General features: G+C 45.3%; 4 protein-coding genes and 1 long non-coding RNA gene across 11 annotated transcripts; 4 read left to right on the forward strand and 1 right to left on the reverse strand.

Annotated features, from left to right (window-relative positions):
• The first annotated feature begins 8,628 nt into the window (after window positions 1–8,628).
• On the forward strand, window positions 8,629–61,135 carry RHBDL2 (rhomboid like 2). Of its 4 annotated transcripts, none has more exons than XM_087858332.1 (8): window positions 8,629–8,757; window positions 34,081–34,347; window positions 36,924–37,072; window positions 40,753–40,865; window positions 52,864–52,964; window positions 56,063–56,123; window positions 59,816–59,877; window positions 60,673–61,135. In XM_087858332.1, exons 2-8 carry the CDS (start codon window positions 34,102–34,104, stop codon window positions 60,850–60,852), a joined length of 912 nt encoding a protein of 303 aa, XP_087714458.1. In that variant the 5' UTR covers window positions 8,629–8,757; window positions 34,081–34,101; the 3' UTR covers window positions 60,853–61,135. The 4 variants fall into 4 exon arrangements, with proteins under 4 accessions (XP_087714458.1, XP_045638613.2, XP_045638612.2 ...); XM_045782657.2 differs by lacking the exon at window positions 8,629–8,757 and adding an exon at window positions 22,408–22,493; XM_045782656.2 differs by lacking the exon at window positions 8,629–8,757 and adding an exon at window positions 22,413–22,540.
• LOC148107203 (uncharacterized) lies at window positions 21,951–69,464 on the reverse strand. 3 transcript variants are annotated; one of them, XR_015722698.1, is made up of 3 exons: window positions 69,018–69,464; window positions 45,993–49,014; window positions 21,951–22,726 (listed from the first exon to the last, which is right to left on the reverse strand). It is a non-coding gene; the product is annotated as an uncharacterized LOC148107203 (long non-coding RNA). The 3 variants fall into 3 exon arrangements; XR_015722696.1 differs by having other exon boundaries at window positions 45,993–49,017; XR_015722697.1 differs by lacking the exon at window positions 21,951–22,726 and adding an exon at window positions 29,978–31,738 and having other exon boundaries at window positions 45,993–49,017.
• On the forward strand, window positions 66,485–68,239 carry GJA9 (gap junction protein alpha 9). The gene has a single exon (XM_045782654.2). It carries the CDS (start codon window positions 66,697–66,699, stop codon window positions 68,227–68,229), a length of 1,533 nt encoding a protein of 510 aa, XP_045638610.2. The 5' UTR covers window positions 66,485–66,696; the 3' UTR covers window positions 68,230–68,239.
• MYCBP (MYC binding protein) lies at window positions 69,400–76,235 on the forward strand. Its single transcript, XM_045782659.2, has 5 exons — window positions 69,400–69,547; window positions 69,743–69,815; window positions 73,194–73,242; window positions 73,484–73,613; window positions 75,003–76,235. The coding sequence occupies exons 1-5, from the start codon at window positions 69,464–69,466 to the stop codon at window positions 75,045–75,047; spliced, it is 381 nt and encodes a 126-aa protein (XP_045638615.1). The 5' UTR covers window positions 69,400–69,463; the 3' UTR covers window positions 75,048–76,235.
• Window positions 76,236–79,393: 3,158 nt separating this feature from the next.
• RRAGC (Ras related GTP binding C) lies at window positions 79,394–95,133 on the forward strand. Of its 2 annotated transcripts, XM_087858331.1 has the most exons (8): window positions 79,394–79,718; window positions 81,460–81,663; window positions 82,635–82,834; window positions 85,620–85,734; window positions 86,740–86,882; window positions 89,456–89,604; window positions 93,101–93,218; window positions 93,609–93,746. In XM_087858331.1, the coding sequence occupies exons 1-7, from the start codon at window positions 79,482–79,484 to the stop codon at window positions 93,181–93,183; spliced, it is 1,131 nt and encodes a 376-aa protein (XP_087714457.1). In that variant the 5' UTR covers window positions 79,394–79,481; the 3' UTR covers window positions 93,184–93,218; window positions 93,609–93,746. The 2 variants fall into 2 exon arrangements, with proteins under 2 accessions (XP_087714457.1, XP_045638611.1); XM_045782655.2 differs by lacking the exon at window positions 93,101–93,218 and having other exon boundaries at window positions 79,396–79,718; window positions 93,609–95,133.
• Window positions 95,134–141,824: the final 46,691 nt, after the last annotated feature.

Genomic DNA, 141,824 nt, shown 5'->3' on the forward strand with positions numbered 1-141,824 from the left:
AAGCAAACCAAAGTTTTCCGTGTCTTGCTGTAGGTAACATAATCAATGATTTTTTTTCTTACATTTCTCTACTTCATGAAATTGTTCTAATCAAGTCTTCAGTGTCTCACCTTCAGGGGGCATATCATCAGGAAGTCTAATAATCATGGTTAATTAACCGTCACAAACAGCAGACCACTAGAATTCTGATAGATATTAATCAGGGTTGTCAGTTGCAATAATAGAAGCCGGAAGTGGCTAACTTAGGAAGAAAATGAATTTATCAGAAGGATATTACATAGCTTATAGAAAAGAAGGGAAAACAGGAGAAGCAGGCTTGGAAAAGGAACAGAAAGCCATTAGTCTAGCTAAAAAAAAGGCTAGATTGCATTGATCATTTCTCTCACCACGGGACATTTCTTGCTTACAGACTCTTTTTTTTTTTAATTTAAATTCAATTAATTAACATGTAATGTATTATTAGTTTGCTTCTGGACTCTTGATACCATTGCAGCCCTTGATAATCTCAAATTGAGTCTTACAAGACTCCAGTGTCCCAGGCATGAGCTTCTGATTGACCAAACTTTGGTTATTGGCCCATGGCCTGGACGACAGGGTATAGGGAAGGCAAATACTAGTCTTCCTTCAAACTTCTGTAATACAAGTTGGGCTTCTCCCTCCCATTGAGACCCATAAATGGGACCATTCCCCAAAATAAGAAGGGTGTTCTGACATGAGATGGCTAAAAAAACAATAAGGTACATTACAGAAACAAATAATAATAAAAACAACAGCCAACATTCATTGAGAGCTATGTATGTACAAGTTTTATGTGCGCTAACTCAGTTAACGCTTAAAATAGCCCAACAAAGGATGTCGCATTACTAACCTATGTGGTAGGCTAAATAATGCCCCCCAAAGATAACTACTTCTTAACCCCCAGAACCTCTGAGTATGGCAAAAGAGTGAATATTACCTGTTATATAATAATAAAGAACTTGACTGGGGGTGCCTGGCTGGCTCACACAGTAGAACATATGACTCAGGGTTGTGAGTTTGAGCCCATGTTGGGTGTAGAACTTACATTAAAAAAAATTGACTGAAAAAATATTGATTGGCCTTTGCCTCTATTATGTCAATTGTATCTCAGCAAGCTGGGAATTTAGAAAAATTATTAATTTAGTAATAAAAATTTATTAATAGAAAAATTTATAAATTTTAGAAAAATGTATTAATACATGATAAAATTGTGGGGTAGTCTGGGTGGCTCAGTTGGTTAAGCGTCTGCCTTTGGCAGGTCATGATCTCAGGGTCCTGGGATCAAGTCCCCTGTCAGGCTCCCTGCTCAGTGGGGAGTCTGCCTCTCTCTCCCCCTCTGCCCCTCCCCCCTGTTAAAAAAATACATGATAAAATTGCTATGGATGATAAATCCAACTTCACCATGAAGGTTGTAGATCTGTGGCTGCCGGCAATTCCAGACTCACATAGTCACACTTGTTTTTCCTCCAGAAAGGAAAAGACCATCTTCCTCCCAACTTTGCTTTGAAGAATCTCAGGGAAAATGCTGATTAACCTGTCTTGGGTTAGACTCCCATCCCGTTTCCCAGGAAGATCACAGGTCTGTGATCAGGAGAGAGGAGTCCAAGGGGAGTCTGAAAACAAGACTCTTCTGCATTAGGGAATATGTGCGAAGCGAATTGTGGAAATTGCTTAGAGAATTTTGGCAGAATCCAAGAGGGAATCGAGGAGCTTGGATTTCAAGAGTCTACCACCAAGAAGCAGTAAGTACACGGTGAGATCAGGCTTCTTTGTTTACTTTGAGGAGTTTCAGTAGAGACACAAGATTTAAGGGACTAATTAAGGTAGTAGCTGTAGCCTTAATAGCTAACAGAACAGTGAGGCGAATTCGGACCCAACACTCTGGCCAGTGAAGAACGTGGAAAAAAGTAGAGGAAGGAAGCCAGAGCTATAGAAACTATACTCATATATACACACAGGGATAAATAGATAGATGGATGGAGAGATGGAGATGGGTACGGAGATATGCAAGCTATTACATTAGCTACTTTTTGGAAATGGACTTTAGGGAGACTTTCATTTTGTACTGTTTTTATTTTTGTGGCATTTAAATATTTTGCAATATTTTGTAAGAAATAAACAAATGAAAGATTTTTAAAATTATGTATGTATTTATTTATTTTAGAGAGAGAGAGCGTGCGAGCAGGGGGAGGGGCAGAGGGAGAGGGAGCAGAGCCCGATGTGGGGCTCCATCCCAAGACCCTGAGATCATGACATGAACCGAAACCACGAGTTGGATGCTTAACCAACTGAGCCACCCAGGTGTCCCAAAAGAAAGATTTTTTAAAAACAAAGTCTGTGTGAAAAAGAAATGGGGTTCTCATTGTCATCAGACTGTTCTTATTCAGTGTTGGGTTCTCCAGGACTCCTCTCTCATCCAGTTATTAAAAGTAGATTGGGGGAAAAATGTATTGGAAAAAGAAAAAGAAAGTCTCGTGTACTGTGGGTGGGAATGCAAACTGGTGTGGCCACTGCAGAGGACAGTCTGGAGGTCTGGGGCACCTGCGTGGTTCAGTCGGTTAAGCATCTGCTTTCGGCTCAGGTCATAATCCCAGGGTCTTGGGATTGAGTCCTGCATGGGCTCCCTGCTCGGTGGGGAGGTGGGGAGTCTGCTTCTCCCTCTGCCCCTCCCCCCTGCTTGTGCGCTCACGCTCTCTCTCTCTCTCTCTCATGTGTTCTCTCTCTGAAATAAATAAATGAGATTAAAAAAAAAAGAAGACAGTATGGAGGTTCCTCAAAAAATTAAAAATAGAAACACCATACACTCCAGCAATTCCACTCCTGGGTATTTACCAAGAAAACAAAAACTAATTCGAAAAGATATATGCATCCCTATGTTCACGAAACCATTATTTACAATCGTCAAGGTATGGAGACAACTCAAGTGCCCATTCACAGATGAATGGATAAAGAAGATGGGGTATATAGAGATACAATGGAATATTACTCAGCTATAAAATGGTGATAAAATCTTGCCATTTTCCACAACACGGATGGAGCTGGAGGGTATTATTCAGACAAAGACAAATACCCTATGATTTCACCTGTCTGTGGGATCTACAAAAACAAAGCAAATGAACAAAACAAAACAGAAACAGACTCATGAATACAAAGACTGGGGGTTGCCAGAGCAGGGGAGGGTGGGAAGTTGGGGGAAAGAGATAATGGGGGTTAAGAGGTACAAACTTCCAGTTATGAAATAAACAAGTCACAGGGATATGAAGTATGACATAGGGAATATAGTCAATAATATTGCAATATTTTTGTATGGCACGAGGGGGTAACTCCACTTACCGTGGTAAACATCCCATAATGCATAGACTATTGAATCACTATGTTATGCACCCGAAACCTGAAATATAATATAATATTATATGTCAAGTATACTTGAATTAAAAAAATGAAATAAGCAAAAAAAAGCAGACTGGAGAAAACCGGTGTGCATTTTATGCTCCATGCATGCAGAACAAAACGGGAAGGTTATATACACACATTCACACAGATTGTCGTTGGAACGATAAACAGGAAGCTGGTAAAAAAATCAATGATTCTTGGGAGGGAAAGGGGGGATTGAAGGATAAAAGCAGGTAAGAGATTTGCTTTTCATTGTCTACTGGTGATGATGTTTGAACTTTTTTTTACCATGTGAATGCATTACCTATTAAAATAATTATTTTAAAGTAGCATTCAGAGACTGAATAAAAGGGAATGGGCAGTATCTGAGACAAGTGGGGTAGGTAGCATGCTCAGCGTCCGCACCGAGCCCCGCTCTCCAGCCTGCCTACCTTGCAGAGGCTGGGGAGTTAAAACCGCACCGCCAAGACCTTCCTGGAGCTTGCTCACCGGATGGGTTTCAAGTTCCCCGGTCAGATACATGCTAGGGGGCCTGAGTCTGGAACTGAGCTCCTCGGGGATGAGGCACTGTCTGAGGATTTAGGATGTCAATGTTCTGGAACCAACAGCTCTGACACTGGCTTTTCTCCCAGATCTTGGCTAAAGGGGTGTGTTCTTGGAGCCAATAGTTGGGACAGTGGCTTCCTAATTTCCTAATTTTCTGTTGTGGAAGAAGTAACAATTTTTTCAAAAAAAGATTTTATTTATTTATTTGAGAGAGAGAGTGTGAGAGAGCGAGAGATCACGAGCATGGGTGAGGGGTAGAAGGAGAAGCAGACTCCTCACGGAGCAGGGATCCTGATTCGGGACTCGATCCCGTGACTCTGGAATCATGACCTGAGCCGAAGGCAGACGCTTAAGGGACTGAGCCACCCAGGTGCCAGAAGTGACAATTTTCTTGGTGATAGTATGTCCCTGACTTACATCAACCCTCACGGAATAACCGGCTGTAAGTACAGATGATGACAACTCTTTATCTCTGATAACTTTGTTAACTTCAGTTCTATTTTGTGTGATGTTAATATAACTATACCAACTTTCTTTTGATTAATTTGACCATGTTTTTACATGCTTTAAAAAAATCTTTTTTTCTGGCTCAGTCGGTGGAGCATGCGACTCTTGATCTTGGGGTTATGAGTTCAATCCCCGTGTTGGGTGTAGAGATTACGTAAAAATAAAACCTTTAAATTAAAAAAAAACTTTTCTATACTTTAAACTTATATAATGTTATATGTCAATTATATTTCAATAATAAAAACTCTCAACGTTCCCTACTTTCTTAATTTTGGGGTGTGTCTTCTTTAAATAGATTTGTTCATTTAGCCTTAGTTTATTCCTGTTTTCTCCCAGGAATCCCTTAGGTATCAGCCTAGGTTAGTCATGCATTGAAAAGTTTTTTTTTTTCTTCTCTTTTTTTACATTTTATCTAGTGTTTTTGGTTCTGCTCTACTGGGTTTTCTGTGGATGGTTAATATGTCTTTTTCCATAAACAGAATACCTTTTAAAAGTTCGTATTTCATATATTTTAGACATATAATGCTAAATCGCAGAAGGAAAGCTACCTTATTGGGGTATTCACATTTGCAGTTTAGCACATTTAGGAGAGAATTCAGCATTTGGGAAACAAACTCCAGGGAATCTGGAAGAATATAATGAGTAACTTTATGCAGCCTAGATTTATATTGCTTCCTGTCGAGTGGCCTGACACCCTGGGGCCCTGAGCTATCCCATAGACTGCACACCTCTAGGGGCTCATCTGTAGTTCGACCACCCACTACCGATCATAATCCAGACAAGAAGCTTGGTGGCCAGAAGCTACAGAGATATGTCTTGACACCTGCTGGAGGCTGAGGGAGACTTCAGCTACTAAAGCTGGGAACTGGTGATGCTTCTGAGTTCAAAAGTTCAACAAACAATTATTGTTTCACACTTTAGTGTCAGACTTTGGGATCATTGCACGGATACAAAGATGAAACAGAGTGGGTTACTGCTCTTGAAGAATTCATAATCTCAGGGCATGCCCTTTAGCAGAGAAAGAGAAACACACACACACAGATAATTTAAATACTTTGTTGTAGGTGTTATGATGCATGCGAGATAATAAAAAAATATATGCTGGTCTCTCCCAATTTCCTGGCACAGAGCTCCCAAAACCCTTGTAAATTCCTCAGTGATAAGAGCTCTAGGAGCACCTTTTGTTCTACTGCGGTGGCTCCTGGATGGCTCCTGGATGGCTCCTGGATGGGCTGGTCACCAGAAAGACCAAGCCTTGATTTGAAGCTTGGAATTTTCAGCCCTGCTCCCCATTCCCCAGAGAGGGGAGGGGGCTGGAAATGGAGTTAGTAATTGATCATGCCTATGTGAGGAAGCCTCCATAAAATCCCAATAGTATGGGGTTCAGAGAGCATCCAGGTCCATGAGCCCTCCATGAATTGTCCCCTTCTGTTTACATGGGGAAAGAGCTCCTGTGCTCCGGACCCTCCCAGACTTCACCCAATGTATCTTTTCCTCTGGCTATTCATTTGTGTCTTTATCATACCCTTTAATAAACTGGTAGTGGTAAGTATTTCCCTGAGTGAGTCACTCTAGTATATTAATCAAACCAGAGGAGAGGGGTGTGGGAACCTCTGATTTGTAGCCATGTTGGACAGATGTTGTGGGTAACCCAGGTACTTACTACGGGCGATGGGCATCTGAAGTGGGGGACAGTCTTGTGGGACAGAGCCCTTATCTGTGGGATCGATGTTATCTCCAGGTAGGCAGTAGCAGAATTGAGTTAAACTGTAGGACATCCAGATGATATCTCAGAGTGTTGCTTGGTGGGGGGAAACCGCCACACACTTGGTGACCAGAAGTGTCCAAAGGGAAGTGTTGTATGTGAGTAGTAAAGGAGACACACAGGGGGACTGTATTTACTCCCCCGTAGCTTGTGGTCAGCGCAGAGTGCAGGGAGGTTAATTTACTCTGTGTCTCCGCAGGAGAAACTCTCTGTAGCTCCCAGATTTACTGCTTTTCATTTCAGCTACAGGCGGATAGAGCATAGAGTCTTTCTGTGCCCCGCCCCCTGCCATGCAAATTTTTAGGAAAAGGAAATTAACTTGCCCTTCTTCCCCCCACCCCCAGTGAAATGTCCTTCTCTGGTCCAATCATCGTGACCAGTGTTGGCACAGAATATATGTGGCAGCCAAAGTCCCAAGGGATGGTGTGGGTAGGAGCAGTGCTCAGAGAAATGGTGCTGCGCTGAGCTGGCAGGATGCTTGGCTCTTGTCTTTCTGTGGCACTCAAATCTGAATCTATCCTGCTACCTTCTTTGCCTGAGCAGCTAAGAGGGGCTGGAGAAAAAAAAGCCACACAAACATTTGTAGAAATTTCAAATGGACCACCCAAACAGGAAAAGGCCCCCTAGGCTTCATGATGGTGGTTGGGTGGGAAGGGATAGTGCTAGGTGGGGTAACATTGCAAAGACTGATTTGATGCGGGGCGGGGCGTGCCTGGGTGGCTCAGTTGGTTAAGCATCTGATTTCAGCTCAGGTCATGATCTCAGGGTTCTGGGGTGGAGCCCATGTTGGGCTCCCTGCTCAGCAGGAGGTCTGCTTGTCCCTCTCCCCACACTCATTCTCTCTCTCTCTCTCTCTCTCAAATAAATAAATAAAATCTTTTTTTTTTTTTTTTTTTTTTTTTTTTAGAGAGAGGGAGAGCAGAGAAGGAGAAGGAGAGGGAGAAGCAGACTATCCGCTGAGCAGATAACATGATGTGGGACTCGATCCCACGACCCTGAGATCATGACCTGAGCCGAAGGCAAATGCTTAACTGATTGAGCCACCCAGGAGCCCTGAAATAAATATAAAATCTTTTTTTTTTAAGATCTTATTTATTTATTTGGCAGAGAGAGAGGCAGTGAGAGAGGGAACACAAGCAGGGGGAGTGGGAGAGGGAGAAGCAGGCTTCCCGCTGAGCAGGGAACCCAATGTGGGGCTCGATCCCAGAACCCTGGGATCATGACCTGAGCTGAAGGCAAATTCCTAACTGACTGAGCCACCCAGGTGCCCTCAAATAAATAAATAAAATCTTAAAAAAAAAAAAAAAAGACTGATTTGATGGTCCCACAGGGACATGATCTTGGTGAATTCACCAAGTTCAGGGGCAGGCTCTGAATTTTGCAAGCTAGAAACATGAGCTTAATATCTCAGAACCAAGGGGCACCTGGCTGGCTCAGTCAGTAGAACATATGACCCTTGATGTCAAGGTTGTGCGTTTGAACCCCATATCAGGTGCAGAGATTACTTTAAAATAAAATCTTAAAAAAAAAAAAAGAAATCTCATGGGAGCCTGGGTGGCTCAGTTGGTTAAGCATCTGCCTTTGCTCAGGTCATGATTCTGGGGTCCTGGGATAGAGTCCCGAGTTGGGCTCTCTGCTCAGCAGGGAATCTGCTTCTCCCTCTGCCCCTACCCCTTCCCCCTGCTCAGACTCACGAGCTCTCTCTCTCTCTCAAATAAATAAATAAAATCTAAAAAAAAAAAAAATCTCAGAACTGAGATTTTGTAGGTACTGATTCACATTAACGAGGTTCACAAGCAGCTGATGTACACATCCTAAATGAGAATTTATTAATTTACAAAAAATACTTAAGGGCATCTCAGCACTCCCCAGGGCCTAGTGCAATGGGAATTAGTCTCAAAATGCATTGAATGAATAATCAGAAACTGGCAAACCTATTTCACCAGGGGCCAAGGTAGAACCAGTCTGGTGGACAGAATCCAGGGGGCTTGTGACTATATCTCTGCTGAGGGTCACCAAGTCACCCCCCTCTGGTGTCCAGCGCCAGATCCGGCTTCCCACCACAGCACCACCAAAGGCAGAGTGACAGAGACCACCCTGCCGAGGTCTTTCCCCAGGGGGCTGAGCGGGGAAGGAAGAAGACTCAGACCTAGGCAGGAAGGTAAGACTTGGAGGAGGAATGGAGTTCGGTGCCAGGGCCACGGAGAAAGATCAGAGACTGTTACCGGCTCCCTGGCTCAGACCCAGGCTGTCGGAGGGGAGGACTCATTCATTCAGGGCCAGCCCAGGAGTGAGACTGCAGAGCTGCGTGGCCCGGCCCAGGCCGGGTGTCAAGGCGGGGAGGGGATTTCATCAGGCTCCCTCCCCCTGGGCCGGGCAGCTGGGAACCTGTTGGGACGATTTTAGTTTGGGGAGGGACCGAGGAGCTGCTGGCAGGGCGGGAACTTCAGGGCAGCAGAGGCAGCCCCTCGGCCCGGGCAGCCTGGAACGCGGTGGGCAGCCTGTCCTGGCTGGGACCACGTCCCGAGGTAAGCGGCGGGAGCGCGGACCCGCGGAGGGAGGCCCTCCTGGGGGAGAAGGGGGCGGGGCAGGAAGCGCCCCGGGGTAGAACAGCCCGAGTCCCCGGGCGGGAGCGGCAAGGAGTCGGCCTTGGGACACTCTTGGCAACCTCCCTTCCGGACTAGCCTTCAGGATGGCCGCTTGGGATCCTGCAACTTTCATTTTAAAAGTAGCATGTTGAGGGGCGTCTGGCTGGCTCAGTCCAAGGAGCATGGGACTCCTGAGTTCGAGCCCCAGGGTGGGTGTAGAGATTAAATAAACAAACAAACAAACAAACAAACAAATAAATAAAGAAATAAAAATGTAAAAAAAAAAAAGTAGCATGTTGAGTCAGGAGTGGAGGGGGGGAAGCTGTCTCTGGCTTCTCCCCCAGGACATGGTGGGGGGACCAGGTAATGCCATTCTCCTTCCCAGCCCTGGTCAGTCTTCTCTCCCTTCATCCCATTTTCCACAATAACCAAAGCCCCTCCCCACCTTTGTCCCCCAACTCTCCCCCCCCCCCCAGCTGAGCCAGTTCCTAGCCCTCCTGGGTCGGCTGACCTCTCCCCTGCCCCGCACTGGAGACCACCGCCAGGGAAGACGTTCTCTCCGCTTCTGCCTGCTAGGCGCCTCCCCCAGGGTTGTTTCCTCCTTCCTGGTGCCGGTATCTGAGGGATTTCACTCATTCATTTGTTATTATTCACTTGTTTATTCATCACTGTTTGAGCATAAACCTGTATTCTGGGGGAGGGGACGCACCATCTCTGCTCTTCCGGGGAAGAGGAAAACTGACCTTTATTTCACACACATTTTTTTTTTTAAAGATTTTTATTTTTATTTATTTGACAGAGATAGAGACAGCCAGCGAGAGAGGGAACACAAGCAGGGGGAGTGGGAGAGGAAGAAGCAGGCTCCCAGCAGAGGAGCCTGATGTGGGACTCGATCCCAGAACGCCGGGATCACGCCCTGAGCTGAAGGCAGGCGCTTAACTGCTGTGCCACCCAGGCGCCCCTATTTCACACACATTTAATAATTGTAAGCTGGTGGGCCGTGTGGCATAGCGTAAGATTATTTTGGAGTTGTCCAGACACTTAGATTCCTGTCCCATCTCTCCTGTTCACTTCCTGAGCCCGGTTTCCTGGTCTGTAAAGTGGTATTGTTATGAAGATGACATGGGACAATGCGCGTCAGGCACCAAGCCCCCCCCCACCCCCCGCAGTGGCACACAGTGGGGCTTCAGTAAACACCAGTGCTCTTCCCTTCTAATTTGGCGTCTCCCCCTGCCTTCCTGCCACACCCCTCCTACCGCCACCTTCCCCTCTCTACAGGCTTGTAAAGATCTAAAAGAAAACCCCTGGTCTTGAAAGCACTGAGACAAACGTGCAAACCCAGAATGGGTAGTGAAGGGAGAGGTGGAGAAGGGAGAGGGAGACTCAGAAGGGCTGGGGGTGGATTGGATGGGGAAGGGGCCTCCCGTGGGTCTGAGGTAAGAACACAGGACCCGGGCCAGGACCCCAGTGGAGGGAGATGAAGTTACCAGCGGGTTCTCTTGCGGTGTTTCTGAATTTGCACTGACACTGAGCAAGTGATGGGAAGTACCAATTCCTAAAACCAGCTCTGCCCGGCCTCAGGCTAAGGGCTTGTAAATGCGTTATCTCACTGAATCATAACCCTGTTATGATATTATTATCCCCATTTTACAGATGAGGAAATGGAGATACAAACAGGCTAAGGCTAAGGGATTGCCTACAGTCACATGGCTAGTAAGCAGTGGATCCATGGTTCAAGTCTAGGTCAGACTCTAGACTCCATGCTCTTTGTTCAACTCCTGGCTATCTTTCCAGTTCCTGTGTATCAGAAAGAACAAAGGACATCATCATTCTCCCAAATTTCTCCCAACTTCCTAGACACCAGCTTCTCACTTCCTGTCCATCTCCTGCTCTGGGTGGCTTCATCCGCATGGGAGAAGCACACTCCTTTCTGATGCATTAATTCCTTCACTCATTCATCATTCATTCAGTCAAGTGCCCTGTTGGTCCCAGGAGGGCAGGGACCATGTCTGTGTGTTCACAGCACCTTGTATGTCCCTAATGCAGGACTGTTCAATGAATCCTGTGGGAGTAAATGGGTCCGACAAACATTTTTTGATGTATTCTGTGGGCTCCCTCATAGGGGTTCATAGAGGAATGAAACAGAAGTGCTATCCTCAAGACCCGCACGGCCTCGTGGAGGAGATGGTGATAATACAAAGAAGACATGGTACCCTAGACAGGAGCAGAGGCTGCAGAGGGGACTGTGAGGGGCATTTAATTTCACCATGTCTGCCTTGTTCTCTACTGTATCCAGGGCCTAGCCAATGGCAGGCTCATGGTAGTGCTTATAAGGCTTTGCAGAGCAGGTGTTTAGGACAGAGTCTTGAAGGGGGTGTTAGAAGTTCACCAGGAGAGGGGCAACTGGGTGGCTCGGTCAGGTTAAGTGTCCAACTCTCGGTTTCTGCTCAGGTCATAATCTGAGGGTTGTGGAATTGAGCCCTGTGTTGGGCTCCATGCTCAGCATGGAGTCTGCTGGAGATTCTCTCTCTTTCCCTTTCCCCCTCCCCCGCCCCATGTCTCTCTCTCTCTCTCTCTTTCAAATAAAAAAATAAAATCTTAAAAAAAAAAATTTCACCGGGAGAACATATTGGGGAAGGAAGATATTCTAGCAGAGAGAGATGCCCATGAAAAGGCCTAGTGGAGGGTGGGAGCTGGAATTGCTAGGGGCTCAGTATGGCTGGCATGTAGAGTGTCTACGGAAGAAGGAAGGATAAATGGGCAGGGTTCAGGCCATGAGCCTGTTAAGGAAACTAGATTTTACACCAAGGGTATTGGGTAACCACTGAAGGGATTTAGCGAAAGGAGGACACCATCTGACTTGTATTTCAGAAGTATGGCTGATGCATGGGGGTCAGGGAAATGGCACCAAGATCTCTAGGCCTGACAGGGTTCCTTTCTGAGGAAATGAGCCTTCCTCCTTAGGACCCGGGTTAGGACTTCCTTTTTAGGACTTCATAATGGTTCGTGAAGTGCCTCCGAACTTGCCTTGTGTCCTGATCTACTGTGCTTGGTCCTCAGCTGTGTGCTGGTTACCGCTAATTTATTCTTTCTAATAGAAGCACCTGAGGGGCGCCTGGGTGGCGCAGTCGTTAAGCGTCTGCCTTCGGCTCAGGGTGTGATCCCAGAGTCCTCGGATCGAGCCCCACATTGGGCTCCTCCGCTGGGAGCCTGCTTCTTCCTCTCCCACTCCCCCTGCTTGTGTTCCCTCTCTCACTGCCTCTCTCTCTGCCAAATAAATAAATAAAAGCTAAAAAAAAAAAAAAAAAAAAGAAGCACCTGAAATTTACAAATGATTTACATTTGTATAACCTGGAGCAAATTCTGGGGTGTGCTGCTCACTGATTCGGGCTTTGTTATGTGAAGGAGAGAGATGGAGTTGCAGGGGGGGGCACCAGGAATTATGTTGGGCTCCGAATGTGCCCTGGGAGTTTGTGTTGAGTATGGAACTGGGGGTTTATGGATGTGGATAGCTTTCAGAGAATCCGTTTCCAGACCCTCAGATTCCACAGGTGTTCTTTCCTGAAAGCAATCTGCTTGACTGGATTTTTTTTCTTTTTTCTTTTTTTCTTTTAGATTTTGTTTTATTATTATTATTTTTGTTTTATTACTATTATTTTTGTTTTATTATTACTATTTTTAAGTAGGCTCCACAGCCAGCATGGAACCCAATGTGGGACTTGAACGCGTGACTCTGAGATCAAGACCTGAGCTGAAATCAAGAGTCCCACACTTAACCAGTTGAGCCACCCAGGCGCCCCTGACTGGATTCTTTTAAGTTCTCCTTATGAACTCTTCCCGGTCTCTTTCTTCCTTTCTTCCTTTTCTTTCTTTCTTTCTTTCTTTCTTTCTTTCTTTCTTTCTTTCTTTCTTTCTTTCTTTCTCTCCTTCCTTCCTTCCTTTCCTTCCATCCTTCCCTTCCTTCCTTCCCTTCCTCCTTCCTTCCTCCCTTCCTTCCTTCCTTCCTTCCTCCTTTCCTTCCTTCCTCCCTTCCTCCCTCCCTTCCTCCCTTCCTTTCTTCCTCCCTCCCATCCTCCCTTCCTTCCATTCCTTCCTTCCTTCCTTCCTTCCTTCCTTCCTTCCTTCCTTCCTTCCATTCCTTCCTCCCTTTCTTCCTTCCTTCCTTCCTCCCTTCCTTCCTTCCTCCCTCCCGTCCTCCCTTCCTTCCTTCCTCCCTCCCTTCCTTCCTTCCTTCCTTCCTTCCTTCCTTCCTTCCTTCCTTCCTTCCATTCCTTCCTTCCTTCCTTCCTTCCTTCCTTCCTTCCTTCCTTCCTTCCTCCCTCCCGTCCTCCCTTCCTTCCATTCCTTCCTTCCTCCCTTCCTTCCATTCCTTCCTCCCTCCCTCCCTTTCTCCCTTCCTTCCTTCCTCCCTCCCTTCCTTTCTCCCTCCGGTCCTCCCTTCCTTCCATTCCTCCCTTCCTTCCTTCCTTCCTTCCTTCCTTCCTTCCTTCCTTCCTTCCATTCCTTCCTTCCTTCCTTCCTTCCTTCCTTCCTTCCTTCCTCCCTCCCGTCCTTCCTTCCTTCCATTCCTTCCTCCCTCCCTCCCTTTCTCCCTTCCTTCCTTCCTCCCTCCCTTCCTTCCTCCCTCCGGTCCTCCCTTCCTTCCTTCCTTCCTTCCTTCCTTCCATTCCTTCCTCCCTTTCTTCCTTCCTTCCTTCCTCCCTTCCTTCCTTCCTTCCTTCCTTCCTTCCTTCCTTCCTTCCTTCCATTCCTTCCTTCCTTCCTTCCTTCCTTCCTTCCTCCCTCCCGTCCTTCCTTCCTTCCATTCCTTCCTCCCTCCCTCCCTTTCTCCCTTCCTTCCTCCCTCCCTCCCTTTCTCCCTTCCTTCCTTCCTCCCTCCCTTCCTTCCTCCCTCCGGTCCTCCCTTCCTTCCTTCCTTCCTTCCTTCCTTCCTTCCATTCCTTCCTCCCTTCCTTCCTTCCTTCCTTCCTTCCTTCCTTCCTTCCTTCCTCCCTCCCGTCCTCCCTTCCTTCCATTCCTTCCTTCCTCCCTTCCTTCCTTCCTTCCTTCCTTCCTTCCTTCCATTCCTTCCTCCCTTCCTTCCTTCCTTCCTTCCTTCCTTCCTTCCTTCCTTCCTCCCTCCCGTCCTCCCTTCCTTCCATTCCTTCCTTCCTCCCTTCCTTCCATTCCTTCCTCCCTCCCTCCCTTTCTCCCTTCCTTCCTTCCTCCCTCCCTTCCTTCCTCCCTCCGGTCCTCCCTTCCTTCCATTCCTCCCTTCCTTCCTTCCTTCCTTCCTTCCTTCCTTCCTTCCATTCCTTCCTCCCTTCCTTCCTTCCTTCCTTCCTTCCTTCCTTCCTTCCTTCCTTCCTCCCTCCCGTCCTTCCTTCCTTCCATTCCTTCCTCCCTCCCTCCCTCCCTTCCTCCCTTCCTTCCTTCCTTCCTTCCTTCCTCCCTCCCGTCCTTCCTTCCTTCCATTCCTTCCTCCCTCCCTCCCTCCCTTCCTCCCTTCCTTCCTTCCTTCCTTCCTTCCTTCCTCCCTCCCGTCCTTCCTTCCTTCCATTCCTTCCTCCCTCCCTCCCTCCCTTCCTCCCTTCCTTCCTTCCTTCCTCCCTTCCTTCCTTCCTTCCTTCCTTGCTTCCTTCCTTCCTTCCATTCCTTCCTCCCTTCCTCCCTCCCTTTCTCCCTTCCTTCCTTCCTCCCTTCCTTCCTTCCTCCCTCCCGTCCTCCCTTCCTTCCATTCCTTCCTCCCTCCCTCCCTCCCTTCCTCCCTTCCTTCCTTCCTTCCTTCCTTCCTCCCTCCCGTCCTCCCTTCCTTCCATTCCTTCCTCCCTCCCTCCCTCCCTTCCTCCCTTCCTTCCTTCCTTCCTTCCTTCCTTCCTTCCTCCCTCCCGTCCTTCCTTCCTTCCATTCCTTCCTCCCTCCCTCCCTCCCTTCCTCCCTTCCTTCCTTCCTTCCTTCCTTCCTTCCTTCCTTCCTTCCTCCCTCCCGTCCTTCCTTCCTTCCATTCCTTCCTCCCTCCCTCCCTCCCTTCCTCCCTTCCTTCCTTCCTTCCTCCCTTCCTTCCTTCCTTCCTTCCTTGCTTCCTTCCTTCCTTCCATTCCTTCCTCCCTTCCTCCCTCCCTTTCTCCCTTCCTTCCTTCCTCCCTTCCTTCCTTCCTCCCTCCCGTCCTCCCTTCCTTCCATTCCTTCCTCCCTCCCTCCCTTTCTCCCTTCCTTCCTTCCTCCCTCCCGTCCTCCCTTCCTTCCATTCCTTCCTTCCTTCCTTCCTTCCTTCCTTCCTTCCTTCCTTCCTTCCTCCCTCCCTCCCTTCCTTCCTTCCTTCCTTCCTTCCATTCCTTCCTTCCTTCCATTCCTTCCTCCCTTCCTTCCTTCCTTCCTTCCTTCCTTCCTTCCTTCCTTCCTTCCTCCCTCCCTCCCGTCCTTCCTTCCTTCCATTCCTCCCCCCCTCCCTCCCTTCCTTCCTTCCTTCCTCCCTTCCTCCCTTCCATTCCTTCCTCCCTTCCTTCCTTCCTTCCTTCCTTCCTTCCTTCCTTCCTTCCATTCCTTCCTCCCTTCCTTCCTTCCTTCCTTCCTTCCTTCCTTCCTTCCTTCCTTCCATTCCTTCCTCCCTTCCTTCCTTCCTTCCTTCCTTCCTTCCTTCCTTCCTTCCATTCCTTCCTTCCTTCCATTCCTTCCTCCCTTCCTTCCTTCCTTCCTTCCTTCCTTCCTTCCTTCCTTCCTTCCTCCCTCCCTCCCTCCCGTCCTTCCTTCCTTCCATTCCTCCCCCCCTCCCTCCCTTCCTTCCTTCCTTCCTCCCTCCCGTCCTTCCTTCCTTCCATTCCTCCCCCCCCTCCCTTCCTTCCTTCCTTCCTCCCTTCCTCCCTTCCATTCCTTCCTCCCTTCCTTCCTTCCTTCCTTCCTTCCTTCCTTCCTTCCTTCCTCCCTCCCTCCCGTCCTTCCTTCCTTCCATTCCTCCCCCCCTCCCTCCCTTCCTTCCTTCCTCCCTCCCTCCCGTCCTTCCTTCCTTCCATTCCTCCCCCCCCCTCCCTTCCTTCCTTCCTTCCTCCCTTCCTTCCTTCCTCCCTCCCGTCCTTCCTTCCTTCCATTCCTTCCTCCCTCCCTCCCTCCCTCCCTTCCTCCCTCCCTCCCTCCCTCCCTCCCTCCCTCCCTTCCTTCCTTCCTTCCTTCCTTCCTTCCTTCCTTCCTTCCTTCCTTCCTTCCTTCCCCTCATTCCTTCAGGCCCAACTTGCAGCTTGAATTTAAGAGCTGAGGTGGAGAGTTGCATGCTCCCCTGCTGAGCCAGCCAGGAGCCCCTAACTCTGCGTTCAGTATTTCCCTTCTCTAGCTTTCCTAGATTTGTCCTGAATCTTTCTGTGGTGCCTTGCTCAGGGCTAGAAAAACCAGAAGGACAACTGGAGAATGCTTGGTTCCTGCGAGATTAGATCAGATAAACGGAAGGGGTGGTACCTCACTGCAGACTCGTAGAATTTACTTTTCATTTTATTTTATTATTATTTTTTAAGTGAGCTCCACACCCAATGGGCTTCAACTCATGAGCCTGAGATCGAGGGCCACACGCTCTACCGACTGAGCCAGCCAGGTGTCCCAGCAGCCAGAGGTTTAAGAGGTTGCCCAAGGTCACAGAGCTATCGAGTGGCAGAATCCGGACTTGAACTCCAGAACCTCCCCTCTAGAATTTGTGCTCTTAACCATTACGCTACTCTACTTTTTAAATTGAAGTGCCTTAGCTCTTCATCTGTGTATTATAGGATTAATTGGGACCTGAATTGGTTGTCATGGGGATACAGATAAACTCATTTATAGACATTTTTAAAAACGAAAGTGGGTTTTCTTACAGACAAAACTTTTCTGGTATGGCTAATCGGTTTGACAGTGAGCACTGGCTTTGACAATTGGATTACATGGCAGACATTTTCCAGAAACTGAACAAACTAAATCTGTAACTCCCAGGTTTAGATGAAAACATATCGAAAGCATGTTTCTAATATGACTATACCAGAAAATTGTGTCTCGGAACCTATTTTAACTTGTGAAAAATAATTTTAGTTATTATCGTAAAATGTGTGCGAGGGTCATAGCTTTTTCAAAATCGAATGGGGATTCGTGAGCAAAGCAGTGTGGGGACTTCTGGCACACGGCTCCCGTACACATCCTGGCCGTGCGTGTCGTGCTGGGGACGAGGCTCCTGGTCAGGAGAGCCGAAGGGGTCCGCAGGTAAGCAGAGGCAGAAGTGAAGCAGGATCAGGCATTTCTGCCGCTGCGATTTCTATTACTCCGTACTTCCTGCGTTCTTCATTTCCTGACGGTCTATTCAGCAAACATTTACTGGGCACCTACGAATGGAGTAAAAAACCACACACGTTCTACTTTTTCTGGAATTTATGTTCTAGTAGAAAAGATAGAGAATAAACACATCGGATATTTTTAGATAGTAACAAGTGCTGGGAGCAAATAAGCAGGGGAATCTGCTAGAATATATGGGGTGGGCAGAGGGGTGGGTTAGGGAAGACTTCCTAGGGAGGTGCTCTTTGTCATGAGGGAGGTAGCCTTGTGTATATATGTTAGCGTGTGTGGCAGGGATGGAGGAGAGAGGTTTAGGTCAACCGAACAGCAAGTGCAAAGACCCTGAGGCAGGAGAGAGCTTGGGGTGTTCTTGGGATGGGAAGAAGAACTTGTGGAAAACAGTATGGAGGTTCCTTAAAAAATTAAAAATGGAAATAGCATACGATCCAGTAATTCTAATTCTGGGTATTTTCTTGAAGAAAAAAAAAAACACTAATTCAAACAGATGTATGCACCCATATGTTAATTGTAGCATTATTTACAATAGCCATGATACGGAAGCAACCTGAGTGGGTAAAGAAGATGTGGCATATATATAATGGGATTCTACTCCGCCATAAAAATGAACGCAACCTTGCCATTTGTAACAACGTGGATGGACCTAGAGTGTATTAGGCTAAGTGAAGTAAGTCAGACAGAAAGGCAATGACCATATGATTTCTCTTATATGTGGAATCTAAAAAGCAAAGCAAATGGATAACAAGCAAACAGAAACAGACTCGTAAATACAGAGAAGAAACTGATGGTTGCCAGAGGAGAGGGGGGTGAGGGAATAGGCGAAAAAAGTGAAGGGGATTAAGGAGCCAGACTTCCACTTATAAAATAAGTAAGTCACGGGATGAGAAGTCCAGCAGAGGGAATATAGTCAGTACGACTGTGATAACGTATGGTGATAGTCGGTAACGACACCTGTTGTGGTGGGCCTTTTGTAACGTATGTAATTGTCAAATCATTCTATTATACACCTGAGACTAATATCATATTGTACGTCAACTCTACTTCAATAAAAAGCTACGTATATTTGTATAGAAAAGACAGAACAGAGATGTTGGGGGGAGAGTGGTAAAATTCCACAAAGAAGGCAGGAGCTAGGTCATGCAGGACCTCACCAGCCCTGGTAAGGATCCTGTGTTTATCTCGACGACAGTGAGAAACCGTTGAGAGGCTTTAAGCAGAGAGTTGCTCTCCTCTGATTTATGGTTGTGTGTGTTGGTTTTGGAGGGGGGCAGGAATAGAGACAGAGATGGAGAATTTTTCAGGTAGGCACCAGCGGTCTACTCCGCGGAGGGCTACCAAGATGAGCAATGGCAATGGGAAGGCAGAATGGTATGGGATGCCATTCTGCCTTCTACTTCTGATGAGATATGTTGGTAGCTAGTGCTGTATTAACAAATCACTCTAAAGTGTGGCAGCTTCAAACAGCAATCATTTTATCTTGCCATGCTTCTGTGGGTCTGGAATTTGGGCAGAGTCCTGCTGAGTAGTTCTTCTGCTCTGTGTGGTGTCGGCTGGGGTCACCAAGTTGGCTGTCTTCAGTTGGTGGACGAGCTGGGCTCTGAGGTCTAGGAAGGCTTGACTCAGGGGCGCCCGGGTGGCTCGGTTGGTTGAGCATCAGACCTTTGGTTTCGGCTCAGGTCATGATCTCAGTCAGGGTTGTGAGAGCGAGCCCCCCCGTGGGCTCTGCTCGGCGGGGAGTCTGCTTGGAAATTCTCTCCCTCTCCCCTTGCCCTTCCCCCTACTCGCACTTGGATGCATTCTCTCTCTCTCTCTCAAATAAATAAACCTTAAAAAAAAATTTTTTTTATTATGTTATATTATTCACCATATAGTTTATCATTAGTTTTTGATGTAGTGTTCCATGATTCATTGTTTGCGTGTAACACCCAGTGCTCCACGCAATACGTGCCCTCCTTACTACCCATCACCGGCCTAACCCAATCCCCCACCCCCCTCCCCTCTGAAACGCTCAGTTTGTTTCCCAGAGTCCATAGTCTCTCATGGTTCATTCCCCTTCTGTTTACCCCTCCTTCATTCTTCCCTTCCTTCTCCTACTGATCTCCCTGCTATTCCTTATGTTCTACAAATGAGTGAAACCATATGATAATTGTCTTTCTCTGCTTGACCAATTTCACTTAGCATAATCTCCTCCAGACCTGTCCACGTTGCTGCAAATGTTGGGTAATCGTTCTTTCTGATAGCTGAGTAATATTCCATTGTATATATGGACCACATCTTCTTAATCCAGTCATCTATTGAAGGGCATCTCGGCTCCTTCCAGAGTTTAGCTATTGTGGACAATGCTGCTATGAATATTGGGGTGCATATGGCCCTTCTCTTCACTACGTCTGTATCTTTGGGGTAAATACCCAGTAGTGCAATGGCTGGGTCATAGGGTAGCTCTATTTTTAACTTTTTGAGGGTCCTCCACACTGTTTTCCATAGTGGCTGTACCAACTTGAATTCCTACCAACAGTGTAAAGGGTTTCCCTTTCTCCACATCCTCTCCAACATTTGTTGTTTCTTGCCTTATCATCAAATAAATAAATCTAAAAAAAAAAAAGGCTTCACTTACGCTTGGGTCTGGCACCCCGGGGCTCTTCTGCATGGCCTCTCTCTCCATACGAATAGATCGGGCTTCATCAGAGCATGCAGGGTAATCAACGTTCTTTTTTAATTAATTAATTAATTAATTTATTTATTTATTTCCATGATTTTTCTTTTCACTTTTTTTTATTTTCACAAGAACTTTATTCTTTAATTTAAATTCAATTAATTTATATATAATGCATTATAAGTTTCAGAGGTGGAGGTCAGTGATTCATCAGTCTTATATAACATAATACCCAGTACTCATTACATCATGTGCCATCCAACCTTCTTTTTAAATTATTATTTATTTATATTTTTTCAAAGTAAGCTCTATGCCCAATGTGGGGCTTGAACTCACCACCCCGAGATCCAGAGTTGCATGCTCTACTGACTAAGCCAGCCAGGCGCCCCAGGAGTCAACCTTCTTTATGGTCTTAGGCTTCCAAGAAGAACGACAGTGGGGCTGCCGATCTCTTAAGGCCTGGCCTTGGATTGTACGACTTCTGCCACCTATTACTGGTCAAAGCCAGTCACAGGGCTAGCCCAGATTCAAGGGCAGGAGAAACGAACCCCACCTCTTAGTGGGAGGAATGGCAAATAATATACTCCATCTTTAATCTATCACACTAGGCTTCTGGGAACTGATTAACCATAATCACCCTGATGGGGCTGAGTCACGTATAAAGCTAAACCACAGTATACTGCGTTGGGACAATTTATAGCTCTTTATTCCTCCCTGGATAGGGAGGACCTGGGAATAGAAAGTAGTTTTTTTGTTTGTTTTTTCCTTATGATTCCAGAGCCCAACATACAGAAGACATTCAGGGAATGCCTGTCCGGTGAATGCACACATCACATAAGAATCATTGCTTATCAAACCACAGTATACATAAGAATTCCCTGCGGAGCTGTCAAAAAGGCATATGCAGATTCCTGGGTAAGACCCCAGCCCAGACCCTCTGAATCCAAATCTCTAGGGTAGGGGTTTTTAGTCTGGGCTGTACATTAAAATACACCAGTCTTCAGGCCCTCGCTCCAGGGGCTCTGATCCCATTGGTGCATGAGCCCAGAGTTAGTATTTTTTTTACAATCTTCTCAGGGAATTCGGATGTGTAGCCAAGGTTAGGAACCACTAACCACTGCCATAGTAATCCTATGCAAACCAGGCATCTTCCCCTGGCCTCCCCAGATGATTCTAATGTAGGTGGTCTAGGAGAGGTGACTCCCCTCGGTTTGCCCAGGACTGTCCTGATTTTAAAACCCCAAGTCCCACATCCCAGGAAATCCCTAGTCCTCTGCAAACTCACACAGTTGGTCACTATTGACGGACCACTATTCAAGAAACATTGTAGATGAGGCAGCGAAAGCCCTTTGGAAGAATAACTACAAATATCTAATGAAAGCAGTGTTTCTGCCTCCTTACTCAGGGGACTGACGGTAGTATCGTAATGCTGCCCAGCTGAGTCAACTCCTCGAATGAAGGCGGCGATGGCGCAGGGTCAGTATTTCCCTTCAGCCCTGTACGCTGGTAGACTTGTTAACCTACTTAAACAGGGTGTCCAGCTCTGGGACTTCTTCCAGACTGTGTTCCTTAGTGTACACGAGGCAGCTTTGAAAGCCTGACCACAATCAGCAAGGATGCTGTGTGGAGGATGGTATGAGATACAGGATGAAGTTCTTGTGTCTCTACACCGGTGAGTATTGTTATTACTATTACACATGTTGTAATCAGGTACGAAGTTCTATGTCGGGGGGAATCAGTGTGGATCGTGGAGAGCCCATCTAGCTTCAGAAAAATGGGTTTGTGTCTCAGCTTTGGTGTGACTAGCCAGGTATATGATCACGGGTGCCTCTTGTTTAATTGTTCATCCGTAAAATGCAAGTAGGGGTGACGTCATCCTTACAGGGCAGCCGGGAGGAGGCATTGAAATAGTATAAGTGAAAGTGGCTGGAGACTGGGAAGGGGGGTGTTGTGATTGTTGTTGAGTGGGAGAGACAGAAATTATTCTGCTGAAAGGCTTTGCTCAGGAGCAAGGCCCTGGCTTCCCCACCCCGAACCACAGCCCCAGTTGTGCGGGATCCAAAGGCAGCAGCTTTGAACGTGGCGTGGGCACGCACGGACCTCGGGAGGACATGTCTCTACCTTAGCTGCCTTCGCGGGGAGTGCAAGTTTGCTTTGTGTTAGAAGTAAGAAAAACTTTTGGAGAAGGGGGTTTGTGGAGACATTTATTTTTTCATCGTTCGCTTATTTGTTCCAAGTGTATCCACAGAGATGCAGCAAAAAGAAAACAACCACAGCCACAAACCCGTAATATTGAAAAGCTGGTTCTTAATTTCTGTAGCTAAAAAAGCACTCTTTCAGGCTATAACCACAGAGATTGCTGCAGGCCTCTGGAACAGGGGATAATGATGGCTTGCAGTGTGATGAAGGAGGCTGTTAATCTCTGTGGCCCAGAAGCCCAATCCATGGCCTCTCCAATTACCCAGGTTGCCTAGCAACACCACCAAAAACCTCCCCACCAGGCCCGGCTGGGCAAAAATCGGGTACACCCAGCACAGCCTGCCGCCCAGCCTCCTGGGCTCCCAGGCCACATCAAGGCTGGACTCAGCCTTGGCAGGGGCCCGCCTGGTACCAATGAATGGGTGGGGCCAGCTGTTTAAAGAAACAATTCAGATATTTACAACCTACTCATGTGAATGCAACTAGGAAAGCAGCACAAACTGATGATCAAAAGTCTCTTCTGCCAAAGAGGAGTTGGCCTGAGGTGGGTGGCCTCGCCTGTGCTCTCCTGGGTGAGGTGAAGAAGGGAAGGTGAGCCTGACGTAGACATTTGGGTTCTCAGAGAGGCAAATGCTTTTCCTTTCCTGGGTGCCCATGTCCATCTCGACTCCCTGCGGCTTCAGTGGGAATGCTGGGGATTCCCGACCCCAGACTCTGGGCCGATGACCTGCCACTTCCACGGCCCCCATTTGGAAACTCCCGGGCTCTAGTCTGGGTCTGTTTGGGGAGCAGGAGGAAGAAGAGGGGGATTAGGGTAGAGGGAAGAATGGGATGAAAATAATCAAAATACAGATATATACCTCTTTAACCCCTGGTGCATAGAAATCTCAGGGCAGAGGAACACGCAAGGTCTGTGGACTCAGACACCTTGGGCTCCTCTCCCAGCTCTTCCCTCACCAGCTGTGCTACCCGGATCAAGTTCCTTCGGAAGCCTGAGTTTCCTTACCTATACAGTGGGGATATTACTATCTTATTTTATTTTTTTATTTTCATTTTTTGTTATTATCCTGTTTTATAAGGTTGTTGTGAAAATTAATGAAGAGAATGCTCGTCAAGTGCTTAGCATAGAATCTGGCATGTAATTAGTGCTCACTGTTTTTGTTTTTTAAAGATTTATTTATTTATTTGAGAGAGAGAGCACGAGAGAAAGAGAGAAGGAGCAGGAGGAGGGGCAGAGGGAGAAGCAGACTCCCCCTGAGCAGGGAGCCTGACCTGGGGCTCCATCCCAGGACCCTGGGATTATGACCTGAGCCAAAAGCAGCCGCTTAACTGACTGAGCCACCCAGGCGCCCCTAGTAAGTGCTCACTATTACGGCCACTCTTATTCTTTCATTTGCTTCTTACAATAATTCTGTATGATACGGAGGGGAGGAAGGGGGTCTATTTTATAGCCAAGGAAACTGAGGCACAGTAAAATTAAGGGGTGTGCTGGGAGCAGAACTTGAGTCTTCACAGTGTCTAGCACAAAGACAGGTGACAAACCTTTTTGTAGCCATGACAGAATAGTGGCTTTGCCGGTCTCCTCTGATGGCGCAGTGATGGCAGAATGATAATGGGGTGGGGGGGATTGGGGTGGTGGAAGGCACTTTTCAACACAAAGTGATATAAGACTCTTGGTTAATGTTGTCTGGATAGAATTCCCTTTTCCTTCCAGTATTCTTTTAAATAAACTTTTTATATTTTGGAGTAATTTTAGATTTACAGAAAAGTTGCAGAGTTTGTTTACCCTTTACACAGATGCTAGTATTTTCCGAACACCTCCTGTGTGCCAGGAACTTTCTGGGCACAAGAAATACAGCAATAAAACTGTCTCTGCTTTCCTCTGGAAGATCACAGAGTTTGTGAGAGGAGTGGACCCTGGAGGCCTTAGTTTGTGGTTCTCAAAGGTGTTCCTGCCTCCGTGTCGCTTGTCAGAGATCTGCTGAATCGATTAAATTAGTTTTTTCAGGAGTGGGGCCCAGGAGGCTGTATAAAAACAAATGTTGAAAAAGAAACTCTTGAGGGGATTCTAAGGCAGAACTAGTTTGGGGAACGACTGGTCTGGTGCAGACTCTTCATTTCACTGTGCAGGTGAGAGAGTCATGGCTCAGCGCATGGAAGGGACTGGCTTCAGCTCACACAGCCAGGAAGTGGCAGAGGTCTAGACCAGAAAGCAGGTCTCCTGGTTCTGCGCTCTCCTTACACTGTGTCTCCCTACTGCAGAGCAAGAATTGAGTTTAACTTGCAAAAAGAAGACCCCAGGTAGAGTTGAGAAGAGTTTCTTGGGTACTGAGGTGTTATTACTTAGGTTTTTGGCTACAAGGCACAGAAACTGATTCTGGCTAATTACTCCAGTAAATGAATTTGATTGAACACACATTGGGTAAGGAAAGAAAAACTATTTCTCAACTCCTGCTCACACTTCTGACACCAAATATGTGGGTTTTTCACACCAAGCAATTCTGACACTAACTACCCCACTGGTTAAGGGCTCAGTACCCTGTGACTGCTCCCCACCCCAGATGCCAGTTGCGAGTCCGGGCTTCTGATCAACTGGCTATAAGTTGGGGTTTCTGTGACCCCCTTCTTGGGCTTAGTAATTTGCTAGAACAGCTCTCAGAACTTAGGAGAGGGCTGTACTTATTATTACTGGTTTTTTATATAAAGTATACAACTCAAGAACAGCCAAATGGGAGTGATGCATGGGGCAGCGTGGATGGGAAAGGATACAGAGCTTCCACGCCCTCTCTGAGTGTTTCATTCTCCCAGCGCCTCTCTGTGTTTACCAAGCTGGAAGCTCTCTGAATCTTCTGTGTAGAGTTTTCATGGAAGTTCCATAACATAGGCGGGATTGGTGATTGACCATTGCTGATACACCTCAATCTCTAGCCCTTCTTCCCTTCCCAGAGGTGGGGCTGAAAGTTCCAACCCTCTAATCCCATCGTTATTTCCTTGGGCAACCAGCCCCCATCCTCCAAGTCACTTCCTGAGCTGAAGCTCAGGTCTGGTTAAAAAGGGCTTATTATAAATAACAGAAGATGCCCCTCCCACCCCTGTCACTCTGGAAATTCCAAGGGTTTTAGGAGCTCTGTGCCAGGAACTGGGGAGGAAGAGCAAAAATATCTTAGTATATCACAGTATCCCAGGGAGGTTACAAAATCACTGGAAGGCTGCAGAAACAAGGTTTGGAAAATACGCTGAGACAAAAGGAAACCAGGCGTCTAGAACTACGCCGAAATCACATCGCAGGGCCAGGTCGGTGAAGATGGCCCCGTTGCTGGGGCTGCACTGTGTGCTCATTGCGGCAGCCTGCATGGAAGATTCGGTGGGCCTTGGGTGCCGGATGCCACTCTGACCCGAGCGGCATGGACACTGGACGTGCTGCTTGCAGTGCACCGCTGTGAAGAACGTGGCCAGTCTTCAAGCTCCAGCCTCAAAAATCCTAAGCAAGTGTGGCTGATCGGTGACGCCCAAGTCACGACCGGAACCTTAGCTGCCTAGGGACCTGGAACCGAGAGGACTGGGGATTTTTACCTTCCGTACCGGGAAGTGGTCCTTGCTGCCTGCCAGGATTCATGAGATGAAGAATTCCCCCAGAACCCTGACAAATGGCCATTATATAAGTGTTAATCAAGAGAAGACTCTGGGAGCCCTTGACATTGGCAGCTTCAACGCTTACAGTTTTGCATGTCATTAGCTGCTCCCAGAGGCCCGTTGTAGATGGATGTGAACCGAAGGACTTCGCTGGAGCCGTCATTGACCAGGGAGTGAGCAGGCCTGCCCTGCCACTTTGACGTCTCCCGTGATTTCTCTTCTCCACGAGTTCTGGCCTCTAGGTAATCTGCATGCAGTGACTAAAATCTTTGTTTCTTGTTTGAGGAGTAGAAAAGACTCGTAAAAATAAATCACTTGATAGTGCCAGAAATAGAAATGAGAAGAAAGTGAAGAAGCTTGAGAAAGTGACTTTAAAAAAAATTTTTGTGTGTGTGTGTGTGACCACAAACAGAAGTTTTGGATAAACTTGGCATGGAACGTCAAGTTCAGCGGTGCCTAGGATCTTTGACACCAAGCGATCTATCTGTGTGTCACACAGATACAAGGAAAAGTGCTTTGGGAAGTTGTTTTCATGAGTGCTTCAGCTCATTAAAGTGCAGAAACTGGTCTTCGAGAGAGAGGTTAAGCTTTACTTAAAGAGGAAGGGGCACAATTAACTCACTGAGGTTCTGTTTTCTTTTCTTCTTTGGGACCTTGGGTGCAAAATGTTAAACATGGTTAATTAATACTCCTCACATGACAGACTTTATAAATAACCTTACACCTGCACTTATGGAATCATTTAGGGTCTGAAATGCAATCTCTTAAAATTTTCTGGCTGTAATTTGTAACATAATTTTGGGAGACACTATGTGGTATATTAAGGCTCCTAAAAGGTCTTTGGAAAAATCCCTTGCCATTGTCAAGGATCTCCGGTGTAACTCTCCTAATGGAAATCTCTTTTTCTTCATTTCTTTTTTCTTTTCTTTTTTTTTTTTTTTAAGCAGAAGAATGTTTTGGGTAAATGAGCATGGCCCTGCCCTTTCTACTCCTGGGCCGAAACAATGGCTTCATGATTCATACTATGAGCAGTGCTTATCCCAGATAAAGTCAGGATGTAGGGAAGTTCTTTCCACTTTTCCTCTTAAGAATACTTACTGGGGCGCCTGGCCGGCTCAGTTGGTAGAGCATGTGACTCTTGATCTCAGGGTTGTGCATTTGAGCCCCATGCTGGGTGTGGAGCCTACTTAAAAAAAAAAAGGGAAGGTCTTTGGCTTTTGGTGCACAGGGGAACATCTTCATTTTTTTTTTTTTCATTTTTAACTCGAAGGCCCTGAGTCTTTTCTACTCCTCCAAAATTCTGTTGATCAGTCTACCCTCATTGTTCCCTATAAGTAGGATGAGAATTTATTACAGCAGTGCCACCCAGTTTTGGTCTGTGTGTGTGTGTGTGTGTTTCTGTGTGTGTGTGTGTGTGTGTGTGTGTGTGTGTGAGAGAGAGAGAGAGAGAGAGACAGAGACAGAGACAGAGAGACAGAGAGATTGTTTTCAACAAAGAGTTGACAGACACCTGCTAAAGATAGAAGGTAGGAGGTAAGGCATAACATCAAGCCAACATTAAAGAAAGCTCTAGAAACTTGGATGATCTTTGCTTAGTGAGTAAGAAGGCACAGTCAGTGAGTGCAGTAAATAATTCCACTCCATACATAACACCGTGATGAGAGTGACCAAGTGAATAATTTGACAGCTGCGATGCTTTTATATCTCTGTTCGGCTATGATGTGTTGTAATCATTGCTGAGATGTTTTGAGACTCTTGCTTTATTTAATTGGGCCTTCAAAAGTTCTGGTCATCTAAAGTATGCTTCCAGAGACTCTGTCCCACCTCTGACCTGTAGAGCCTATGGAGTACCTAGACCACACCCATGCAAGGGCAAAATAATGGTATAACCTGAGATTAGCCCAAGGAGGAAAACCTTGGACCCAGGAGCAGATTTCAGCACAGCATAAGGAAGAAGCACCTAAGAATGAAAACTGTCAGAAAACGCAACCACCCTATTGAAGTACGTTCCTGTTCTTTGTCATCTGTCACTACTATAAGCAGTTCTGCACCGAACATCTTTGAAATAGAGCTTTGTGCACTTGCTCAAATACATTTGCAGGATAGATTTCTAGGAGTCGGGTGATTCTGTTGAAAGGTATATGCTTTTCGCATTTTCTGGGTACTGCCCGATTGCCTTCCAAAACTGTACCATTTCCCACAGCCTCATGAGTATGGATAATCCTTTTCTTTCTTTCTCTTTTTTTTGGATAATCTTTTTCATTGTTTGATCCGGAATGTTTCCAAGGTGGTGAACTGGGCTCAGGAATTCAGGTGTGGGAGCAGAAGAGAAACGGGAGTGGGAGGGACAGGGAATGCCAGAGTCGGGGAGCACACCCGTGAGCATCGAGCAGCAGATGTTGGAGCATTGCTTAATCAAGGAGGGGCCCCCGTCTCCAAGGAACAGGGCCCACAGACAGGGCTCGAAGTCAGAGTGTGACCGTCATTGAGAAGAGAGGTAAAACCCACACGGTACGGTTGCTACCAACATGTTCATCTGTTGCCAGAGCCTGAAATAGCTAGAACTACACGTCAGATCTCTTTGCTGTGCGCGCCGTGGAAGAAAGCAGACCCCCAGTGAGTGTTGGAGAAGCCGAATGGGTCAGATACCTTTGCAGCGTGGGAAATACGTTTCTCTAAACTACCCAAAATGCTGGGCTTGACTTTGTAAAATTTCTAGAAAACTTGAAATCTAGAGAAAAGAGAAAAATTTGAGGAAATGCAATCCTTCGTATATTTTTTAGCTCCTTTTTAGCTATAAAATTGTATTAACAATGTAGAATTTTATTTCCTCGTAAAGTAATTGTATATGGTATTTGAATTCACAGTAGAGCTTATTAATACAATGTTGATCATCCCTAACTGAACTTATTTTTATTTATTTACTTAAAGATTTTAGTTTATTTTTTTAAAAAGTAATCTCTACACCCAACACGGGGCTCAAACTTACAGTTGCATGCTCTGCTGACTGAGCTAACCAGGTGCCCTTGAACTTACTATTTTTTAAAGATTTTATTTATTTATTTATTTATTTTAGAGAGAGGAAAAGTACGGGGGTGGGGGGCAGGGAAAAGGACAAGAAGTTTCCGCACTGAGTGCAGAGCTTGACATGGGGCTCGATCCCACAACGCTGAGATCATGACCTGAGCCAAAACCAAGAGTTGCGTGCTCAACCTACTGAGCCACCAGGGGCCCCTGAACTTATTTTTATTTATTTATTTATTTATTTATTTATTTATTTATTTATTTATTTATTTATAAAATATTTTATTTATCTGACAGAGAGAGAGCACAAGCAGGGGGAGCGGGAGAGGCAGAAGCAGACTCCCCACTGAGCAGGGAGCCCGATGTGGGGCTCCCTCGCAGGACCCTGGGATCATGACCTGTGCCGAAGGCAGATGCCTAACTGACTGAGTCCCCCAGGCACCTCCTGAACTTATTTTTAAAATGCTTTAATATTTGCTGTTAAAAGCTACAGATCTTAAAGCCATATTGTGTTTTGCCAATTATGACAAGTGAATCTAGAAATAATCGACAACATTCAGGGAATATTAGTGAAATAGTTAGGTCTAAGGACCTAGTGTCTGACCCTGGGAGGTTGGTTGAGTGGGAGGATGGAAAATCTAGAGTAGGGAGCTTTCTTCTCAGAAAAGTTGCTGGGGAAAAGTGACAGAAAAGGGGAATTCTTTTCTTCCCTAAATTTACTGGATATAATCTATTGTAACGTGGAAATTGCCTAATGAAATATTTTTAAGAATAAATTCAATAGGAGTGATTCCCAGTAGCTTGCAGTGTGAAAATAGGCCCTATACTCAGCCTCATCCATCCATCCATCCATCCATCCATCCATCCATCCATCCATCCATCCACCCAACCACATGCCCACTCATCCATCCATAGCTAATAATAACAATTACGGAGTGTTTACTATGTGCCAGATACTATTCTAAGTGCTTTACATGCATTACCTCCAACAATCTTTCCGACAATGCTACAAGGTAAGTTCTGTCATTGTCCCCACCTTATTTTTATTTTCATTTTTTTAAATTATCCCCACTTTAAAATGGAATCTGAGAGTTTCCCAATAAGTTAAATATAGAATTACTCTATAGCTCAGCAATTCCACTCCTAAGTATATACCCCAAATAACTGAAGACAGATATTCAAACAATACACAGGGATGTTCACAGCAGCACTTTTCACAGTAGCCAAAGACGGAAACAATGTAAATGTCCTTCAGCAGATGAATGTATAAACAATGTGTTTATATATCTATACAATGGGGTATTATTCAGCCATAAAAAGGAATGAAATACTGGGGTGCCTGGCTGGCTCAGTCTGTGGAGCATGTGACTCTTTTTTTTTTTTTTCAAGATTTTATTAAATTCCAGTTAGTTAACATACAGCATAATACTAGTTTCTGGTGTAGAACTCAGTGATTCGTCACTTACGTACAATACCCAGTGGTCATCCCAACAGGTGCACTCCTTAATCCCCATCACCTCTTTCACCCATTGCCCCCACCCCTTCCTGCGACTGTTGATCTCAGAGTCGTGAGTTCAAGCCCCACATTTGGGTGCGGCACCTACTTAAAAAAAACAAAACAAAAACGGAAAGAAGTACTGAAACAGGCCACAACCCAGATGAACCTGGAAGACTTACTACTACTGAGAGAAGCCAGACTCAAAAGGCCCCATACTGTATGATTCCAATTTCATGAACTATGCAGAGTAAGTAAATCCCTAGAGACAGAAAGCAGATTAGTGGCTGCCCTGGGCTGGAGGGAGGTGGCCACAGAGAGATTGCTTAATGGGTATGGGGTTTTTGTCTGGGGCGATGAAAAAGTTCCTGAACGAGACAGTGGTGATGGTTACATCATGTTGTAAGTGTACTTAATGCTCCTGAATTGTACACTTTAAAATGGTTAAAGCGATAAATTTTATGTTATGGGTATTTTAGCACAATTTAAAAAACTGTAATTTGTGGCTCAGAGAATTTAAGCGACTTACCTACGTTTACAGTTGACATGTGGTAGAGCTGTATTCTAATGCCAGTGATCTGGCTCCATGGATCGCATTTTTTTAAAAAAATTACAGTGAAAAACTTTATTTGGGGTCATTTAGGACATTTAGATACATTAACCTAAGTTGAAAATATCAGTATTATGTCATTGGTGAAGCACGTTTTGGTGACACAAACACTAGATCTGATCGCCACAATGACTTTGAAAGTTTCTCATTATTTTGTGTGTGCGTGAAATAGACATACTTAAAATTTACCATTTTAACCATTTTTAAGTGCACATACAGTTCCGTGGCATTAACTACGTTACATTGTCGTGACACTCTCGCTGCATCCATCTCCTGAACTTTTTTGTCTTCCCAAACTGAATCTCTGCACTCATTAAACATGTAACTCCCCATTTCCCCCCCTTCCTCCACCCCCTGGCAACCACTATTCTACTGTTTGCGGTACCAGGCCCAGGCCCATTGCCTGGGGCTGCAAAGGAAAAGAAGACGAGGCCATTTCCCCCAGTCTGTCCAGTGTCAAAGCCTGGGTTCCTGTCCTCTAGCGACCTTGCTACTCGCTCCTCTTCACCGAGTTAGAGGAGTCCGGTGGCAGGACAAGGGTGTGGTTGAGGCGTGCAGAGGGGATGCCTGTGGCTGGGGAGCAGGAGAAGGAAGTCAGTGGAGATGAAAGATGGAGGAAGAGATTCCAACAGGAAAGTCTGTTAGGAAGGTGGAAGATGAGGAGAATTGGGAACCTAGCATTGCCTTCTTTTTACTTCAGATAATTCTGAGGAGTACGTGCGATTTTGTAGTGGGGTCATGCTTTGAAATGCCAAGCGTGCTCTGCCGACGTGGTTGGGACTCGCATGGCTCTGGAAGCGGATTGGTTTGAAGGGCCGAACGCAGGAGATCAGTTTCAATGGGGCACACCCAGCTGGTTAGGGTATAGATGCCTGCCAGGGCGCCGGGGTGGCGCAGGGAAGCAGCTGCCGTCCGCTCCGGTCATGATCCTGGGGCCCTGGCATCGAGCCCGCGTTGGGCTGCTTGCGCAGCGGGGAGCCCGCTTCTCCCTCTCGCGCTCCCCCTGCTGTGGTCCCTCTCTCGCCGTCTATCAAATAAATAAATAAAATCTTAAAAAAAAAAAAAAAAGACACTGGGCCACAAAGGGGAGGGGAGAAATAGTACAGTAGTTGAGATTTTAAAGATTTTTTTTTATTATTTGACAGAGATGGACAGCCAGCGAGAGAGGGAACACAGCAGGGGGAGTGGGAGAGGAAGCAGCAGGCTCCCAGCCGAGGAGCCTGATGTGGGGCTCGATCCCACAATGCTGGGATCACGCCCTGAGCTGAAGGCAGACGCTTAACGACTGAGCCACCCAGGCGCCCCAGTAGTTGAGATTTTAGGATCAGGTACAGATTTCATAGATGTGGCTTTATTAGTTTTTTTTAAATTAAAATACATACTTTAAAACAATCAAATAGGGGTGCCTGGCTGGCTCAGTTGGTAGAGTGTGTCACTCTTGATCTCCGGGTTGTAAGTTCCAGATCCACATCAGATGTAGAGATTACTGAAAAATGAAATAAAAAGGAAGACAACACATACGAACAGAGGTGGATTTTCTCTGAAGCTAGTAAAGCTTTAACTTCAGGTCTCTCGCTTGCATGGGCTCCTTCAAAGGCTGTGTATCCACTTTTGCAATTTTTATATTTTGTAATTTTAATTTTATATTATTTTTTCCAAAGAAAACCCCCCAAATTGTTTACACTTCAGGCTCCACAAAATCTGGATCCATCCCTGCATGCAGGGCAAAGATCCAGTGAAATTCCACCACGCAGATATGATCATGGTTCCTTCTCCAGATTTCTTCCGGTACGTGTGTCAGTACATTACTTTTTACAAAAACTGGGTTGGACTGTATGTACTATGGTGCAACATTATTTTTATTATGTTTTTCCCTTCATTTTTGAGCCCCCCCCCACCTTTGACCACAGAAACATTCGAATGATTTAAGTAGTTTAACCAGGAGTAAAAAAAATAACAGAACCTTGGGGCGCCTGGGTGGCTCAGTTGGTTAAGCGACTGCTTTCGGCTTAGGTCATGATCCTGGAGTCGTGGGATCGAGTCCCAGATAAGGCTCCCTGCTCAGCGGGGAGTCTGATTCTCCCTCGACCCTCTCTTATGCTGTCTCTCACACTTTCTCTCTCTCTCTCTCTCTCTCTCTCAAAAAAAAAAAAAAATCTTAAAAAAAAAAAAAAAACAGAACCAGACCAACAGGAAAAGGATAGAACATGGCACAGGGCATGGCACGGGGAAAGGAAATAGTATATGGATCTGTCCTCACTGTTACAGCCTTGGTGTCTTATGCACCTGCTTGGTGTCCTCTATCATAGTGTAATGACAATTATGTGTATGATTTTTATTGACCTCTGTCTCTTCCATTACACTTTCTAAACACTCTGGGGTAGATGGTGGCCTGATACGTAGTAGGTGTTCCATAGATATTTACTGAATAAATGCTTCGATAAGTGAATGTTGAGGATTGAGTTCAAGGGAATACTGGATATGGAAATTCGTAGGAACTCAGCCAAGAGCTTCAGATGTCAGAGAGTTGTTGGGAAGATGTGTTTCAGCAAGGTATTGACTTTGTGCTTGGAGAACCAGTAAGGAAGTTTCTGGTTCCTTACCCTAACCCTAACCCTAACACCCCAAGTATGCTACAGAATGGGCAGTGCGGTATTTTAGAAAGGACCCTGGTAATTTAGAGAACGTGTAGGTTTGAATCTTCCTGGGGAAGGGGGGCAGAGCGGGCAGCTCAGTTTTTTATCTATAATTGGGACTACAAATCCCTTCCTTCTGGGGTTATTGTGGAAGTCCAATGAGTCAATAGATGTGGAAGCCCCCAGTGTGGTTCCTGATACACAATAGATGTTCAGTAAATTGTTTTTGATTCTGAATCAGAAATCAGAGACCTATGTTTGGCCCTTGAGTCGAAGCAAGATAAAACTAAGAAGGGAAAGGAGACCGTTTACTTTAGCTGGACCAGGCTGGGTGCAGTTATGCAGAGTGCATGGTTTAAGCTCTGAGACCCATCACCTTACAACAGAGCTCTCTCTTCACTGATGGTTGACTTGACAGTCAGTGGCAGAGGGGAGGGGAGGGGTATACCAGGCAGAGTTTCTTCTTCCAAGGCTCTAGTCCGTCCTTTAGGCGGTGGACATAGATGAAGCCAGAAGTGACCCCTGAAAGTCCTCTCCCTCATTTGGGGAGACCCTAGTGCTTTGTCACAATTGAACACAGATGATAGGGTGTGGATATTATGAGTCTTTGGACACCAGATCTTCAATTGCCTTCTATTAATATACAGGAAAGGCCTTGGAAACCAGTGGTTATACCAGAGAACCCAGGACTCTAGGGTTATCCATGTTTCCTTGACATTCATGGCCCTTTCAGGTGGCGGGAGGATTCAGGACAATGGCTGCTGGTCACGATTTGGAGATGGAGGATATGAATCTGAATATGGATAGAGACATGAAAGGAGAGCTGGAAGAAGAGAAGGAAATGAGAGAGGACAGGGGAGGTAAAGATACCTTCAAGAATAAAAAGGTCCACAGGGTTGTCTCAAAATGGATGCTTCCTGAAAAGGTCCGAAGAACATACTTGGAGAGAGCTAACTGCCTCCCACCCCCCGTGTTCATCATCTCCATCAGCCTTGCCGAGGTGAGTATGTTGGGTGCTGGGCACTAGACCGAGTACCACGGGGGAGTTGCAAAAAGACTGGGGAGCGTGGTGGGGGGCTTTGATCACATCCAGAGAAGAGACTGGAGAACACATAGGAAGACGGCTTGGCGGTGGCAAGTCCAGCACACACGGAACTCAACCTCACCCTCTCCGGAGCCCCCTTCGGTCTTTCCTATGATCGCAGTCACTATCAGCCAAGGGTTGAGTTTTATTTTTCAAGCAAGTCCCCTGCCCAGCAGTGACCACAATGGCTTTCAGTGGCTTTGTTTCATTTTAGTTGCTGGGGCTTTAGAAACCAAATGATCTTGGGGTCACAAATTGGTTTGATCTCATGAACGAACTTAGATTGATTGGTAAGGTCTTTTTGTGGAGCCAACATGGAAGACTAACCAGAACAGCTATGGGCTGCCTCCGGGTTTTCAGTAGGGGAAAAATGGGATCCCCTGCTGATGTCTATTGCGGGCAGCCTGTGGTGTGTTTTCAGAATCTGATCTCATCAGCCCTTTTATTTTCCAGAAAAAGAGTAGAAGGCCCAGGGAGGTGGAATGACTTGCCCAAGGTTACATTTAGTGACTGGGCCAGGACTGGGCTTCTCCTAAGCCTCATCGCACCTGCCATGATGTCTCATAAAAGAATTGGCAGGGGCTGGATATGTATGGGGTGTGACTTCAGGGACATTAGGAAGTCTCTCATGTAATCCTCTTAATTCCCAGATGTGTCAATTTCCTTATCAAAGACCGTATTAGGGTTCTTTAGAAAAACAGAACCAGTAGGGTGTGTACATGCACAAATACACACATTCTCTCTTGTATCTATCTATCTATCTATCTATCTATCTATCTATCTATCTATCATCTATCTATCTATCCATCCATCCATCATCTATCTATATTTATCTATCCATCCATCCATCCATCCACCTATCTACACATGTATATTGAGAGAGAGATTGATTCATTTTAAGGAATTGGCTCATGCTATTATGGAAGCTTGGCAAGTTCAAAATCTAGGGTGGGCCAGCAGACTGGAGACCTAGGGGTAAGAATTGCAGTTGGAGTTCAGAGGCAGTCTTCTGGCAGAATTCCCTTTCCCTCAGAGGAGGTCAGTCTGTTCTTTTAAGGCTTTCAACTGTTATGATGTGACCCCATGTTATGGAGGGTAATCTGCTTTACTCAAAGTCGGTTGATTTAAATGTTGATCTCATCTAAAAAATATCTTCACAGAAACATCCAGAATGATGTTTGATCAAATATCTGGGTATCATGGTCTAGCCAAGTTGACACAGAACATTAACCAGCATAGGGACCTAGCCTCTCGTGGCTCCGATAAAGAAAAGGCTAACGTATCAACATTTCTGGCACACTCTATCATGTTATCCTTCCAGCCCGTAGGTTGGCGGGCCTACCCACGGTCCACTCGGGTGCGTGAGGGCTTGGTGAGTGTGGGAATCGGGGAATAATAGGATAAGGTCACATGATACTAAACATGACTGCTGTAGTGCGTGCTGTGGGGAGGGCAGTTTTCTATACAAGCGTTGTGGAGTCGGTGTTGAGATATCTGTCTCTCAAAGAAAGATCAGTTTTTCAAATAAAATTTTTGACATAAGCTTTTTATTTTGGATTAATTTGAGCTTTATAGAAAAGTTGCCAAGATAGTACAGAGAGTTTCTGTATACATCTCACTTAATTTCTCCCATTATTAATACCTTACGTTTCCATAGTACACTTGTCAAAATGAAGAAACTGACATGGGTATAGTATTATTAACTAAACTCCAGGCTTCATTTGGAGCTTTTAATATGTGTCTTTACCAGCTTTTCCATTAATGTCTTCTCTCTCTCTGTCCCTTCTGTACCCTCCAGCCCCGAGGATCACATTGCATTTTGCTCCGTGCCCCCCCCCAGCATCCTCTAATCTGTAACCGTTTCTTAGTCTGTCTTTGTCATGACTTTGATGGCCTTGAGGGGTATGGGCCAGGTTTCTGTAGACGATCCCCCAATCTGGGCTTGTCTGATGTTTTCCTCATGGTTAGATTGGAGTTACGGGGGAGGAACACACAGAGGCGAAGTGCCTTTCTCAACACGTCACATCGGGGAGTACGGGTCATCCACATGACATCCCGGGCGACATGAGCCTTCATCACTTGGTTAAGGTCGTGTTCACTGGGCTTCTGTGCTGTAGAGTTATCGTTCCCTCTCCCTCTTCTCTTCCTTGGAAGCCAGCAGCGACTTAATTCCATATTAACTTGTAAGTGAAAGACGAAATGGTGGGAGTGGGAAGATGAGGGTGTTTAAGGGGGTCGGTGGGTCCCGAAAGAGTCTTCGTTATGTTTGGTCTAGGGCTGCTCCTCATCACTGGAGGAAGTGGGATATGACCACAGGTACGTGGTCAGATACATGGCAAGGACGTTTAAGTCCCGTCATCTTCCGAGCACATGCTACAGCGGGGCCCGCTTAGGAGCTGATCCTTTGAAAGCAAGGCAGTAGTGCCGGTGGGCTTCAGAAGGGCCCCCCTCTGCAGACGGTGGCTAACATTCCTGTGTGCCCTCCCTGGCAGCTGGCAGTGTTTATATACTATGCTGTGTGGAAGCCTCAGAAACAGTGGATCACCCTGGACACAGGCATCCTGGAGAGCCCCTTTATCTACAGTCCCGAGAAGAGGGAGCAAGCCTGGAGGTTTGTCTCCTATATGCTGGTCCATGCTGGGTAAGGAATGATATTAAGTTGCTGATGTCGGAGGTGACCGCGAGCACTCGTAACCCCCAACATTTGGTCGGTGCTTTCTTATTGATAAGGCACGTCCATGTCCCGAATCTTGTTTGATCCTCAGCAACCCTAGGAGGCAGGTATCACTCCTGCCGTTCTGTGTTTGAGGCTTTGGGGATGTGGTTACTCTCGCTCCACGTCACGTGGCTAAGTTGAAGAGCTGGAACCTCAGCCCCTTCGTGCTAACTCCAAGTCCGGCGTCCTTTATATTGTGTTATGACTGCCTGATACTGGTATTTATATAGGGATTTCAATGAGAAGAGACCCAATCATTACTAAACCACACTTCTGTTCCCCTAGTTGTTTGGTGTTCCTTTCACGATATGAATCATCAGTCCCTCCCTCCCTACCCCCGCCACACGCTTAAAAAGAATTAATTCGTGAGCACTTTGTTGAGTGTATAATACTGTTGTCCATCCGGAATAATACGAGCAATGGGCAATGCAGTGCCCGCCTTTGAGTTATAGCTCCTTATATGCTAATAGTCTTCTACGAATTTGCTCAGAACCCAGGATTCGCTATGCCCACTGCAGGCAGTGAGCAGCTTGCTGCTGGTCCCCCTCTCCAGTGGACTCCTGGGGGTTCAGATGAGGCCAGCTTCGTCTGTGTGACCTACCCAGCCCTGGACCTTGAAGGATGACTCTGGCCACTGGCTAAATAGGCATCTGCGGCAGGGCACAGGGCTCAGAGGCTTGACAAATAAGGACAAAATTGCTCGTTGCCCAGTTTCTATGGATACTTTCAGTTCGGTTTTTCATTTAACATGTTCTGAACAAATGTGGTTCCTGCACTCAAGGACTTTAGAATTACAAGGGCGAACAGCCAGTTAAATAGTAATGCGAGGCCATGCAGTAGTGACTTAACTTCTTTGTGCCTCAGTTTCCACATCTGTAAAAGGAGGTACTAGTACCTACCTCATAAGGTTGCTGTGATTAAATGAGACAGTGGTTATAATGTAATTTTTGCAGTGCCTGACACATAGTAAGGCCCTCAGAAGGAATTCTCAAGGCTGTGTGGGACAGCTCACACGTGCGGTTGTAGAAGTTCTGAAGGCTTTTGCCCGAAAGTAACCAAAAAACCTAACGGGGGCCTAAACAAGTGGAGGTTAATTCTTTATCATATAAGCAGCCCCGACGTATGTGGTTAGCTCATCAGTTTCATGAAGCCGAGACTCTTGGTTCTGTGCTGGTATCTCGGCTTTTCCCTTGACCTTTCTCTCATGGTTGCAAGTTGGCAGCTGTAGCTGGGTATTAAAAGCAGGAAGGGGAAGGGTAGGACCAGGTACTGGGGACATCCATCCCTTTTGTCAGGAAAGAAGCTCTCTTACTAGTTTCCCATTGGTGCTGCTCTGACCTGCATTTCATTGGCCAGAACCACGGCCATGGCTACCCCTAGCTAGGAGAGGCTGGCGGAGTCAACCGTGAGCTCTTGGGGCCTCACTAGAGGAGGCAGGCAGGTGGTAAGGAGATGAATGTGGGATTAGTTACTGCAATACAGACAGAAAGACAGAAAGATCAGAATGGTGATGGTTTTCCAGATGACATGGATTCAAGCTAGACCTAGAAGGGCAGATACAATTTGGATGAAAAAAGTTAGTACTTCTATTCCGGTATATGACAGGATCTCGTCCTTATGCCATTTCTACTCTTGAGTTAGCAGAAAGAATGCCGAGGGTGATTCTTTGGGGTTTTTGGTGCTACTGGTCACTTCATTCTCAAGCTGTTCCCAAAGGACAGAATGGGATGGCTTCCACTGACTTGGCTCAAATTCACAAAGTGCACATATTTCCAAATACTCTTTATGTCCGACGTCTCTGTAAGACTAGCGTAACTGCCCTTGCTGGACTATTTTGTGAATTACATGTTACTTCTTGTGTGTCTTTGAAGATGACTTGGGCAGTGATAGTGGTGGCTGCGTGTGCATGTGGCCATGAAGGTAAGTAATCTGTTTTGTAGGCTCTGCCCAGAGAACCTCTGCTGGGTATTTGTTGAGTAAATTATAATGCAAAGCACAATCCTTAAGGCTAGTATGAAAGCTGCTACACATTGTGAAATATCCGACACCTATTTCATTTTTTAACTTTTTGGTTTAACCTGAAATCTCTTAAAAAAAAAAAAAAAGCCTTGGGGCACCTGGGTGGCTCAGTTGTTAAGCGTCTGCCTTCGGCCCAGGGCGTGGTCCCAGAGTCCTGGGATTGAGCCCCGCATCGGGCTCCCTGCCCTGCTGGGAGCCTGCTTCTTCCTCTCCCACTCCCCCGGCTTGTGTTCCCTCTCTCGCTGGCTGTCTCTCTCTGTCAAATAAATAGATAAAATCTTATTAAAAAAAAAAGACTTGGGGCGCCTGGGTGGCACAGCGGTTAAGCGTCTGCCTTCGGCTCAGGGCGTGGTCCCGGCATTCTGGGATCGAGCCCCACATCGGGCTCCTCTGCTGGGAGCCTGCTTCTTCCTCTCCCGCTCCCCCTGCTTGTGTTCCCTCTCTCGCTGGCTGTCTCTATCTCTGTCAGATGGATAAATAAAATCTTTAAAAAAAAAAAAAGCCTTGTGCTATATAGCAAGTAAATTAAGGATGACTGTACTGTGGGAATGTGCCAAAATACATTCAGAGAATCTGCAGAGACACCTGTGGGGTTTGACAGGTAAAAGAGCATGAGCTTTATTTAAAAATATTTTTACCTCTTTAAAAACTGGAATAAAAAATCACCTACATGCAAATAACTTCTATACCAAACGGTAGTACATGGGAGATACTAACTTTAGCTAGTGTTACTGGGTGAATTTTCTTTTTCATTTTGGCAAACTGCTTTTTCAACTTTTTTTTTTAAAGATTTTAATTATTTATTTGACAAAGATAGATAGCGCGCAAGAGAGAGCACAAGCAAGGGGAGCAGCAGAGGGAGAGAAGCAGGCTCCCTGCTTAGCCGGGAGCCCGATGCAGGGCTCGATCCCAGGACCCTAGGATCACAACCCCAGCCGAAGGCTGACGCTTCACCAACTGAGCCACCCAGGCACCCCTCAACTTTTTAATGTAGAACCAAGGATGGGGCTTCTCTTGCCATCTCTGTTTTATTAAAGGATATCCTAAGATCACAAGAGCACTTGTTTAAAACCCTATTGAAATTTGGGGTGCCCGGCTGGCTTAGATGGTAGCACGGGCGACTCTGGATCTCGGGGTCGAGAGTTCCAGCCCCATGTTGGGTGTGGAGCCTACTTTAAAAAAACAAAACAAAACTACTGAAACTTAAACTCGATATGCGTGAATTAGGATTTTCTCAATACTGTGCAACCGAAACAAAATCAGATGCAGGGGCTGCCATAAAATGGCAGTTGTCATCTATGCCTAATTTCAGGTTTCTGTTCCTTAAGCCCTCCTCATCCCTCTGTTTGATGTTGTCAGTCACTGTTATAAAAGAGAACTTATAAAATAAGTGTATACGCCCAAAATGTCCTTTTATCTGTTTTACATATTGAGGCTCCCTGTTGAGATTTTATTAAAAAAAAATCACCTAAAAAATTAGAAAATAGAACTTGAACTGGTAACAATACACCAATGCTTGTTCATGTGCCAGAGAAGGAACTGTGTGGGTTCGTCATGATGTTTGACTACTGTGTTTGTCTCCGCAGAGTGCAGCACATCGTGGGGAATCTCATTATGCAGCTCGCTTTGGGTATTCCCCTGGAAATGGTCCACAAAGGGCTCCGAGTAGGGCTGGTGTACTTGGCGGGAGTGATTGCAGGTTAGTGTCCTAGGGTAACACACAATCAGTGCCTCCACACTCTTAGGCAATGCACAAAGCAAGAGTAATAAACATTTATTTTTATTTTTTTAAAGATTTTATTTATTCATTTGAGAGACAGAGAGACAGCCAGTGAGAGAGGGAACACAAGCAGGGGGAGTGGGAGAGGAAGAAGCAGGCTCGATCCCAGAACGCTGGGATCACGCCCTGAGCTGAAGGCAGACGCTTAACGACTGAGCCACCCAGGCGCCCCAAGAGTAATAAACATTTAAATCAAGGTTTAGTGCGCTCCTAATATGTGCTAGGGAACCTGATAAGCATTAGAAATAAGTTAATGAGGGGCAGCTGGCTGGCTCCATCAGACAAGCATGCGACTCTTGATCTCGGGGTCATGAGTTCAAGCCCCACGTAGGGTGTAGAGATTACTTAAATAAATAAAGCTTTAAAAAAGAAAGAAAGAAAGAAGTTAGAGGGGTGCCTGGCTGGCTCAGTCAGAACAACATGCTACTCTTGATATTAGGATGGTGAGTTTGAGCCCCACATTGGCTGTAGAGATTACTGAAAAAAACCAGAACAAACAAAAAACATTAAAAAAATAGAGTTAAAATATTTGAGATAAGATCAGCAGATAGAGATAGGTCATTGTGCCTGTCCTCAGGTATCTCGAGTCAGACTGGGTTTTGCCCAACTGGAAGCTGTGTGTACTTGGTATCCGGGTGGAGACTTAACAGCCAGATCATGAAGGCCCAGTGTGTCAGACTAGTGTTCTTAGGAAGTCATATGAGCAAATCTGCATTTAAGAGAGACAGCTTGAAGAGAATGTAGAGAAGAGCTAGAGGGGCCCAAAGGCTCAGTAGGGACTACACAGTGATTTCCGAAATTGGGTGTGCCTTAAGACGATCCACTTTGGTCTGAGCAGAAAATACTAGAATACCCATCCATCCATTTATTTATTTACTGGAAATTAAACTTTTTTATATTGCAGTTGTAAGAAATCAATGCCTGGGGGTCCCACGTATCCTTTAACCAGTTACCCTCCATGGTAACAGCTTGCAAAATTCGAGTACAGTAGCCCCACCAGGATATCCACCTTGATACTATTAAGGTGCAAAACAAGGATACCTCACGTTGTATTTTTACAGCTATACGCTCTTCTTTCGCACCCCTACACCCTCCTTCGCCCCGACAACCACTAATCTGTTCTCTGTTTCTGTAATTCTCCCTTCAAGCATGTTGTATAAATGGAATGACAGGATATTGCCTCTGGGATTGGCTGTCTTCACGCAGCGTGACTCTCTGGAGACCCGCCTAGGTTGTTGCATGCATCAAGACTTCATTCCTTTTTATCGGAGTTCTGTCCCGTGGTATGGGTGGACCACCGTTTGTTTAACCCTTCACTCACTGGAGACTGTCTGGGTTGTTTCCAGTTTGGGGCTATTACAAATAAAGCTGTTATAAACCTTTGTGTACAGGTTTTTGTGAACAGAAGTACAGAGTTTTATGAACAGAAGTTTTCATTTCTCTGGGATAAATGCCCCAGAACACACTTCTTAGGTTGTATGGTAGTGCCTACTGAATTTTTTAAGAACCAGCCAACATGTTTTCCAGAATGGCTGTTCCATTTTACATTCCCCCCAATAGTGTAGAAGTAATTCTGTGTCCCACATCCTCACCAGCATTCGTGTTGTCGCCGTTTCTCATTTCAGTTGTGCTCAGAAGCGTGCGGTGATCTCTCGCCGAGGCCTGAATTTGCTTTACTCAAATGCCTAATGATGCTGAACTCCTTTTACTGTGTATAACCTCGTTCGTGAGACGCCTGCTCATGTCTCTTGCCCGCTTCCTCATTAGATTTCTTTCCTTTTTTTTTTCTAACTAGATTTTTTTTTAAACCATTGCGTTCTGAAAGTTCTTACATATCCTAGATCCCAGTCCTTTATTGACCATGTCGTTGACAGATACAGTTTTCTCGATGTGCGGTTGTCTTTGCACTGTTTTAAGGAGTCTTTCATGGAGCAAAAGTTTTTAATTTTGATGAAGTCTGATTTACCAATTTTTCCTTTATGCATTGTGCTCTTGGTGATGTCTAAGAACTCTTGACTGAGCCCGAGGTCCTGAAGATTGTCTCTTACGTTATCTGTCAAAGTTACAGTTTTATGCTTTACAGGGAATGTGTGATCTGTTTTGAGTCGGCTCATTTTTGTGTAAGGTGTGAGCTTTAGACTGAGGTTCTTTTGGGTTTTTTTTTTCGATAGCCAGTGACTTTGCAACAATCTATTAAAAATTCTGTTTCCTTCATTGAAATTTTTTGCACCTTTGAAAAAGTCAGTTGGCTGTGTTTGGAGAGCGCTCTTCCCGGGTTCTGTTTGTCCCACGGACCGCGGTGTTACCCTGCGCCAGTACCATGTCACCAGTACCACTGCAGCTATGCAGTTACGTCTTGAAATCAGTTAGAGAGATTCCTCTCATCTTTTGCTCATTTTAAAGTCTGTGCATTTTTCTTTTACAAGAAGATGAGTGTCTGATTTGCTGACTTTTCTCCCCCTGTGGTAACAAAAGGCTTTCCGTAGGATGCTACCGAACAGACGTTGTTGAAAAAGCAAATGCAAAGTATGTTCCTTTGACGACATAATAGCATTTTTCATACAAGCAGAAAGAACGTAACTGCTTTTCCAAAAATACTTACGCTCTGAAAGGGCATTTTAAAAGCTAATAATTGGAAATCGTTCTCTCATTGTGTGATTTTGCTGCTGGGAACGATGCAACAAGTCTTAGAAATTCACACAACGCGGGGAAACAATTTCCTCATTGGTTTTATAATTTCTCAGTTAAGAGTTTTAGTGGGTTTTAAACATATCTTATAACACTTTCTGATTAGTTTGCAAGAACAAATGACTGATGCTAAGAAAGGTGGGGATTAATAGTTAAATTTCAACACACTTTTTTTTTTTCATAATTGGAGTAAGCAGAGTCAATGATGTAATTCTCCCATTGGAAACTACATGTCATTTTTAAACTTTACATTTTGGCTATGACAGTGAGTAAGAGAACATTTCTATAGAAAATACCTGAATTTAGAGGTATATATTTGTACTTTAGGGTTATGATATTTAATGAGGATTTTCAAACAAATAATGAAGCTTATTTTATAAATCTGCTCATTGAAAGATTTTTTTAAATTAAAGACTATTTTTTTAGAGCAGTTTTAGCTTCACAGAAAAATGGAGAGGAAGGCACAGAGAGTCCCCATAACCCCCTGCCCCCACAACATGCACAGCCCCCCCCCCCCCTTTATCGACATCCCCCAACAGATGGGCATTTGTTACAATGGATGGATGAATCCTCCACTGGCACATCATAATCCCCCAAAGTCCATAAAGAAGTTCACGCTCGGCACAGTACATTCGATGGTTTGGGACAAATGTGTAATGACATGTATCCATCATTACAGCATCATACGGAGTATTTCCACTGTCCTAAAAATCCTCTGTGTTCTACCTGTTCATCCCCACACCCACTCCCTGGCAACCACTGATCCTTTCACTGCCTCCGTAGTTTTGCCTTTTCCAGAATGTCATATGGTGGGAATCATACAGCATACCGCCTTTTCAGATTGGCTTCTTTCACTTAGTAACATGCATTTAAATTTCTCCCTTGTCTTTTCTTTTCTTTTGTAAAATTTTATTTATTTATTTGACAGAGATAGCCAGAGGGCACAAGTGGAGGGAATGGCAGAGGGAGAGAAAGAAGCAGGCTCCCCCCTGAGCAAGGAACTTGACTAGGGCTCGATCTCAGGTCCCCGGGATCATGACCTGAGCCGAAGGCAGATGCCCAACCATCTGAGCCATCGAGGTGCCCCTCTTCCTTGTCTTTTCATGGTTGATAACATCTTTTTGTACCAGGGGCGCCTGAGTGGCTCAGTCAGTTAAGCCTCTGACTCTTGATTTCCGCTCAAGTTATGATCTCAGGGTTGTGAGATCGAGTCCCATATTAGGCTCCATGCTCAGCGGGGACTCTGCTTGAGGCTTCTCCGTCTTCCTCTGCCCTTCTCCCCGCTCGCACACACTCTCTCTAAAATAAATCTTAAAAAACCCCCACATTTTTTGGTACCATTAATAAAGTAAAAATGTTTTAAAAATATTGTATAATCAATGTTTCATCCTTTAAAAATTCTATTTCTAGGGACGCCTGGGTGGCTCAGTTGGTTAAGCGTCTGCCTTCGGCTCAGGTCATGATCCCAGGGTCCTGGGATCTGGCTCCACATTGGGCTATCTGCCCAACAAGAGAGCCTGCTTCTCCCTCTCCCTCTGCTGCTCCCCCTGCTGTGCTCTCTCTGTCAAATAAATAAATAAAATCTTAAAAAAATCTATTTTTATATTAAAAAACATACTAGTATATGAAAGAAAACCAAGAAAATGTACCTGCCATCAAAAAAACCACATTAGTACAGAACTTATATATGTAACCTACAAATAAGTTAATACACCTATGTTGCAGTGTGGCTGGTTGTATCCGTTTCCTAGGGCTCCTATAACGAACCACAGACTGCGTCGTTTAAACAAGAGAACTGTACCATCTCACAGTTAGGGTGGAAGTCTGAAATCAAGGTGTCAGTGGGGCCATGCTCCCTCCTCTGATCCTGTGTGGGAGAATCCTTCCTCGCTTCTCCCTAGCTGCTGCTGGTGGTGGCTGTCAGTCCTTGGCGTTCCCTGGCTGGCAGCTGCAGCCCTTCGAGCTCTGCCTCCATCGTCACATAGAGTTCTCCCTTCACATTCCCTGTTTCCTCTAAGGAGGACACAGTCATATAGGTTGAGGGGCCCACTATACTCCAGTATGACCTCATCTTAATCATATCTGCAACAATCCCCTTCCCACATAATATCACATTCTAGGTGCTGGGGTTAGAACGTCAACACATCTTTTTTGGGGGACACAATCCGACCTTTTGCAGGGCTCAACATTTTTTAACTGATGAAACTGTTATTAGCCTCCTAGAGCAGTGGGGCTGGAGAGCAGGAAGCCTTTAGGAGATAGACTTGGCAATGCTCAGTGACATAACTCCCCAGTCTGCTTCCCTCCTACTTTTGTGGAACCTGTTTTTCCACCTTCTACTTCGGGTCCTGCACGCACCTGTTTTTCCTGCCCTTGGAAGCCTCCGCACTGGTGAGGTCCTTCCTGGCTCTGGCATCTGCACGGTTTCCCTGCAGCTTGATTTCGACCTGTGGAATCAGCCCTGCCCCAGTTTCGGAGAGAGCGTGATGAATCTGTCCCACCCTCTGCCTATTTTTGCAGGAGCTTCCTGGCAGGTGTGTGTCTTTGCTATTCTGGTCTTCACACTGCTGCCCGGGTCACCTTCCTCAAGCACAGATTAGATCCTTCGTAAAACACAGAGCCCAGAAGAAAGCCAAAACATTCAAGATTGCTCATTACCCTCCACTACGTGGCCCCATTGCCTTTCTTTTCTTTCCTTATCTTGGAAGCATAATCCTTACTAATGTTCAAAAAAGAAGTTAGACAAAAACAGGTTAAGGGGAACTCGATGTAAAATGTTTTATTAACTTTTCTGACATATGACTGACATACCCAAATCTGTACATATTTAATGTGCATGACTTGAGGAGTTTGGAGATACGTACACACCTATGAGATCCTCACTGCAGTCTATTTCATAAACATACCCACCACCTCTAAAGTCTCCTCTTGCCCGCTGTCTTTCTTGCTTTGCTTTTTTTCTAGATTCCTCGATATGTCAGATAACTTTAGTTTCCCCATCCTTGCTCCTGGCAAAGCGTGGTCCGTGGATTAGCCTCATTGGTATCACCCGGGAGCTCGCTAGAAATGCAGAGTATTGGGCCCCACACCAGACCCACTAACCAGATCTGCTGTGAACAAATCCAGAGTGATCTGTATGCATGTTAAAGACAGAAGTGCTGGTCTGTCTGCAATCCCACCCAGCGTTCCCCAGTCGGACTGATGACCACGGTCGCCTGGAGGGCTTGTCACAGCTACAGCCTCCAGATCCCACCCTGACGTACTGAGTCAGATCCTGGAGGATGCGGCCCTGGCATCTGTTATTGTTTTGTTTGGTGAGGGATAACTGACATATGATAAGCTGCACATATTCAAAGTGTATGTGATAATTTTGATGCGCGTATACAATCATGAAACTGTCACCACAATCAAGATAATTAATGTATCCATCGCTCCCCAAAAAGTTTCTTTGTGACCCCTGAGAATTGTTCTCTACTGCCCCTCCCTGTCCTTTCCCTGGCAACTACTGATCATTGTAGATTAATTTGTTTTTTCTAGAATTTTATGTAAGTGCAATCATAGAGCATGTACTCTATTTTTGTCTGGCTTCTGTCAGCATAATTATTTTGAGATTTATCCCTGTTATTATGTGTATCAACAGTTGATTCCTTTTTATTGCCAAGTGGTATTTCATTGTGGGGATATACCACAAATTGTCCCTTCTACTTACTGATGGACATTAGGGTTGCTTCCAGTTTGGGGCTATTGCAAAGAAACTTCTGTGAACATTTGTGTGTAAGTATTTGTGTAGTCAAATGTTTTCAGCTTTCCTGGGTAAATACCTAGGAATGGAATGGCCGGATCTTATCAGAGGGTATGTTTAAATTTTAAGAAACCGCCAACATTTTAAAATAGCTTTACTGAGATATAAGTCATATATCATACAATTCACTCATTTAAGTATTTAATTCAATTTTTTAAGCTTAATTCACAGGATTATATACCTATCATCACAATTGAGTTTTACATTTTTGTACCCCAAAGAAACCCTGTACCCCTCCCCACTCTTCACCCCATTCTCCCTTCCCCAGCCTTAGGCAACCACTAATCTTTCTGTCTCTTCAGATTTGCCCATTCTGGACATTTCATACAAGCGGAATTGTGCAAAATATGGTCTCTTCTGATTGGCGTTTTTCACTTGGTGTACTGGTTCCATTGCTCGTTGACGCTGTAGCATACGTCAGTACGTCATTCCCTTTTAGTCTTAGACAATATTCCATGGTGTGGCTACACGTTCTCTCTACACATTCGCCACCTGATGGGCATTTGGGCTGTCTTCACTTTTTGGCTATTATGAATAACACTGCTATGAATATTTGTGTAGAAGTTTCTGTGTTGATCTCTTGGACATATATCTATAAGTGGGATTGTTAGGTTATATGGTACAAAGTACAGTTCACCTTTGAACAACGTGGGGGTTAGGGGCACTGATTCCCCTCACACAGTTGAAAATCCGCATGTAATGTTTGACTCTCCCAAAACTTAACTACTAACAGCCTACTGTCGACCCAAAGCCTTACCGATAACCTAGTTGATTAACGCATATTTTGTATACGTTATTAGGTACTGTGTTCTTACAATAAAGTAAGCTAGAAAAAAAATTGTTAAGAAAACCATAAAGAGGGGCGCCTGGGTGGCGCAGTCGTTAAGCGTCTGCCTTCCGCTCAGGGCGTGACCCCGGGCGTTCTGGGATCGAGCCCCACATCAGGCTCCTCCGCTGGGAGCCTGCTTCTTCCTCTCCCACTCCCCCTGCTTGTGTTTCCTCTCTCGCTGGCTGTCTCTGTCAAATAAATAAATAAAATCTTAAAAAAACAAAAACAACAACAACAAAAAAACCATAAAGGGGGCATCTGGCTGGTTCAGTCAGAAGAGCATGTGACTCTTGATCTTGGGGTCATGAGCCCCATGTTGGGTATGAATACTAAAAAAAAAAAAGAAAGAAAGAAAATCATAGGGAAGATAAAAGACGTTTACAGTACTGTACTGTATTTATTGGGAAAAAATCTGCGTAAGGGTGGACCTGAGCAATGCAAACCCGTGTTGTTCAAGGGTCAACTGTTTTACACCTTCACCAGGAGTTCCAGGTCCTCTACATTCTCAACAACACTTGCTATCATCAGTCTTTTTAATTTCAGCCAGTCTGTTGGGTGTATGATGGTATCTCACTGGGATGGATGGATGGATAGATGGATGGATGGATGGATTTATATTAAAAAACTTTATTTTGGGGGCACCTGGGTGGCTCAGTTGGTTAAGCAGCTGACTCTTGATCTCAGCTCAGGTCTTCATCTCAGGGTTGTGAGTTCAAGTCCCGGGTTGGGCTCCATGCTGGGTGTAGAGCCTACTTAAAAAATTAAAAAATAAAAAATAAATATTTTATTTTTGAGTAATCTCTATATCCAACACAGCACTCAGACTCACAACCTTGAGATCCAAAGTTGCATGCTCTACTGACTGAGTCAGCCAGGTGCCCCTCCCGCTGGCTTTTAATTTGCATTTCCTAACAATGATGGCGATTATCTTCTCATGTGCTTGTTTGCTATCCACATATCTTCTTTGGTAAAGTATGTTTAAATCTTTGCCCATTTAAAAATTGGATTATATTCTTTACCATATATAATAATGTATATTCTGATTATAAGTCCTTTATCAGATATATGACTTGCAAATATTTTCTCCTAGTCTGTTGCTTGTCTTTTCATGTTCTCAATAGTATCTTTTGAAGAATAGGAGTTTTAAAGTTTTGATGGAGTATGATTTATCACTTTGTAAATTTTAGGAACTGTGCTTTCAGCGTCAGCTCTTGCACATTTGTGGGGAGGGATCAGATTTATCTCCGTATTTCATGTTTTTGATGTGCTGTAAATGGTACTATTTAAAAATTTTCTATTTCCAATTCTTCACTGCTATGACGTGGAAATAAACTTGATTTTTTTGTACATTTATCTTCTATCCTCCAACTTAATTCACTTATTATTTCTAGTTGTTAAACAGTTATCTTCTATAAGAATTTAAGCAATAAGGCAAAATCTTATGGGTTTGCCCACATTCTCACCACTTCCAGTGCCCTCCATTCCTCTGTGTAACTCCATATTTTCATCTGATATTTTTTCCTTCTGCCTAAGGATTTCCTTTAACATTTTTTTTATTAAAGATTTATTTATTTATTTGAGAGAGAGAGAGCATGCGTAAGCGACCGGAGGGGCACAGGGAGAGAGAGAATCTTGAAGCAGACTCCCCATGGAGCATGGAGCCTGACGTGGGGCTCAATCCCAGGACCCTGGGATCATGACCTGAGCTAAAGGCAGACGCTTAACCGACTGAGCCACCTGGGTGCCCCCCACTGTATTTATTTTTTAAAATATTCTTCTCTATGTGTTTCATGTTGGATACTTTTACTGCCATGTCTTCATGTTGACTAATCTTTTCTTCTGCACTAATGTGCCATTAAACTTAACCAGTGTATTTTTTCATCTTAGACATTATAGTTTTCATCTTTAGAAATTTGATTTGAGTGTTTTATATCTTGTGTGTCTCTACTTAATTTTTGAACATATAGCATACAGTTGTAATCATTATTTATTGCCATAATCTGCTAAAACTTACACTTGTGTCAGTTTGGAAGGTTTTTTTTATTTTGTTTTTTTTTTAAAGATTTTATTTATTTATTTGACAGAGATAGAGACAGCCAGCGAGAGAGGGAACACAAGCAGGGGGAGTGGGAGAGGAAGAAGCAGACTCATAGCAGAGGAGCCTGATGTGGGGCCCGATCCCACAACGCCGGGATCACACCCTGAGCCGTAGGCAGACGCTTAACCGCTGTGCCACCCAGGCGCCCCTGGTTTGGAAGGTTTTAATTGATCGATTTTTCTTTTTATTATGGATCATATTTTCCTGTTTCTTTGCCTGTCTGACCATTTTTGTTTGGATGTTAGACATTTAACCTTTGGATGGTGGATATTATTGTATTCCTATAAATATTCCTTAAATTTGTTCTGGAACACAGTTACTTGGAAAGAGTTTGAAACTTTCTGGCAAGATTTGCTAGGCGAGGGGTGCCTGGGTGGCTCAGTTGGTTAAGGATCTGCCTTTGGCTCAGGTCATGATCTCAGGGTCCTGGGATCGAGCCCCATGTGGGGCTCCCTGCTCAGTGGGGAGCCTGCTTCTCCCTCTCCCTCTGCTGCTCCCCCTGCTCATGCTCTCTTTCTCTCTCTTGCTTTACCTGTCAAATAAATAAAATCTTTAAAAAATAAAAAATATTTGCTAGGGGCGCCTGGGTGGCTCAGTCGTTAAGCATCTGCCTTCGGCTCAGGGCGTGATCCCGGCATTCTGGGATCGAGCCCCGCATCAGGCTCCTCTGCTGGGAGCCTGCTTCTTCCTCTCCCACTCCCCCTGCCTGTGTTCCCTCTCTCGCTGGCTGTCTCTCTCTCTCTCAAATGAATAAATAAAATTAAAAAAAAGAAAGATTTGCTAGGTGAAACTGTGTTTTTGAGTCATGTTTAGTGCTAATTATTACCCACTACTGGTGTAGGACCCTTCTGTGTACTTTACCCAATGCCCCATGAATTCTGAAGTTTTCTTGTTTGGAAATTTACTTAGCCTCTCTGGTGCTGTGTAAGCAAAGCTACTTGCTCTTCCCTCTACTCCTTTCTGGTGGTTCTTCCCTTGGCTCAGGTAATTTCCTCACATGCTCTTCTCCGGAGTTCTCTCTGTGCTGCTCCTTCCTCTCTGGTGCACTGTCTTGCAAACTCCAGCTTCCTAGGACTATCGGGACTTTAAACTCTATCTGATCAACTTAAAGTTTACTGAGATCTACCTGGGTTCCCCCTTCTGTGTATGCGTTGTAGCCTGTAATCTCTCTCAAGGCAGTAAACTGGGCAGACAACTCACTTCATTTATCTTTTGTCTCTCAGGGTTCACTCTCCTTTGTTATCTGATGTCCAGTATCTTGGGGATCACTGCTTCATATATTTTGTCCAGTGCTTTTAGCTATTTCAAGTGGGAGAAAAAATCCATCATAGCCAGAAGTGGACATTTGTATCTGTGCTTTAAAAATAAATTACTCATATCATTAAGATGCAACCACTCCAGCCTTAGTCTGAAGGTTGACACTTGAGGACCATTGCCCTAAACCTATTGGACTACTCACTGATTTTTAGTCATCCATATATCTTCATTTCTGTGTCTTTGCTTTTCCAGTTCCCTGAGTCCTGAATGCTTTCCCCTTCTTTGTTTTCCTGCCAAATCTTAAAGATATTTTAGAGTTTAATCAAAATGCTATCTCCTCCTTCTCAGAGTAGCAAGGCCTCCACCTCTCTGCTGAAAAAAAAAATCCTTCCTTCCTACGTGCCTCCATAGCGAATTCACTACATTTAAGAAGCCGCAGTAGTTGTTCTATTCTGCATCTTACTGTTTACTCATCTGTTTGTAAGATTCCTAAGGCCACTTTGTCTTTCTTGCAGGAAGCAGGTATTACATTGTATCCTAAGGAATGAAGGAGAGCCTTAAAAGCAAAAAACTAAGTAGTAGAAAAAGGAGTAGAGAACATCTGAGAGTTTGCATAAGGTGGTTTTAAAGTCCTATTTTGGTTCAGGCAATCTAAGATTGGTTGGCAAATAGGTGTCCTGTTGTTTGGTTACTCTGATCGAATACTATGTCGAGAAGGGTTCTGACTCCAGGAGAAACCAAGCCATTAGCTAATAAGATGTTGGAATGCCTCAGGTATTTTGATAGTTTTGGCTAAACCTGTGCAGTATTTTGAAACAATAGTTAACAAGCACATAACGCATGTCAGGCAGTGTTCTAAGCACGATGCAAGTATCAACTCATTTATTTCCCCTGACGATGCATTGAGGTAAGTTCTATTAATATCCTCTTTATGTAGGGAAACTAGGGCACGGAGAGGTTAAGAGACTTGCTCAAGTCACCCAGCTGGTAATTTTGGCTCTAGAGCTTGTGCTCTTTGTCCCTGTTATACGGTCCTCATATTGAACATTTAATATTTCAGGAAAATTGAGGTGGTTAGTTCCCATAGCTATGCTTTTACAGTATGGAAGGGACAAACAAAATAAACTTGTTGCTTGTTAATATCATAACGGTCCAAACTACCCAACTGCGGTCTTAGATTAGAAAGATGCGTCTTTCATGATTCTTTCAGTTACGTGTGATCCTTTGTGTTTTCTTTCTTTAGGGTCCCTCGCCAGCTCCATTTTTGACCCGCTCAGGTATCTTGTGGGTGCTTCCGGAGGAGTCTATGCTCTCATGGGAGGCTATTTTATGAATGTTCTGGTGGTAAGAACTTTTGGCAATGGAATCTACGGATTTTTTTTTTCTTTTAAAGAATAACTGGTATTTGGATTAGGGAATCTTCATCATATTTACTGAGCACTCATCTTCTGGGCACTAGAATTTTCCTTTCATATTTTATCTTTATTTTATTTTATTTTTTAAAAGATTTTATTTATTTGACAGAGAGAGACACAGCGAGAGAGGGAACACAAGCAGGGGGAGTGGGAGAGGGAGAAGCAGGCTTCCCGCTGAGCAGGGAGCCCGATGGGGCTCGATCCCAGGACCCCGGGATCATGACCTGAGCTGAAGACAGACGCTTAATGACTGAGCCACCGAGGTGCCCCTATTTTTTTTTCCTGATCTCAAAAGTGATGAATACTAAAAAAATATTTTAAGTTGAGAAATAGTCAAAATCTCAAATATAGCATGTGTTAACAGTTTGATACACACCCTTTCAGACCTTTTTCTATTTGTACTCAAAATCCTGCCAAAATTAAGGCTACAAAAATGGACCCACTCTCAAAGATACTGTTCTACATCTTAACATAGAGTTAGCTTGACCCCAACTACTCATATCACTGCACAGAAATCCACTTCAACCTCTTCAAGTGCTCCACAGCACACCATAGAACCATAGCCTGATTTAATCCTTCAAAGAAAAAAAAATTGGGGTAACTCCACCTATTCACTCTTGTAGACAATGCTGTAAGGATGTTCTCTCGCATTTATCTTTTTGCATTTGTGTGTGTGTGTGTGTGTGTGTGTGTGTGTGTGTGTGTGTGTATTTTGGTAGGATAAATTCCTAGAAATGGGGGCGCCTGGGTGGCGCAGTCGTTAAGCGTCTGCCTTTGGCTCAGGGCGTGATCCCGGCGTAATGGGATCGAGCCCCACATCAGGCTCCTCTGCTATGAGCCTGCTTCTTCCTCTCCCACTCCCCCTGCTGGTGTTCCCTCTCTCACTGGCTGTCTCTCTCTTTGTCAAATAAATAAATAAAATCTTTAAAAAAAAAAATTCCTAGAAGTGGATTTACTGGATGAAGGCTTTAAAACTGCATAAATGCCAAATTGCCCTCCAAAGCTGGCATACCATTTTATATGCCCATGTATGGCATGTAAGAATGTCAACCACTTTTAAAATAGCCTATAATGTTAAATCCTGACTAGTTCTTAACCCTTTAACCATGTAGATATACTTTAAAAATACTCTAGGAGGAAAATATGAAGCAATTATAAAACTATTCCAAAAATAGAAGTGATTTAGAAAAATGTTTTTCAGAGATGCCTGGGTGGCTCAATTCTTAAGCATCCGCCTTTGGCTCAGGTCATGATCCCACGTCCCTGCTCAGCGGGAAGCCTGCTTCTCCCTCTCTCACTCCCCCTGCTTGTGTTCCTTCTCTCACTGTGTCTCTCTAAGTCAAATAAATAAGTAAAATCTTAAAAAAAAGAAAAAAGAAAAATGTTTTTCGAGCTTTGGATTGCAATCCATGAATAACAGTTTAAGGAATTGTGACCAAAAATTAAACAAAAAGAGGGGCACGTGGCAGGCTCAGTACACAGAGCATGCAACTCTTTATCTTGGGGTCTTGAGGTCCAGCCCCATATTGGGCATGGAGCCTGCTTAAACTAATAAAAAATTTTTTTTTAAATTAAAAAGAAAAAAATTAGAAAATTTTCAGTATGTATCCCATGTAATACTGTTTATGTACTAGATTTTTATGTAAATTGTTTCTTACTGTAGGTTGTGACCACAACAGCTTAAAAATAATTGATTTAGAATAAACATGGGTATTTCAGTGTCTTTACTCTTTGGGAAGAGAGTTAATAAACTGAAAGGGAAGGGAGAAGTAACTCAATAAATTAAAGTGGAGATGTCTTTCTTAGTTCTTTTTTTTCTTTTTTAAGATTTAATTTATTTATTTGAGAGAGAGAGAGCATGAGGGGCGGGAAGGGACAGAAGGAGAGGGGCAGCAAACTTCCCACTGAGCAGGGAGCCCAACGGAGGGCTTGAGCCCAGGACCCCAAGATCATGACCTGAGCTGAAGGCAGACACTTAACTGACTGAGCGACCCCAGTGCCCCTGACTCAATAGTTTTTTTTTTTTTAAAGATTTTATTTATTTATTTAACACAGATAGAGACAGCCAGCGAGAGAGGGAACACAAGCAGGGGGAGTGGGAGAGGAAGAAGCAGGCTCATAGCGGAGGAGCCTGATGTGGGGCTCGATCCCAGAACGCCGGGATCACGCCCAGAGCCGAAGGCAGATGCTTAACCACTGTGCCACCCAGGCACCCCCCTGACTCAATAGTTCTTTAGTAACACAGAGGGTACTGTAAGCTGGACTGAGATTTTCTTTTTAAAAGATTTATTTATTTATTTTGGAGAGAGAGAGAGAGAGAAAGAACAGGTGGAGGGACAGAGGGAGAGAGAATCTCAAGCAGACTCCCCTGCTGAGCATAGAGCACCACACAGCTTGATCTCATGACCCGGAGATCATTCATGGCCTGAGCTGAAATCAAGAGTCGGACACCCAACTGACTGAGCCATCCAGGTGCCCCTGGACTGAGATTTTTTTCAAAGCTAAAATGAAACTTTATTTTTTTAACCAATATTTTAAATTTTTTTGAAATTATCTAAAAGAATTAAGGTAATACTCAAATTTTAACTAACTCCTATTTGGAAAGAGGATAAAGTGTTAAATGAATGTTAACCAAAAAAACCTTAGACATATTTCATCAGACTTAGTTTGACAGAATCTATCTATCTATCTATCTATCTATCTATCTATCTATCTATCTATCATCTATCATCGTCATATCTCTATGACATGTTAAGTATTGATTTCATATTATTTATGTTTAGATTTTTTTTCCTGCTAATACAGTTATGTCTAGTTCATATCATGGAATTAAATATTCATTTTGTCTTCAAGTGCACCAGCATTGTACTTCCCAAATACATTTGAAAGCTGGGCTGTAACAGCATTGCTTTATTTTGTAAATATTTGATACTCAAACTTTAAATGAAAAAGCAGGTGAAGAGAGTACAGGTGAGGTTTCATTTGCCAAAAGACTACTTACATTATTTTTATTTATCTCTTTGCAAGAATTTTCGAGAAATGATTCCTGTCTTTGGAATTGTCAGACTACTGATCATCATCCTTATAAGTAAGTTTGTTTTGTGAACGCTTCGCGCCTATCATGTTATCGGTTTGACCCCCAGAGGGCCTCACTTTTCCTAACACTAGCACGGAGTGACAAAGAATTGTGGCTCCACAGCCCTAAGCAGAAAGGTACAAGGAGGAGTTTTCACAAACCCCCGTGGGTGGTTTTCAGAGGTGCCTCAGTAATGAGTTTTTGCCTTTTGTTTCTTTCTGGAGTGGGGGAAGTCAAGAGAGTAGAGCTCTATGGTCCACTTTAACTACAATAGCTTCATTTACGTTTTTCTCATTCATACATTGGATTCTGGATTGTTCTCATTCATATATTGGACTCTGTATATGATTTTGTCTGAAATGGGAAAGCTTGAAAACCACTGACATGGTCTAGTTTCTTCCTTAATTTATACATTTTTGGATTTAAAAAGAACTGATCGAGGATCTAAGCATGGAGTGGTGGCTGAGGCAGGAGCAGGGGAGGGTGAAGGAACAGGGAGGTCAAGGAACTAGCAGGATGGCGAAGGTGGCTTTTGAAATCTCCAAGCATTATAGCAGAGAATCACATGCTGATGGAATTTAGGAAGAGTGCTCAATCTGGAGAGGAGGCGGAATTTTAGCTGAGTCTGAATGTCATGGTAGATTTTGGGTGGTGGCAGGCCACAATGGGTAGAAGAAAAAGGAGCCAAGGCAGGGCTAGTAACTCGTATTTCTGGGCCTGCTCCGGCTGAAGCCGTAGCTGTGTAGAGGAGGCGGGGAGAAGGCAGACCCTGCGGGCAGACGGCAGGTCGCACTTGTAGGCCAAGATGGAGGCATTACTTGATAAAACCTGAGATTTTGGCTGTCCACATGGTAAGAAGAAATGGTTCTGCTAATTGGTATCAAGAGTTCAATTATCCACATCGCTGGGAATAGGGCCAACTACCTCTGAGGAAAGAGACTAAATCCAGTTTATGGACAGTTTAGCTGTAAAAACAGTATTTCATCCTGAGAGAAGATAAGTGACTTGTTTTTAGGTTACACATACTCGATATAATATTTTTGTCCACAAGAAATTGAAAATGTGAGGGAAAGTTGTGAGCACAGAAAGGAGAGCAAGTGTCTGGGGCTAGTGAGGAGAGTCACCGGGGAGCAGAGCTGCCACCTGGGCTGTTAAGTGTCACAACCGGGACCAAGGGACAAGTCCTATGACCAAAACATGTTGCAACACACAAGTTACCTGGTTTTCAATGTTTCTTTTAGGTAATTATGAATGACTTTGTAAAATGAGCCTCAAACCCTTGATGGGAAAAGGGTTTTAATACCCTTCAATGTTGGAGTAAAAACCCTTTCCTTATGCACAGGGAGTCGCCAAAAATAGTTTATGTAACATTAGGTCATTCCTGAGGTAAGTAATAAAGTCATTTTATTTTACAGAGTAGTTAAGGCCCGTTAACGTTAACCTTCCCCACTCCCTGGCACGGGCCATTTCTAAAAGTTCTTTAACCTGGTTTACTTACTATTGAAGATGAGGAAAGTTAAAACACACGCCAGATTAACAAAATATTGGGAAAATGTAGTTTTTTTTTAAACTGGTGAAAAAAAAAAAGGTAAATTATTATTCTGAATTGTGAAGGACAGTTGGCCTGAAGGACCTTCCTTCATGAAGCATTATTGTTGGATGTGTCTTCTAACAAAGCAACTGAGCTTTCCTTTTGAAAGAGGAACTCTCACATTTTCACCCATCAAAAAAAAAAAAAAAAAATCCATGGAGAGGCAACTCTCTTAAAATCAGTGTCAAATTTTTAGCAAGGACAATAACTGGGCTTCTTGCAATAGAGGCTTTTCAGGTGGGAAGCCACATCTCAATGGAGATACTGCCGGGGACGTAGCAGCAAACCTAGGAGGCAGGAGGAGCCAGGCGGGGATTCAGAGAAAGGGCACGATCAGAGAGAAAGAGGTTGGAGGAACGGACGTGCTAAGGGTTACAAGAACTTCCCCAGTTCCGTCTCTGTGTTATTTATTTACACTGGATTAGGAAATACAAATGATGACTGAAAACACAACACAGCCAAACTTATCCAGCTATGTTGTGTAACAGTCATTCACAGTTAAATTAACATTGAGCACTTCCTCGACCTCAATTCCTGTCTAGTCACTTGAACATCAATCAATACGGTATTGAAAGAGAAACTAGCCACCACACATGGTCCTGATGCTATTTTCCCAAAGGCAAGGACTAGGTCTTTCCATCTCCGAGGGCACGGTGGCTTACTGAGTGCAGTGCAGGCAGTTGGGGGATGGGTGTGGACTGTGACAGCTGCACGAGAGGTTTCCAAGTGTAGGGCACATGGAGGGCAGAGCTCTTCTAGGCCAAGAAACCGCAGAAGCTCCTTTTGCATCATGGATCTGACTTACTGGAAGAAGGTCTGAATTCTGGCTCTCACTGTTCCACTGGAGAATGTGGACTCATCTCCTTTCTTGGCCCATCACCAGTACTCCTGGCGGTACTTAGAGGCGGTTAGTGCGGTGTGTGAGAGGGGAGCCTCCATAGCCACACTTCCTAAGGTTCAAATCCTGTCCCTGCCTCTGAGCTGTGTGGCCTGGGGCAAGTACTCACCCTCTGTGTTCTGGATTCCTGATGGGTAAGATGCCACCGTCATGCCTCCCTTGGATGGGGGCTGTATCAGTGATCGAGCTGCTCTCCTCCTGTCCCTGCTCCCCTACATTCCTTCCTGTATCGCAGCCAGAATGATCTTCTAAAAACGTAAATTGAATCATATCACTCCTGTGCTCAAAAGCCTTCCAAGGTTTCCTACCACTTGGGATCAAAGTCCTTACAGTGGCCCATAAAGCCTCTGCGTGATTTGTCCCCTGTTCCTCGCCTATCATTTTATCCCTAACTGTACTCCAGAATCACCTGCGGGTCTTGTTAAAACACAGACTTTTGACCTCATCTTCAGAGTTTCTGGTTCAAGAAGTCTGGCGTGGGCCTGAGAAGTTTAATTTCCAGTAAGTTCCCAGGTGAATGTTACTGCCGCTCTTGGAGGGGCAGGGAGTCACACGTTGAAAACCACCCATCCAGCCAGTGCAGCTGCTCTGGGTCTGCCTCCAGCACGTCGGGTACGTTCCTGCCACAGGGATTTTGCACTTGCCCTTCCGTCTGCCTGGAAGACTCTTACTTCGGATGTCAGCATCGCTTGCTCTTTTCTTCGTCGAATGTCATATTCTCAGTGAGACTGTCCCTGACTCGAATAAAAATCACACCTCATTCCCAGCATTCCGAATCCTCCTTCCTCTCTGCATCTTGTCCTCTTTGCATTTTGTCCATTTGACAGAGCACTTAGCGCCATTTGCTGTGCTGTCATGCTTTGTTTTACTGATTTGTTTGCGTGCCTCCCCCAGCCAGACTGTCAGCTCCGTGGGGCAGGGCCGTTTCATCCGCTCACTGCAGTATCTCCACCTAGCACCGTGCCTGGCACGCAGAAGATAACCACTACATACATGGGGGGCGAATACACCTGTCACATGGGATCATGATATACTCATTTCATAGGGTCCTTGGGGGGATTAGTGAATCGATACTCATCAAGCTCCTACAGCAGCACCTGGTGCAGAGTGAGTCTCCGTCAGTGTTAGCTGCTGCCGTTACTGGGAGAGACCCCAAAACACCTGGTGCGTTGCTGTGGCGACGCTGGGGCTTCATCAGTTTGTGTTTCTTTCTAGTTATGTCGGATATGGGATTTGCTCTCTACAGAAGGTTCTTCGTCCCTGCAAACGGGTCGCCGGTGAGTTCAGCTTATTTTTTCAACAAGAACTTGCTTACCTATCATATCAATAGCTAAAAGGGTCATCCAATAGGGGCGAGAATTCTGTGCCTGAGGGCAGCCAAATTTCCATTTCGAAGGTAAGCAAATTCCTGAGGAAATCAGACTTTTGGATTGTCCTTTTCACTTGACTCTCCCAGAGCCCTGACTGCCGCCTCTCGTTCTCTGCACCTGCTCTCCTGGTGGCTACTGGCAGCAAAGCAGGAGAGAAGGGATTTCACCATCCACAGAGAATAAGAAGCAGATCGGAAAACAGCAATGAAAATTTGGGTCCAGATGGATTTGCAGGATTAAAAAAATAAAACAAAACTGACAGAGATTTCCAGTTTTGTGGTTATTAGTCTTTGAATTGGGTAGTTCCTGTTGCATATTTGTGTGTATATGTCCTCTGTGTTTTCATTCTGACATTCCGTTTATGCGGGGTCAGACGCAGCTCCTACAGAGGTCCCTTGTCATAATGCAACATGTTATATAGAACCATCCTGAATGTGATGGGGACAGAGCATGAGAAACAATGGCTCGGTCATGGGCACTCGGAGAGTTGATGAAATGACATTTTTTAGCTCTGCATGTTTTCAGAACATCTCTCTGTGCACATGGGAGTTTTGTGTCTCGTGCCTCACCTGCTTGTTCTTCAGGCTTTGAAGACTCTTGTTTGACTCTGATGGTATTTGTGGTTTAGGAAGAGGGATGCAGCTGAAATATGCAATTAGCATTTTCTTCACTTATTTTCGTTTCTCCCCATTTCCTCCCAAGGTGTCTTTTGCAGCCCACATCGCAGGTGGATTCGCTGGAATGTCCATAGGTTACACTGTGTTTAGCTGCTTTGATAAGGCACTGCTGAAGGATCCGAGATTTTGGATAGCAATTGCAGCTTACTTCGCTTGTGTCTTATTTGCCGTGTTTTTCAATGTTTTCCTATCCCCCGCAAACTGAGTGCCTCACAATACAAACCAAGTACTGCAAAGAACCATCTGGGAAAAAACTGAAGTCTATGAAGAGACAAAGAAGTTCTGGCAAATGCTGACAGTTTCATAAAGAGGTCAGAACATGACGGAAGTCCTCAGTTGCAAAGACTGCTTACAAAAGGAGTTAGGGTTTAGGGAAGGGGCTTCTGATCGCAGAGGGAGGGAAAAGGAAGAGAGAAAAGGGGAGGAATGGAAAAAGCAGGGACTGGCTTTTCCACACATGTGGTATGGATCGTATGTACGTTCTAAAAGAGACTTGCTCTCCTTGAAGGATATGTTGTAGAGACTGCTTATGGAATCCACGGATATTGTACTGTGCTGATAATAAAAACTTTTCATACCTGTGCCAGACTATTGATAATCACTTTCTATCACTGTTGGGGTGGATGGACCACTGTCTGAGGTTCTTTATATACATTCTTGCTAATCTTTTCAACAACCCAGAAAGGTGGCTATTACTCTGTATCTAGAGAGGAGGACATGGAAACTCATTTAAAAAATCAAGTAACTTGGGGCACCTGGGTGGCACAGCGGTTAAGCGTCTGCCTTTGGCTCAGGGCGTGATCCTGGCGTTGTGGGATCGAGCCCCACATCAGGCTCTTCCGCTATGAGCCTGCTTCTTCCTCTCCCACTCCCCCTGCTTGTGTTTCCTCTCTCACTGGCTGTCTCTCTCTCTGTCAAATAAATAAATAAAATCTTAAAAAAAAAAATCAAGTAACTTGTATAAGAGGGCACAGGATTTAAAGGTTGATAATGACTCGAAAGCTCACACTCTTCTCCCCTATTGGTCTCATGAGGCTGTGTTCCCCAAATACTGAAAACTGAGAGTATCGTGGGAGTATAGGAACAAACATTTCTGTGAGTACGGCATAAATGGTAGAACTATCTTATAAAAGAAGACTGAAAATTTAAGTTTTAAGATCCGAGGAGTGTGTCTGGGATCCCAAGGAACCTAGAAACAGCTTTCTGGTGCATACTGGGTACCTGGACTCTGGATTTTCATCCTTTTTATGGCTAGTGGCTCTCCTGGGAGTGGGTAGGGTTTATTTACAAAAGGTAAAATGTCAAATCTGAAAGCTGAGAAGCCTGTCTCCTTTCCTATTATAGAACCCAGATTGTTGGCCTTTTTTTTTTTTTTTTTTAAAGTAGGCTCCATGTCTGGGCACCTGTGTGGCTCACTCTTAATTCTGGCTCAGGTCATGATACCAGGGTCATGGGATCAAGGCACCCCCAGCCCCCACATTGGGCTCCGAGCTCAGCATGGAGCCTGCTTGGGATTCTCTCTCTCCCTTGTCCCTCTGCCCCTCCCCACCCCTCATACTCTCTCTTCTCTCCCTTTCAAAAAAGATAAAAAAAAGTAGGCTCCATGCCTAGCATGGAGCCCAACACGGGGCTTGAACCCACAACCCTGAGATCAAGACCCGAGCTGAGATCAAGAGTCAGACGCTTAACCAACTGAGCCACCCAGGTGCCTTGGTCACCCTTTTTCCCTTTTGACCAATCTGAACACAGGAAATACCATTTTTTTCTTTCATCATTGATATCTTTTATTTATAAACACCTATCTAAACATGTTGCTGTATTCTGAAAGGAGCATACATACTTAGATATACTGAGAAAAGTAGTATTTCAGCATTTTGAGAAAAACTGATTTGAGATGTTAAAAGTTTTTTGAGTATGAGAATATGCATATGTTTTTGGTTAAACAAAGATCTGAATAAGAACTCAAACGACTAGAGTCCCTTTTACCTTCCCATCCCAAACCTGCTCTTCTCCCTGGTGATGACTGCCGTCGACGGCTGGGGGTCTGCTCTCGCAGACCTTCTTCTATCCAGGATATGCAGAAAGGAAAATGGATTTGAGCTGATGCCCGGCTCTCCCACTGTACTGAATGGCACTGAATCGCCTCCGCACCCCCAAAGGGACAAGTTCAGAGAACGAGTTGAAGGTGACCGTGGTATAACTTCTAAGAACGATTTACCTCAACTAAGAAAGATCTGCGTTAATCTCTGTTCTAGCTAATTAAATATACATATGAAATGTAGGTTTTAAAAAACAGGATACATGAGATTATACTCCACGTGTTGCTCTGTGACTTGCTTTACAATGTGACGTTCGAAACCTTCATTCTCTCAGTTGCTGAATGATAAAGATGTTCTCTGGTTATTTAACCACGCCTCTGCTGGACACTGTTGCTGATTATGTACTATTATCAACAGTGCTGTGCAAACTTGCTAGCCCCTGTAGGGTGCCTTTGAGTATGTTTGCTGAATAGAATATTTTAAGCAACCAGAAGCAGAAATGCTGTTAATTTTGATAGATTTAAACTGCCTTTTAAGTAGCTGCATCCATTTATATTCTTACTGATAGTAGATAGTAAGTTTCCTTATACTTTTGCCAAAAGCAGGTATTGTAAATCTTTGAAAAATCTGCACTTTGATAGTTAAAAAAATATTTCGTTTAAATTTGTATTTGTCTAACGACTAATGAGGCTTAGTGTTTTTCAAGCTTATTAATAATTTATGTGCAATTTATATATTACATATATGTAATTTATATAATATACAAATATGAATATATGTGTATAATTTTTTCACTGTGAAATAGTTGCATTTGATCTGAAAAGTATCTATGAACTAGCAAAGAGCCCAGAGAAGGGGTATCTGGTGGGCCCAGTCTGTAGAGCATGCCACTCTTGATCTCAGGGGTGTAAGTTCCAGCCCCATGTTGGGGAGTAAAAATTACTTAAAAATAAAACATCTTAAAGGAGGAAAAAAAAAAAAAAAAAAAAAGCCCAGAGAAGAAACAATTATCTGTCATGGCCAACCCATCAGGTCACTAGCTCTGAAGAGAGACCTTTAATGACCTAAACGGAAATGTAATTGTTCGTAACAGAAAACTTGACAGAGAAACAGAATTCATCTAACTATGAAACTGTTTTTAGTCAGAAAGAGTTTTTGGTACTAGAAACATGGTTCACATTACCCAAAATAATGATATCTAATTGGGTTCTCCAGGGGGCAAAATTACTGTTAAAAAAAAAGAGCATACGAACAACTGGTGTTCTAAATTTGACGTCTCTGAATTATAGAGGAACCATCTATTCAGCTTAATTTGGGGCTCATAACTTTAGTCTTCTAAACTGCTGTGTTATTAGAAATACTGGAAATATTCTTTATTTGTCCTGTCCAATAAAGTAGCCACAAGGCACACGAAGCTCTTAAATTTCAATTAAAATTAAGCAAGATAAAAAGAAACCTCAGTTCCCGTGATACACAAGTCACGATGCAAGTGCGATGGCTATATGTAGCTAGTGGCTACCTTATTGGACAGTGCAGACAGTCTGTTTCAACATTGTTGCAAAGGTTCTGCTGCACAGAGTGGATTTAGAAGCGCGAACAATGAACACAAATGGATTTTAGCCGATGGCGGACTCACTGCACCGACCTGAACCGCTCTACACCCGCAAAGGGACACATTCAGAGAACAAACAGGATCTGCTGCTCAGATTTATCTAAACAGGTTTGTGTTAATCTCTGTTTTAGCAAATTTAGAAAGAGTTGCTTGAAATGTTTCTATTTTTTGCTTTTGAATTCTATGGAATTGAGTCTATGTTTACTAGTATTCATGTCATTTATGAAAGCTTCAGACCCTAAGATTTGTAGCTAAATAATTTACTGCTGCTCCTTTCAGGAAACACTATGCTTTTGTACCTTATGGGAAAAAAATTAATATATATTTTTTGTGATTATAGAAGTGTTCATGGTAAAAACAAATTAAAATACATATAATTATATAAAAAAAAGTCAACTGTAATCACACCACCCAGAGATTATCATAGTTAATATCTTGATGAATCTCCTTCTAGGCTTTTTTGTATGCATCTCTACATATAAACAAATAACAATTATGGGGTCATACTGTTCTATTTTATAAACTGAAACAATATATCAAATGTCTTTTTATATTAGTATATATTTATCATTTTTACTGGTTGCATAGTACCACACTATAGATGCACTATTATTTATTATGTATAATACTGTCTTTTTTTAAAAAAATATTTATTTATTTGAGAGAAAGAGAGCATGAGAGAGAGAGAGCACAAACGGGGGGGGGGGGAGGGGGAGAGGAAGAGGGAGAAGCAGACTCCCTGCTGAGCAGAGAGCCTGATAAAGGACTCCATCCCAGGACCCTGGGATCATGACCTGAGCTGAAGGCAGATGCTTAACGACTGAGCCACCCAGGCACCCTAATACTGTCTTCCTTGTATTGGTAATTATTTTGGACATTTTCGATTTGTAATTATTATAAACAACATGAATGATACCATTGCTTACACTTTAAAGTGTTTTGGATTGTTGGATCAAAGAATATACTCTTATTAACATAAAAACGTTAAATAGAAATTTTTCTATCTCAGAAATACAACTAAATTTTAGAAGGTTGATGCTTTTGTAAATCTTTTCAACTGTATGTAGCTTTAGAAAAGGAACTAAAGACATGAGAACCAGTCATTTAAAAAGCCCAAACTATCACTATTTGATGTACCTAATTAAAAAAACTTTTAAGAGAAAACAGATGATTTCTTAATGTTTCTTTCATGCAAATCTTCAGTGCACCCAAAGAGGAAAAATAACAGTTTAGTAGAATAGGAGCTGACTTTAGAGCCACACTGATTTTCAATGTGAGTTCCAGCCATGTGACCTTGGATAATTTAAAGATTTTGCTTATTTATTTGCAGGGGGGAGAAGGGCAGAAGGAGAGGGAGCAAGAGGGTCCTAAGCAGTCTCTGCGCTCAGGGCGGAGCCAGACGTGGGGCTTGAACCCACAACCCTGAGATCATGACCTGAGCCCAAATCAAGAGTTGGATGTTTAGCCCACTGAGCCACCCAGGTGCCCCGACCTTGGGTAATTTAACGTGTGCCTCAGTTTCTTCATCTGTAAACTGGGGAAACAACATACCTAATTCATAAGATTTTTGTGATGAACGTATCATATAGCTATAGTATTAGAACTGCAAACCTAGTACTGTATTTAATTGTGTGACATTTCCCTTTATATAAGGGATATAGGACACACATTGATGTTTTAAATGAAAGTTATGAAAACATTCCTCTTTTGATCTTTCCTGTGGGATATATTTCCTCCTAGATACACTAGGATTATCTACCTTAATATGGAATGTACTGCTTGATAATCCAAGCATCTAAATTATAACTTGCTCCACTGTTCCTTCCACAAAAGCAAGCTGTGTGTCTTAAATAGGTCAAATATTGCTACAATGACAATATCTATAATACCACTACCACAACAGCCATCTGTTTATTTCAAGAACTATCTAAAAACATTCTGCTAGTACAAAAATAGTCGGGAATTTCTTTTAAAAAAGATTTCATTTATTTATTTGACAGAGAGAGAGAGAGCAGGACAGCACAGGTGGGGGAGAGGTAGAGGGAGAGGGAGAAGTAGGAAGCCTGATGTGGGGCTCCATCCCAGGTCCCCGGGATCATGACCCAAGCTGAAGGCAGTGGCCTAACCAACTGAGCCACCCAGTCACCCCTCTTTTTTTTTTTCTTCATTGCATTATGAGGTCTAAACATAAGTGATTTTGAATTCCTGATATCTTAAAATTCTTAAGATGTTCACACTCTCTAGGGGAAAAGTAGAGCAACTGCATAGCAAGAGAGTGACGCTTCGTTCATGTTTGGCCATAGGTTTGCTTTACGAAATAGCACGCCCTTCAGAATGGAAGAATTTATCTGTCTCCTATTTGATGGGGTTCGGAGCGAAGATGGCTGACTAAATAAACATGGGGAACTGGAATTTCCTTGGAGGCGTCCTGGAGGAAGTTCACATCCACTCCACCGTAATTGGAAAGATCTGGCTCACTATCCTGTTCATATTTCGAATGCTTGTTCTGGGTGTAGCAGCCGAGGATGTCTGGAATGATGAGCAGTCCGGCTTCATCTGTAATACAGAACAACCCGGCTGCAGAAACGTGTGCTATGACCAGGCCTTTCCTATCTCCCTCGTTAGATACTGGGTTTTGCAGGTGATATTTGTGTCTTCACCATCCCTGGTCTATATGGGCCATGCCTTGTACCGACTGAGGGTTCTGGAGAAAGAGAGGCAGAGGAAGAAAGCTCAACTGAGAGGAGCACTGGAAGGGGTGGAGTTTGAAATGCCTGGGGACCGGAGGAGACTGGAGCAAGAACTTTGTCAGCTGGAACAAAGGAAACTAAATAAAGCTCCACTCAGAGGAACCCTGCTTTGCACTTACGTGGTACACATTTTCACTCGCTCTGTGGTTGAGGTTGGGTTCATGATTGGACAGTATCTTCTATATGGATTTCATTTAGAGCCTTTATTTAAATGCCACGGCCACCCGTGTCCAAATATAATTGATTGTTTTGTCTCAAGACCAACAGAAAAGACAATATTCCTATTATTTATGCAATCTATAGCCACTGTTTCGCTTTTCTTAAATGTTCTAGAAATTTTCCACCTAGGTTTTAAAAAGATTAAAAGAGGGTTTTGGGGACAATATAAATGGAAGGATGAACATAATGAATTCTTTGCGAACAGGTCAAAACAAAATCTTGCCAAATATCAGAGCACATCTGCAAATTCACTGAAGAGACTCTCTTCTGCACCTGATTACTATCTGTTAATGGAAAAGCAAAAACACACAGCAGTGTGCCCTAGTTTAAATTCACCTGCATTTCACGCAGATCCTGACAATCACAGTGGAAATGATGAGAAATGCATTTTGGATGAACAAGAAACTGTACTTTCTGATGAGATGCGCACCTGTAGTCATCTTCAACACATCAGCTCATGTAATAATGAAGACACTCATAAAATATTTAGAAAAGAAGTGGGAAACCCATTAAGGGAAAAGAGAGAAATTGATGGCAAAGACAGCAAAAGGAACCACTACTCTCGAGGTCACTGTTCTATTCCAGGTGTTGCTATAGACCTGGACAACCACATGGGGCAGTCATCCCAAACAGCTTTCCCTCTGCCAGCTAACTGTGCCTGGGAACAGTCATGGCTTAGTGCTACATGGGGTCCCTCTACAGAAGATGAAAATCAGGTGTCACTTCCTAAAGGAAACCTCAAGGGCCAGTTCAGAGAGGGCACAATTAGCACCATTCCTCCTTCACAGCGAGACTGCCAACCACTTGACAGTCCAGACACTCCTGATTCTTTGGGACAGTTGTCCTTTGAATCTGATTTGGTCAGTAGCTGCAATAATCCTACTGCTTGTCCTCCAAATCACTTGGTGTTGCTGACAAACAACCTCACTGGTAGGAGGGCTCCCACAGACCTTCAGATCTGAGCAGCTGTTGGGTTCTAGACATTCTGCATATTATGTTATAGAAGTAGCCTAGTGGTGGTGGAGCACCGGCAAGACAGGCAGCTCTAGAGATCAGGTGTTTAGGCAGACAACTGCAAACCCATTTCAGAAAGGAAAAACAGATTAATTCTGAATGGTGAAGGGGCAGTTTTAAATTCAAAGACATAGTTACCAAATCAGGATTACTTTTTCACAGGCTCCCTTCAGAACCCATGAAAACGGATTCTGGGAAAGTCACATGATCAGAATCGGGGCTTAATGGTTTGGAAAGGTTTTTCCTTGAAAGGGAGTACAGCCTTAGGAGATTGTCCTTATTCTACAGAATTCTCCCTTTTAGTTACTAATCTTTTATTTCTGGACAATGGTTAAATTGTTTGTCCCTGGGACTTAATTTAGTTTCTTTATTGACTGCAACCTGATGTCTTCTGAGCACAATGATAATGTCGTTATCTAGTAAATAAAATCTTAAAAAGATTGATGGCTTCATAGCATCGTGATTCAATGCCCAGATTGGAGTCGTAGTTCTACACTCCCTCGTCCTCTAACTTCGCCACTTTAGTAACAGTGCCTACCTTACAGGAATAGCATGAGAATTAAAGTAAGAAACGTGTTTACTACAGTGCCTGGCACACAGTAAGAGCTCAAAAGCTTAGCACGTTACTGCTCACCCTCCAAAGGCCCATACCAAACCCGCCACAAAACAAACTCCAAAAGTAAAAGCTGGAGCTGAAACATACGATTCTAAGCACTCCTCTCAAGACACTGCATACCCAAGGGCCACCTTGCGTCGGTCGTGCGCATCTTTTCAGGATGAGAGCCAAGAAGTCAGCACATATAGGGTGACACACCTCCTCAGGTCCCAGTTGAGACACGTCCGCTCCAGGCCGGTGTCCGAAGAGCCCACCCTGCTACAGTCCTAGTGCTAACGGCCTCCGCAGGCCCCGCCCCCGTGCGCCACGCTCATCTTTGGCCCCACCTGGACACTAGTTCCCGGTTACTAAAACCTCGCCCCTCGCTAAGCAACCGAATCGCGGCGAGGACCGGAAGAGGAAGGAGAGGTGCTGCTCCGGGAACAGAGAGGCGGGCGTACGCAGCCTCCCTCTGCTTAGCCCACTATGGGGCCCTCAGAGCGTCCTGGTCGTCATGAAAACAGGCCACACCCCTGCGATCGCGAACCTTGGTTTGCAAGTGCGCAGGCGCGCGCGCCCTTCCGCGCATGAGCAGTGCTGCTCAGAGCCCGCCAGCCACGGTCTCGGGCGCCAGCTACGCCGCTGCCGCTGTCACTATGGCCCATTACAAAGTGAGGGGGGCGCGGCGTGGCTGGGGGCGTGCGGGCGGTAGCCAGCCGCTGGTCGGCTCGGGGTGGGAGAGGGGGCGCGCGCGCAGGTTTTGGGGGCCTGAGGTAGCGAGGCGGAGGCGGGGTTGCCGGACTCCCAGCGCCTTCTTCCTGCTCCGGCCCCTGGGCTTCGGCCACTGACCCGCCGTGTCTCCTCAGGCCGCCGACTCGAAGCGCGAGCAGTTCCGGAGATACTTGGAGAAGTCGGGGGTGCTGGACACGCTGACCAAGGGTGAGCATGGGCTAGGAGAGGGTTCCTCGTGTCCACGCCGTGCTCCTCGGCGCTGCGCCTCTGACCGGCCAAGGCGTGGGGAAGGAGGGGGAACAGGTGGGACTTGTCTGGGGTCCAGCAAGGTGGGCCTCGGGGTTCAGCAGGGACTGGCACACGTCTGGCTGTCGGACGCCGCCCGAGTTGGGGTAGCCTCGCTCACGCTGCCACTCTCCGGGCGGGGAGTGAAACTCTTGCAGCTGTTGCAAAGTCCCTCCAACTTCCGTTGCTTTGCCTCGAGCGGTCGCAGCGAACTTGTTTGCTAAAGACCTTGCGATCCCAATTCTTCCCTCCTTACAGTTTTTGCAGAGTCAAAATTACGTAAAGAAGCATTTTCCCTCGAACAAAGGGCAAGTGGGGAAATTACCAGATTTCAAAGTTGCCTATAAAATAACTAAGTGAACCCAGTCCCCAAAGTAGGCGATTCATAGTTCATTTGGCTGTGGTTTTTTAACCCGTTTCGTAGGCTATACCAATTCCTGTTCTGTGCAGATTTCATAAGTAGAATTACAGTTTAAAGAGCTTGAGGGCACATGAAAATGGTTATATTGTTTACAGTTTTTAAGATGGAAGCTGTTACACTGTGTCTCTTTCTCCAAGGGGGTTCAAGACCTAAGATGAGTAAGGAGCTTGAAACTGGAGAGTTCCAAGAGATAGTTGGGGTACTGCTTATTTCATTAACTCAGCAATAATGTGAATGCCTGCTATGTATCATTCAACTCATTGGCTAGGACTTTCAAGGGTACAGAAGAGAAGAGCTGTCAGGGATGATGATTGGGTCCACATGAGAAGTGTCTGGGAAATAATCTGGTAACCGCTCTTTGGCCAGAAGCAAAGGTTAGGAGAAAATTCTGGGAGATTAACTCTGGGTCTTAGCAGAAACAGGACTTGTAATTCCCATGCATGGGCCGACAATTTTGAATTGCTACCTACCTTAGGTTCAGGTACTAGTGTCCTCATCTCTTTGCAATTAAATTTCAGCAAACATGACAGGAGTACTCTATGAAAGTGCTGTGCTGTTCTCTCTTGAAGAGCCACAGAAGCATGGAATTTCATTGATCCCCCACCCCCTTAAAAAACTCCATGAGTTCATTTCTTTCATTATCTTATTCATGTCTCTGTTCTAGGCACTGGGGATACAGCAGTGGGGGGGGGGAGAATGAGCTTATATTCTAGTTGGAGGAGACAGATAATAAATACACAGTGCCAGCCAGTGGGAAGTGTTACAAATAAAAACATAGCAAATGGGATGAATAGCAACGGGTGTGCCATTTATAAGGGGTGGTGGGGGAAGGTCTTTCTTAAGAAGTAACATTTGAGATCTGAATGAAATGTGATGTCAAGAGTTCCAGGAAGTGCAAGGAGCCCAGAGTGGCTGAACAGAGTAAAAGAATGTTGAAAGGCAGAGAAGTGACCTTGGCAGGAGGTAACAGCTTTGTGGCCATACATGGCCCTTCCTTCATGAGGCTGGAAACCCCTGAAGCCTTCTTTTCCCTTGCTCACATCTAACTCCTCACTCTCTGTAGATTTCCAGTCTCCTAAATAATATCAGACAACTGAACATAAGTCTCTACTGATGTGACCTATTTAAAATTTGATTTTCAGCTTCAAGCATGGGTACTTGACACATATTTAATTTATAATTATAATACAGCATATTTTCAAGAGGATCTGAAACTGCTTCTAACATTAAAACACTATAAGGATGGCTAAAGATAAAGATAAGTCATTTGGAAAAAGAAGCATTTATTTTGAGTACCATACCAACCTCTAAAAATCCCGCCTGCTAAGGCAAAAAGGGAAACACTGGCTATCGAGTTCTTGTCTGATTAAAAGGAAGTATATTTCATCTATAGAAAAGCACAGGAAACTTGACATTTACATTATGTTCTGTAATTATCAACCTCATGGTACCACTGACAGAAATTTAGAAGCCGAAAGAAATGGGGTGGGGAAGAAGAGGTAGAAAAGGTAAGAGTATTCATGTCTTATAAAGTCAGATGGCAGAGATCAGTGGAAATTAACGGAAGAAGAAATAGGTTTGAGTGTTATTTAAAGAAAAACATACTGGAAGGAGAGGGCGGTGGTGATGTAAATACACCAATGTCTCAAAAAACAGGGTTCTAAGTATACTTAGAATAGTAACTATCAGAACTCAGAGCAGGTTGTTAAAAAGTCATTGCCATTCAATTTTTTCATACTGTCTATATTATTTTGATGAACCATTAAAACTAAAAACTAAAAAGGAAGCGTGTAAGTTGTTTTACAACAGTTCTTAACTTGGAGTCTAGAGCTGCACATTTTTTGTGTGTAGTTACCTTTTTTGGCTTTTGTCACTTTTCAAAGGGTTCCATGCACTGGTTTAGAGAGATTTTTATCTGAGTAGTAAATCCTAGGAGGAAATTGTTCAATAGAAGATGAGCAAGGTAGTGCTGACATAAGCTGTTGGATACAAACTAAAACATCTGTTTTAATGTTGCTATGAGCATGTTGATTCCTGGTAAGGTTTTTGGTTGGTGGTTATTTAGCATGTTGTATATGGAATTCTTCTTGAAGCACATTTTGAATTCAAAGCTCCTTTAAGTAATTACCATAGCCCTGTTGATTCTCTCCAAAATTTTTCTCAAATTTATCTACTTTGTTTTCATCCCCCCACCCCCAAATCACTCTAGTGCAGGTTACAATCTTTTTCACCTGGATTACCACGCCTGCCTCATAACTGCTCTTCCTACCTTCGTCCTTGTCCCACTCTGGATCTTCCACACAGCAGTCAAAAGCGATCCTGTCACTCTCCTGCTTAAAACTGTTTAATTATATGCCTGTTCTGAGGATCAAAGTCCAACCGAACTTGCAGGATCCTCCCTGGTCTGCGTCCTGACCACCTTGCCAGCTTCCTTTCCTGCCACATTGTTCACAGCTCCATCTAGCCATACTTGAATTTTCAGTTCCTCAATGTGTTGTTCTCTTGCCCTCCCCACCCCCTCACCTTCCCATTTTATCTGAAACCCTCATAGCCAAGTCTCAGGTCTTACTTCCCTTCCTTAGGGAGCCTTCCGTGGTGCCCTAGGCTGAGTTAGGTGGTCTTCCAGTGTGCTCCCATAATCCATCATCCTGTATTGCTGCTTGATGGTTTTTTTTTTTTTTTTGTCTAGTTCTTTGCTTTTGCACTAGACTGTAAATCTGTTGAGAGCAGGGACCTTATCTGCCTTGTTTACCATGGTATGGCAGTCCTAGCAATGTGATTGGCGTATAATAGGCATTTAATATTTACTGGGCTATATAAATTCAGTCATTCAAATTTAAGACTTTAATTGTTGCTTTTTTCTGCTTTTTGATTTGCAGTATTGGTAGCCTTATATGAAGAACCAGAGAAACCTAATAGTGCTTTGGAGTATCCTTTTCATCTTTCAAATCAGAAAAAGGACTTATTTTTGGAACTCTTATTTTTTCACATAGATAATATTTAAGATATTTTTGACGATTGAAAAAGTTACTTTCCTTTATGTTTTGCGATGATCTCTGGGTAAATGTTGGTGGTAAGGTTGGGTGACCATGATCGGAGATACTGATACTACTCTGAGCTATTTCATTAGTTTCATTCAGCTCAAGTAAATTCTTAACTTTGATATTAGTTTTTTAAAGCATCACTTAGGAGCTGCTACCCCAGAAAATCCAGAAATAGAGCTGCTTCGCCTAGAATTGGCAGAAATGAAAGAGAAATATGAAGCTATTATAGAAGAAAATAAAAAACTGAAAACAAAGGTAAATGTCTTAAAAGAATTCATGTTAAAAATAATTTCACCCTTAATGATTATAAGATCAAAACCTCATTAAAATGGATAGTAGGGGAGGGAGGAGGATAAATAATCTCAATTCACTGCAAGGCTGACCTGATGCCCTATTTAGAAAACCACAAATTGTAAATAGGAGAAGCAACGTGTGGTCAAGAAGAGGTTCTTGGGAACCTCCATCAAGAAAAAGATGAGAGGGGCGCCTGGATAGCTCAGTCGGTTAAGCGGCTGACTCCTGATCCCAGCTCAGGTCTTATCTTAGGGTCATGAGTTCAGTCCCTGCATTGGGCTCCACGCAGAGCATGGTGCCTACTTTAAAAAAAAAAAAAAAAAAGATGAGAACCTTGGTTAATGCTACTTCGTGAGTAAATGGAGATTTCTGGGAGTCATAAGCAACTGACCTAAGTAGGTCATTGTAGGTCAATGCTTTGTGAATGGCTCCTCTTCGAGCTGTGCAGTGCACAACCTGCATGGCCGTATGTGCTGGCCCTGTAATGTGTTTATCTCTATAAATGTGTTTGCACTTAATTTTGTCTACTCAAGTTTTTTGTTTGTTGAAACTGCTTTGAGAATTTTCATAAACTTCAAATTAGTCCAGTTTACGTCTTTGAGGTTCTTCCACGTTCTGAATCACATACCACGTTTTACATTACTCTAGGCATTTCTCATAAGGGGATTTATCTGCTCAACAGCCTTGCGAGATAAGCGAAACAGGTGCACGGACCATTTTATGGGTAGGAAACTCACGCACAGTGAAGTCTAATTACCTTCTCAAATCTGACAGCTAATTGGAACAACCTAAATCTTAGCCTTAGTGTTCTTGCAGGGAACCACAGCTTAGCATAATAGAGAATGCAGCATGTTAAATTACCCAAGATCCCACAAAACAAATACCAGTTAACTCTTTGGCACCTTTTGAGTCAAAGACATGAGCTCCTCTTCGTTGACTGGCTCGGTTAATATATGTTACATTATTCTTTTTTTCTGCTTCTTAAGAGAAAGTTCAGTAAACTTTTGGTAAAGAGAAAGAGTAAGTACCTTACCAACATCTTTGGGAAGATACAGATAGATTACTGCAGATCAAGTATTTGAGCAGTGCAGTCATGAATTGAAATTCAGCTTTGGTTTCCCAGTAATTTTAAAGGTTTATATGAAAAGAATTTTCACTACATTTGATTGTATTAAACATTAAATTGTATTAATCTTAAATGGTTGAAAAAGGGATAGGATATTCATATAAAGTTACTGATTCAGTCATTAAACTGAATATAATAGTTAACTACTCGTTTTGTTACTATTAAGTTTTTTTTACCCAATTTAGAGTAAAATTCACCTAAACTGCTCTGTCTTTGCCCTATAGCTTGCTCAGTATGAACCACCTCAGGAGGAGAAGCGTGCTGAATAGGATTCTTCTCAGTTGAAAAGACACTGAAAAAATGGTTTTGTATGACTTGAATAGTTTGTATAGTATATAATCTTTTCTGAACAGATGCTCTAGAACTCTTTTAATATGTTGAATTCACCTATCACACTTTAACTGTTATAAACACATATACTTAGAATCACCAATAAAAACTCAATATAACTTTCTTTGGGTCTTAAAAGCAGGAGAATCCAAAGTGAATCCTGGAAAAAAAAAAAATCAAAACACAGCCATCTAATTCATTACCTAAAAAGACATTCTGTGTATTAGTCTGACTAAGAATGATGGTACTGGTTGTATTTTAGCCAAGGAAATTCAGCATGGAGCTGTTCCTTGGTTTAGTGCGGGATATGAGCACAGGTACAGTCCTTCTTTAAAGTGAAGATGACACTGTTGTTCATATCCTCTGTAGGCAGCTGGAGGGATCTGTGTGACAGAAGATGCTTTTGCACGGGTTCCCACCAATCTTCTGCCCTTGTTTATATAATGTGGAACAAATAACTCTTCTTTGCCACCACTTTGCCTTAGATAACCATGTGTGTGCCAGTTTGAACTCTGACACCACGTTTCCTTCTATGCAATCATGCCCTATCTGATAATGTTGCCTTGCTTTGCTGTGTTTCAGTGGGTCCTCGCTGCACATTGGCCTGCGTTGTTTTTCAATTTGCTATTAGTATAGCAGTTACCCTGACTGTAATTTATATAACTTCAAACAGGATCACACTGTTCCCCTGCCTTACTGAGTTGCTTAGTTGAGCACAGAACTGAGGCAATGTAAAATTCTGGGTTCACGCACAAGCTGGGATAAGAAGGGGAATGAGCCATATATCGTGGAAAACTATAGTTTGCGGGTATAATTATATAGTGCTTTTTTCCCTCAAAGTATTTTTCTAGCCTTGAATTCATTTTATCTTCATTATCCCTGTGAAGTAGGTAGGGCAAGTATGAGGTGAGGCTGGGTGCTGAATTTTTAGGCCAAAGACTGATACTAATACAAATTATTTACTAACTGTAGAACTTTGGGCACTTCAGTTAACTGCTCTGAGATTCACTTTCCTCATCTGTTAAATGAGAAGAATAACATCAGTGCTGCCTACCTCACAGGGTTGTTGTGAGGGTCAAATGGAATGTATGTGAAAGATCTGTAAATGGTAAAGCACTATATTCTTGCTTGTTAGTCTTTTTCCTTTCTTTTGGAAGACCTAAGGTTCCGATGTTTCATTTTATCGGTCACTGATTTTCCTTACTGATTGACTTGACATTATTAAGAATCATCCTACTTTGTGTATTCTAACCCTATTGTTAGAGAACCTGTCTTTACTCTTTGGTCAAAACACATGTAGAAAACAGAACGCTCCAATGAAAGCTGCTTTAACTAGCAAAAGCCTCAGCACTTGCTCAGAACTGTGACCAAGCTAATTGTAAGGGCATTTTAATCAGTCGTGTTGGCAAGAATGTGGCAATGGTCTGTGTCTCTTCTAGTCACAAGTTTGTTTTTGGAGGTGGGCCAGATACTGTTGGAGGAACAGTCACTTGAATCGGTTTATCTTTTACCAACTTGAGTGCCTCCTACATGCTCAGCAGTAGGCTGAGTGCTGGGTGTTACAGAGATGAAAGACTTGAAGTTAGTTATAAGACATGTACATAAAAATTACAATGTGGGATAGGAAGTGCTCAGAACCATAAGAACAATAAAACATGGCCCCATGGGGATTTTGAAAGAGAGGGAGACTTGGCTTCTTTAAGCAGTTGGTATGACAGTCCCTTTGTGGAATACAGACAAGTAGAATTTTTTCTGGCAGCCAGCCCTCATTTGCTTTTCTACTATGGGACTGGTATTCGTGTTTATGTAAGTCAGTTTACTGTCTCTTGTACCATCCTTTTGGACAGAGCGGCAACCAGTGGGTTGGATAATCACACTTTTACTAGGGAACTGACCCGTTTAGACTGCTATAGCAGTCAGTGCTGTTTAAGAATTCAGAGTCAGCCTGGCCTCTGGAGGTCCTCTCTTCATCATTTCTATCAAGGATATAGATGAAGAGAAGGTACAAGAAGATGCTCAATGGAGTAGAAAAAGATGTCATCCATTCAGTTCCTGCTATGCTTCAGCTGCCTTATCTATAAAATGTGGATTTCATATCTTGCCTACCTCACAGGGTTGTTGTAAGGATCAAATTAAATATAATGGACGAAAAGTACCTTGTAAATTATAAAGGACTACATATGGGTCACATGGTGTAATGCCAAATCTGTAAATGCCACAAAGTTGGCTGGCTAGTAAACTATATTGAAACAAGTTTGAAAATGATTAACTTGGAGTACCCCAAACTTCTGGGCCTAAACCAAAAAGCTGAAATGTCAAGCCTTATATTTAGGTTAAAAAATGCAGTGGTACAAGTTTAGGCACTAGGATTGCTGACAAAATACTAGTTCCAGTGATTATCAGTGTGAACCACATATACTCTTGATAGTTAAAAAAAAAAAAAAAATTCCATTCTGGGAAGCAGTAATAGAAAATATTGTCCAAGTGCTAAACGGGCATCCCGAAGGCTGTATTGGTGCATTGTAGGTGACAGGCCTTTGGTGGATGTTGACAATCTCAAATGCACGTAAAAAAGTGAATGATCAACAGGGAGAAGGCACTTGAAAATACAAGGTTGTGCCGCCCAATATGGTAGCCACTAGCCACATCTGGCAACTAAAGTAAAAAAAAATTCAGTTCCTCAGCCATGGTAGCAACATTTCAAATGCTCAGTCCACACTGGCTACTATCTTGAAAGGTACGGTTCTAGTACATTTCTGTCATCACAGAAAGTTCTACTGGACATCAGCAGAGAAGGGATGGTCAAGGAACGGAGTGTTTAACGTCAACAGAGAAGACTTAGTGGGTCATGAAGACTGCAACCTAATATCTGAAGGGCTGTCGTGAAAAAGATGAAGACTACTCCTGTATTGTTCCATTTTAAGCTCCAGTGGGTGTGATTTTTGGTCTAAATAGAAGACTTTCAAACAAAGTTTTACCTCAGTGGACGTGGCTGTCTTCTGAGATAGTGAGCTCTCTTCCCTTGGAACACTGAAATGTATGCTGCATTATCTATCAGCTGGAGGTGCTACAGAGTGGACTCTGTTTAGGAGAGAGACTGGACTAGACAACCTCTAAGGATATGTCCTACCTTTAACTTACGTATTCACACAAAATTAAGTCCAAGACCTGCAAGAACATGCTTTCTTTTCATAATCGAGAAGTTAGTTTCTTTGGAAAATCAGTGCCACCGCCATCACCTCCATTTTAAGTGGAGGACCTTATTTCGTCAAATTTCTAATTCTAAAGCCTGTCAAGAGTGAAAATTCCTCTAGCTTTCTTAGGCGTATTTGGTGAAACCATTTTAGTTTGCTTTCGTTATTCATTCCTTTGGTCTGTGATCTGAGGTCATGGAATATGTAATGTTAATCTATGGGGGGGGTATAAGTTACATGAAAAGTAGACTGGGTGGGAAGGAGGGGAAATTGAGTCCTTTCGAGTTTTAAGTGGTAATAGTTGGTAGTAGTAACCGTCTGATTTGCTGAAGAGGGAGGATAAGCTGTTCTAGCTTGGCTGCATTTGCTTTCCTGCTACTTGCTAGAGCCAGCTGTATCACACCCATGACTCTGCCTTTGGTTGAGGCTTTACCCTCACTCAGGCTGGCTCCTCCTTCCTACCCTTGCATATCCCAACCACATCCATCCATCTAGACCTGTTCAGACGCCACCTCCTTACAGACTTTCTCACCCTCCCAACTCCCGAGCATTTTTATCTGTACCTTTGACCTTTCATATCTCGTACCGAAGTTACTTACGCAAAGATCCGATCTCTATTAATCTCCGAGCAACTTGAGGGCTGGCAGGGTCCGAGTCCGTTCCAGTTTTGTGTCCCTTGCCCCCCCAGGGCATCGCGGGCATCAGTAAATACTGGTTGGGCGAGTACCATTGTAAGAGCACAATCAGTTCTTTCCCCAAATGCCCAGAGAGCATCTCCCGTTGCGATGGCCTCCAGAGCTCCCAAGAAGGCAGGGGAGCGGCGAGGAGTAAGGCGCGTGGCTGGGCAGGACCGAGGTGCTCGCTAGGGCGGAGGGCAGAGGGCTCGGCCGGCCGGGCCACCCTCCTCGTGACTCCTCCTCCCCCCTCCACGGCTCCAAGTCAGGTGATTCCGGGCACGTGACGGGCACCACCTACCCTGCTGCTTCCGAGTGGCAGTTCGGGCGGCCAATGAGGGGCTGGGCCTCGGTACGGAGCCTATGAGAGCCGGGCTCTAGGGGGCGGGTCGCGCGGCGGTGGCGGCTGCCGGGGGCGGTGGCGGCGGCGGCGGAGTGGGGAGGCGGCGGCCTGGCTTGGCCTGGCCTGGCCTGTCAGGGCGCGGGCGGCAGCGGCTCGAGCACCATGTCCCTGCAGTACGGGGCGGAGGAGACGCCCCTGGCCGGCAGTTACGGCGCGGCGGATTCGTTTCCGAAGGACTTCGGCTACGGCGTGGAGGAGGAGGAAGAGGAGGCGGCAGCCGCGGGCGGCGGGGTTGGGGCGGGGGCCGGCGGAGGCTGTGGCCCGGGGGGCGCTGACAGCTCCAAGCCGAGGATTCTGCTCATGGGGCTCCGGCGCAGCGGCAAGTCCTCCATCCAGAAGGTGAGTGGGGCCGCGCCGGGTCCCCCGGCCCCCCTCCCCCTCGCGGGGGCTCGGGTGGCCACCGGGCACGGGGGGGGGGCGGAGGAGGGCGGCGGCTCGGGCTGGCCGGCAGGGCTGTCCCACCGCGCTATTTCTAGTCCTCTGGGGAGCGGGGCCAGAGGCGCGGCCCGCGGAGGACCCCGACTCGGAGTCCACGCCCAAGTCAGCCGAGGCGGAGTGTCCCTGAAGGCGAGACTGGCTGGAGGGAGGCAGGTGCGGGTGGCACCGCCCGGGACCTCCGCCCCCTGGGACCCAACCCCGGAGTCTTTTCCGAAACTGAGACGTACTCTGCAGTTCCAACTTGGATAACTTGTCCGACTCCCTCTCCTGCCCGGTTTTTGTGTATTTTTCTCACTTCAGGTGACCTGAGTTTGCAGGGCTTCCCAGGTGAGCCCCAGGGAGCAGCGTCAGGAAGAGCTGTGACTAAGTCACTGGCCGTTTTAATGCTTACTACTACGAAGGAGGATTTAACCTCACTGGGGATGGGAAGCTGTTATTCCACCAGTTTTAGTACTTGGGGCCAGGCGAGTGTAATTGCTGGTGATTGACCCTCTTGTTATGTGTGCGGGTACAAAAATCTTAGGAGACCTCGAGAATATTTGCAGACCTTTGTCAGTGCATTTGCTTTCACTTCGGGTCTGTCAGGAACAAATGGAGGGCTAGACCCTTTCTGGTAAGGGGGAAACTGAGGCAAGGTTGGCCTCCTCCATTAACCATCCCCCTCACACCCAAGTGAGCTGGTAATAAAACGCCAGATACCTGGTCTGCTGCCCTTTCCACTCCGTTGGCAAAGGTCTATCCAAAATAAATCTGTGTGATATTTTGTAAACATGATGGTTTTAAAAAGTAGCCGCCTTCTTCTGAAATTACTGGATTACTGTGTTTTATTTACTTCCGAATTTACTGGATTGCTGGGTTTTATTTATCTTCTCACCTCTACAGCATATTTTGAGTAAATTCATGGGAGGGTTTTAGCAAACTGAATTTAATTTTCTCACTTGTTACTCATTGACTAAACTTTGGTAGTAACTACCCAATTTCTTTTTCTAGAAAGTAACAGTGAGAGACAAATTAGCTTTAGGTTAGAATTGTATGGATTGTGATTATCCTGATTCTTAACAGTTACTTTTACCATTTCTTTTCTCATGGGAGCAGTCATTTCCCTGTCAATTCCTCTCCTGAACCCCCCCGCCCCCGCAGTATCATTTTCTACTTGGTATAATTACTGTCTGTTTTATTTCTACCACAAAACTGCAAATTTAGTGAAGGCAGAGTCTAGTCAGTTAGCTTTCTAATTTTCAGAGCCTGATAAAGGCATTCCAGTAAGTTTTCAATGAACAAAAATTCTTAAACTTTAGCTATAAGCTTTTATAATCTTAAAGCAGATTTTGGCAGAATTAATACAGTTTAACAGAAAACAAAATCAATTGATATGAGAGACAATGCTACTACGAGGATTGACTATGTGCAGAGAAAATAGAAAAGTTTCAGCTGCAAAATAGACTTGATGGAAAGTAATTTGGTGCCTTCTCATCTCTCAGAAATAAAAGGATAGTGAGTACTGATGATACACCATTCACTTTTTATGTCTTTTAAAATTTTTGCTATAGGATCAAATTCTTTTTATGTTAATTCAGGGTGGAATTTTGAACTTTAAATACAAAGCTGAATAGGTATAAAATTATCTTCTTTCTTTTGACAGGTGGTGTTTCATAAAATGTCACCCAACGAGACTCTCTTTTTGGAAAGTACCAACAAGATTTATAAAGATGACATTTCCAATAGCTCCTTTGTGAATTTCCAGATATGGGATTTTCCTGGGCAAATGGACTTTTTTGACCCAACTTTTGACTACGAGATGATCTTCAGGGGAACAGGAGCATTGATATACGTCATTGATGCACAGGTAGTGGGAATAATAACATTTGTTTCTTTTTTCTGGTGTCAAAAGATGTAGACACAAAGGAAGGGTGTTTATCTTCTTTATCATGTGCTGCCTGCAGCTGCTTTGCGGGTAGATTCCCAGCAGCATGGGAGACGGAACTGCAGAGGTGTGTTGGGAGCAGGCATGCCACTGTGCAAGTACAGGATGTGCGATGGTTAGCAGATAGTGGCTTATTATCTTTGAGTTCTAGTTAATGGGCAGTTTTCCACTCTTATCTGTTCAGAGTGGATATTGCCGAACTTCATGAACTATTACAACAGTGATGTCACTCACTGGAAAGATCTTCTTGGTGCCCATAATCTAATGAGGAATAGGAGAACTGAGTCAGTGAATACTAAAGTGAATAGTTTTCTTGGTTGCCCAAATTGAGTTTGGCTCGACAAACATTTATTGAGGGCCTAGCACGTGACAAGCCCCGAGATGAATGGGACATGTCCCTGACCCTAAGAAGCTTCTACCTTAGTTAGGAATGCTTTTTGATTGAGAGGCTCTGTAATGGATGCTTTCACATACATGATCCAATTTACTTTATTCTCTACAATACTGTGAGGTAGGTACGGTAATTCCCATTTTACGGATGAGTAAACTGAGATCACAAGTTTAAGCAACCTGCTTAAAGTCACACATCTAGTAAATGGCAGAGCTGGGATTACTTATAAAACATTCTGTTGGGAAGAAGTGTCCATTTTCTTTTTCCTTTTCTTATATTTTCAATATTAAAAATTACAAGCATTAACTTGGTAAATGAATTTTTTATTTGGAGAGATTAAAGATTTAGATTAAGTTAATGTATTTGAATGTTTGGAGTATTCATGAATAATCAGGATAATATATTTTCTGTGGTTGGGGAAAGAGGTGGCTTGAGGCTTTCTTAACTCGTTACTGACTTTTATAAGATTTCTTTTTAAAAAATATTTTGTTCTGACTTACAGGATGACTACATGGAGGCTTTAACAAGACTTCACATTACTGTTTCTAAAGCCTACAAAGTTAACCCAGACATGAATTTTGAGGTTTTTATTCACAAAGTTGATGGTCTGTCTGATGATCACAAAATAGAAACACAGAGGGACATTCATCAAAGGGCCAATGATGACCTTGCAGATGCTGGGCTAGAAAAACTCCACCTTAGGTAACAACATGTGTGTTTGATATGAGAGCCCTGAAAAATGTGTAAATGTATTCCCATCTCTGTCATTACAAACACGTAGCTTTCTGTTACTGGTATACCCTTCCCAAATCTGTAATGTTCTTGATCTCTTCTTTGTTGAATTCATTTTGGGAGCCCGATGGTATTTGAGAAGTTACTTTCCCAGTTTTTTGCATTTTCTTGGAGATTGAAGTCATGTGAAGTGTTTCCATTGGTGCTTTTAGAAATTCATCTCAAGAGATTGGAATCAGCCTGTTTCCTCATGGCTTAAGTCTGCTTTGGGACTCCCCTCTCTTGATTTCATCATTTATTTACTTATTTATTTATTTTCATTTTGCCTCAGTTCAAGGACTCTGTCACATTTGTTGTAGAACTCTGTAGCTTGAGTCTTCACAGTATTTTTTTCAGTAGGAAGAGCCTTTTAAAGAGGTACATTTTCAAACCTGGGCTCTGATGTATCTTGTGTATGTTTTTAAAAACAGTGTATGCTTTTATGAATCTCTAACGTTTGGGTTAGGTGGGTTTATTCTATAACTCTGTTTAGGGTTCCTGTTAGGTTTAAAGAACTGCTGATTCATAATTAAATACCATTAAGGAGTTATTATTAAAGAACAACTACTAGATAGGATTGATGATTTATGTTCTTGTGTTCTGAAAGTGCATGAGGAATATTTTCTATATTTTGTGTTTTTTTTGGTGGTATAGGTAGATATGAGTAATAAAAAGTACCCAAGAAAATGTTCTCTTGATGATGTAAACAGCTTAAAGGGGAAGCAGGGGAGACACACGTGTAGCTATTTCCTTATCCCTGGTCTGTTACAGTGACTTCCTCATAGGCTCAAGCCACCCCCCATTCCTACCCCTAATATTCCCTAGGGCCTCAGGCTCCAAGGTCTTTCAGTTATTCTTCTAGGAAGTTGTGTAGAAAAAGTCTCATTGATCTGTAGTTTGTCTGAATTGAAATTTTAAAATATTTATCAGTAATTCATGCTTTAAAAAAATTCAGCAATATTTGTAAGAGAAAGTGAAAGTGGCTCCCTATGAAATTCCTCAGTCTTACTTTTTGGGAATCTACTCTTAACAATGGATTTTAGGCCATGATTGTCCTGTTTTCCCTAGTGCACATGGGAATTCTCCTAATCGTCTTTACTCCACTTCCTTGTCCCTTTTTGGGGCGTCCCACCCCAGTGGTGTACGCCATCCCTTTCTCTAGTTCCTCAGAGGGCCCTAGGCCTTGTTAATCTCTGTAGAATCTTTGCATCCAGGTTTTATTAATTACTAGCATGCCTGTGGATTAGGCTGTATTCGATTTCTGGTTTCCAGAAACCCAGCTTACTAAAATGCCCTGTATGTCGCAGGTTCCCTATGTCCCCATCTACTTCCAAGCCTCAGAGGCCTTCCAAGCCTGAGGACCTTCCCACATTGCTAACCTTTTTGCCTAAAGGAAACAATAAAATATTCCTTTGTCCCTAGTGCCTTTAGGAAGGGGTCATCTTGGCCATACTTGTTTCATTGCTCAAACATCTAGAGTTGAGACTTATCTTGTATAGGGTTAGATTCCTAGGTCAGCTTCTTGAAAGTATTTTTAAATTGCCTATAAAGTGTGATAGCCACAGTTCTGTGCTTCTGACTTTGTAATATATACTTACAAATAAACAGATAAAACAGATAATGAGGAGTATACTCCCTGAGCTAAAAATAGCAGGTAAACGTGTCTGTATTGTTTAAAATGTGAAAGGTCTCTCTTTCTCATACGTGTTTTGTTAAATCTATGGATGTTACCTCTCCACTGTATGTCCTTTTAGGCAGATTCCTGTTCCATTTTCTTTATAGGGCCCCAGCTCCTATCCTCCTAATTCTGTCATTTACATAAATTCTGAGCATCAATTGTGTTCATTTGTTTATTGAACAAATATTTATGAGCACTGTTCAGGAGTAGGGTTGTAGTTATGGCAAGACCGTCAAAGTCTCTGTCCTCATGGAACTTACATTCTGATGAATGAGACAGCTCAAAAGCACTTACAAATAAATGTATAGTATAATTTTAGGTACTTATCAGTGCTATGAAGAAAAATTAGGGGAAAGAGCTGCTGTTTTAGGTAGGAGGGTCAGGAAAGAGCTTTCTGAGGAGATTACATTTTAGTAGAGACCTGAATTCTTTTTTTTTTTTTTTTGTAGTGAAGATTTTTTTTTTTAATAAGATTTTATTTATTAGAGAGAGAGAACACAGGGGGAGTGGCAGGCAGAGGCAGAGGGAGAGGGAGAAGCAGGCTCCCCACTGAGCAAGCAGCTGGATGCAGGGGCCCAGGACCCTGGGATCATGACCTGAAAGCCGAAGGCAGACACTTAACCAATTGAGCCACCCAGATACCCGCTGAATTACATTCTTATTGACTAAATGTCACCCTTCTCTGTGCTCCCTCTTGGTTTTTATCGTGGTCTTTGTCAGTTGTGGGCTTAAGAAACTGGGTTTTTTGGATTAGGCTGCAAAGACTTAGGTGAATATTCAGGTTTCTGCATCTGAAAATGCTTTCCTGGGTACTAGGAGATTGCCCTCTTCTGTAGATGCTGTAAGGAGACGGATGGTTACAAGCCAGGTGGGGAGCTGCATTTGTCTTCTCGAACGTGGGGATGATAGGCAAGATAACAAGGCTTTATTTGAACTTAGTGAAATCAAATATTTAAGAAACTTAAGATTTTGTATTTTATAATTGTCACTGAACTTAAGGTATTTTTCAAATTAATCAAACTCTGTTGTGTTTTTCAGCTTTTATTTGACTAGTATCTATGACCATTCAATATTTGAAGCCTTTAGTAAGGTGGTGCAGAAACTCATCCCACAACTGCCGACCTTGGAAAACCTATTAAATATCTTTATATCAGTAAGTGAGCTAATTCACTATAGTTTCTGATTCCATTTTCTTGAATATATTTGTGTTACCAGGTTCTCCAAAAATATGGCTTGAATTAGTCTGAATCAGGCTGAAAGACCACTGACACACTAAACATGTGAAATAAATCATAAGAACATTAAAAAAAAAAGGCTTGAGTTATTTTCTGAGTTCTTTCCTTAGTGGTCACCCTTGATCTTAAAATGAAGTGAAAAATTTCTTCATGTTTGCTTAATTAACAAAAACCTTCATGATAAAAAAAATCATGACATCTGTTTCCTGAACGAAGAGTAGTAACTGGAAAAGTCTGGGTTTTGGGAATTTAAATCCTGCTTAATCTGTGCTTTATAGGAGGTCACATTGAAAAATTGATCTTTTCCTTTCCTTGCTAAGTGTAATCGTAGTATCATATTTCACCTTTCTTATTTTGAGGATTCAGCTTAATAAAAAAGGATATTCCTTCAATAAATATAACATTCAACTATTATATTGTCTAGACATTACTTTGAAGGACTCAGGGTGTAGTGATCCCCAGTTCTTTTGGGCTTTTGGGTTATGCTAGATGTTGATATCAAACTTAATTCTTTTATGTTTTGCTAATTGCCACAGACAGCCTTTCTGGTAGCAAGGTTATTCAAATCAGAGGTTGATTATTGTAACAAGAAGGGATTATTGAAAATGTAGCATGGCTTGATTTTTGGAGGATTTTTTTTGTTAATTTTTTTGGTGGCGTCTTAGCAAATAATTCATTTAAGTAGAGGAGAAAGAAAAAACAGATTTAGTGCAATTAAGTCAGTAAATCAGAGCAGAGAAATGATTCGACTTTTATTCTTTGGATAACAGAAGTGTCTCTCAACCAAATATTATTTGCTTCTTTGATATTGGGTTATACAATTACAAATGTCCTTGTGTGTTAATCCATAATTTCAAGATCTTAGGTAAATTGCAAATTTTGGTTCTTAAAACTGAATACTTTTCCAATTTTGTTTTTCCAAGAATTCAGGTATTGAAAAAGCTTTTCTCTTCGATGTTGTCAGCAAAATCTACATTGCAACAGACAGTTCCCCTGTGGATATGCAATCTTATGAGCTTTGCTGTGACATGATTGATGTTGTAATTGATGTGTCTTGTATATATGGGTAAGTTATTTATATATAGATATATGTATTTCTGCAAGATCTCGGACAGGTGGAAGACTACCAGTTCAGTTTGTCGGCGGGATTAGTTTTGAGGCCTCTAGCAGGTAGTGTGTGGGGTGGAATCGTTCTGACCATAGTGTTTCCACTTGGAGCTTGATTTCCCTGCAGATGGACTGCTAGGTCTTAACTGCTTCAGAGGATGGATAAGAGCAGTTGAAAAAGTGTGCTAGTACCAGATTTCATCATCACTGAAGGTTTCTCCTGCCATTATTTGGGGGGCTTGCATGGTGTCTTCTCCCTTAGGGACTCTGCTAGATCAAAAAAGTATATTAATTTATTTTGAATAACAGAGTAAGTACTGGTTCCTAATTTAAGTTCAGGCTTTATGGAAATGAGGGATCCTAATCTTTCAGAGAGCTAAGAAGCAAGGAAATCAGAATTTTGGGTGTCAAAAGGACTTACACATAGAAAAATTTGACCCATACATCTGAGCTTCCAAAATAAGTTTCTTTTCTTTTCTTTTTTTTAAAGATTTTTATATTTATTTATTCGACAGAGAGAGAGACAGCCAGCGAGAGAGGGAACATAAGCAGGGGGAGTGGGAGAGGAAGAAGCAGGCTCATAGCGGAGGAGCCTGATGTGGGGCTCGATCCCACAACGCCGGGATCATGCCCTGAGCCGAAGGCAGACGCTTAACCGCTGTGCCACCCAGGCGCCCCCCAAAATAAGTTTCTAAAATGTAAACTCTTTATGTAAATTCACCGAACTCCATACAGAGATTTATAAATGCCAGCAAAGGTGTGATTTTGTGGAATAGTCCAGAGGACGAGTGAAAACTTTGGAGAATAACTGGTATTTCAAAAGCCAACAGCCTCTGTTGCTTCTAATAGCCCTGATCCCCTCACATTATTAACATCAGCACTCCCAAGGCAATTTCTGATGCTCTGCATAACCTTGGCTTTCTGTGTCCTTTATCTGTTCCCTTTTCCACCCGGTCTGAACTCTTCTTTCATCTTTCTGTCCCTGCCCTTCACCTCGGTCTCAGCCTAACTTGTTGGTGTCTTTCTCCAGCTGACTGAGTAGGAGAATGCATTTCTCTCACATGTTCTTTACCTGTCTGTTCCTATCTTCTATTTGTTTTTCACTTTTGTGATTTACATGCTCTCTTTTGCTCTTTTTCCATAATGAAAATGTGATTTTTCTGTTTATCATTCGGTAAAGCTTCATGTTCCCATTCCTAATTTTAAAAATGGATGAATAGAACATTTGTGTTTTCTTTAAAAGAAATCAAAATTTCATAACTGCTTTTTTTATAATTTAAAAATCAAATTTTGGGGCACCTGGGTGGCGCAGTCATTAAGCGTCTGCCTTCGGCTCAGGGCGTGATCCTGGCGTTCTGGGATCGAGCCCCACATCAGGCTTCTCTGTTAGGAGCCTGCGTCTTCCTCTCCCACTCCCCCTGCTTGTGTTCCTTCTCTCGCTGACTGTCTTTCTCTGTCAAATAAATAAATAAAATCTTTAAAAAAAAAAAAAAAATCAAATTTAGTTGCAAAGTTTTTTTCAGTATAGGGTGCGTTGTAAAATACTTTATACATTATATGGCACATTATAAAAGAGAAGAAAAAATACCCATTATCTCATTCTTAACACAATCCACGCATGCAGTTTGGTGTACTTTGTAATATTTGCTTCTTGACTCTTGATTTACATCTTATGAAGGAGGACTACTTATAATTCTGACAATTCTAGCAAAAACAATAGCTTTCAGACCCTGGAGGCTCACTTTGTAAGCATCAGGAGTCCACAGTATCTTTATAGACTGTATTAATTTTAGTTTTATACTTACTCCTTTTTCACTAATGGCAGTTTTCTTATGTTAGGTCCTTTTTTATTTGTATACTGTGTCAATACAGATTAGGATGAGGGAAGATTTGAAACCTATATTCTGTGTATGCTGGGTAAACAAGATGAAGGTTGGCACGCATGGAATATTGCATCCTTGTCTGGGAACCCTATCTTTTCTTTTCTTTCCTTTCCTTTCCTTTCCTTTCCTTTTCGTTCTTCTTTTTTTTTTTTTTTTTTAAGATTTTAATTATTTATTTGACAGAGAAAGACAGCCAGCGAGAGAGGGAACACAGGCAGGGGGAGTGGGAGAGGAAGAAGCAGGCTCCCAGCGGAGGAGCCCGATGTGGGGCTCGATCCCAGAACGCCGGGATCACGCCCTGAGCCAAAGGCAGACGCTCAATGACTGCGCTACCCAGGCGCCCTTTCTTTTTTTTTTTTTTAAGTAGGTTTTGTGCCCAGTGTGGAGCCTGACGTGGGGTTTGAACTCATGATTCTGAGATCAAGACCTGAGCTGAGATCAAGAGTCACACTCCCAAACAACTGAGCCACCCAGGCGTCCCTGGGAGCCCTATTTCTTAAATGAGAACTTCTGTTGTTGTATATTTAAGCCAATATTTTTTCTTAAAAGACGCTTGGGAAACTGGGTGGAAAGACTTGTCATTGTGCAAATTAAATGTGACAAAATACCTCGTTGGGAAACCTGTAATGAATACTTTCTTTTAAAACAGGTTAAAGGAAGATGGCAGTGGAAGTGCTTATGACAAAGAATCTATGGCAATTATCAAGCTGAATAATACGACTGTCCTTTATTTAAAAGAAGTGACTAAATTTTTGGCACTGGTCTGCATTCTTAGGGAAGAAAGTTTTGAACGAAAAGGTAATGGCGTTTTAAAAGGCTGTTTCTATGTTAAGTTCTTCATAATAATTTATTAGGTTCTTGAAAATGAGAGAAAATAATATTGCAGTGTTAGGTGATTATCAACGCAAACTACTTTTGTCCCTTCCTTTCCATGTATAGTCCAGACTTTATCCTTCTTTTGATCTTTTATGTTAAATCAGGTATTTAATTCCAGCCTTTCTTATTTTGGGTCCTTTTAATACGTGTCTGAGTGCCTGCAGTTGGGCTTCCACTGTTTACAGAGGGGGGCAGGTTACCAGCTTACCTTCTTGCTACATGCAGCGGCCTTTCTTCGTTCTGTAGCCTCTTCGGCCTTCTCAAGCGTGTCACCCCGCCAGTCCCTCCTCGCTTGACGTGTCCCTCTTTGCTTCCCCATAGCTGAGCTCTCCAAGTTATAGTTTATGTATTTGTTTCTCTGATCTCCTCTTCTGTTTCGTTTTTCTCAGTTCTGAGCGTTTTTCAGAGCCATGTCTTTTTGCTTCCTTCTTCACTTATTCTCCTGGTCCGCTCATCCAAGCCATGGTCAGTTCATTTTCTCTATGTGGTTGATTGAAAAATTCAGCTCTCCAGCTCTGACTGGGCCCATATTCCAGTCCCATGTTTGCAGCTGTTAGTAAGACATTTTCACTTAAAGATTTGATTATCATCTTGTACATGGTGTCAAAACTGATGACTCTTTCCGCTCTGTTTCTTGACCCTCTTGGCTACCCTAGCGTTGTCACCAGTTACGACATTGCCCGGTGTCCGGGCTCAGGTATCTTGTAGTCAGGTGATGGTGTGGTGGCACTGCGAAGGGGCCCTTGCAGGGCATTTCACAGAGGGCATTCTGTGTTCCCCTTTTTCCATTCTTTTCCTGTATTGTTTACATTGAATTTTCACCAAATTGTATTTGTTTCTTGGGTTTCCTTTCCATTCCCACTGTCAGTTCAGGTCCTCATCCCTGCAGGCCCGCGGTGGCGCAGTGATGGCCTGCTTGCGGTGATGCGCTCAGCATGTGTTTTGAGGGGCTAGTATGTATTGTCTTTTATTCCAAAGGCAGACTAGCTTTCAGAAAGTTCCTTTCATCGTGTTGTTTAAGGTCTCAAGGATCTGTCATAGCTCTCTGTTGTTCACTGCACCAAGTGCCTGCTCTGCGGTCTGCGTTTTTAATGTTAATTTAATATTGAACGAGTTAATATTATTTCACTAATGTTAATATTAATGAACTACATCAGATACCCAAAATTTTTGGATAAACAAAGATGTGTGTATTCACCTTTGAGCTTCAGAACTAAAACATGGCAGAGACAGTTGTCTTTTATGTGTGTCTCATTGGAAGTCTTTTTGGTGCTGTGTTGAATGTAGTATTTAGTTTTCCCGTGTATGGTGTATTCTTTCACTTTGTATCTTCCTAACCAATACAGAGTCTTGTATTGTGTATCTCTATGTAAATGGTGTAAAGTTGTAAGTGTGCAGCTTGCTCACTCTCTTCACTTAAGGTCTTCTTTGAGATGTGTTTGTGTTGATAACATGTAGCTTTAGTTCATTCATTCATTTTCACTCCACACCATATTGTATGGACTGAATATACCACAATTTATTTTCTTTCTGCTGGACATTTAGGTTATCTTTAAAATCACAAATAGCTTTGCAGCAAGTACTCAGGTGTAACAAATGAACACGTTTGCCTTTGCACGTGTGGAGAGTTTCTTAGAATACATTTAGTAGTGGAGTTTACAGAGATGTGTTCCTACATCTTCAGCCGTATTACACATTGCTCTTCAAAGTGGCTTTCCCATTTTCGCCCCTGGAAGCACCGTGTGGGAGTTCTTGTCACTTCGTGTCCTTGATAATGCTTGTCAGTCTGGTAGGTGTACAATGGTATCTCATTTGGTTCTAATTTTTACTTCTTTAATTACTAGTTGGGGCAGGTGTTTGCTTCATGCAGGTACTTCTTCTGCCAGGTCAGGTGGTTCTTTGGTAATTTACCTGTTCGTGTACCTTTATCCTTGTACTTCTTAGGAGTTCTTTATTTTTCTCCATTCTAGTCTTAAAAATTAAAAACAGGGGCACCTGGGGGGCTCAGTCTGTTAAGCATCTGTCTTCGGCTCAGGTCATGATCTCAGGGTTCTGGGATCGAGGCCCAGATGGGGCTTTCTGCTCAGCAGGGAGTCGTCTTCTCCCGCTCCCTCTGCTCGCGCTCTCTCTCTCATTCAGGTAAATAAATAAAAATCTTAAAAAAAAAAAAAAAAAGTTTTTGGTACAAAAGTAGAGCAACACAGTGAGTGTCCAGGTACCCATCCTCCTGCTTCAGCCGTCACCAGCATATGGTCAGTCCTGTGTTCTGTTTATCCTACCAGCTAAGTTATTATTTTTTACCCTTTTGTTGTGGAAACTGTCAAACATAAAAAAGTAGAGAAGGTAACAGAATGAACCCCTTTTATCTGTCACCCAGATTGGATAATTACCAAAATTGTAGCCAATCTTACTTCTTTCTATACCTCTTTCCCTACTGGATTATTCTAAAACAAAGCTCTGACTTGATCAAATAATTTTGTCTCTACAGATTTTAGCAAGTATCTCTAAGAGCTAGCATTCTTTTTAAAATAAAACGGTGCCATTAATAAACATGAAAAAATGGAACAGCGATTTCATAATATCGTCAGATCTCTGGCTAGTGTTCAGATTTCCCTGATTGTCAATTTTATTTTACCATTTTCACAGAAGTCATTTTTAATGTAGGTGAACTTACCAAAACTTTTGTAGTTTTTTTTTTTCTTCCTGGGTCTGAAGGACCTCCTGGATTTGCTCTAATCTCCTTAGTCAGAGTTGATTGCCAGTTCTTCCCAGGGAGAATTCTCTGCCCCTATCTCCAGTCACACCAGTTTCTTTCCCATCTTTCACCTGTGCTGTGTTCTCATTGCCAGCTCCCTGCTGTTTTTTTGTAATATGGTTCCTCTTTCCTGCCTAGTTAAACCTTTCCTGTACTCCCAAAGTCCTGCCGCATCCCTGAGGCTTTCTTGGCTGCTTTTGCCCTGCACTGGGCTCTCCTTCCTGTAGACTTCTTTGACATTTGTAGTCATTTTGGCAGCATACTGTTTTGTTTCTTGTGTGGTCGTCTTCATGTCCCAGTATCCTCAAGGGCATTGATGCTGCTTTTTCTGATCTGCCTTTCTTCTCACTGGCTTCTATTCTCAAGGTCACCTCATGGTCCAGAATGGCTCCTGGAGCTCCGTATTCCACACAGTAAGGAGGAACAAGGCTGGGGAAAGAATACGTCCTTTTCCTTTTAAGGCGATTTCCCAGAGGTCCCCATGCTTCCACCTATCTCGGTGGCCAGCACTGGTCACGTGGCCACACGTCACTGCAAGGAATCCTGGGAAGGGGGTGCTTCAGCTGAGCGTCATCCTGTTCATCTGAATTGGGTTTCCCTTACTAAGGAAGAAGGGGGAAGTGGAGTTTTGGTAGGCAACTGGCCATTTCTTTCACAAAACAGAGCTGTTTGACCAAAATCTTACTTGGAAGCCAGTTCATGAAACAGAGGAAGAAGGCGCTGCGTTGCCTGGAGAGCAGGTGTAGGCTGCCTGGGGCTCTGGCCAGGGCGGGCCTCTCAGGTACCTCCCCGACCCCAGGGCTCCACTGGGCAGTGTGCCAGACTGCTGCTCCAGCCGTTCCCTTCAGCTCTTCACCGGCTGCAGGAAAGACTTGTGAAAGGGAAGCCTTGATAATTGAAAAGTATTTTACTTTCACTTTAGATTTTATTGGCAAATTTACCTTCCTAATTGTTTTATTTATTTACTCAGCACATTCCCCGGCCCCAGAGATAGCCAGTGTTAACAGTTTGGGTAGATGCTTTATCACATTTCTAGCATAGAAAGTTCCTCAGTTGGTTGTGTTTTTTAATACATAACCCATTATTTTTTTCTGTCACCAAATATTTCCTAATAGATAATTTCACAATTGACATTCAAGGGGGTCTCTGATCTTCTTTTTCTCTCTTAAAGGTTTAATAGACTACAACTTCCACTGTTTCCGGAAAGCTATTCATGAGGTTTTTGAGGTGGGTGTGACTTCTCACAGGAGCTGTGGTCACCAGACCAGTGCCCCCAGCCTGAAAGCGCTGGCACACAATGGCACGCCGCGAAATGCCATCTAGCCTGAATTCCAGCTGTCGGGGCTCTGTGCCAGCTTACTCTTCACTCCAGGGTCAGATGCCACGTGCTGCGGGACAGGGGAGCTGCCGCTTGTGGGAATCCTGGGGCCTGTCCCACTAGAGACAAGGGGTAGAGTTTCTCATTCAGATGAAAACCCCTTCAACCAGTGGTGTGCAACTGAAGCTACTATTTCTTTTTCTCTCTTTTTTTTTTAATGGCAAAAAAGAATTCTAGAGACTACAGAACTCAGTGTGTCTTTCTCCTCTTTGGAGTCCTCTTTTAAGTAGTTGGGATATTTTGGACCTGGAGATAACACCACTTACCCATCCCTACCAGAGAATGTTGCTGTCAGTTACCAGTTGGAAATAATAGAAGGACGCCTCGCTTAGGTTTTCATTTGAGTAGTCTCTAAGGATCCTGCCTCGCTTAAGTTCTAACACTGCCTCTCAGATTTCAGTTTTGGACATTGCACACCTAAGACGTTTTAAATGCATTTGCTTGCTAACTCAGAAGACGTATGGTCTGACCGCAGCAAAGGACATTCCTGTATTTGTTACTGAGGAAACGAGAAAGTTTTATGCTGCATCAGGTCGAGAGCAAGGCTCAACAGTGGCCGCTGCATTAATTCTCTTGGAAGTGTTGAAGAAACTTCAAAACAGAAGAGAAAGTTTGCACCTGTGTTTTGGGTACCAGATATCTGGGTTCTTTCTCCTCCATTAGTGATCATGATCAGTGTAACGATGGGAATTTAAAAAATTTGTTTTCCCCACAATCTCCTCCTTCCAGGGGAGAAATTCATTATGTCATTGAAATACTTAGCTCACTTTTCTTTAGACTTGGTACCAGCCGCTACGTACCTTTTATTCTAAGCGATCTAGATTCTTTATGAATTGCTGTTTTGTTGGCCACGAATGACCCTAAGGCACTGGTGGGCTGTCCACTGGGAGTTGGAGAGAGCACATGGCGCCACAACATGTGTCGTTAAACAGACTTTGTCTCCAGTATTCTGACACCGAGTGTCAACTGTGGTACTTTCTTCACCTAGGATATTAATTCATAATTGTTTCTTTTTGTTGGTGGTTGATACCCTGTCCATTGATTTAAAGTGACACATTGTTTTTACTCGATATGCCCAGTAGTCCTGTATTCCAAAGCCACTGGACCACTTGAGTACATAAGTGCCACTGTTCGATGAAATATGTATATTCAGGTCTGTAAACCTAACAGTGTGACTTGGAGTGCTTCCTGCAGATGATTCTGACTGTTGAGTATTTACATGGACCATGGTGATATCCAAAAGAAAATGCTTTTATATTTATAGATTATTTCACTGAACTATATAAAATGGGTATCAATAAATGTATTTACTCCAAAATCAGTTTTTTATTTGCCTCCGATATGAGGAGGGTGGGGTGATGGGACACGGGTTGTCTCGCTTGATCATTCTAGCGCCCAGTTCGTTAGCTGCTTCCTAGGGTTAACAGGCTCTAGGTTTTAGCACTTCAGGCTCTGTCCTGATGCAGGAATTTCAGGCCTTGCGTCCAGACATCTCTCCTGGCCCATTTCTGCTTAGAGTAGGTGATCCAGGCCTAGGTGAAGATGGTTTTTTGATTGTGGTGTTTCATACCAACAAATCTCTCTTGTGGTGAGAAGTATCCAGGGCCCGGTGTAACTGTTGCGTTACAGCCAGACCAGGAAGGGGTAAGGAGGTGAATTAAGTAAGACACCATATAAAAAATTTGTACCAATTCCAGCTTGTTCATTTCTTCCAGTTCCTGGCATATTCACTATTGACTTTAAATGTCAGGTGGGATCTAATTTGATTGGGGTAAAGTATACATTAGTTTATAGAAGGGAGAAAGGTGGATAGAGGTTGAAAGATCTTTTAATTTTCACAATTGGATTACTTCAGAAATCAATTTTATTTTTTATTTTTTTTAAAAGATTTTATTTATTTGACAGAGAGAGACAGCCAGCGAGAGAGGGAACACAAGCAGGGGGAGTGGGAGAGGAAGAAGCAGGCTCCCAGCGGAGGAGCCTGACGTGGGGCTCGATCCCAGAACGCCGGGATCACGCCCTGAGCTGAAGGCAGGCGCTTAACCACTGTGCCACCCAGGCACTTCTAGAATTCAATTTTAAAACTTTGAAATGGAAATCAGATAAAAAAAACTAATTCTGTATCCTTTTTCAAATTAGGGCAAGTGAAGTCCACAGGAGCAGAGAAGCTGGTTTAGAGTTACAGATGGGATGGACCATATAAAGTAAACTGCAAGCCAGGATGCTGTTGAGAGTGAAGGGATGCCATTCATAACGATGCCAGAGCGACAGGTGAACGGCCACCGTCCTGGTAAACCGAGGCTGACCAGCCTAGTCCTGGATGTCAGTCGTGCACAGTGGGGCCTGCGCTCCAGGTGGGGCAGCCCAGTGCGGCCTGCCTGTATCTTCAGCCTGACACTCCCGGTGGTTCAATGGAAATAATGCCCCAAGATGAGTATACCATGGCACATTGGTGCCCAAGAGTGATTTTTTCCCCCTTACTATGGAAAATTAAAAATTCAGGGGGTGATTTAGGAGAAAACTTGAAAAGTGGAGAAATAGAGAAAGTGAATGAGGGAAACTCGAGATGAAAGGAAATGGAAGAATCCTATAAAACTATTAAGGGGTTTTCCCGTTGGTCAGTTCCAGGCTACCTCGGAGAGCACTGCTACAGATGGCTGAATAAAAGCTTTACAGTCTGCAGCAAGGAGTTCTAGCCGTTTCATATTTGCTTCCTCTCCCATTCACTCACTCAGTCCCCTAGACACAGACCCACACACCCACACGCACGTATACATACACAATGAAGTCCCAATATAGAATGCCGAAGGTGTTTGTGAGTTAATTTACCTTCTACATTCTGAGTTCTTTGCTTTTACAGGGAAATGATTTTAAAGATAAAATTAAGATAGTTACAAGCTTTGTAGTTGGCGGAAAGCAACATGTGTCATTTGTGGATTTGTCCCATTTTGTTTCGCAAATGCTGAAAGCTTTTCTAGTTACATTGAGAAGAGATTATGAGCGAATATCATTACTGTTTTCCATCTAAGCTAGTAAAGTAACTTAAAACACTCCCCTACGTCCCCCAGAGACCCCGAAGGAACATAGTCTCTACAGGGAACGTGGGCAGCAGTTAGGCATTGCTGGAGTGTGTTTCTGTTAATAGCATTTTCCCTCAACTGCTCCCACAGAGTTGGGAGCCCGTGGACCTAAAGAGCAGCCAGGAGAGACACGAAGTGGCAGCAACTACTAGCAATTATTGGGGTGCCTGGTTAAGCGTCTGCCTTCAGCTCGGGTCATGATCCAGGGTCCTGGGATTGAGCCCCATGTTGGGCTCCTTGCTCAGCAGTGAGCCTGCTTCTCCCTCTCCCTAAGCCCCCCACTCATGCTCACTCTCTCTCTCTCTCTCTGGCAAATAATAATTCTTTTTAAAAAAACCTGGCAATTACTTTAGGTGGTTTATATGTATTACCTCACATAATCTTCACAGTACCTTGTGAAGTAGGGACTATATTCCTATTTTGAGGATGGGTAAACCGAGGCATAGAGACTCAATTGTGAGTGGCGGTGTTAGAACTGGAATCCATGCAGCTTGATTCTAGAACTTGCACCCTTAAACTACCACTTGACCTTGCTTCCCTAAGTAGGGAGGAAGGGTCTGCTTATGGGATGTTTGTAGAAAAAGTTCTATAGTCAAATTTTGGAAATCGCATTCTGTAGTCTCTTGGGGATTTACTGTTTTTGGTCAGATATTAAAGGTTCTGAGAAGACTTCTACAGAGAAGCCTTTTGCCTTGTTTTTTGTTTTTTTTTTTTTAAGATTTTATTTATTTATTCGACAGAGATAGAGACAGCCAGCGAGAGAGGGGACACAAGCAGGGGGAGTAGGAGAGGAAGAAGCAGGCTCATAGGAGGAGCCTGATGTGGGGCTCGATCCCATAACGCCGGGATCACGCCCTGAGCCGAAGGCAGACACCTAACCGCTGTGCCACCTAGGCGCCCCTTGCCTTGGTTTTTACCCTATGTTCTTAAGTCAGTGTGACACTAGGAAATGCCTGTTTAAGCTCTGTATAATGAATCTACTGATGGACGCTTCACTGAAATGTTTTCCGTGGGATTGGAAATAGGATTCCATTTTCTAAGTGTCCTTTTTTTTTTTTTTTTTAAGATTTGTTTATTTATTTAGAGAGAGAGTGCCCGCGAGCAGAGGGAGAGGAAGAGAGAATCCTCAAGCAGAGCCCATGCAGGGCTTGACTCCGGGCTCAATCCCGGGACTCTGAGACCACAACCTGAACTGAAATCCAGCATCAGAGGCTTAACCAACTGAGCCACCCGGGCACCCCCATTTTCCAAGTGTCTTAATTCAACTGTCAGTGACCTGGTTGTGTAATAGAGTAAAGCCTGTGTATTTTCACAATTGAGCCTAGTCCCTCCTGCTGTTCTTTCAACCTGGCTTCCCGTGCCCTGTAGAGATTCTATTCATCCTGCTAAGCTCAGCTCAAATGCCATATACTCCCTAAAAGCCCTCCACCCACTCCGTTTTCCTTCATCTACTCCCCTGCCCCTGCACCTTGACATGGGTGCGTCCGTTCTCTGCTGCTTTCTCGGTGACTTGCTCAGCACCTGTCCTTGTTGGTCGCAATGGGGGAGGCATATTTTGCTACTCGGCAGCACTTTCTCAATACCCCACACGTTGAGGAACACTTGTACTCATTTAAATTGCCTTTCATTGCAGCTTTGATGGGAAGGAAGGGATGGATGCCTTTCTGGTGCCTGCAGCGCTTGCCTAGCTCTTTCGCCCGGTTGACTGTAGTGGCCGATGCCTTCGTGTTTGACCTCTAGGTGGCGGTGTTGTACTGTTTAAACACAGGGTTTAGCTTTCTGGCTCCTGCGTATTTGCTCTGCTCTCAAAGTTTAAATTGTCTGTTAATCACCCAAGTGTACACCTAGCTTAGAGATCCAAAGAATTGCTGACGTTATTTCTCCTGAAATAATAGTCAAGACTGATCGGAGACATTTTAGAAGGGGAGCAGTTTGTAATTTTCACTTTTTTTTATCTGTTATCAGCTTTTTAACAAGGGGTGGGATAGGACAAAAGTCATAACATCATTTGCTTCATGGATTATGGGTTACAAAGGGGCCTTAAGACGACGGCTCGACCCACAATCCTGTAACAGACGGGACTACTTGCTCCCCGAGCCGCCTGTTGTGGCTGTGTGTGCTCTTAAAGACTCCCATGGAAGGAAAAGCCACATCTTTGAATTAAAATATCTGCTTTCATCAGTTTCCTTTGCCTCAAATGAGGTCTGTTGTCTTTATTTCACTCTTGAGAGCTAAAGCTGCAAAGGAAAAGGCTGGGGTACATTATCCTTCCACGGGCACTTGCTTTTCTCTCTTCTGGGGCCATAGCAACTCTCCACAGTCCCCAGCTGTGACTCTGTTCTGCCAAGACAGATCTTAATGTAAAAAGAACTAGCTACATCAATGCGTCTTCAGAGCTGCTTAAAATATAATTGAGAACATTGCAGAAGGACAGTTATAATGAGGAACTGAGTGGAAGGAAACTCGTGGGCGCCCCCCGGCCCCCGCTTCAAAGCGTCCGTTACTCCCAATGTGTTGTGAAAGTGTCACAACTTCCACATGAAGACCCTCACACTGTAGAAAGGGTCTTTTGAGCTAAAGGGATCAAACATCAGAAGGCACGTGGCGGACGATTAATTTGGTGTAATACAACATAGCCTGCAGAACAAAGCCTGGGCGCAAAAATGCAATATTAATCTTAGACAATGTTCTTTCTTTCTTTCTTTCTTTCTTTCTTTCTTTCTTTCTTTCTTCTTTCTTTCTTCTTTCTTCTTCCTTCCTTCTTCTCTTTCTTTCTTTCTTTCTTTCTTTCTTTCTTTCTTTCTTTCTTTCTTCTTTCTTTTAAAGAGAGGTGCTGGGTGTACTCATTTTGGTAAATGATAACTATTCCTCCTTTCTTTCCATGTCCGCTCTCCCATCTCTGTTCAAATAGGCATGTGAACTTTGTGTTCCAGGGAACAAGGCAGCTGAGAAGGGAGTGTTAATTTATCTGAGCAGACTGCGCCTATCTTGTTCTGAAAAAGCAGTGCCGGAACTCTCTGGATGAGGGCTTCGTCCCAGAAAAGGCATTGGTTTTACAGCTTTGGAAGATGAGCCGAGAAGTAAGCTTATAGCCCTACTGGCCATTTCCCTAACACCTGTTTTGACTTGGGAAATGGAACTGTTTGCCATTTCCATGCTTGAAGGATCCTTTCGTGCTGCAGTGGAGCTCCTCCTGGTTAGATGTCTAAGCCCGAAGGTTCTTTGGGCTCTGTTTCCTCACTCTATGACCCCCGGTGGCCATCTCCTGATGGAAATGGGATAATTGAGAAAGGCAGGCTATTTGGCAAAAAGGAGCTCATTTAGGTGTCAGGGGGCCCAGGATCTCAGGGGAAGTGTTCTCTGGAGCAGGATGGAGCTGACTGAAGACTGGGCCGGCACACTGAGAGGGCCGGGCAGAACCTGGGGAAGGTCACGGTCAATCAGCAAGAGGAGGATGGCTGGGAAAGCAGTCGGAACAATCCTTGCAGCAAGAAGAACGCCAGGTAGACTGCGCAGTGCAAAACGCAGCCCAGAGACAGGAGCATGAGAACGAAGACGAGACCTTAATTTTGCTTAGGGGGATTGGTGACTTTGAGAAACCTCCAAACTGGAGATCTGGGCCACCTGATGCTCCTGTAGGTCCCCTCCTCTCCTCTCCCAATGTATTTATTAGATCCTTAAATTATTTATTCTTGATTTCTTTCAGATTCAACAGGTTATAGAAGTGCTTGTTCAACTGGTATTCTTCTTAGTTTTATTCCAGGCCAGACCCTTCCCATGTTTTATCTCAGTTCTAAGGAATCTCAGTTTGTCTCTTGGATTTTTTTCTTCATTTGCGGAGTCTGGACTAGCCTATGATAATAGTAGTACTGTTTGTTTGTTTGTTTTTAGATTTTATTTATTTGACAGAGAGAGAGAAAGAGCACAAGCAGGGGGAGTAGCAGAGAGAGAAGCAGGCCCCCCCACCACAGATCAGGGAGCCCAATGTGGGGGCTCAATCGCAGGATCCTGGGGTCATGACCTGAGCCGAAGGCAGTCGCTTAACCAACTGAGCCACCCAGGCCCCCCAGTAAAACTGTTTTTATTTTAATTATTAGCAATAGTAGTGGTACTATAATATTTGAGTGCTTACCACTCCCCAGACATTGTATTGAGAGGTTAACTTATGCCTTCTATAATCTACCCAATGTCATGTGGTTAGAGCTGTCGTTGTGGTCCATTGTACAGATGAGTAAACTGAGGCACAGAGAGGCTAAGGAACTTGCAGGAACCCACGGCTAGTTATTGGCAGCGCTTGGACTGATGCCAGAGCACAGGGCTGCCTTCTTGGTAGTAGCAGAGTGCCTTAGAGCTGAGTCTGCAAAAGGAGGAAGGAAAATGGCTACGTGGGGACTCTGAGCAGCTTCGGTGGGACTCTGTAGACACCCTTGGTGGCAGAGGCAGGATGCCTGTTTGACAAATGAGCTTTCCCTCTCGGGCTCAGGGATAACATTTCCAGCCTCCCTTGCAATTCAGGTAGAGACGGTGATGTGGTTGAGTTCCGGCTAAGAGAATGCAAGTTGGAAGCGATGGACGCCACTTCCGGGCCTCACGCATAAAATCTTCTCATGTGTGATCCTCTATGTATAGTCCTTTCCCCTTCCACCAGATAGCTGCCAATGAGCACAACAACACTGTCAGAAATGCGGAGCCTTGACATGGAAGGAACCTGGATCCCGGGTCACCTCGTTGGAAGGGTCATCTGATGACCCAAGGCACTTGCGTTGGACTCTTACCTGTGAATGAACGTGTCTGCTGCGAAGCCTCTGGGATTATGAGCTTTCTTTGCTATGGCAGTTGGTGTTGCCCTGACTTAGTACACCGACACACCACATAGGTCATGATTCTTGGCTCGGAGCTCGGTCAGGTAGTGAGGAGGCAACTAATCTCTGGAGAGCAGTGAACGAGAAAGATCCGGTTTTTGTAGCCAGTTGCGAAATGCCAAGAAATAATGATTTGCAGGCCAAGGAGATGATAATGATTACAGAATTTCAGGTCGGGTTTGCTGGATATTCTTCTAATGCAAACTTCTAATGCTAGAAGTTCACCGTATGACCCTAGGGGTCGGTGGAAAGGTTTGGAGAGTCCTGAATTTGGGTGCAAAATTGCACAGACCAAGTGGACAAAGGGAACCTGGCCTTTCCCCCATAATCCCCAAGGGGTCTACACTCAAAAAAGTGAAGAACCCCAGTTCTGAAGCTCAACACAAGCCACATAGGAGGCTTATTTAGAAGAGAAATTGAAAACTTGACTTGGCTGAATGTTCCGGATTTCACATTTTTTCTTGGGATTTCCATTTCCCCCACTTGTATATGTCAAACTATAAAAGGAGAGCTTTTCTTAAACCCAATACATTAGCATATGGTACAAGTGTCAACGAGCAAGTGAAATGGTCCGGATGAGGGAAATCATGAACATGACATATGATTGTCCTGCGGTCAAGTAGCACCTTGGGCTACCTGACAGTCATAGGACTAAAAGTGAGCTGAGATCACGGTTTACCAGCTGGCCTGCCAGCTTCCTCTCCCCTGTACCAGTAGTCCCCCTTATCCATGGGGGCTACGCTCCAAGACTCCCAGTGGATGCCTGAAACTGTAGATAATACCCAGCCCTACACATACGGTGTTTTTCCTATATACACATACCTATGGTAAAGTTGAATTTACAAATTAGACACAGCAGAAGATTAATAATAAAATAGAACAACAGAACATCTGTAATAATATAACGTAATAAAAGTAATGTCAATGTGCTCTCTATCTCAAAATATGTTACAGTCCTGGGGCGCGTGGGTGGCTCAGTGGGTTAAGCGCCTGACTCTTGATTTCTGCTCAGGTCATGATCTCAGGGTTGTGAGCTCGAGCCCTGCCGTGGGCTCCAAGCTCAGCGGGGAGTCTGCTTCTCTCCCTCTCCCTCTGCCCCTCCCCCCACTCACATGCTCTCTCTCTCTGAAATAAATAGATAAATTTTTCAAAAAGACATATCTAACTGTCCTGTACTCACCCTTCTTGTGATGATGTGCGATGGTAAAATGCCTGTGTGATGAGATGAAGTGAGAGGAATGACAGGCATTGTGACAGTGCGTTGGGCTACTATTGACCTGAGGGCAAAAGGAGGATCGCCTGCTTCCCCCCAGGGCCGACCCTGGGAGGCTGAACCCTCAGAAAGAAAAATGGAGGATAAGAGGGGACTGCTGTGTGTTGGAAGTGTCTTGGCCCTCCAGATGCTCTGTGGGCTCCTCCTTTTCTAACACACCTTCCCTGATCCTACTTTTCCCTTCTTGATCTCCTGGCCCATCTCATCTTCTCCCTTAATTATTCTGTATGTACAATGAAATCCCGCAAGGGCCATCACCAGGCCGAAGGGCGGGTCTGTGCATTAGACCTCTTTCGTATCCACCAGGAGGGCTCGGGAGAGGCCTGGCCTCACACGACACCCTCCGTCTGTACTTTACTGTGCTGGGGTGTAAGAGGAAAAACACAAGCAGCAGGACTGGGAGATACAACTTCTGATCCTTAAAGACCTTTTAGGAATTTTGTTGTTGGTGGCCGACATTTACTGATGGCCTGCTCTGGGCGAGGGTCCAAGCCAGACACTTATTCATTCAATCGACAAATATTTATTGAGTGCCTGTGAGGTGCAAGGCTCCGTTCTAGGTTCTGGGGATATATCAGTGAGTAAGATAGCAAAGTTCTCCGCATGAGAGCGGTGATTGAATTTCATCGTGACAGAAGTTAGGATGCAGCTGGGGGTGGGGGCATGGGGGGGTGTAGAGGCTCAGAGAAGGGGAGGGCATGTTCTAAATCACACAGCTGGGGAGCGAGTGTTGACCTTCTGACTCCGAGTCCCAGGGGCTTGTCAACACATCAGGGGGGAGGGAAGAGAGACCTGAAAGAGATCAGAGGCAATTTACAAAAGAGTTCTGTTTATTGTTCTTCTTTTTCTTTTTTACATAGCAATGAAAAACTTCTTTATGTCAAAATATACCACTATATACAAAACAGGAGAAACTAGGAGAAAATGTCTGCTAATGTGTAATACACAAAGTTAACATTCCTTTATTCAGTTTATTTATTTATGCATTTATTTAAGTAATCTCTACACCGGACGTGGGGCTCGAACTCACCACCCTGAGATCAAGAGTCATGTGCTCTTCCAACTGAGCCATTCAGGTGCCCCCAAAGTTAACATTCTTTTTTTTTTTTTTAAGATTTTATTTATTTATTCGACAGAGATAGAGACAGCCAGCGAGAGAGGGAACACAAGCAGGGGGAGCGGGAGAGGAAGAAGCAGGCTCCTAGCGGAGGAGCCTGATGTGGGGCTCGATCCCGTAACGCCGGGATCACGCCCTGAGCCGAAGGCAGACGCTTAACCGCTGTGCCACCCAGGCGCCCCCAAAGTTAACATTCTTAATGCACTTTTATAAATCAGTAAGAAACACATTCCAAAAGAAAGTGAGGAAAAGATATTAGTATGTGACACGTACACACAAAGAAGCCGGAAACATGAAAACCGGTAAAACCTCGTGAGGAAGAGAAGAAATGTATATTAACATAGCAATGGGCTTCCCTTTCTCTTTATCGGCTGGGCATTTCTTTAAGGGGTGATACTCAGTGTTGATGGGGATACAAGAACAGGATCTTTCATTCCGGCTTTAGCGATCAATTTTAGGATGTTTTCAAACCGATGGATTCCTCTACCTCTTTAAAATAACAGGGATTTGAAAAGCCTCTCTTTTTTCCTACCTTTTTTGCAGTGTTTTCCAATTTTTTCTACAATGAATATGTATCCTTTTCTATAATTAACAATATACATATATGCATTTTAAAAATTTCTATAAATATTGAAGAGAAGATGAGGAGGAGATTTTATTGGTTTTTTTTTTCCGAGCAGCAGAGCATGGTCCTAGCCTCCGAGTAGGGGAGCAAATTCATCGTCTGCAGGTTCCAGGGTATCCGATTGCCCTTCTTTCGTGTGTCCTCACCTGTCCCGTCTGTGGCTCCCTTCCTTTCAGCTCCTGGGCAGAGCCTGGTCACCAAGTCCTCCAAATCCCTGAGTGCGGTTTCTACCGTTGCTGTGTTGGGTGCCTTCACAGAGGGGATTTGCAACCCTGGCTGCACTCCAGAGCCACTTGGAGTGCTTTGAAAAATAGTGATACCAGGTCCGTCCCAAACCAATTAACTAAGGCTGTCTGCTAGTGTGGCTGAGAACCAGGAGCCCGTAGGCTGGCTGCAACTACGTACGTCTCGTTATTTTGTGTGCCTGGGTCTAGGTCATGTGATAGAATACAGGCTTGTTGAATTGGGTTAAATAGGCTTGGTTTCCCAGGCCCTCCAGCATAAAGAATTCTGATTTTGCTGCTTCTGTGGGTTTGGTTTTTTTTGGATGGTAACCCAAGGTGTCAAACAGAGACGCATTAAGAGCTGTCAGATCTCTATGTGAGTCAGCACACCATTCTTTTAAAATCTGAATTCCTGGGTTGTAATAGCTCAAAGCACCTGCAATTAGTTACAGATTTTTTTAAAAATAAATTATTGCATTTTTTTTTTATGATTGTATTTACTTATGTGACAGAGAGAGAGCACGCACAAGCAGGGGGAGCAGCAGAGGGAAAGGGAGAAGCAGGCTCCCCCCAGGGAGCAGGGAGCCCGATGCAGGCCTTGATCCTAGGACCCTGGATCATGACCTGAGCCGAAGGCAGACGCTTCACTGACTGAGCCACCCAGGCGCCCCTAGTTTCAGGTTTATTGTGAACATTTCAAAGCAGGATGAATTTTGATTCATTTGGTCAAACAAAGCAGTATGTTGCATTGCACTGTTTGACAGAAGCAACAGTTAGCCACCAAAGGGTGGTTACCGTATTTCTCCTTCTCTGGCACTAAATAGGTACCCAAGAAATAGAAGACAAATGAATGAATGAGTGACTAGTGGAATGACTGAATGACAAAACTGAAGCCAGGGCGATGCAATGTCTCTAACTTCATACTTGTCTCTTCGAAGGGTTTCTAGCTCCTCTAACTACTACCTATCTTACTTTTCACCACTTAATTTGTATTTGGAACTTAAGTTGAATATCACCGTTTTGGAGACTGGGTTGCTGCAAACACCCTAGGAGCCCTAGATCGTCTTCAAAGTAAACCAGCGTAGGGGCTAGGACAATGTTCGAGAGCATTCAGCCCAGAACCTGGGCACCTGTAGACGGTCTGCCAGTTTCTCAAATGCCACCATTTGCTCTCCTACAAAACTATCCCCTTCCTCTCTGCTCTGATTAAAGACTCTTAAAAGCCAGGTATGAGCCTCATCAAATTTCTCCCATTGCATCTGCTCCGTCGACAGGCATGGTACCGTGAAAGCAAATGTCACCGCAGCAGCCATAATTTAAGACGTCCTTTTAAAAAATTTCAATTTCATCATTTCACAGAAGAATAGATCAATATTTCTACAGTTAAGAGTTTAGTTAAAAACCCTGCTGTGCAATGAAATAATGCATCTGCTACTGGCGTAGAGCGACTGGGATGTTAATTCCCTGGTTTTGTGTCAGTTAAGGGCAAATTAGCCTTCCAGCACCAGTCATGACTCATTATGTCATTATGTGGAAGGCACTTACTGTACCTCCACTACTATGCAATTTAGATCCAATAAAAATTGTGACAGCGTTTTTATCCACTTCATTAAGCTACTAATTTCTTGTAAAAAAATGTACATTAATCTTTTTATAGCTTCATGCAGAGTGGCATATTTTTAGACTCTAACATTGATTAGGTCCTGGTTAAGAATAATTTTCACAGTACTTTTAAGAAATGTAAATAAAGTTACAATAATTTAATTTTTCAACATAGTTATGACAGTATTGATCTTAAAATGAACATGTTGGCTGAATTAAATGTGTAGCCCAAATGAAATACAGACTGAATATTTAAACATGCAACAAATTACAAAGCATGGCTTAACAATACCCTGCAAACAGAATGAAGAGAGGGAGCATGAACCTCCCTGGAAAATATTAATTGCTCACATTTTAAAAGATGTAAATGGGGATTTTTTTTTTGACATCTGACTTTTCTTACCCAAATGTTTAAAAAATACAGTAAAAAATTGTCTTCCTCCTTTGATTTTTCATTCTTTGTTAAGTATTAATGGCCCTTCTGCCTGAATGCATTAGGGAAAAGTAGAAAAGGGAAAAGTTCCCTCTGCCAAGGCTGTGACTAGTAGACCGGTGTCGGAGGAGATGTGCCCGAGGTTTTCAGAGGGTTCTGTGGGCAGTCTAGGGCACTTGGTGGCCGGAGCTGCTCCTGGTCACTCCAAGCACCCACCCTCCCCAGGCCATTTTTGAACAGGGCGGACCAAGCCATGAGTCATGTCCTCACTGGCCGTAAAGGCGAGCTTGAAATGCTGCCTGACATTTGACGCAGTTACGAAGATTTCCCATTAGATCCTGGCCTGCCTTGCTGGACCTCGTCTCCTTGCTCTGGACTCTGGGCTACATTCTGACTTTGCCCCCTTCCGACAGTGCTGCCTTCTGCTTTCCCACACTGGGGAACCCCAGCTCTGTACTGGCTTCTGAACCTACCCTGTTCTAGCCCCTTGGTGAGGGTCCACCCCATCAGCCCCCAGGGGGCATGTGGAGAGTGAGGGGGGTGCAGGAACCATCCGAAGTTATCACAGGGGACACAGAGTGTGGAGGGTGCCACACTTCCGTTCTCCCAGAGAATAGCGTTGTCCCCTCTCCAAGCACATCCCCGGCTCCTGTGAGGAGGCTTTGTGCTGGGTGAGTACAAAGGGCTGCTGTGGAACCGAAGTTCTAGGACTGAAAGGCCTCCCTCTCCATGTGGGCATTCCTCCTGGGACATCCCTGGCCAGTTGGGTGGGGATGCTTCCGATGTTGGGGAGCTCACTTGGAAAAAATCTTTTGAATTTATGAAGTCTTGTCTCTTTCCCGAAAGGATTTACAGTGGGGGTAGAGAAGAGCTTCCTGCCTCATCCCATCTGCCCGGCCCCCGGGACAGTGCATGTCGGAGCCGTTCTGAGTGCTGCCGGCAGCCGGTCAAGGTCACGTCTCAGGCTGAAAGAGGCTGCAGCTGCTGTGACGACCCTCTTACCACTGCCCGGTCCCTGGTTCTGACCGTGTGATTGTCCCCAGGTAGGCCTGTGTGGCGCCAGAGGCCTGTCCTTAGCCTGTGGCCCAAGCAGCATCTCTCTGGTCCTTGGTTACTCTCTGGAAATGGTCCCTCTGCTCTCTGGCTGCCCGGGACCCTGGGCCTCCTGCCCTGGGGTTTCTCTAAAGCCACTCCTCTTTGCTGCTGCCTCTTCCCGCTGTTCAGGGCTGAGCCACAGTGCTCCTCATGGGAAGGGAAGCTCATTTCAGCGGAGCAGGGCTTTACCCCCTGGCCCACCAGGAAGAACGGTCAGGCTCAGCCTTCTTCTCATAGGAGCATCACTGCCTCTTGGTGAGGCAGCTGAATACACTGAGAGCCAGAGAGGTAACGTGACTAACCCAGGGCCACACAGCTAGACGGCGGTGGAGCCGGGGTGGGAACCCCAGCCTTCTGCCTCCAGATCCCGTGCTCAGCTTCTCAGAGCTTACAAGATGGCCAAGAGCTTGGGCAACCTGGGGTGGGGTGGATTTGGGCTCAGACTCCAGCTCCCACTTACAAGTTTACTTGGCTTGGGTAGTTACCTAACTTCTCTGAACCTCTGTTTCATCTTGTATGAAATGGGGATAAATGCTTTTTAACACATGGCCGTGGTGAGGAAGGCATGAGTAAAATGTGAAACCCTCGGGCTCATACCTGGCACACACTGAACTCGATAAATGGTGGCCATTATTACTATTACTATCATTACTATGACTTCATCCGAACCGCATCATAACCCCACATGGCAGGTACTTATTTATGGACATTCATAATCATAACAGCTGAAACTGACAGAGGGGAAGACGAGGCTCGGCACGGTTTGTTAGGGTCTCCAGGGAGCCCCCTCCTGTACTCTCTGCCCGGGCCCAGCATCACTTTGTCAAACCCCAACCCCATAAGGCTCCCGTCTCCCTTCTTCCTTTCGTGCCCAGGCTCAGGGACGTGGGCCCCCATGGCCGGGTGGCCTCTGGTCCTCAGGGGGCCGCCTGGGTAGCACAGAGGCTGTGGCTGGGGCAGCAGGATCCAGCCCAGAGGAGGAGCGGGGCTGTGCCCCACGCACGCAGCCTCTCTCTCCAGGAAAAGCCAGTGTTCTGGGTCAGGTAATTACTCCCGGCAGAAATCTCTTTCAACTTAAGTATAGGGTTGTGCGTGTGCCGCTGTCTGCGAGGCAGCCCTGAGGACTGGCGGGAGGTTAAGTTCTGTTTCTCTTCAAAACAATGATCCCTCCGAGGATTTATATAAATACTCAATCAGTTTCTTATTATGACAATGTGGAGGAGCGGGTGGTTGCATCTTCATAATTAAGACCTGAAGAAAAGTCAATGACAGGGAATAAATTAGACTTGGAGGTTTGTCGCCCTGCCCGTCCTTCCTTTCCCCGGTACACCTTGGTGCCCTCCGGGGATCGGCCCGCGGGCCTGGCCCCCCCCCCCCCCCCCCCCGCTTCCAGGCAGGCCCAGCCCCGCACGCCCCAAGCAGGAGCCGAGTGGGCCACAGCCGTCCTCTCCCCACCAGGCTGCGAAGTCCCGGAGTAGGAGGGGCTTCGGTTTGCAAGCGCTTTTGCCAGATGGCATTTGATACGAATATTGATGTTAATGGCGTTTGGATAATGACGCTGTCTGTGGCAGGGGTTTTATTACTGTTATGAACGGTGCGGTCCTGGAGGGAACCATTCCGTTTAGTTACCTTTGTGTGTGAGTTGCAAATGTTTAATAGACAATTATCAGGAGACGGTGTTCTAGGGGATTGGGGTTATTCCTGGATTCCCGGGCAGGGGCTGAAATCAGTGTGCGCCCTGGAGCTCAGGCGCCTTGGAGGGGCGGGTCCGGGCTGCCTGAGATCACTTCCTTTCTGCAGAGACCCATCACCCTAAGTCTTTCCTGTTTGTCCTCGGACAAGGCTTTGCCGTTCTCGAGGGGTCGGCTTTGTTGCTACCTCTCCGTACCAGAGACATCAAAACCCTACCTTTTACACTTCCTGGGGGAGTTTCAGCTTCTTCCTCTTCAAAATGAATAATAAAATCCTCCGCTCTCATCCTAATGGGGTTAGTAGGAGGTGTTTAGCTTTTTATAGCTACCTCGACGATCGAAGGAGGCAGATGAAGCCATCACAAAATTAAGGAAGAGGTCATCGTTAGAAGGCCAGGGACCGAAGTCTTTTAAAAGCATTTCTGGTCTTAATTCAAAGCACCTCTCTGGAGAGTTTCAGGGAGCAGAGGCTGTGGGTTTCCTCTGTTGGCACCAAAGCTTTGGCGAGGTGGGGACCGTGCGGCAGGCTGCTCTGCAGGGCCCATGAAGGGCCAGTCTCCTTAGAGCAGATATGACACTTGCAAGATGGATTATCTGGGGGATAGTCGGGCCTGTTTCCCTGAGTCAGGCAGAAGCCTCCCGGCCTGGTGAGAAATGGATGAACGAAGGAGTGGGACCTCAGGTGTTTTCGGGGTCCTTGGAAAATGGCTTCAGAGGCCGCGCTGGCGGATGCTTCTGGCCAAATGCTCCTGGGATCTAAGATATCAGGCAAAATGGGAAATCAGGAGGCTGAGCTGAACTTCTGGAAACAGCATAAAAATGGATTGTTGTGTGTGCTCCCCGCGCAGCTCTGAATCTGAATACAAAATAGAGAAGATGCTCTTTTGCTCCTTTCAGACTAATGATTTTGTCCTTTTTCCCTCTCCTCCTCGTTTTATTTCTTCATCTATAACATCTGCAAGAGGGCAGCCAGACTAATAAAACTGCGCTAAGCTCGCCTAATGCCAGCCATTGATCCAAGGGTGGGACCCGATTAATCAATGGGATTTTAGCGGTGCTCACGTCCCCGAGGGACATCAGGCCCAAAGACAGAGGGGAGGGATCTTGCTTCTGCAGAGGGGAGGGATCTGGGAACGGATGGAGCTGATTCTGTGTGCGGGTTCTGGGAGGCGGCGAGAGGCGGGGTGCTCACCCCCCAGGAACAGGCTTTGCGCAGTTTTAGGCAACCTTGGGTGTTTGATGGCCTTGCTTTGGGGATGTTTGCTTGCTCTGCAGTGTGACCTCACTGCAGGATTTGCTGGACTCCAGGAGTGGGTCCTGCAGGAGATGGGAAGGGGTTTCTAGAACAGAGAAAACCTCCCCCAACATACTAGGCACCTCCCACATAACAGCAGGCCTGGGGAATCATCTCTAACCCCCTCGGCCTGGGGAATCATCTCTAACCCCCTCACTGTGCAGTGGAAGAAATGGGCCGAGGGAGAGAAGAGACTTGCCCAAGGTCACACAGTGACTTGGAAATGCCGTAACTAGAATTCGAGGCTCTTGGGCCAAGCACTTTGCCTTCCGTGTGTCTGTAAGACTGAGTCAGCAATCTGTTGCAGTCGCATGAAAGACTCAAGGGGTTGATACACGTGGTTCTAGAGAATTCAGGCAGGGTATAGATCCCCAAGCTGAAGAATTCAGTTTGAAAAAATTATATTTAAAAAATAGGCTGGACGATCCTTTCCTTCCTTTTTCTCGAACACATTTTTGTGTGAGCTTTCGCACATACATAGAAAAGTTCATGAAACACAGATACAATCTGACAAATAATTTAGAAAGGAAATACCTTTGCAAACACCATGGGGGGCAAGAAATAGAGTACTGCAAAAGCCCACTGTGTGCCCCTCCCTTATCTCAAGCCCCTCCCTCCTAGAAGGAATCCCTATCTCGACTATTGTCATGACCACTTACTAGCTTTCCTTCATAAATTTTCAACCGAAATAGCTTCTTGCTGCCTGTTTTTAAACTTTGTATCAATGGAATCATCCTTTAGACGTGTTGTCTTTGTGTCGTGTTTCTCTGAATCAACATTAGAGATTCATCTGTGTTGTTGCCCTGCATTTTATTCATTTTTATTACAAGTAATTTTTTTAGATGAAAATTATTTTAAAGAAACCACTGGAGGTCCGCCCTGTGAAATAAAGTGTGATTTTTGATATAGTTCAGTCTAGGGGGTGGGTTTGGGGACAAGGGTGCCCCAAAGAGGCTTTGTTGTTTGTTTGTTTGTTTGTTTAGGTTCTGTTTGCCCTGACCAAATACAATTTCTTTTTATAGCTTTAGGGACTTGTTTCATGAATTCCTTCAAAACATAAACTAATATAAAGGATGCAGGATTGTGCTGGGGTCCAGGTTTCCACACTGCTGGGCAGGAGAGGGAACCCCAGAATTCCTTGCTTTGCAAATGAGGTGCTTCACCTAGACTGTGAGCCCCCTGGGGGTAGGAGCTATTTTATGGGTCTTCTATCCCCAAGTCCCAGTAAAGAGTCAGTCCCTAGCAGGAGATCAATAAACATTTGTCCAGTGAACGAAAGAAGGAAGGTCATTCAGAACAGCCCTCTGCAGGAAGTCTGGATTTCCTCAACAATTCCGACTTCAGTGACCAGTGATGAAGGACCTATTTCATGATGGCCTTATGGAGATTCCCCCAAATCCAAAAAAGCCAGCTTAACGGTGGAGGCAGGAATCTTGATCAACCTGAGTGTACGTTTGTGACTTACATTCAAAAGGACCTTAGAAAGGTCAGCGTTGACCAGAGATTTGCCATTTCTCAGGAAATCACAGAAAAAGGATTGTGGGATGAGACACTCATTAAAAACACAGTATTCAAGCAGCATTTGCAGGTAGGGGCGGGAGGGCTGGGTGGGCTGCTCCAGGTCTCCTGCTCTGAGGCCACTGTGAAGCTTCTCCAGGTGCCTCCGAGCCTCTAGGAGGCTCTTGTGCGCCTCCTGCTTAGTCCGGAGAGGGAGCTGGAAGTGAGCCCATCTCTGCTGCTTCAGTGGGTTGGGCTGGATGGAGGGTAGTCTGCCGATTCTGTGCGTCCCCCTGCTGGGGTTCAGTGACCCTCCCCTTCCCCAGCCAGGTCCGACATCAGGACAGCTGTCATGGCAGCTGCAGACGCATGTTGTTGAATTATTTTTAAGTTTTTAAAGCTCATTATTTACATAAATGTCTTAAAATATTTAGGACACTAAAGGCTTATTGCAGGATCACTCCTCTGCCATCCTTAGGGCCCATGGAAGCTCTTAGAACTTTCATGGTATCCATACTGGAAGTAAAAACCCAAAAACCAAAAAAAAAACCCCAAAAAACAAAAAACCCCACAAAAAAACAAAAAACAAGCCCTGTACTTTTTTTTTTTTTAAGGCATTCATTGTAATTTGTATGTATTTATTTGTGGGATTGTTCGCCGAATCAACCTTCCCCACCAGATGTGAATCCCAGATCTGTTTTGATCACCAGCATTCAGCTAAGGACTTAATAGGTACTTGGTGATGGGTAAATATTTGTTGAATGAATGATGGGTGAATGCTGAGGGGTCTGGCTCAGTTGTAGATTGAAGAAAAAGGATCCGTCCTCCTCTGACCCCATTCAGGCCTCAGTGAAAGATGGTTGGGAGCTCTCAGCTGAGACCAGGGCCCGTGAGCCCCCGGAGAGCCCTGGAAGGCGGTGCGGGGAGGCCCGCCTTCCTGGAAAGCCTTGCTTGAAATTGTCTTCAAAAGCTGCGATGCAGCCCCCGGAGTTTGAGCACGAATAAATCATTAGCATTTTATTTACAATTCTGGGTTTACAATTCCTAGAAAAGGATCCTGCTGTTCAGTGCGGATTCCTGCTTTGCTGCCTTTCCGCAGCGCCTCCTTCCTCTCCCGTCTTTGGGGGAAGGGGTTAGCGCGAGACTCATTTGGACAAGAGCAGGGTGGGAACATCGCACGGAGGGGGTGGGAACGAGGGTGCACCACTCCCGGGGTCTCGCGTTTCCCGACGACCCTGAAAGGAGAAGCCCTATCCTCTGCTTTTCATCGGGAAGGGAGGTTTGATTCCAAGAGGGCCGGAGACTTGTCCAAGGTCACACAGCTCGTGCTGCGTGTGCACCCGAGTCCTTGGCCTCCAAGCCTTGCTGCCGCAGACCCCGGGAGCCCTCTCCGCCCCGGCCGGGCTCCGGACCCCCTCCGGCGCCTGCCCGCCGCGCCCGCTAGATGGCAGCCTTGGTCTCCGCCGCGCCGCGCGCGCCGCCGGGGGCTCTGCGGGCGCCGCCGCCGCGCTCGGGACGGGCTGGCTGGAGGCCTCGCGGGCGACTCCACGGGAGGCGCTGCAGTTGGTACCCAAGCCCGGGGTTGCAGGGTCCATGCGACCAAAGGAAAAGAGTTGCTGGAAGCAGTCCAGGCTCGCCGTGCCTGAGCTGGAGCGAGGGCTTGGTCCAGGCTCTCCCAGCGCGGGGTCCGAGGGCCCGGGGAGCGCTAGGGGGTGGCGGGCCCTTCCAGCACTGGGCACCCCCCGGGCAATGCGCGTCCAGGGCCGGCTTGGGCGGGTCGGCGAGGCCAAGCGGGGTGAAATCCGCGACGGGAGGCCACCTGGCCTAACCAGATCCGGTCCCCTTAGACGTGGCCTACGGTTAAGGCTTACCCCCTCCGTCTCCTCCAGACTTGCTTGTGATGAGCCGAGTACTAGCAGCGCAGTGAGCTGGGGTCAATTCCGCGGGCCTCTTAGCCACAGCGAAGGTCCTCCGGAGCTCAAGGCCTACCATGGCAGGTGGGGTCACCCCCACCCCCTCCCCCACGGTCCAGCCATTGGAGAGAGAAGGCCGTTTGTGTAGAGGAGGTGGCCTGGGGCGGGCGGGGGCGGGACAAACACTGCCTTTCTCGGAGTAGAGAGAAGGTGGGACCCAGGGGCTGGGGTCAGTCCTCTTGTCTCCGCAGAGTGTGATATGAAGTATGGTTTGATTTCATTGCCCCCTTTCTTTCAGGCTCCAGTCTTAAGGGGCTCTGCCTTCAAGGGTCCTACATTACTCTGCCGGGAGCTGGGTCCCAGTTAGGTGAGCTCTACAAACACCTCTCACCTCCCTTCTCCAGTGAAGTGGCTTCTGTGCTTTTTAGGAGGAAGGGGGCTCAATCTGAATTTGTCTTGGCCTAATGGCTGTTTTTATGCATTGGTCAGTGGCAGACTTGAACTACTTCAGGCTCTGAGAAACTGGGCCTTGCCTTGGCACTTGGAGATGGGAACAGCGAGGCTCAGAGGGGCAAGACCTTTGTCAAGGTCACTCCAGGACATCCAGGTCTGTTACTTTAGGATTCTTGCTGCCCTAAGGCTCGCTCAGAAGAGTTTTCTATTTCGTCCTTGCTGAGTTCTGCAGTTCGCATTGACTTTCAGAAGCATCTGAGGCTTCGTCCCCCAGTGCATGGACCATTGGGTCCTAGGAGTGGGGTTAGGCTTTGAAGGACGCTTTCTTCTCCCTCCTGTGGATCTCCAGGCCATGCCTTCCCATCCGGGCCCTGCAGGTCTGGTCTGATGAGGGCTGCTGCACAGTTAGGGAATGGTGGCGTGAACATCCACTGCTCCCATCACCCTGGGAAGACGGCCTGCCTGGCGGTGAAGGGAGGTGCAAGTATCCCCCACATATCCTTCTGTTAAGATTACGATTTCCATGCAAGAGACGCTCTCTAATGGGGCTTGTCAAGTCGGCTCAGGGCGCAATGGCTCAGAGCTCACCCGCCGAGAGCCCTCCGAGCTCCGGATCCCAGGCGTTAACCGCGCCGTGCGCACCAAGGACGCAGAAGGCCGATGTCGATTTCGAAGGGGACTCGGATCTGGCACCTGGCAGGCCCTCCATCAAATTACTCGGTAATTATTCCGCCCGGCCGTGCCATCCGCGGGATCGCGGCGAGCCTGCCAGCCACGGAGGGGGAAGGTGAGGGTCACCCAGGCCCCGGGGTGCGCTGGCGCGGAGAGGGCCTCTCTGAACCCCCTGGGCAGGGCCCCCTCTGACCGCGTGCAAGCACCCAGAGCGGCCGTCCTTCCTGGCAGCGGGAGAGGCTGTTGGGGGGAATGGCAAAACTTGTGTCGGCGGCGGCGTCAGTCTTGCAAAGCGATAGCCAAGCAGTTTGCAGCGCGTTCTGTTCCCCGCGCTGCCGCCACCGCCTCGGCTCCTCTGCGCCCGCAGGGGAGGGGGGAGGTGACCGAGTTCACGTCCCCACCGCTGCCTCTCCTGGAGTGATGGATGGCTGTCTACTCAGGCGGGGGAGCGCCTACACAGCTCCCTCTGCAGGGAGCCGCACTCAGCCTCCCACCCCCGGCGCTGCGGCTGCCGCAGACTCCCGGCCCCAAATGCTCGAGGAGTGGGGGCTCTGGGTCCCTTAACCTGGCCGGTGGTTTCGCCTTAATGAGACCACCGTGTCTGGTGGCCTCCTGCTTTGTGGCAATCTTGCACAAACGTCCATCCCGTCTTCCAGACTCGACTGGCCCGACCTTTTACATCAAACCCGCCGTGGGTCTTCCTGACTCGCACCTCTGAGGCAGAGGAAGTGCCAGGACTCCCCTGAGTTTTCTTTGGGTGGCATTTTGAGCCTGGGTTAGGGAACAGCTTACTTCCGGGAAGACAGATCACAGAGGCGGGCTATTTGTCCATCACGTCATTAAAAGATAGGACATTAAAAATTCCATTAATGGAAGGCTATAGTTAATCAATTACAGGAATTAGATTCTATTTTGTCTTTCTTCTCTCCCTCCCTCCCCCAAATGTTCTTCTGTATCTTCTGTAGTTGGGAATTCTGAAATTAAAATCTGGGGGTGGGAGTGAGGGTTGGGAGGGGTAGATGGGGAAGAAGCCTCTCCTGTTGGAAGAGGCCTTTATTTTGCAGTTTGCCTCATTCAGGGGATCCTGGGGTCCAGTTCACGATGCAAAACCGAACTCCAGCTGTAGCTTTAGGGCAGGATGTGTGGATGCTACTGCACTTGGGGGCCAGGGTGCTTTAAAAATTGGCCTCACCAACAATAAGGATGCTGGAAATAATAATGTGAGGCAGCTAACATTCCTTGGGCACCTCACATGTGCTGGATACTTTCAGTGGACTGAATCTCCAGGATCTTACTTCATCTTCAGAGCAAACCCTATAATGTCGGTGCTATTATTATTCCCATTTGGCAGAGAAGGACACTGAAGCTCAGAGAGGTTAATTGACTTGCCTAAGGTGACACAGCTGGAAAGGGACAGAGGCAGAACTCAGCCTAAGTTCTGATTTCAAAGCCTTGGACTTAACTACTCTTCTCTATTATTACAGAAACTTGCAGCTATCTTGCTGCAAAGCACACTCGTAGGCTGGGAAATACCCTTTAAGATTCTTATACAGTGTTGCAATGAGTGAATATTTGGCCCTGCTAGTTCTCTCTCTCTTTTTTAAACGGACTGAAAAACAAAAACAAAAACACCCTAACTGTCACTTTCCAATGGGTCAGCCAGATCAGAGGAAGAAGAAACTGCTAAGTTTCCTTGCCGGCTTACATAAAAGAGAAGTTGCCTTAGAATTATTTGTCTTAAAAAAACGATCCATGAATGTAACGGATATTTAGTGCACTTACTGTGAAGTCGTCTGGAGAGTTTCCCTTTTGCCATTGTACCTTCTTCCCGGGGTGCCCCAGGGTCCAGCTCGAGCTGGACAGACCTGTCCTCCCTTGGTACCTGCATCGTACTTGCCTTTCACCTTCTGTGAGGATGCAGAGGGCCACCCAATGAGCAAGCTCTGCACACGCGCTCAGCAGAGTTGGCCCAGAGCCACGGCGAGTGAGAAACTTTCAAACTTCAAAACTGCCCTGGGCCAATTTAATAAACTTCTGCCACCTCCAGCCTCTCCACATTTTTGAATTCTCAAAAATTCACTCCCATCTTAGATGCATACCAGAGTGGAAGGATTTTGGAATGTTAATAATGCAGAATTTTACAGCATAGCAAGGTGAATTCTCAAGGGGTAGTGGTTAACATCTGCTTTCTCTTCCCCAGATAACAATGGGAGAAACCCGCGCTCTGCACGCACACACACCAAGCCAGGATTGTAAGAGTTGAGCTTCTCTCTCTTCTCTGTCAGCAAAGAGGTAAATTGTCCCCAGATCCAATGCCGGGAACAATAACCAGAAATTTTGGATGTGGCAAGAGTGACAGTGATGGCAAAAAACCCCACAAACACAAAGTCAAATCTCTCACGGGCACGTTCTGGGCTGTGAACAAGACCCTTTCTTCCAGGGGGTCCAGAAGACGGCAAAAAGCTCTCTGCTTCCTCCCAGCAGGGCAATTCCTAGCACTCAGTGTCAGAGCTGTGGTCCTGACATGTCCCCTGGGAAGCAGCAGGAGGCTTTGTACCAGAAGGAGACAAACTGAGAGAGCTCAGTCTCTGGTTCTAGAATGCTCTGGAGCATTCAGGGAAGGGGTCTGGTGCCTGTGCTCTGAGGGTTTCTGTGCTTCTGCCATATCTGCCCTCCACCCTCAAGGGTAGTGACTATCAGTGAGCTCTGGAGGAACCTGGGTCCCCGTTCGACATCTGCCCATTCGCACTCTCGGAGCCTCTCGGTCTTCTCATTGTAAAATGGAGATAGGGGGCGCCTGGGTGGCACAGCGGTTAAGCGCCTGCCTTCGGCTCAGGGCGTGATCCCGGCGTTATGGGATCGAGCCCCACATCAGGCTCCTCCGCCATGAGCCTGCTTCTTCCTCTCCCACTCCCCCTGCTTGTGTTCCCTCTCTCGCTGGCTATCTCTGTCAAATAAATAAATAAAATCTTAAAAAAAAAAATAAAATGGAGATAGGACTGGCCTCGTGGGTTTTGGGTTGCTTAGCATAGAGCTCAATGCATGATAACCATTTAAAAAAACTGCACGTAAATATAGCCCATGCTTGTTTTCTAAGACCCATTTCACACCCTTTGAGCTTCTCGTTTTAGGGAATAAAATGTTCTGCGACTTGGAACCAGGTGGCCCAGAATATAATTTCTGATCTAGCCTTGCCCTGTACATTCACTTGGGTAGCTCTATGGAAATGCTCCAGATTCAAATCTAGGAGCAGTGCAGACACGCTTTTTAAGGGAATCTCTTGGTTAGTTTTATCGGTTAAAAAAAAAAAAAGACCCAGAAGTTATTTTTAAAAAATGAAGGATGCCAACCTTTTGCTTGCAGCTACCTAGGGTTTTCTATCACGGGATTTTGGAGCTGAAACAAATGTTCCTATATGTTGCAACAATATTTTCGAGCTCGAGCTCGCAGAAATGGGAGGAAGTGGCCGGGTCTCATTGTGCAGATGCCATTTTAGCCGAATATTGGAAACCCTGAGCTGGTGCAGCGCTTCTCTCTGTCGCTTGCATAATGCAATTTAAATCCCTTGTTAATTTCCAGGTCGAGTTTCATTCATGAGGATAATCTTTAATTGATGTTAAATATACGGATCAAGTTAAGTGCATTATTTCTTTTTTACAAAGTGCTAATTGTTCATGTTCTCATAAATTATTTTCTCTTCTCATGTAGCAGGTTTTATGAAAGAACTTTTCAGCCAGTGCTTTTAACCTCATTGTATGAATATTATCCTGTAATCAGTAGGTCGTTCAGGTCCCTCCTGTGCTGATGATCTCTATGTCACCCTTCGGAACAGAAAGGAGAAGAAAAATGAGCTCGTTTTGAGTGTATTTATACATGGGTGGTTCACAGACATTAAAAAAATATTTATACCCAAACATTTTAAACTCTTTTCAGCTGGTCTGTTCCTACTGGGACCTTTAAGGGATTCAGCCTCAATCTACTTTTTTTTTTTTTAAAGGTCCGAACAAGTTACTGATTTGATTTTAGTTTAGTTTTGTTTAGTTTTCATTGTGGTAAAATATACGTAACATAAAATTTACCATCTTACTCATTTTTAAGTGTACAGATCAGTAGTATTAAGTACATTTACAATGTGCAGCCAATTGCCAGAATGCTTTTCATCTTGCAAAACTGAAACCCTGTACTCATTAAACAGCTCCCCATTCCTCCCTCCCCCAGTCCCTGGAAACCACTGTTTCCACCTTAGGCATCTGTGAGTTGGCTATCTAGATACCTCGTATAGGTGGAATCATATAGTATTTGTGTGTGTGTGTGTGTGTGTGTGTGTGTGTATGTGACTGGCTTATTTCACTTAGCATAATGTCCTCAGGGTTCATCCATCCATATGTCAGAATTTCCTTCCTTTTAAAGGCTGAATAATATTCTGTTTTATGATTATACCACATTTCGTTTAGCCATTTATCCGTTGATGGACAGTTGGGTTGCTTCTACCTTTTGGCTGTTGTGAATAGTGCTGCTAGGGACATAGGTATACAGCCTATAATCACTTCTGATTGTTTCATTTATTCTAAAAATGTTTAGCCATGTTCGGGAAGGACCGTGTGCCGAGCTTCTGCAAGGAGATGAGAAAGATGGTATGTCTGCCCATGGGGAACTTACATAAAAAGGAAAGACGATAGTAATACCCACTGCTTACTGAGTTCTGATGTGCATTGTTCTATTCAATCTTCTCTGTGACCCTCTGAGGGAGGTGTTGTTTCATTCCTGTTTTACACATAAGGAAAGTGAAGTTCAGGACCATTAAGTCACTTGCCCAAGATCATCATAGTCAAGGGACCTGGGATTTGAACCTAGCCTTGTTTGACTCAGAACCTGCCCTTTACCCAAACAGTATTGTGCCTCTCCACGGGCATAAAACCCCATAAAAAAGGTGAGGGAGCTGTGTCTCTTGGGAGAGTGGCAGACATTGTGCTGGGACGGTTCAGAGGGGGATGAGATGTCTCCTCTTGGATCAGAGCAGGCTTCTTGGAGGAAGTGATTATTTGGGCTGGAGCTGGGAGGATTTGGGTGGGCAGAGATGGGGAGGGAGGTTTTATGGGAAGGGACAACATGAACAAAGACCCCAGGCAGAGAAGGCAGGAGGGGTCCAGGGCAAGGCAAGGGCTTTAGGTGGAGTACAAAGGCACTCACTGGGAGGTGAGGCTGCAGAGCTACTCGTGGAGTCAAGCCATCCGAGTGGCAAGCGCTGGGAGGTGCGACTCTCATTTCACAGACGAGAAACCAAGGGCCCGGGGGAACCTGAAGCCAGGTCTTCAGACTCCAGGCTGGTGCTTGGTCCACGGCAGTTGGGAAAGGTGGAGGGTCTGGTTGTGGGGGTGATGGGAAAGCATTGAAGGTATTTTGGCTGAGGGATGACATGGTTGGGACTGTCTGGGCCTTTTGACCTTGTATTCTGAGCCCCAGAGCCACAGGGCACTTTAGACATGAGGGTGGCGTCGAGGGGCAGTAACACACACACTGGTTTGGACGGTGGGTCTGTGCTGAGTGGACAGCCCCTTCCCCCCGAACTGCTAGAAGCCAGTAATTGTCTCCCCTCAAAGCTACTGAGTGTGCTTCCTCCATCATGGGTAAATTTCCAGAACTTTTTCTTTTCTTTTTCTTTTTTAAACAACTGGAGGCAGTAGGTGCAAGGGTGGTTAGGAACACAGGCTCTGGAGTCAGACAGGTGTAGGTTGGAACCCACCTCTCTGTGCTGTAGTTTTCTCAGTGTAAAAAGAAGAATGCGGTAGGACTCAGGTGCAGATCATGTGCAAGTCCGTATGGAAGTAAGGAGGGTACTTGGCCTTGGGAAACACTAGTTCAATGCTAGGTCTACCGTGGGTGTTCCCAAGATGGCTCAACAAGATATTTTCATTTCAGCAGCAGCCCCACGGTGGGGCGTTCCCCACGGGTCTTCAGGTTGCAGACCCTGCCAATGGTCTAGAACAGCAGAGAAACCAAAGAGGGCCAAAGGCCGAGGTCAGGTGTTAAGCATCTAATTTTGGATTTTGACGGCCCTGCTTAAGTCAGGAAAGCTTGCTGCTTGGGACTGAAGAAGTCAGACCTTTCTGTTCTTTCGTCCATTCTACAAATTATTGTTGGTGAGTGGCCTGCGGCGCCCGGCGTTCCCCTAATGACGTCTGCACGTGGAGGCAACTGAAGCCCCGCACAGGCGGGGCTGGGCGCTGTGTGACTCCTACCCGAGACACGGCCCTCCGCCATCTAGTAAAGCTTTGGGGTGCATGCTTGTGGCAGGATCTGTTTTTGAGCTAGGAACGCATTTTGCTTTTTTTTTTTTTTTTTTTTCCTATTCCCCAACCCCTATGCTCCAAGCCAACAGCCCGGCCCTTTGAATTCCTCTGCCTCACTGATTCTTGCACAGGACAAGGCCGAAGTTCTGTAAAAGCCAAGGCTCCCTGAATAAATTGTGTCCTAAGAGTGGGCAGTGCCTTGGAAAGCATGGAGAAGGAGAAGACTGAGCCATCAGGGAACTGGAAGGGGAGAGGGCAGTGGATCCCTCCAAGGGAATGGCGGGGACCCATTTCCAGGAGAGAGAACATGACCTCAGAAGGCTGGCTGTGTGGCATGGAAAGCTGTCTGCTGGGGGTGGCTGTGAGGTTGGGCCTCCTGGGCATGTCCTTGGGAACAAGGAGTACAGGTGACTGCTGGTAAAAAGGGTGCCTCTCTGAAGCTTGGTGGTGCCCAAGACTCCAGGATCCTGGGGCTACCGTGGAGCAAGGAAGAACCCCAATAATGAGTGATAAAATTGCCCATGGCTTAGAGGGCTAGGTCTTCAGAGCTGGGCTTGGACTTATTGAAAGAACATAAAAAAAAAAATATCCCTTGGACACTTGAGTTTGAAGATTGCACTGAACCCCTGCCACACTCCATTTTAGCCACATGTCCCTGGGAGGGAGGCCAGACAGGCATCGATGACCCCTTGACAGGTGAGCAAGCCCGCGCAGAGAGGACTGCCCATGCGCACACCGCCGGGAGGCGGAGGAGCCAGGCTACTTTTGGCAGTGACCGTGCTGTTCCAGTGTAGAGGTCTGCTGTGCCCAGAGATGGAGGCCAGGGACACAGGGGAATGTGGATGGACCGCACAGCTGGGAACGGCTGACAGATCAGGACGAAGGTCAAAGCCATGGCTGAAACGTGCCTTGAGAAGCCGGCTTTCAGCGGCGGTCATTCTACATTTCCTTCAGTCCCTTGTCCAACACAGATACAGAGCGCTTCCTACCGAACCTGCTGGGTTCTCAGAACTGAACATGACGGTGCTCACAGTTCACAGTCCAGCCAGAGAACCCCCAGGACAGAGGCGTGCTGGGGAACTCTGGGAGAACAGAGGTGGAGCAGGGCGTGGGGGGGGGGCAGGGGGAGGATGGAGGGCTGGTTTCCGGAGGCTGCAGCATCTGAGCTGCATCTCGAAGAATAGGAAGGTATGAGCCAGGTGGACGAAAGGATGATGGGAGGTTCAGGCAGAAGGAAAAGCAGGTGCAGAGGTCGGAGAGTGTAGTGTGTTGAGGGATCTGAGGGAGACCAGGTTATGGGCAGCTATAGACGGGAGAAGGTATGGGAGAGAGTGAGCCGGGTCTACGCACGTGCGTACCTCTCTCCCCCTCACATGCCATTCTCTAGCCCTCGTGGCTTCCTCCAAGTCCCCCCTCCTGGCTCTTCTCTTGCTGTCAGATCGTAGGTTCTCACACCCGCTGTTCCTTGTGCCTGGAACTCAGGTCCTCCTGCACCCTAACCTGCCTAACTTTGAAAATGTCTTACACTTTGCACAAGTAATGCTCAAACCCCTTCTCTTTTTAAAAACAGTTTTATTTAGCTATAATTCACATACCATAAAACTCACTCTTTTAAAGTGTACAATTTCGCGGTTTTTTATACATTTACAGAGTTGTGGAGCTGTCACCTCTAATTCCAGAACATTTTCATCACCCAAACCAAAGTTTCCCAAGAAACTTTGTGCCTATTAGCAGCTACTTCCTGTTATCTGTTCTTGTCTCCATCTCCATAACCCCCCTCCCCAACTCCTGGTAACTACTAATCTTTCTGTCTTTATGGATTGCTCTATTCTGAACATTTCATATCAATGGAATCATACCATATGTGGTCTTTTCTGACTGCTTCTTCTACTTAGCTTTGTGTTTTCAAAATTCTTCCATGTTGTAGCATGGATCAGAACTTCATTCCTTATTGTGGCTGAATAATATTCCATTGTACAGATATTCCATATTTCCTTTATCCATTCATCTGTTGATGGGCATTTTGGTTATTATGAATAATGCTGCCATGAGCATTTGCATACAAGTTTTTGCGTAGATGTATGTCTTCAATTGTCTTGGGTAGATACCTACGAGTAGAGGTGTTAGGTCGGTGGTAACTGTTTAACTCTTTTCCAATGGCTGCACCATTTTGTGTTCCTACTGGCAGTGTTGAGGGCTGTGATTTCTGCACATGGGTCTGTTTGGTGATTGCCACCCCAGTGGGTGTGAAGCGGTATCTCACTGTGGTTTTGATTTGCATTCCCGATGGCTAATGCTGTCGACCTTCTTTTCATGTGCTTATTGGCCATTTGTAGATCCCTTTTAGAGAAGTGTCTGTTCATATTCTTTCCCCATTTTTAAAATTCAGCTCTTTGTCTTTTTATTATTGAGTTGTAAGAGTTCTTTTTATATTCTAGATACAAGTTCCTTACTAGATATATGATTTGCAAAATATTTTCCATTTGGAAGATTGTCTTTCCTCTCCTCTCCTTTCCTCTTTTCTTTTCCCCTTTTCTTTCTTCCTTCCTTCCTTCCTTCCTTCCTTCCTTCCTTCCTTCCTTCCTCCCTCCCTCTCTCCCTCCCTCCCTTCCTTCCTTTCTTCCTTCCTTCCTCCCTCCCTCCCCCTTCCTTTTCTTTTTTCTTTTCTTTTCTTTTTTTCCTTTCCTTTTTTCAGCATGGAAGTTTTTAGTTTTGGTGTAACTCAACTTATCTTTTTTGTGCATATGTGCTTTTGGTGTCATATCTAAGAACCATTGCCTAACCCAAGGCCACAAAGATTTACTCCTATGTTTTCCTCTGAGTTCGATAGTTTTGGCTCTTACCTTTAGGCCTATGGCCCTTTTTTCAGTTAACTTTTGTATATGACCCTGTGACTGTCCAGTTGTCCCAGCACCATTTGTTGAAACAACTAGTCTTTCCCCATTGAATTATCTTGACACCTTTGTCAAAAATCAATTGACCATAAATATCAACATTTAATTCTGGACTTTCAATTCTATTCCTTTTGATGAGGGAACGGAAGGCAAGCTGAAGACAAAGCAGAAACTGACACCCTGCACCCCCCCCCCCATGGGACGTATGCAACATTCCTCAGGCACTCCTGGCTGCCCTAAAGGACAAAGAAATAGCCCTTACTACCTACAGCCCATTGACAAGTCCTTGAAACAGGCATGGTGACATTCCTGTAGGAACTCAGCTGCCTCCATGTTAATACTTTGCTAAGGGCAAAAGGCAGTCCTGGCCTGATCCCCTCCCCTCCACCAAGATCCTGTAAGTCTACTTTAACATATAAAAATTGCTTTGGGGGCGCCTGGGTGGCGCAGTCGTTAAGCGTCTGTCTTCGGCTCAGGGCGTGATCCCGGCGTTTTGGGATCGAGCCCCACATCAGGCTCCTCCGCTAGGAGCCTGCTTCTTCCTCTCCCACTCCCCCTGCTTGTGTTCCCTCTCTCGCTGGCTGTCTCTGTGAAATAAATAAATAAATCTTTAAAAAAAATTGCTTTGGAAACTTCCTTTATCTCTACCCCCCCCCAAGATACGTATTGTCAATCATCCCCCAAGCATATTGCCCACCGATATACATCTGAAGGGTCTCATGACTCAGGTTTTATTAGACCTTTTCCCAACAGTAGCTAGCCCCCTCAAGGTCCTGGAAACCTTGCTTCCAGAATTCCTTAGAGACTTACGCTATCCCTAACCCCCTCCCAATTTGAGGGTATATAATGGGCCATTCCTCACAACCCCGGGGCAGCAGCTCTTTCTGCCCACGGGTCCTGTCCCCGTGCTTTAATAAACCACCATTTTGCACCAAAGACATCTCAAGAATTCTTTCTCAGTCGTCGGCTCCGGACTCCACCCCACTGAACCTCACCCGTACTTGATCACATTGACCTATATGTCTATCTTTACGCCAGTATCACACCGTCTTGATTACTGTAGCTTCCTAGTAGGTCTTGCCTCCTCCCCTCTCCTGCCCCTTCCCAGGCGGTTGCAGGTGCATGAAGGGTAGAAAGAGGCAGCAGCTCCCTTGGATGCTGGGGCATCAGGTGCACACACACACACACACACACCTGAACCTGGGGTGGGGAGCTTCTTAGCTCCTTCTTAAAAGGTGCCACCCCAAGCACAGCCTTCTTCTCCAGCCTCCTCTTCTGAATTCATTTGTTCCTGAGAGCCTTCCTGGGCCAGAGAACTTTAGTGGCATACAAAGTGCACACCTCAGTCTACCCTAGAGACAAAGACTTCGCTCTTGGCTGCTTCCCCCAGCAGTGCAGTAGCTTCCTAGCTGTCAAGACCTCTGCCACTTCACCCCTCTGAGCCCCATTTACTGTGACAGTACTAATACCCACCTCTCAGGATTGTTGAAGAATAAATTAGATAATGTGTCAAGCACTAAGATAAGTGCTTTTACAAGCCTTTACTCCTATGAGAGATGTACTCAGCTTCAGTTATAAAGGTGGGGAAACTGAGGCACGCATAGCCGAGGCTGCAGACCAGGGCCCCCGTATCATTCCGCTCAAGCGCACGTCAGTCTGGCTCCAGAGGCTGTGCGCCCGACCGGAGCGGCAGGGACCGCGGGCAGGGGGCTTCCCCGGGAGAAGACCCCCGGGCAGGGCAGACCGTGGGGCGAGGCCTGCCCCTGCCCCGGGTTCCAGCCGCTTCTTGCCTGGCACGCCGTCCCAAAGGTGGGGGGTGGGAGGAGGTCTGGCCGGGCCGGGCCGGAGGCAGGGGTCCCACCGGAGGCAGCCGCGCCGCTGCGTTCCGCGTCGGTGGCCCCAGCGCTCAGTCGCGGCCTGGGACGCGCCGAGCGTGCGGGCTGGAAACGCACACAAAAGAACAAACAGGAAGGCCTCCCACATGCTAATGCGGAGCCCGCGCGGCTGGCGGCGGCGCAGCCCGGGGCCGCGGTCATGGCGCGGCGGCTCGTGATTGCCGCCGGGGGCCCGCGGCCGGGAGCAGCGGGGCGCGGGGCCGCACGCGGCGCGGCTGATGGCGGCGCTGATGGCGCGGAGGCGCGGCCCGGGGAGCGCAGCGGGCGCAGGGGGCGCAGGGGGCGCAGCGGACGCAGGGGGCGCAGGGGGCGCAGCGGACGCAGGGGGCGCAGGGGGCGCAGCGGACGCAGGGGGCGCAGGGGGCGCAGGGGGCGCAGGGGGCGCCAGGGCCGCCGGGGTCCTCGGGGCTGCGCGCGCCGGGCTCCCCCTGCCCGTGCGTCTCCTACAGAAAAAGTACTGGCTTCTTTGAAAAGCAAGGGCGCCCGATGCTAGTGGAGAGAAGCTCCAACAGTCCGCGGTGCAGAGAGTAAAACGGCGACGTCCCTCCACCCCCGGCTCCCAGACCTCTGCAGAGAGAATCGGCCTTTACAGACTGGTGGGTAGCCTGGCCGACTTCTTAATACTCCTTACGTGTCGATGAGAAAACCCCCAGAACATCAAAAGGGGACGATAGTTTATTTCCCTCACCCCTAAATGCAATCCTGATAAACATTCTGGTCTCTCACCTCCGTTTTGGATGTAAGGATGTGACTGGAGAGCTTACGGCGGGCGGCGTTGTCAGGACAGCTCGAGTTAATTCTTTCCGAAAGCTAGATACTATTGCAGGGTGGCAGGGTGGCAGGGTGCCAGTGGTCAAGTTAACCTTTCTTCGGTTGCTACCAATTAAATGCCTGCTACATGCCAGGCCTTTCCATTAGCACCTTACCCGGATCGTGTCATTTCACCATCACAAGGCGGGCAAGGGTAATACTTCCCTTTGAATGAATGACGAAACAGGCACAGAGAGGCAAAGAACTTGCCTGAGGCCACACAGCTGGTGAAGTAGCAAAGGCAGGATTTAAGCCCAGGTGGACCTGACTTGGAAGTCTTGCCCTTATCCCAAGACTCAGTGCCCAGCCGAACGGATCATTCAGGTCACTGAATATTGGTAGGGGGGGCTTTTCCGGCTCTGGTTCCTTTTCCCACAGACAGACTCTGCATCAGGGTTTCTGTGGGATTCTGCTGATTTCTTCCTGGTGATTCTAGCCCAATTATTTTGATCTAGGGATTAAAAAATTGAGATTGTATTTACTTGGTTAAAAACAAGTGAAAAGTGGTTCTCTCATTCCAGATTTCCAGTTTCCTTTTGGAGGAAGCCCTGGTCAGCAGTTTTTTTTTTTTTTTAATTTAAGTTTTTATTTATTTATTTGACAAAGAGAGACAGCGAGAGAGGGAACACAAGCAAGGGGGAGTGTGAGAGGGAGAAGCAGGCTTCCCGCCGAGCAGGGAGCCCGATGCGGGCCTCCATCCGCTGACCCTGGGATCATGACCTGAGCCGAAGGCAGACGCTTAACAGCTGAGCCACCCAGGTGCCCCTGGTCAGCATTTTTTTTTTTTTTTTAGTGTATCTTCCTAGACCTTTTCAGTGCCTATGCTTTCTCACACAAACGGTAGCATACTACATAGGCTTCTGCACCTTGTTTTGTCCAGTTAACATTATATTTGCAGATCAGTCTGTATTGGCATGTATAGATCGAGCTCATTCCTTTTCTTGTTTTAAAATTCAGTTTTGTTTTTGGAATAGATAATAAATTCAAAGAATTCAAAAATCAAAATAGTAGAAAGCGATTGAGAAATCGATTCCAGTCCCTGTCTCCCCTGTGGGTGTTCCTCTCCCACCTTGGGTATCTGCATTTTTCACTGTCTCTTTCTACAACATTCACTATACTTAGGTGTTTAACTAGTCTACTGGTGAATGTTTAGGTTTTTTTTTTTCTTTTTTTTTTTGGCGGTTGCATAAAGCCACAACGAATATTCTCGGGCGTGCTTTCCGCACATGCATGTGAGGATATCTGTAGGAAACATTCTTAAAGGTAAAATCCCTGGCTCAGAGGACATGTAGGTTGAAAATTTGAAACTTACTGCATCTTTCCTTCAAAGAACTTGCATGAATTTATACTCCTGTTGACAGCCCCTGAGCACGCTGGCCTCTCCCTTCTTTACCCACACGAGGTTTTATTACCTTAAAATTTTTCTTTGCTGATCTGATGGATGAAAAATAATAATCCTTTGCATTATTTAATGATGACTGAAGCAGAACATCTTTTCAAGTGTTTAAAAGTGATTGTATCCCTTTTTTTTAATCTGCCACCATTTTCTATTGGGTTGTTGGACGTTTTCTCGATTTCTGAAAGTTCTTACGTAATGTGGCAATTAGTCTTCTCTCAGACTGCCGTTTTCTTTTGGTTTTGTTTTTATTTTGTCTGGAGGACATTTTCAAATTTTTGCGTACTTGTATTTGTTGGTTTTAAAATATTTCATGTGATGTGTATCTTACTTAGATCTTAAAATACTTTTCAAAATTTCAGAATTTTTTCGTGTTTTCTTTTGTATTTTTATAGTTTTATGTAATATTTAGATCTCTTATCTATCCAGAATATGTTTTAGTATAAGAAGTGAGGTCAGGATTTGACTTTTCCCCTCAAAATGCCTTGCCAGTTGTCCCAACACGATTTATAAAATAATTAAAAAATTTCCTTATTGTTTTGAAATGCCAGCTTTATTATACACCGAATTCTGATACGTGTTTATGTCTATTTCTAGACCCTCTATTCTTTCCATTGATTTGGTTTGTCTGTGTTTCAGTACCAAATTGTTTTAATTACTGATGCTTTGTAATATGTGTTCATCTGTGATAGGGCTAGTCCCCATGTCCATTATTTTCTTTTTTTTGCCAGAACTTTTCTGGCTACACTTACATGTTTCTTTTTATACATAAACTTAAGGTATACTTGTCTTATTCCAAGAAATATCCTGTTGGTTATTTATTTATTTAAAGTCACCTCCACACTTGAACTCACAACCCTGAGATCGAGCGTCGCATGCTTTACCGACTGAGTCAGCCAGGCGCCCCTCCTGTCGGTGCTTTAGTTGGGATTATATTACATTTATAGCGTAACATAGGGAGAACTGGTATCTTTTGTGAGTCTTTTAAATCAAGATCACATTACGACATTCCTTTACTCTGGGGCAGACGCAGGAAATGCTCACCAGGTATTTGACTCGTTCCCCTACATCTTGCAGCTTCTTGCACACGGCAGGGCTACGTGCCTGGTTCTGGCTGGTGAAATATGAGCAAACGTGACCTGTGACACTTTGGGGCCGAGGCAGTGACAAACCCAAGCGTGGTTCTCTGTTGGTGATCACGGAAGCATGGGGTATCGCAGGATGAAGGCGACACTGTTGGTGCCACACGTGGACGGCAGCTGTCTGCAACACTTACCCACATACACAGCTGACTTCAGGTGAGAACAGTCAGCTGGTGTTGTGTTAAGCCACTGAGATTTGGGTGCTGGTTGTTTCGGCAACAGTACTTAGCCTTTTCTTTCTTTCTTCCTTTCTTCCTTTCTTTCTTCCTTCCTTCCTTCCTTCCTTCCTTCCTTCCTTCCTTCCTTCCTTCCTTCCTTCCTTCCTTTCTTTCTTTCTTTCTTTCTTTCTTTCTTTCTTTCTTTCTTTCTTTCTTTCTTTCTTTCTTTCATCTTTCTTTCTTTCTTTCTCTCCCTTCCCTTCCTTTCCTCCCTCTTTCTCTTCCTCCCTTCCTCCCTCCCTCCCTCCCTTCCTTCCTTCCTCTCCTCCTTCCTTCCTCCCTTCCTTCCTTCCCTCCCTCCCTCCCTTTCAATCTCTATGCCCAAGGTGGGACTCGAACTCACTACCCTGAGATCAAGAGTCGCATGCTCCACTGACTGAGCCAGCCAGGTGCCCTAGCCTGTATTTTCTGATACGCCCTCCATACAGTTAAAACATTTTATTTTAAAAATATTTGTTTATTTATTTGAGAGATAGAGAGTGAGTGTGAGTGAGTGGGGGGAGAGGCAGAGGGAGAGGAAGAGAGAGAATCTCAAATAGACTCCCCACTGAGCACAGAGCCCAATGAGGGGCTTGACCCCACGACCCTGAGATCAAGCCCTGAGCTGAAATCAAAAGTCGGACGCTTAATGGACTGAGCCACCTAGGCACCTGGAGTTTTAAAGTTTTACCCATAGATCCTCCACATTTCTTTTTAGGTTCATTTCCCTTTTTTGCTGTTGCAAATGGGATTTTTCCTCTTCCTGTATATTTTCTAATAGCTTGTGATTTATGGATAGGAAAGCTATCAATTTTTATGTATTACATCTGTAATCAGTCATGTTACTGAAGCTCTTAGATTTTTTTTTTTTTTAAAGATTTTATTTATTTATTTGACAGAGAGAGAGACAGTCAGTGAGAGAGGGAACACACGCAGGGGGAGTGGGAGAGGAAGAAGCAGGCTCCCAGCGGAGGAGCCTGATGTGGGGCTCGATCCCGTAACGCCGGGATCACGCCCTGAGCCGAAGGCAGACGCTTAACCGCTGCGCCACCCAGGCGCCCCATGAAGCTCTTAGATTTTTGAATAGATATTCACTTGACTCTTTCTGGTTTGCCTTTCCTTTTTTTTCTTTTTCTTTTTCTTCTTATCTATTTGCTAGTATGGAGGTTAAAAGCTAGCTGCTAGAGGACCAGGTGTATTTTCTGTATTTGTAAAACAATTCAACCATCTTTAAAGAAATCAAGAGTTTTTGCCCATACATTAAAGCTGGAATTCCAGCTTCACTTTTAGGTGGTCAGACAATACTGGGCTGGTATTCGCGCTGCAGAAAATACGTTGGAGCCCATGAGCCTCTGCCCTCGGATAGGTCAGGACTCTAAAGTTTAACCAGTCCCTGTTGTTTAAATCCTAATTACCTTCACTTTTCAAAATCACCTGCCTGACCCCTGAAGGCATTTGAGTTTGCCACCTTGCTGGCTCTTGAAAGAAATTAAACAATATCGGTGATAGAAGGCATCCTTGACTTATTTCTGACTTTAATGGTAGGGCTTCTATTTTACTGTTAAGTATGAAGCTGGCTCTTTCCTCTAACATTTTATTATGAAAAAATTCAAACACAGGAAAGTTGAAAGATTTGTACAGGAAGCATTCATGTTCCCAGTGCCAGGTTGTTACAAGTAACATTTTACTATACTTGTTTTATTGTGTATCTATCTATCTGCCCTTCCCTGCATTCAACCATCATCCATCTTATTTTTTTTTTGGATGCATTTCAAAGTAAGTTGAAGACAGCAGTGCACTTTACCTCCAAAAATTTTAGCATGCACGTCATTAACCAGAGTTCAATGTTTGCTTATGCTTCTCCTTCTTCTTCTTCTTTTTTTTTTAGGTAAAATTCACATACAATTTAATGAACAAATCTTAAGTATTCCATTCTATGAGTTTTGACAAATTCATACACTTGTGTAAACAAAACTCCTATCAGGACATAGAATATTGCTATCATTCCAGAAAGTTCTGTTCTCTTTCCCAGGTCAGTCCCTCTCCCCCCACCTCGGGCAACCACAGTTCTGAGTTCTTTTCTACCGTAAGTGAGCTTGACCAGTTCTAGAGCTTCGTATTAAAGGACTTGTACTCTTAAGTAAGGATTCCTTCACAAAGCTGCACGTTCTGCGATTCATCCAGAATCCAGAGTGCAGGTATCCGCAGTTGCTCTTTATGGCTGAGTATTGTTTCATCGATATGGACTGAATGTGTCTCCCTGCCAAATTCATATGTTGAAGCCCACACTCCCAATGTGACAGTATTTGGAAATAAGGCCTTTGGGAGGCAGTTAGGGTGATGGGAGGTCATCAGGGTGGAGTCCTGGTCTGATGGGGTCAGTGCTCTTATGAGAAGAGCCACCAGAGAGCTTGCTGTCTCTCCTCTGTGCGAGGATGTAGCCAGAAGACGGCCATCTGCAATCCAACGACAGAGCCCTCACCAGAACCCAACCATGCCGGCACTTTCTTCTTGGATGTGCAGCTTCTAGATCTGTCAGGAAGTAAATTCCAGTTCTTCAAGCTGCCCAGTCTATGGGATTTTGTTATGGCAGCCTGAGCAGACTCAGACACGCATTACGGGAATACACCACCATTTGTTTAACCGTTATCTTGTTGTTGGATCCTTTCCGGTTTGGGGCTAGTATGAAGAATGGTGTTATGAACATGTATGCACAGGTCTTGTTGGAGACATTTGTTTTTCATTTCTCTTGGGAAAATATGTAGGAGTAGATTTGCGGGGTTGCAGAGTTGGTATATATTTAGTTTTATAAGAAAGTACCAGACCTTTCCTCAAAGTGTTTTGCATGTCTACAAAAAATGCATGAGAATTCTGGTTCATCTGCATCCTTGTCAACGCTCAGTGTTGTCTGGATTTTGTTATGATGCCTAAAGTGTATAAATTCTGTTAATGAAATGCCCATCTATTCCTAGAGGTTTTTTTTCTGTTTTTTAAAATCTGGGGACACTTGGGTGGCTCAGTTGGTTAAGCGTCTGCCTTCGGCTCAGGTCATGATTCCAGGTCCTGGGATCCAGCCCTGCATCAGGCTCCCTGCTCAGTGGGGAGCCGGCTTCTCTCTCTCCCTGCCCCCACTCATGCCCTCTCTCACTCTCTCTCTCTCTCTCTCAAATAAATCAATAAAATTAAAAAAAATGAAATAAAATCTGTAATGAATGTTGAAATGTATAAATTCTTTTCCAGCATCTATAAGATGATGCTTATTTTTTTGGTTTGTTATTATAGCGAATTCTAGTAAGAGACTTGCTAAAATTGAAGCAGCCTTGCATTCCTGGGATGAACTCCATTTAGCCATGTTACGTTAGCCCAACATGTGGCAGCATTCTGGTCACTAATAATCTATTTAGATTGTTATTCACTATTCATAAGTTAGGCAAAACGTCTTCGTTTTGGGTTTTTCCTGTGTAAGGTTTTAGTGTTATAGTGCCTTTGAAAGTGGATTGAGAAGCTTTTTAGCAACCTGTGCTAAACCCAGTGATTTTGGGCTTGTGGTTTCTATATGATTTTATGTTTGTGGGTTGGTTGATTTTGGCATTAAAAAATAAATAAAATAAATAAAATTTACTGGCAGACACACTACCTATTGCTGTAGAAGCGCCATAATATACTGAGGCAGCATAGCTAGTCGTTAAGAGCACAGGCTCTGGGGCTCCTGGGTGGCACAGCGGTTAAGCGTCTGCCTTCGGCTCAGGGCATGATCCCGGCATTATGGGATCGAGCCCCACATCAGGCTCCTCTGCTATGAGCCTGCTTCTTCCTCTCCCACTCCCCCTGCTTGTGTTCCCTCTCTCGCTGGCTGTCTCTATCTCTGTCGAATAAATAAATAAAATCTTTAAAAAAAAAAAAAGAGCACAGGCTCTGAAACCTAGTGGGGTCAAATCCTAGCTCTGCCCCTTTCTAGCAGCCTGGGACAACCGGGGCTCCATGAGGCAAACGCTTGGCTCAGAGCAAAGAGACAAAGATGGTTTTCAAATCCTCGTCGACAAACGGGGATGATAGTAGCTACCACCCAGGGGAGTTAGGAGATGCAGTGCTGGGAGACGATCGCAGCGGAGAGCCTGGTACCCCCGTCAGCCTGTGGGAGACGTGGCAAAGCTGGTTCTGACCCTGAGTCAGGCTGAATCAGTCACACTGCTGCAGTTCTCCACCAATCCACAGAATCTGTGTCCTTTCCTTGGGAGCAGCTTTTTCTTTTTTTCCCCCTAGATGCAGGATGAGGATGTGAAAAAAGCCAACCCAAGTTTCCCTGGAAGTTTAGCTGGGTTGGTGATAGGAGCCATCTTCCGGATGGGTCCAGCCAGACTCACTCAGACCCACAGAGGTTGGGTACCAGGTGTGATGTCTTCTCTGTCACCCATTTCCTTGCCCTGCTCCTGTTTTCCTTGAAGAAGGGAAGTTGACGAGCGCTTTGGAGCAGGCTAGGTTCCTGGGCGTTGCTGTATTTTCTGTCCCCCCCACCCTGTATTGAATGGTTCTTGTTAAGTTTTTTAAAAACCAGGTTTTAAGACTTTCCTCTTATCATCCTACCTCATGGTAGGTGTGAGGGTGGATGGCTTCCTGGCTCTCCCCACTGGAGAAGCAAGAAAGCGTGGGGGTGATGATGGGGGACAGAGGGTGCTTTGGAAGGGCACGAGCCCTCTATCCCAGCAGGTGTTTGAGCAGAGGCAGGATGGCCGCTAGACACGAGTGCTGCAGGAGGGATTCGGACACTGGAGGATGGGGGTGGGCATGGGGAGGGAGGTGGGGGCCTATGAGTAACTAGTAGGAAGATCTTTAAAGGTGGACAGACCTGAGTACTTGTTCCTACTTCTCCAGCTTCCCAATAGCGTGATCTCTGGCGAAAAGTGCTTCTCCGTGCTTCAGCTTTCCCATCTATGAAATGGGTACAATAATACCTGCTTCACAGAGGACGTGAAGAACAAATGGGATAATGGGGCTAACGTGGCCAGAGATTCTGTGAGGCTGGCATGATTTTCCTAACATTCAGTCGGAAGGGCACTGTTGTTTTTAGCATCTGCTCCTCCTTGCAGTTCACCCCATCCTTCCCACAGAGCGGGTGTGCTGGGTTTAGAGGTTTCCACCTTGAGATGACCTGGGACGGCTGTGGCTACAGATGTCACCGTGAGTGGGCTCTGCGTGTACGGGGGAGGTTTGTTACAGTCGGCCTCGTTGGCTACTTTCCCCACATTTTCTAAGTCAGATACGCGGGCGTCATTGGAATGTCCACTTTGGCAAAATGACCTTCCATGGACTAGAAATGCGGCTGCCTGGTGGCTTCCCCGGGGCCCGAGGAAAGTGAGGTGTGAGTGTTAATTCCATTGCACTGGGAAGAAAGAGAACATGGTTGAAGACCAGTGCAAACCATTACGTTTTTGGGTGTTCAGCTAACGATTCATGATGCAGAAGTTTCCAAGAGAGGAAAGATTTGGAGCTTGACGTACAAGCCTGTCTCGAGGTTTGATGGTTAAACATTATATTCTACAAATACAAGATGTAATAATAAAAAAATTTGGGAAAATTTCCCTATAATGGCAGATGGAGATTAAAATGCATTTGGGGACATTTCCAACCTACGTGAACATGGTGGATGAAAGCGCGTCCTAAATGAGCTAACCTGCAGGAGCCAAGCTCCGCCCTCACACCTCCACCTGAGGGGGACGTTTAAGGGACCTACCTGCCTGTCGTTAATTAGATCGCAAGGGAGGGGTGGGGATCGAGGAGCCACAGCGGCAGGTTGGTGAGAGAAAGCGGTTCGGTGACAAGAGTAGTTTTGGTTTGGAGTTTCAGATTAAAAAAGATGCCAGCACCAGTGAAAATCTAACCAGAGCCAGTATGGACCGAGCATGTTGCCCATTCTGCAGTGGGGGTAAACCGAACTTGGAAGCACAAGGATTTCTAGAGGCTAGCCAAGGAGTCAGGTGTGGTGGAGACAGCAGTGCACATCTCCTCCTCCCGGCCTGCCCCATGGACCCTCTCCCTCTGGATCTAGACACCCTGTTGTTTACGCTGGGCTGGCATGAGCACCCGCAGGATTAGCACCACCTTCCACAGGTGCTAATTAGCAATGTGGAGGAGAGAAAGCTTCCAGTCCTAGCCGCGGGCTGTATCCCATGAGCGGCATGGGAGGGAGATCTGGCTGGACCATCAGCCCAATCCCCGAAGTTGTTCCCCCAGGAGGCTGAGAGTGTGGATGACTGGGGTGCAGAAACAACTCAGACACGGGTGCCTGGTAGACGAGGTGTCGCTGGGCGGTGGCGCGCACATCGCTGCTTACCAGCTGTGAGATGGATCAGCTGGGATGCTTACCGGCCATAAGCTGGGGCCTGATGGACAGGGTGGTGGCATTCCCTGTGTCGCCTGATGCAGCTCCTCTCTCTGCCCTCTCCCCGCTCCCTGCGTCACTCCCAAATCTTCATAAATTCTACTGGAACTCATCAGGGGCTCGGGGTGCCTCGATTTCTGGGGGACGCTGGTCAAGGGGCTGAGTTTTGCACCTGGGGAGATGTGGGGCAGAACAGAGACATCAAGGGGAGCAGAATCTGGACCACAGGTGTGTGAGTCTGGGAACTCGAGTCACGTCCTGGGAAGGCTTGAGAAGTCCCTATGTGTGTATATGCATATGGACACCCCAGGCTGGGACTGCTTCTGTTACTTTCTCACACCCCTATTTACAGTGGAGGATTTTGACCCTCAAGAGGCTGTTAGATGCCTGGCCGTCTTTTCCCAGCTGGAGCTTGCTTCTCCTGAGATCCCGCATGCCTGCAGAGAGACTTGGTCTGCTGTCGGGGGCCAAGTGGAGACCCACAGAGAGACGAGCTGTGAAGGCAGGGAACAAGGCAGGCCAGGAAGCAGGACTTTGTTATGGGTCAAGGCCATTCAACCCATGATCTGTGAGGTCTTAGGGGCTGCTTTCTGGAAGCCCGAAACGCCCAAGGGCCTCTTTGTTCCGGCTGGCCAAAGGCCTGTCCCCTCCCTGCAGCAGCCTGGGCCTCCTCTCCATCTCTTTGTACCTTAGGCCCTGGGCCGCAGAGGTTAGCTTCCCATCCCAGCCTCCTCAGCGGTCTTACATGCATGCATTGCAGTGCCAACAACAAAAGCACTAGAGAAAAGGGGACTCTTTTCTCTAGAGCATTTATTATTAGGGGCCAATGGTACCCGGAGGAAAAAAAAAAAAAAACACTGACTTCCAAATTCTGCTCTGGAAACCAAACCTAATTTAGGGAAGTACAATGTGCTAAAGAAAGATTGCCTCTTAATTTTAGATTCATGCGGAATGCAGGCAGGAAGGCAGAATCCCTTAACATAACACAGGCTTTTTGGTGGTGTAACAGAATAATAAATCCTTGAGGAATTCCCCAAGCAAGGTAAAGTAGGATAATATACATTTCTTAATATTGCAGAAGTTCCCTTAATCTTATTGTTTAAACTTTTCAATAAACTGTAATGTTTATTAGTAGTTTTTCATTTCCAACTGTCAGATAATTCCTCTTGCTAAGTTGGGATAAACAGGGTCCCCCAGTGTCTCTGGTTTCAGTTTCGTGTGATATATATCTGACCAGACACTTGATGTAATAGAGAAGTATTGTGTTTTCCACTGTGTTGAACTTAGAGGTTCAAATGTGTTAATGCAATTGAATTGATTGTAATATTTTATAAAAGTTTCTCCAACGGAAATATGGTTAGCGATCGGAGTTGTCAGAGGTTATGAGAGCACATAGAGACTTGCAGTGCTAGAAGCTTCTGGCTAAGTACGGGGGGAGGGGTGAGGAGGCTCGGTGTCGGGGAGTTCATTGCCTGTTTTCTAGGAAGAGATTCATCAGAGGGAATGACAACCAGGTTTTCCCCAGAAAGGCCTGCCAGAGGGACAAAATGCACTTGTGTTTTGTAAAGGGTGTGCACTTGTCCACGGGGAGCCTGCCACGGCTGGTTCCTCCGCATAGGACGTGCTCTGCTGAGCACCCCGAAACTGAGTGGGTTGGGAAGTCCAGGAGGGTTACATCAAGCTGGAGACTGAACGGAAGAATTCCAAGCAGCTTCTGCAGGAAAGAGTGGGAGATGGCAACGTTAATCACCACGCAGAGAGAACTTTTTCTTTATTACACGCCCCAGAAGTACTGTTACTCTGTGTGGTATCCCCGCAGGGGAAAATCCTGTCCTAAGTGACCAGCACAAATGATGAAGAAATTCATTTTTTACCCTCTCCCTGACTCTTTTTTAATTGATTTTCCCCCCTCTTGGAAATGGCAAATAAGCTAACATTGTTACAACATTCCTTCCACTCAATAGTAGAGGGACTAAAAAACCACCCCACAATCACAGTAAGGAAAAGGGTAAAATCCCACCTGGTTAATGAGGTCCACAACTGAGCCATTAGTTCTGCTCGAAGTCCCTGTCAGCCCCAGATGAAGCCGATGGCCCGCCCTGGTGTTGTCGGACATTCTGAGAACACATTCTGCACCCCCTCTCACCACCTGCGGGGCGGCTCTGACAGTCTGGTCTCTCAGAATTAAAGGACAGAAACCTGGCCCGGGATGTTTTCTGTTTTCCGTGCAGGTGCCGGGATGCTGGAGAGGGTGCTCGGGGCAGGAGCCTGTTGGTTTTCCGATGCTGAGTTCCAGCCCCCTGACCTTCTAATATTTAGTGAGACAAGCAGTCTGAATATAATTTTCAGAAAAAGGCTGCATTGAATGGAGCAATCAGTAGAGAAGGCTTCTGAACTCACCTTTTGTCATTTCTCTTCCCCTTCTTTAAATGATGTCCGAGCTAGTCAGGACCTGCGGGGGCTGGAGGCACAGAGGTGAGCCTGTCTTCGGTAAGGTTGTCCTTGAGCCTTGAATCTCTTCTCTGCTTTAGGACTTAGACCTGCTCTAAGGCCTGAGAATGGCGATCTGTGCTGTCCGATAGGGCAGCAACTAGCCACATGTGGCTATTTAAATTTAAGTTCCATTTACTCAAACAGAGCTATAATGAAAATTGAGCGCCTTCGTTGCACTGGCCACATTTCAAGTGCTCATTACCACGTGTGGCTAATGGCTATTGAATTGGATAGCACCGAACATTTCCATCATCACAGAAAGTTCTATTGGACAGTGTCTGCATGAAGGCCCGGGTCTGGTTACCTGAGCAGGAGGGCTTGAACATACTCGGGGCATAAAACTGGGACGTCCACAGAATTTGATGTTGTTTAGACAGCAAGGCTTACTGTTTATTGGCTGAGAGCAGGGAGGAACCCATATAGAGCCTGTAGAGAAAAGAACAGATAAGCCTGAGTTCTCCTTGAGCAAGGCTGCCGGCAGCCACAGGCTGGGGCAAAGTGGGGCTCTTGCCGGGTGACCATGGTATGATGCTGTGATTCGTTTCATCCAGTTGGCCCTGAGGATTCCTAGCAGGGGAACGGGACATACCAAAGCCCTGAGGCAGGAGGAGCTGGCGTATTCCAGGAATTGGAGGGTATCCCTCATCTCCAGGAATCGGCAGGGTAAAGACTAGGCAAAGGCACCTGCTGTGATGGAATCTACCATGTGTGGAGCCTGAGCGTGATGTCCAGGGAGCGCCCTCAGGACTTCTTCCCACTCAGGGTTTCAGAGGGTCTGTCCTCTGTGGGACCTTCAGCGGAGACCCCAGCCTTTTCACCCTTTTCCAGAACTGGTGCCATGAACCTTCCCTGACCATGGTGTGTCTGGCTTCCAGCCTCCCAGGACAGTGCTCACAGAAGGTGTGGCAGATTGTCATTTCCAAAGATGGCCACACCAATATGCATCCGACTCACGCTCTTCTTACAGTGTGAGGTTGATTTTCTTCTTGAGATTGGCCCGAGCTCTGTAATTGTCTTGACCGACAGAGAGTGTAGAGGAAGTGAGGCGGCGTGACTTTGGAGATTAGGTCATAGAAGGTGATCGGTGAGGGGTGCCTGGGTGGCTCAGTTGGTTAAGTGTCTGCCTTCGACTCAGGTCATGATCTTATGGGTCCTGGGATCGAGTCCTGCGTTGGGCTTCCTACTCAGTGGGGAGTCTGCTTCTCCCTCTGCCTCTCCCCACCAACCCCCTTGGCTCATGCTCTCTCTCACTTTCTCTCTCCCACATAAATAACTAAAATCTTAAAAAAAAAAGGTGATAGGTGGTGTCTCTTCCTCCTCCCTTCCCCTGCCTCCTCTTCCCCTCTCCTCCCCTCCCTCTCCTCTCCAGCCTGTTGGGAACTTGGGCTGCCATGGAAGCAAACTGACTACCTTGGAGCTGATGTGCTGGAGAGATCATGGGAAGGGGCTAGATGGAGAAAGAGAGAGATGTCTGAGGAGCCCCACTGGTTCAGCACATCTCTGGGGCCGAGGATCATGACACCCCTTGGCAGAGACAAGCCACCCCTGCCGTGCCCCGTCTGAATTCCTGACCCGCAGAACCCAAGAGCATCAGAAATGAATGCTTTATGTCACCTGGTTTTGGGATAATTTGTTACACCATCATCATAACTGGAGCAGGGGGTCTGGTGGGATCCTCGGAGGTTGGGAAAAGTACCAGCTTTTCATCTCCGGTGGCCTGGAGCATCCCCGGCAGGTGCTGGAAACAGTAGGGTGCTTTTGCAAATGCAGTCACATTTGTGATTTTCGAATTTGGAATTTGGTTTGTTTTCTAATCAGGGTTGGGCTAGAACTCCCCAGAGCCCCTTCCATCAAGAAAAGCAAATAGGAATGGCAACCGAGTGAGGGGGAGTGCTTTAGTTACCTAAGAGGACAACTGATTTTGAAGAGACCCAGCCAAGTGCGCATTACTGTTTACACATAAACGATTGATATGCTTACCACAAATCCTTGTCAATCCACCAAAGCGGGCCCCTAAGGACCTAGTTATGGGAGCTACAACTAGGTTTGTTAGACTTGGAGCTTGGCTAACGTCAATACAGTCACTTGTGCTTAAAAAAATAATAATTGATGAGCATTTCCCAATGGATCTTAAAATCCAATTTTTACTTTTTGAGATTAGACCAGCCCCTGCACTGATCTGGTGTGAACGATCGTTGCTCTTACTTATTGAGAGCTTCAAACGTGCCGGGCAGGCACTGTGCTGGGTACTTAAACCTGGAATATTCTCATTTAACTCTTGCAACACTCCTTTGAGGAAGGTTCTAGAACTCTCCTTGTTTTGCAGATGAGGAAATCATGGCTCAGAGAGGTTAAGTGACTTCTCCAGCATCACACAGCAGTCTGACTCCAGAGCATGAGTGGGTGGTTCGGCTTCTCCAAGGGATTTTTGTCCATCTTCCCAGAAGGTCTGGCAGAGGGCAGCTGGCACAGTACCCAGGAGATCCTGAGCTCCATGTGTTTACACAGGAGAGAGGTTTCCTTGGGGGTGCCAGTACAGTGAGCTGTGTGACCCTGGGCAAGTCATGTCCCACTCTGGGGGAGGGTGGCATTTGAAGATCTCCAAGGCCCCTTCCCAGTCTTGTCACGGAGAGGCTCTCTGAACCCAGGGTAGCAAATTTCCCCTTAGGTTGCAACTCCTGT

Source organism: Ursus americanus, chromosome 33 (assembly GCF_024610735.1).
Source record: "Ursus americanus isolate L20-20 chromosome 33, mUrsAme1.1.p, whole genome shotgun sequence".
Taxonomy (NCBI): Eukaryota; Metazoa; Chordata; class Mammalia; order Carnivora; family Ursidae; genus Ursus; species Ursus americanus.

Bases quoted from the DNA above. Each gene is read 5' to 3' on its own strand.
- RHBDL2 (XM_087858332.1), top strand. From the start codon at position 34,102: ATGGCTGCTGGTCACGATTTGGAGATGGAGGATATGAATCTGAATATG. The intron at 37,073-40,752 runs GTAAGGAATGAT...TTGTCTCCGCAG, and splicing joins TATATGCTGGTCCATGCTGG to AGTGCAGCACATCGTGGGGA. The intron at 40,866-52,863 runs GTTAGTGTCCTA...TTCTTTCTTTAG, and splicing joins CTTGGCGGGAGTGATTGCAG to GGTCCCTCGCCAGCTCCATT.
- GJA9 (XM_045782654.2), top strand. From the start codon at position 66,697: ATGGGGAACTGGAATTTCCTTGGAGGCGTCCTGGAGGAAGTTCACATC.
- MYCBP (XM_045782659.2), top strand. From the start codon at position 69,464: ATGAGCAGTGCTGCTCAGAGCCCGCCAGCCACGGTCTCGGGCGCCAGC. The intron at 73,243-73,483 runs GTATCCTTTTCA...CTTTGATATTAG, and splicing joins AAACCTAATAGTGCTTTGGA to TTTTTTAAAGCATCACTTAG. The intron at 73,614-75,002 runs GTAAATGTCTTA...TTTGCCCTATAG, and splicing joins ATAAAAAACTGAAAACAAAG to CTTGCTCAGTATGAACCACC.
- RRAGC (XM_045782655.2), top strand. From the start codon at position 79,482: ATGTCCCTGCAGTACGGGGCGGAGGAGACGCCCCTGGCCGGCAGTTAC. The intron at 82,835-85,619 runs GTAACAACATGT...TGTGTTTTTCAG, and splicing joins CTAGAAAAACTCCACCTTAG to CTTTTATTTGACTAGTATCT. The intron at 85,735-86,739 runs GTAAGTGAGCTA...TGTTTTTCCAAG, and splicing joins TATTAAATATCTTTATATCA to AATTCAGGTATTGAAAAAGC.